The 122,386-nt window shown below is 50.0% G+C and overlaps 2 protein-coding genes and 1 long non-coding RNA gene across 10 annotated transcripts; 1 reads left to right on the top strand and 2 right to left on the bottom strand.

Moving 5' to 3' along the window:
- Positions 1–4,304: 4,304 nt before the first annotated feature.
- On the bottom strand, positions 4,305–16,169 carry MAGOH (mago homolog, exon junction complex subunit). 2 transcript variants are annotated; one of them, XM_032137438.2, is made up of 5 exons: positions 16,003–16,169; positions 13,223–13,281; positions 11,204–11,314; positions 6,280–6,362; positions 4,305–4,562 (listed from the first exon to the last, which is right to left on the bottom strand). In XM_032137438.2, the coding sequence occupies exons 1-5, from the start codon at positions 16,088–16,090 to the stop codon at positions 4,463–4,465; spliced, it is 441 nt and encodes a 146-aa protein (XP_031993329.1). In that variant the 5' UTR covers positions 16,091–16,169; the 3' UTR covers positions 4,305–4,462. The 2 variants fall into 2 exon arrangements, with proteins under 2 accessions (XP_031993329.1, XP_058286835.1); XM_058430852.1 differs by lacking the exon at positions 16,003–16,169 and adding an exon at positions 15,759–15,944 and having other exon boundaries at positions 4,438–4,562.
- A 3,820-nt stretch (positions 16,170–19,989) lies between these two features.
- Positions 19,990–105,534, bottom strand: LRP8 (LDL receptor related protein 8). Of its 7 annotated transcripts, XM_032137439.2 has the most exons (20): positions 105,246–105,534; positions 104,332–104,451; positions 66,930–67,052; positions 58,529–58,657; positions 54,627–55,016; positions 53,583–53,705; positions 50,590–50,628; positions 49,213–49,332; positions 49,014–49,139; positions 44,467–44,641; positions 42,170–42,397; positions 40,453–40,571; positions 40,076–40,215; positions 38,473–38,614; positions 35,924–36,076; positions 34,848–35,072; positions 32,717–32,785; positions 28,307–28,479; positions 26,967–27,143; positions 21,974–24,654 (listed from the first exon to the last, which is right to left on the bottom strand). In XM_032137439.2, exons 1-20 carry the CDS (start codon positions 105,358–105,360, stop codon positions 24,616–24,618), a joined length of 2,925 nt encoding a protein of 974 aa, XP_031993330.1. In that variant the 5' UTR covers positions 105,361–105,534; the 3' UTR covers positions 21,974–24,615. The 7 variants fall into 7 exon arrangements, with proteins under 7 accessions (XP_031993332.1, XP_031993334.1, XP_031993337.1 ...); XM_032137441.2 differs by lacking the exon at positions 50,590–50,628 and having other exon boundaries at positions 19,990–24,654; XM_032137442.2 differs by lacking the exon at positions 26,967–27,143.
- LOC131381768 (uncharacterized) lies at positions 75,363–82,707 on the top strand. The gene is made up of 5 exons (XR_009210694.1): positions 75,363–75,683; positions 77,716–77,898; positions 80,368–80,462; positions 81,931–82,090; positions 82,462–82,707. It is a non-coding gene; the product is annotated as an uncharacterized LOC131381768 (long non-coding RNA).
- Positions 105,535–122,386: the final 16,852 nt, after the last annotated feature.

The raw sequence follows: 122,386 nt of genomic DNA on the forward strand, positions 1-122,386 counted from the left end.
GAATAAACACCTGCTGCCTTCAGGTGTGACCCAGTGCCTTCCCAGCAATGGTTGCCACAGGGAGAGACTCCTTCTGCTTAAGGAAAAGAGAAGAAAGAGTTAAAAAGGAGTTGGTCTTGCAACTTGGGTACCAGCTCAGCCACAGTAAAATAAAGCTCCAAGTAGGTTTCTAAAGCCCGGACTCCATGCCCTAGCTCCTGGACAGCATTTCTAAACCCACCCTGGGCCAGAAGGGAACCTGCCACCCCAAAGGGTAAGACACAAGCCTGGCTGGATTCACCACCTGCTGACTAAAGAGCCTTTGGGCTTTGAATAAACATCAGCAATAACCAGGCAATAGTCACCATGGGCCTTGGGCAAGACCCACTACTGCACTGGCTTCAGGTTTGACACAGCACAGTTCCAGCAGTGGTGGCCACAGGGATGCTTGTGTCACTCCTCTCCCAACTCCAGGCAGCTCAGCATGGAGAGAGAGACTCCATTTATTTGGGAGAAAGTAAGGGAAGATAAAAAGAGACTCTGCCTGGTAATCCAGGGAATTCTCTTTGGATCTTACCCAAGACCATCAAGGCAGTACCTCTGAGTCTACAAGAGTCACAGCATCACTGGGTTTGGGGTGCCCCCTAATGCAGTTACAGCTGCAGTGACCAAATATTTACACCACAACACTCATTTCCCTTTGAGTACTTGGAAAAGCCTTCTGAAGAAGGATGGGTACAAATAAGCCCAAACTGTGAAAATTACAATAAATACCTAATTATTCAATGCTCTGCATTGACCAACAGTCCCAAACATCAATACCATCCAAGAAAACATGACCTAATCAAATGAACTAAATAAGACACCAGTGACCAATCCCAGAGTGACAGAGATATGTGACCTTTCAGACAGATAATTCACTGTCACTGAGGAAGCTCAGCGAAATTCAAGATAGCACAGAGAAGGAACTCAGAATCCTGCCAGATAAACTTAACAAAGAGATGGAAAAAGGAACTCAGAATCCTGCCAGATAAATTTGACAAAGAGATGGGAATAATTTTAAAAATTAAATAGAAATTCTGGAGCTGATAAATTCAACTGATATACCAAAGAATGCACCAGGGTCTCTAAACATGAGAACTGATCAAGCAGAAGAAAGAATTAGTGAGCTTGAAGACAGGCTGTTTGAAAATACACAAGAATTGAAAGAAAAAATAACAAAAAAGGATGAAGTATGCCTACAATATCTAGACAGTGGCCACAAATGGGCAAATCTAAGAGTTATTGGCCTTAAAGAGAAGGTAGAGAGAAATTAGGATAGGAAGTTTATTCAAAGGAAGAATAACAGAACTTTCCAAACCTAGAGAAATATATAAATATTCAAGTACAAGAAAGTTATAGAACACCAAGCAGATTTAACCCAAATAAGACTACCTCATGTCATTTAATAATCAAACTCCCAAAGGTCAAAGATAAAGAAAGGATCCTAAGAGCAGCAAGAAAAAAGAAACAAATAACACACAAAGAAGCTCCAATGCTTCTGGCAGCAGGCTTCTCAGTGGAAAACTTACAGGCCAGGAGAGTGGCATGACATTTAAAGTACTGAAGGAAAAAAACGTTTATCCTAGAATAGTATATCCAGCAAAAATATCCTTTAAACATGAAGGAAAAATAAAATTTCCTAGACAAACAAAAGCTGAGGGATTTTGTCAACACACCAGACCTTTCCTTCAAGAAATGCTAAAGAGTGTTCTTCAGTCTGAAAGAAAAGGATGTTAAGCAATGAGAAATCGTCTGACGGCACAAAACTCACTGGGAATGGTAACTACACCGACAAATGCAAAAGATTTTAACACTAATTATGTGTACACTACTCATATATTGAGTAGCAAGACTAAAAGATAAACCTATCAAAAATAATAACTTTTCAAAACATAGACAGTATAAGATATAAATAGGGGCCAGGCATGGTGGCTTATGCCCATAATCCCAGCACTTTGGGAGGCCGAGGCAGGTGGATCACTTGAGCTCAGGAGTTCAAGACCAACTGGGGCAACATGGTGAAACCACATCTCTACTAAAAATACAAAAAATTAGCAGGCATGGTGGCACATGCCTATGGTCCCAGCTTTTTGGGAGCCTGAGGTGGGAGGATGGCTTGAGCCTGGGAGGCAGAGGTTGCAATCAGCCAAGATCGCACCACTAAACTCCAGCCTGGGTGACAGGGCAAGACCATGTCTAAAAAAAAAAAATATATATATAAGATAGATAGATAGATAGATAGATAGATACATAGATAGATAGATAGATAGGCTGGGCACAGTGGCTCACACCTGTAATTCTAGCACTTTGGGAGGCTGAGGTAGGAGGACGGCTTCAGCACAGGAGTTTGAGACCAGCCAGACCCTGTTTTTTTCTTTTTTTTTTTTTTTTTGAGACAGAGTTTCACTCTTGTTGCCCAGGCTGGAGTGCAATGGCATGATCTTGGCTCACCGCAACCTCTGCCTCCCAGATTCAAGCGATTCTCCTGTCTCAGCCTCCTGAGTAGCTGAGATTACAGGCATGCACCACCATGCCAGGCTAATTTTGTATTTTTAGTAGAGATGGGGTTTCTCCATGTTGGTCAGGCTGGTCTCAAACTCCTGACCTCAGGTGATCCGCCTGCCTCGGCCTCTCAAAGTGCTGGGATTACAGGCGTAAGCCACCATGCCCGGTCTCTTTTATTTTTTGAGACAGAGTTTTGCTCTTGTTGCCCAGGCTGGAGTGCAGTGCTGAAATCTTGGCTCACGGCAACCTCTGCCTCCTGGGTTCAAGCGATTCTCCTGCCTCAGCCTCTCAAGTAGCTGGGATTACAGGCGTGTGCCACCACACTCAGCCAATTGTTTATTTTTAGTAGAGATGAGGTTTCACCAGGTTGGCCAGGATGGTCTCAAACTCCTGACCTCAGGTGATCCACCCGCCTCAGACTCCCAAAGTACTGGGATTACAGGGTGAGCCATTGCACCCAGCCAAGAATACTTTTCTTCACTAAAGTTTTTTTTTGCCTCAGAAAACAAAACAAAAAAGACTCTTTTATCACCTGAGGTCCCGTCACTTCTTTAAAAGTTTAGAGTGACTTTTTTTGATGTCTACTTTACTACCAACTTGCTTCATTGCCCCAAATACCCTTATAGGAGGAGGTGCACTGGAGTCAGGAACCCTGACATCTCAGTGCTGTTCTTAACTTGCCCCACAGTCTTTGAAGTAGAGTGTGGTGGAAAAAGAATGGGTCCAGGAAGTCAGGACACTTGGGACCTTGTCCCAAGCTGGCCTGTTTTTAGCAGGGTGAGTTTAGGCTAATCACTTCCCTTCAGATGAGGCTTAGTAAGGCCTGGTTCCTTTCAGCAGGTGCTATCTGTTCAACCAGTACCGTGCTTAAAGAAGCCACGCAATTTTGCAGAAAGAAAAAGTTGTCTACAGGTCTACCTGCTGAACAAATTCCCACACTATACAACTTGACTTGGTCCTGAATGGCTGTTGGTATTCTGATTTTAAAATGGATTAATGGAAAACTTTTCTGAGACCAAACATTTTATCTTGTTATCATGTAAGAAACCAAAGTATTTTCCCCTACACTGAAATACCTACTAAAACCTAAAATATTTGTATCTATAAAAGGTGATTTTAAAAACTCCAACCATCATACTATTGCATACCTAAACCATCAAACCAGTGTTAAATTTCCTTAATGGTATTAATTTTACCTTTTTTTTTTTTTGACATGGGGTCTTGCTGTCGCCCAGGCTGAAGTGCAGTGGTACGAACTCCGCTCACTGCAGCCTCTGCCTCCCGGGTCCAAGCGATTTTCCTGCCTCAGCTTCATGAGTAGCTGGGATTACAGGCTCATGCCACCACGCCCAGCTAATTTTTGTATTTTTAGTAGAGACAGGGTTTCACCATGTTAGCCAGGCAGGTCTTGGTGACCCGCCCACCTCGGCCTCCCAAAGTGTTGGGATTACAGGTGTGAGCCACCACATCTGGCCTAATTTTACATTTTTTTTGAATCATTATCCAAATAGGGTCCAAACACTGTGTCATGTGTCTCTTAAGTCTCCTTTATAAGCTCCCATTCCATCTGTTTCCCTTGTAATTTATTGAAGAAACCAGGTCATTTGCCTTGGAATTTCCTCTCAATATGGCTGATTGAAGTCCCACTGTATTTTTAAAACATGTTTCTGTATTCTCTTATTTCCTGTAAAATGGTAGGTATAATTAGACTTGATTTTTGGGCAATACTTCACATAGAATGTCAGTGTTCTACAAAGTAACTGAGAAGAGTTCACATGTTCAGGTCTTTATAAAATAATAAAAATTGGATTTTATCACATATTTATTAAAGACAATCATTTATAGTTTATAAAAAAATACTGCCCTGATATACACAAAATTTTCTACTCCCACCCACCGCCCCCCCCCCACCCCCATGTCCACACCAATATTCAATCTAGATTGGTTTAATCTTGAAGTGTAATCCAATAAGACTGAAGACCAAACACTTCAGGTCCTGGACAAGATAATAAAATACTCGTAAGCCTTCTGGATCCCTAAAATGCAAAAGGAAAAATGTTTAGGCATTAAAACTTTGACCCATCAAGTGTACCTAAAAAGGAAAAGACTATATATTAAAATGGTATATTATGAGGTAATTTAAATATGCTGAGTTTTTAATATAGGGAAATGTTTACATTAAGTGAAAAAAATAATTAAAATAACAATTATTAATCTCAACTATTTTTTATGCTTCTTAAAAAGTATATATTCTATTAATGCACAGAAAAAAAGATTAAAAAGAAATACTGCAAGATATTAATAACGGTTGTCTGATTGATAAGGTTGTGGATGATTTTCCCCTTTCTACTTTTCTACATTTCCTGTATTTTCTACAATGAGCATATATTACTTTCAGAGTTAGGAAAACTTTGTTTTGTTTTGTTTTTTGAGACGGAGTTTTGCTCTTGTTGCCCAGGCTGGAGTGCAATGGCGTGATCTCAGCTCACTGTAACCTCTGCCTCCCAGGTTCAAGAGATTCTCCTGCCTCAGCCTCCTGAGTAGCTAGGATTACAGGCATGCACCACTACGCCTGGCTAATTTTTTGTATTTTTAGTAGAGACGGGGTTTCTCCATGTTGGTTAGGCTGGTCTTGAACTCCCAACTTCAGGTGATCCGCCCGCCTCGGCCTCCCAAAGTGATGGGATTACAGGCGTGAGCCACCACACCCGGCCCGAGTTAGGAAAACTTTTTTAAAAAGTAGTAGTACTAAGCAGGACCAAGAGGTTGAAGATTACTGTGGCATCACTGGCTAAGAAGAGTGTCCAAAGGAAGACAATTATGCCCAACATTTGCCAAAAGTGAGCCGTACCTAATCCTGAACCCTCAAAACATAAGAGCCAAAGAAGTTGCCAAATTCTAAGGATTCTTTGTAGCACATAGGTTCATGCCTCAACTTGATAATCTGCCCCACTGACAACATGAATTTTAAAATCTTGATCCCTTTTCACCAAACCAATGCTTTTGTAAAAAATAATAAATTTAAAGCAGGGCACGGTGGCTCACGCCTGTAATTCCAGAACTTTGGGAGGCTGAGGCAGGCGGATCATGAGGTCAGCAGTTCGAGACCAGCCTGGCCAACATGGTGAAACCCTGTCTCTACTAAAAATACAAAAAAATTAGCCGGGTGTGGTGGCAGGTGCCTGTAGTCCCAGCTACTCAGGAGGCTGAGGCAGGAGAATCGCTTGAACCCAGGAGGCAGAGGTTGCAGTGAGCTGAGATTGTGCCACTGCACTCCAGCCCAGGTGACAGTGTGACACTCCATCTCAAAATAATAATAATAATAATAGTAAATTTAAAATAAAATAAAATTTAGATCCTAAAAAATGTCAAGTTTCATCGAAGTCAGATTTTAAGATGTGCCAGTCTCAACAGTCACACTGAGAAAGCTATTCAGACTTGGTGACTCTACGGTTTATCATGAGTACATTTTTGGCATATTCCATTTTTTGTTCTGGCTGCTCCTATGCATTAATCTGTATGTGTGTGTCAACAAGAAGCTCGCAGTAGCAATGGCGGAATGAAACACCAAAAGTAATAGGAGCAAGTCCTCAAAAATAATTTGGGGTCCCTCCCTAACAAGGAGGACAAAACTGCCCATCTGCATTTTGCATTTGCCCCAGATCTTCCCATAATGGTCCCAATTTGGTTAAGGTTTCTTATCAATCTGCTCCAAAACAGACACAACTGGATATAAGGATCACACACACTTACTTGGATTGATTGACGTCAATAAGGGAACCAATTTTTGATGTTGTAAAAGAAATGTGTTCATCTCCAATGACGATTTCAAGCTCCTAGAAACATTTTAGAAAATCTAAGTCAAGTAGAATTGGATTATTCATCAAGCACACAGAAGGATTAGTCATTTGCCAAATCACACAAACTTGACTACAGATGGCCACAAAAACAAGGGCAGTTCACTCTGAGCACTAAACTGTGCTGGGCACTAGAAACAAGAGATAAATACAGCTCATATTTAGAAGAAGTTGTACCCTTAAGGCTCTACCATTTCTCAGATTTGGAAAAATCTATGTAGGTTTTTTTTTTTTTTTTTTTTTTTTTTTTTTTTTTTTTCCTGAGACAGAGTCTCGTTCTGTTGCCCAGGCTGGAGTGCACTGGCATGATCTTGGCTCACTGCAACCTCCGCCTCCCAGGTTCAAGCAATTCTCCTGCCTCAGCCTCCTGAGTAGCTGGGACTACAGGTGCCCACCACCATGCCTGGCTAATTTTTTTGTATTTTTAGTAGAGACGGGGTTTCACCATGGTAGCCAGGATGGATTTTTTTATTTTTAATAGAGACAGGGTTTCACCATGTTGGCCAGGCTGGTCTCGAACTCCTGACCTCAGGTGATCCGCCTGCCTCAGCCTCTCAGGTGCTGGGATTATAGGCACAAGCTACTGCGCCTAGCCTATGTAGTATTTTGTATGAGTTTTCATTGTCAACAATGTGGAGTAACATGAATACATCTATGTTTTAAAAATACCAAACAATTGGACTGGGTGTGGTGACTCACACCTGTAATCCCAGCAGTTTGGGAGGCCAATGCAGGAGAATCGCTTGAGCCCAGCAGTTTAAGAGCAGTCTGGACAACTTGGCAAAACCTCATCTCTACAAAAAATACGAAAACTAGCTGGGTGTGGTGGCGTGCATCTGTGGTCCCAGCTACTAGAGAGGCTGAGGTGGGAGGATCCCTTCACCCCAGGAGGTCAAGGCTGCAGTGAGCCATGATCTCATCACTGTACTCCAGCTTGGGCAACAGAGTGAGACCCTGTCTCCAACAATAACAAACAAAAACCAAAACCAAAGAATCTAATCTATCTAGGCAACTTCCAGACCTTAGGTGTGATCCCCACTTTGTCACTCCCTACCTGTATGATGTTGGATCTCAATTTCCAAACAGTGACATGAGTACCATAAACCTTCAAAAAGTATCTATGTGTAGCCTACTGGGTGCTAGGTATTGTTCTCAGTGCTTTGGACAGATAAGTAAAACCAAGCAAACCAAAGATCTCTGCCCTGTGGAATTTATATTCTTGTGAGCCCTATTTACTTTTTCTTCTTTTTGATTCATATATACTTTTTGTTATAATTCAATCAGAAAATAGAAAAAACTGAGATGTTTCCAATGCTCAGATTTATAAATTATTGCCATACTTGTGTCAGATTTTTTTTAAAAAAGAAGTAAAATACTACAAAGTTTATGTCCATCTCCCATTCTGTTCTCCTTCCTGTATCCCCTGACTTGTTCCACTCGTTTCAGATTTGGTAGTATGTTTTTACTTATTTCTTTTTAGATACAGGGTCTCACCCTGTCACTGAAGCTGAAGTGCAGTGGTAGGATCAGAGCTCACTGTAACCCTGAGCGCCTGGGCTCATGCTATACTGCACCTAAATTAGCCTCTCGAATAGCTAGGACTACACGTATGCGCCACCAGTTAATTTTTAGGGTTTTTGTTTGTTTGTTTGTCTTTTGTAGAAAAAAGGTCTCACTGTGCTCAGGCTGGTCTTGAGCTCCTGGCCTCAAGTCATCCTCCCACCTTGGCCTCCCAATTAAGAAAAAAAGTGCTGGGAATGCAGGCATGAGTCACTGCACCTGGCCTAGACGTGGTAGTGTGCCTTAAAATTTTTACAAAAATGGTCTTATTATACATACTTTTTACATTTTTCATTCCACATTGTTTTCGAGATTTATCAATGTTGAGTTACACAGATCTAGCTCATTAGTTTTAAATGCTTATGGTATTCCATTTCCCTACTGAAATAAACTTAAGTTCTGAATTTTTATTCCTATAAACAATGTAGCAATATTCTTCTATACGTCTCCTTGTACATGTGAAAATGTCTCCACATAATTCCTAGTATTTTAAATGTTGCCAGATACCACAAAATTACTCCCTAACGCGGTTATACTAATTTTATTCTCTTTTCTCCTATCATTTTTTAAATTTGGTAGATTTTTTTCTGTTGTTATTCTAATGGGTCTGAAATGGTATCTCACTGTTGTCCTTTCGTTTTACAAATGAAGCCGTAAATCTTTTCATATTAGCCACTAGTTTGATCTTGTAAGTTATCTATTCATAACCTTTGCACATTCTGCCATGGGAGTGTCTTTTTATTAATTTGTAATTCTTTATATATTCTGGATGGAGAACTCTTGCCAGTTTTATGTTTTGCAGATATCTTCTTCCGGTCTATGGCTTATCTTTCAACTTTATCTTGCCATCTTTTGTCAAACCTAAGTTGTAAAGAAGTCAAATTTACCAATCTTACCCCTTAAGGAGTTTTAAAAACTCCTTCTCTACCCAGAAATAATAAAAGTCTATATTCTGTTTAAAATTTTTGATTTCTATGGCCTAATTTAAAAAATATTCCATAAATATATTGTCAGCTGTCCTGGTACAATTTATTAAATAATTCGTTCTTTTCCCATTAATGTGAAAGTCCACCTCTGTAGTACACTTTTCCAAGTTTCCATATATTCATAGGTTGGTTTCTGGGCTCTCTATTCTGTTCCATTTGTTTAGCTGTCAATTCCAGAGGCAATATCATACTACAAATGACCATAGCTTTATAAGAAATCTCCAGTATTATTTTGGCTACTCTTGCCTCTGATTTTCCATGAATTTAATGCTCATTCTATTCGATTCTAAAGGGAAAAAAAAGCCTACTGCGATTTTTATTTGAATTAAGAGTGAATTTATAAATTACTTTGTTGAAAACCGACATCTTTATGATACTGAATCTTGCCATCCACAAAAACGATACATAGTTTTGTCCTTCTATAAAGCCCTTTCAAGTTTTGTACATCTTGTTAAATGCATTCCCAAGTTCTTTATAACTTTTCTTGCAATTATTAATGGGATTGATTTTAATTACAGTATCCAATGGCTTATTGCTGGTACAAAGGAATATGCCCTTCCCTCTTTACAGAATTGTTGTGATGGCAGAACAAGTTAACAGAAATAAAAATTTTATAAATGGTAAAGCAAAATACATATATATGATATTACTGAGATCCCTCGAACATAAATTAAAGTTAACTTTAGTAACTACTGAGAGTGGATTTTTTAAAAAAACTCTTCTTCAAGGGTTGGTCCATTATTTTGAGATTATTAGGAATGAGTTTATATGGGTTTTCATATTAATTTAACAAATACATTATTATTGAGCTTTTACTATAGATAGGTACTATTTTAGTCACTAGAGATATAGCAGTGAAAAAAACTGAAAAGCAAGTAAGACAGTTTTAGACAATAATAAGTGCTACAAAGACAACACATATTGTGATGAAACTGAAAGTAAAAAGCAAAAAACACACACACAAAAAGACAACACAACAGATCTTTTTCTTAATGATGGGAAGAGACTTCTTAGATTGGATGGACAGGCAAGACATCACTGAGGAAGTGACTTTTGAAGACCTCAATAATAGAGACAGTCTTGTATAGAGTTAAAGGAAGAATATTTTAGGCGGAATGTGGCAAGTGCAAAGGCCCTGAAGTAAGAACCACCTAGGTATGTCTGAGGAACAGAAATGAAACTAGTAAAGTTTGAACACCATGACAGATTGGAAGCATGGTAAAAGATAAGGTGGGAGTTTGAATTTTAAGTACAGTGGGAAGCCATTGGAGTTTAAATCAGTGGAATACATAAGCAAATTTACATTTTTAAAGATCAGACTGGTAGAATGCAGCAGCTCACGCTTGTAACCCCAGCACTTTGGGAGGGTAAGGCGGGCGGATCACCTGAGGTCAGGAGTTTGAGACTAGCCTGGCCGACATGGTGAAACGCCATCTCTACTAAAAATACAAAAATTAGCTGGGCATGGTGGTGTGTGCCTGTAATCCCAGCTACTCTGGAGGCTGAGGCAGGAGAATCGCTTGAACCCAGGAGGCGGAGGCTGCAGTGAGCCGAGATCATGCCACTGCACTCCAGCCTGGGTGACAGAGTGAGACTCCATCTCAAAAAAAAAAAAAAAAATCAAATCACACTGGCTTTCAGGATGGAAAAATGGATGGTATGGAACAAGAGGAAAAACAAGGAAATCTATTAGAAGTCTGGATTAGGATGGTAGCAGTCAGAGTAAAAATACCTTTTCTGTTAATTAAGTTCAATATGACAGTGGCTTTTATTTTTTAGTTACCAAAATGGTGCTCAGAATGAATATATACATTAATGTATATAAATATACATGAATTTAAATACATACACTGAATTATTTGTATGATTTTCCTTTCATTAGATTGTTGAAATAATTATGTTCTATTTCTCTTTGTATCTCCACAATGCTTTGTCCATAGTAGTTAGTACGTGAGAATAGGCAGCAAAAACTTTATGTGGAGGAGGGAGTGTGGGAGGTCCTAAGAAGAAATTCAAGGCTGGGTTCTTGGTGGCCAGCAGCACTTGTTCTCCCTGTTCCTTCCCATGGGATTAATGCTTCCTTAGACCAAGGCGCTGGCAATCTGCTTTCTGCAGGGCTGGGACCACCACCACCACCACCACCACCACCACCACCACCACCACACACACACACACACACACACACACACACACAGTTTCACTATCATATGCAGATTACTAAACCTCATCTTATTTGTAAGATTTCTGCACTACAGGATAATCAATAAAACACACCTGCCGGCCCACTCGGTCAGGAGGAGGCCACAGTGCATCATCCTCTTTGGTAATTTCACTGTCATCAATTATTCTCTTCAGTTCCTCCATCACGCTTTTATGTACATAAGCCTGAAAGCAAGTTAAAAAACAAAATGTATGTTGTATCCTTAAGCAGTGCTTTGACTCAGATAGTGATGGAAGATAAAAATAACTGTTCCTGCAGACTTATTTCTGGCATCTCCTTAAGTGGGAAGACATTCATGCTCAACCTCGGCATGGTGCAGGTGAGGGACAGGGTCAGAAGTATCCAATAACTGCACCTCGGTCCCCTATCTAGCTGTTACTACCTCCTGGTACATCCTGTTCACATGGCCCTTCTGCCTGCCCACAGAGCCAACTCACAACGAAACCCAAAACAGATCTGTGAGTGCCCCCTGCCATGGTTTCAATGTTTGTGCCTCCTCCAAAAAATTCATATTGAAATTAATCCCCAATGCAACAGTGTTAAGAGATATGGCCTTTAGGAGGTGATCAGGCCTTGAGGGCAGAGGCCCCAGGGATAGATTAGTGCCTTAGAAGAGAGCTTAAGGGAACTAGCTGGCCCCTTTCTTGTTCTTTCACCAAATGAGGACACAGCATTCATCCCTTCTGGAGGATGCAAAAACTAGGCACAGTTGAGGAAGCAGAGACTGGGCCCTCACTAGACACTGAACCTGCCAGCGCCTTGATCTTGGACTTTCCAGCCTTCAAAATTGTGAGAAATATATTTTTACTGCTTACAAATTACCCAGTCTCAGGCATTTTGTTGTAGCAAAAAAGAGACTGCAACACCCACATGCCCTGGTTATTCTTTTTTTTTTTTTTTGAAATGGAGTCTCGCTGTGTCACCCAGGCTGGAGTGCAGTGGTGTGATCTCGGCTCATTGCGAGCTCTGCCTCCTGGGTTCATGCCATTCTCCTGCCTCAGCCTCCCTAGTAGCTGGGACTACAGGCACCCGCCACCATGCCCAACTAATTTTTTTGTATTTTCAGTACAGACAGAGCTTCACCGTGTTAGCTAGGATGGTCTCGATCTCCTGACCTCATGATCCACCCGCCTCGGCCTCCCAAAGTGCTGGGATTACAGGCGTGAGCCACCGCGCCCGGCCAGTTATTCTTAACTAGGTAATACACTCTTGAAGATTTTAAAAGATATGCCTGTGTAAAAAAAGTGAGGATATTGACATGTGTGAACAAGCATAAAATCAATAGCTAAAATAACAGTATGAAAATATATGCTAAGACATTTTCAAAGGTGGCAAAGTGGTTAAAAGGAAAGAGTAGCTTTGATGAAGCCTTAATGATATAGTAGAAATCACAGAACAGAGAATATGAACTTTACTGGGGCAGGATTGGGAATTCCTGCTGTATCTCTTTCTAGCAGGGGTAACTCTGAACAAGCCTCATAATTAATATCTGGGCCTTTATTTTCTTATTTGTAAGGGGGCTATAATACCCTCCCCCATCACATGGGCTTACAATCAGGGTTAAATAAGATGCCATGTCTGACATCTAACATGCATTCAATGATGTCAACTGCTTTCCCATGCTCCCTTTCTCACTCGGATGCAAATTAAATAGCTCTCCATTGTGTACTATGTGCCAGGAAATATACAGAGCACTTTAAATATAACATATTTAATTTTATGACAGCACTTGGGAGTGGGAGGTAGCTTTTATTATTCCTGTTTTTACAGGTGAAGAAACAGATTTATCAAGTTCAGCCAGGAACTTGCCCAAGGCTACATGGGGTAGTAAGCAGCAGACTCAGGGTTCAAACCAAGGTATGTCAAAGGTTACCAGTAATTGATTCCACATTGTAAAATTAAAAAATCCCAACTAAAAGATGATTTGGGAAATAATCCAGAAGCTGTCTATAGACATGTGTCTCTCTCCCTGTTCTTTATCTTTCAATACTACTAGAAACAATAAAAACAATGCAAGACAAAAAGCTGAAATGTAGCAAATGAAGGACTCTCAGAAGGCAGAAGGCTCATACCTCTTTTCTGATCATGACGTCATTCTTGTAATTGCTGTTGTTGGCATATCTTAACTTCCCTGTGGGGGCAAAAAACAATTTCAATGTATAATAAAAACGTATGAATAAAGCATCAATACCATACCAAGGCATCAGCAGTTGCCCAAAATGTATCTAACTTGCTCAAAGTGTCTAACAGATTTATTATTTACTCTTAAGGTATTTCAACAATACTAGTCTTTTCAGTTCTTCACTTCAGGCTTAAACAGCCAAATATACAGCTGACACTCAACTACTGCAAAAAGCAGCTCAGGTGAGGTATAAACACAGACAGGCTCTTTTCTGACTTTGTCGAATCACATTTTTGCAGGTGAACATCCTGAAAACAGGCATAGTAATTGATAACTTACCAGCACATAGGACCTCCTGAGGCTCAAATGAGCTGTGAAAACATTTTGAAAACTGTAGGATGCTGTTTACATATATTATCATGTGACTGTGCCACACTCTATTTCTGTGATGGAAAAGCTGCTGCTTTTATCACTGAGCACATCTGGTACACAAGACCCTTTGCCCACGTGTGCATCTGACAGATTAATGTGAGTATACGGTGGGGATGAGGAGAAGACAGAAAGAAATAGAAGACATGTAGACTAGAAGACATACATGTGAGATGAGCCCAATGAATTTATTCCAACAGCCTCTGTGCTGTCTCTCTGCCTCAAGTTTCTTCACATTCAGTTCACTGTCCATACAGTGGACAAGGTGATGTGGTAACAGATCTATCAGATTAGGTTACTCTAATACTTTGATAAAGTCAATGGCTTTCCACTGCCTTCCTGGTAAAATCCAAACTCCTCAACATGGCATACAGCTAAGCTAAGCCCCTGCCTGCTTTTCCAGCCTCATTCCTGCAATATTCTTCCCTCACACAGCTGGAGTCAAACTACTTGGTTTCTGCCTGAAACATCCCAAGCACTTTTTGGTTTTCAGCCTATTTGCATGCTGTCTAAAATGCCTTCTTGACTCTTCTTGGTCTCCTAACCAATTCCTCACATCCCCTCCTCCCATCATTTTATGTAGGAAGCCTCCTCTGACCCTCAGGCTTGGTTAGGTGCACGCTTCTCTGCTGCGAGCCTCCTGTTTCTTTTTACCACAACACCTAATATGCTGTTTTATCACTGCTTACAAATCTATCTCCCTCACAGTCGGGGCCTGTCAGATTCATCTTTGTGCCCCACTTAGTGGATGTCTTCTGTCATCTTTGATTCCTCTTTCCTTCACCACAGTGCCTCTGCCAACAAAATCCTATCAACGATCAAAGTCCAGTTGGTTCTGCCTCCAACAGTTTCCTAAATCTTTCTCTCCATTTCTACTATCTCTGTAGTCCCAACCAATACCTTTTTTTTTTTGAGACAGAGTCTTGCTCTGTCACCCAGGCTGGAGTACAGTGGCACTATCTCAGCTCACTGCAACCTCTGCCCCAGGTTCAAGCGATTCTCCTGTCTCAGCCTCCCGAGCAGCTGGGATTACAGGCGTCTACCACCACACCCAGCTACTTTTTGTATTTTTAGTAGAGGCGGGGTTTCACCTTGTTGGCCAGGCTGGTCTCAAACTCCTGACCTCAAGTGATCCGCATACCTCGGCCTCCCAAAGGGCTGGGATTACATGCGTGAGCCACCGCGCCCGGCCCCCAACATCTTTCTTGTCTTGACAACTGCAACAGTCTCCTAATCAATAGCCTTGTTTCCACTCTTGCCCATTCTGCAACCGATAACCAGAATGGTTTTTCAAGAACAGATCATATTTCTTCTCTGCTTAAAACCTTCCAAGCCCGGCCAGGCGCGGTGGCTCACACCTGTAATCCCAGCGCTTTGGGACGCCGAGGCGGGCGGATCGCCTGAGGTCAGGAGTTCGAGACCAGCCTGGCCAACATGGTGAAACTCCGTCTCTACTAAAAATACAAAATTAGCCGGGCGTGGTGGTGGGCGCCTGTAATTCCAGCTACTTGGGAGGCTGAGGCAGGAGAATCGCTTGAACCCGGGAGGCGGAGGTTGCAATGAGCCGAGATCGCGCCATTGCGCTCCAGCCTGGGCAAAAAGAGCAAAAGCCGTCTCAAAAAAAAAAAAAAAAAAAAGTCTTCCAAGTCCAAACTCTTTACCGTGGTCTATAAAGACCTACAAGGTGCCGCTCCTACCTACCTATCCGACATCATCTCCTGCTATCTCCCAGCTCACCACTCTTCAACCACACTGACCACCTGAGACACGCCTAGCTCATTCCCGCCCTGCAGCCTTGACATCTGGTATTCCCTTTGGGTAGAATGGTCTTCCTTGTGAGCTTCACAAGGCTGAGCCCTTCTTGTCAATTAGGACTCGACTGCAATATACCCTTTAGAGAGCTCTCTAATGGCCAACCTATCTAAAAGCAGCCCATCCAGCAATTATTCTACCATGTTATTTTTTGACCACTCACTGCTATCTGGAATAATCTTTTTGTTTATGATCTCTCTCCCGGCAGTAAAACACAAGTTCCACGAGAGAGGAAGTTTGTCTACCTTCGCTGCCGTATCCCCAAAGAGTGGAACAGAGCCTGGCACACAGTGGGCGTTCAGTCAACGTTTGTTGAATGGATAGGAAGATCCCGTGGAGCAGATACAGTGGCGTTCCTTTCAGATCTGCACTGCACAGGTCTCAGTCCCTCCCTCCTCTAGTTACCCACAGATTTCCCACCCTGGGCCTCCCCACTCGCCGGCCCCCAGGCCTGGTCCCCGCTCCCGGCGGGCGGCAGGCTGCTTTTACCGTCCGGTCGGAACTCAAACTCCAGGAACTCGTGGCCGAACTTGCCCTTGTGTCCCACGTAGTAACGCAGATAAAAGTCGCTCTCCATGGCTCCCAAAAGACAACCGAGCCTGAACTTCCAAGAGCAAGCCGCACTGCCGCGTTCTGCGCCCGACACTGACGTTTGCGGCGGCGCGCGGAAGTGACGTCAGGTCCTGTCGTCGCGTCGTGGAGGGGTTCCTTCTCGCTAACCTCTTCGCCCGGAAGTGGCAACAAGACTGCCACGCCCCTTCACGCCTAGTCTGCAACGAACTTTGTTTAACCCGGAGGCGGGGCCAGCCAGCTCCGCCCCTCCAGCTGGACGCGGGAGCGAGGTTGAGGTTCCTATCCGTGGGTTCTCTCCAGGCCTGAGGCCGAGAGCCAGCCGCCTGCCTACCTCTGGGCTTTGAACGCCGGGTCTGGTGACTTCGCTTAAAGACCTCGGGCCGAAGGCCCGCCAGGCTCAACCTCGGTTCACAGGACCCCCGACTTGTGTGAGTCGTACACCGCTCCTTACCGTCTCTGGACCTAGGTCATCTCGGCAGTAAAATGGGGTGAAATGACCCGACCTCCCCGGAGGATGCCGCGCACGATGTGTGCCTCAAGTTGGCTTCCACTGACCTGAACTGTTAAGAAAGCCCTCCTCAGTGACGCCTTCCCTGAATCCACAGTGGAGACTGCCGTTTCCCTGGAACTAATTCACCCACATTTACCCATTTCATCCCTTTCCACCTTTTATTTCTACCTTTCTGCCCCACTGATCTCTAGAATAGGTGCTGTGAGAAGTTAGAGTATTTGATCTCCCACTCTCCAGTCATCCTACTTACCAAGCAGTGATTCTCTGCCTGGCTGCACATTGGAATCACTTGGGGAGCCTCTAAAAATACTGATGCCAGGGCTCTACCCCAAGCCAGTTAAAACCTCCAGCGCTGGACCTGGGCATTGGTACTTTTTGTAAAGCTTTCAGGTGAGTCAGAGTTGAGGACCACTGACCAAAGAGGCTCTTTTCAGGGCAAAGTTGTCCTCTGTGAAGCCTTTGTGGCTCTGGAAAAAATTTACAGTTGAGTAGGCCCAGGGCAATCAAGATCATAATTATGTAATAGGAACCTGCTTTCACTCGTCTAAGTTCTAGGCTTAGAAAGAATGAATGGTTCTAGAGATAGTGCTGAGATGACATCATTCTTGGGTCCAGGAAACTAGAACTGTATACGATTTTGTAAGTTGGGACAGTAGTCTTTGATTCCTATTTGCAGTCTGTTTTTTTTTTTTTTTTTTGAGACGGAGTTTCGCTCTTGTTGCCCAGGCTGGAGTGCAATGGAGTGATCTCAGTTCACCACAACCTCGCCTACCTAATTTTTAAGTTTTTTGTAGAGACAAAGTCTCTCTATGTTGCCCAGGTTGGTCTCAAACTCCTGGGTTCAAGTGATTCTCCTGCGTTAGCCTCCCAAGTAGCTTGGATTACAGGCATGCGCCACTATGTCCAGCTAATTTTTGCAATTTTGTATTTTTAGTAGAGACGGGGTTTCACCGTGTTGGCCAGGCTGGTCTCGAACTCCCGATCACAGGTGATCCGTCTGCTTCAGCCTCCCAAAGTGCTGGGATTACAGGCATGAGCCACCGTGCCTGGCCCCCAGTCTTAACACTGAGTCCTTTTCTCCCTGAAAAAGCATTAGCAGCAGAGTGTAGAGTAGGTGTGTGTGGGGGAATCATTGGACACAGGTTAAAATAATCCCTTGTGTAACAATGACTCATTGTAACCAAAGGTGAACTGACTCAACTTTTTAGACTTCAGTTTCCTTCTCTTTAAAATGAGCATAATAATGCACACCTAGCAGAACTGTTATAAGAAGCAATGTCTCGGAAACTGTAAATTGCTGTAAAACCATAAGACATTTTTATTACAGAACACTGGATATGGGTGGTAACAAGGGAATTGTATAAAAGAGAAGGGGGCTAGTCACGGTGGCTCATACCTGTAATCCCAGCACTTTGGGAGGCTGAGGCAGGAGGATCACTTGAGCCCAGGAGTTTGAGACCAGCCTGGGCAACATAGGCGACTTTGTCTCTACAAAAAATTTAAAAAATAGGTAGCTGTGGTGGTGCACACCTGTAGTCGCAGCTACTTGGGAGGCTGAAGTAGGAGGATAATTTGAGCCTGGGAAGTCGAGGCTGCAGGGAACCATGATCACACCAGTACACTCCAGCCTGGGTGACAAAGCAAGACCCTATCTCAAGAAAAAGAAAAAAAGGGAACCACCAGGTATTAAGCACCTAATAAATGTCAGCCCCTAGGGTCAGTGGGATTACCTGTGCTTGTTCTTTGAATCATCCCAAAAATCTTGAGGTGGTAATTAGAGTTAAGTACGTAGAGGGATTAAACAATTGCTACAAGGTTATTTTCCAGGAGTAAAATTATAAAAATCATAAGTGAATCTGGGGATCTAAAGATGTGGCAAATAACAAAAGTGTTGAGAAATTCAAAGGACTCACAACTCCAGTCAGGCTGTGAAGTAATCCAGGTTTCTGGATATGAGACATGGTGTAACTGAAAGAGGATGGTCGGTGTGTCTGCGGTGCCTGCATTCAGCGTCATTTATTGAGCATCCACTGAGTGTTATGTGCAGAGAGGATACAATGTTGAGCAAGACAGTTCTTTACAGAGCTTGCAGGAGGCAGTTAAGGAGCATACAAGTAATTACCATGTAAGGATAAGATTACCAATAGAGGAAGCACAGAGTACTCTGGAAGAACCTGAGGTGACTCCTAATCCAGTGTAGGGTCCTCAGGGAAATGTTCCCGAAGGAAATGTTCCAGACGGAGGCCCAGAACTGTGTGATTAGAATATAGAGTAGTGAGCGATGAGGCTGGTGACGGGGCAGAAGCCAAATCATGAAGGGCTTTATAAGCCATATTAAAAGAGTTTGGGCAAACCCAAGAATATTGGATTTTAGTGCCAGCAAAGCAGTTGAAGGGCTTTAAGCAGGAAAGTGGAAAGAAGAGGTGGTGATACATCTATGGCACTTTAGAAAGACACTTTGGCTGCAGTGTTGTAGGTTAGATTGGAAAATGAAAAGACTAGAAGTATGACATTCAGATAAGTAGTTAAAATATTAGCTGGGCAGGGTGGCATGCGCCTGTAGCCCCAGCTACTCGGGAGGCTGAGACAGGAGAATTGCTTGAGCCCAGGAGGCAGAGGTTGCAGTGAGCTATGATCCTACCACTGTACTCCAGCGTGGGTAACAGAGTATGACCCTGTCTCTTAAAAAAAAAAAGTAAAGTAATGGAGATAGAAAAGTGGATGGATTTGAGATGGAATACCATAATTTAAAGGGTAGGCAAAGGAGACTAAGATGTGGCCAGAGAGATAGGAGAAAAACCATGAAATGGTATCATGGAAGCCAAAATAAGAGTATTCCAAGAAAAGAGTGGCTAACAGTGTTAACTACTGCTTCGAGGTCAAGGAAGATCAAGACTGAAAATGTTTACCAGATTTATAATCGAGGAGGTCCTGGATGACCTTGGCAAAAGCAACCCCAATGGCATGGGAATCAATGGTAGGGCAGAAGTATTGGGATGCAAGTAGGCAAAAATTGTTATGGAAGTACAGAGGTGAGTTATCTAACCTAGTCTTAGAGAAAAGGGAAGGCTTCCTGGAGGAGGCATTACCTAAGTGGAGTACTCAAGGACAAATAGGAGTTAGTCATATGGAGGCAGAGAAGGAAAATTTAGGCAGAGAATGCTACATGTACAATTGCTCTTTGGGGGCACTAAAAATAACCTTGTGACTTTGGGCAGTTACTTTGCCCATTTTCTCATCTATAAAATGGGAGTGGATAGTATTGATAGTATTTATCTCACCGAATTGTTGACAAAGATTGGGATAATTTATGTAGAATACTGGTACACATTAGGGACTCAGTGATAGTTCACTCCCCCTCATTAAAGTATTACAATGAAACAAAACTTAAAGATTTTTAAAAAATGAATTTAATCTCTCTCTAGAAACAGTGCACTGATTTTACAAACGTCCACATTTGGTTTTGTTTACCAAGATGATGCCAGTATAGCTAGTGAGATGCAACACGCCATCTTCAGCCCCCTTGCCTCTAGAAGAGACACCAGACTGCAAAGGGCACTGCATACAGAAGCTAACGGAACTCGAATGACAAGACAAAAAGAGCAGAACCAGTTAGTGTGACACAACATTCTAACATGCCTGATTCTTACATTGAATCTGGTAACTTGGGGGTTGGTGGGGGGAAACAAACAAGGAAAATCCGCTTGGGAACACTTTGATGAAGTTTGCAAACCAGCACTTTACCCCCAAATTAACAACAGCTTGTATGGAAAAAAAAATGCTCTTTTAAAAGTATATGGTTTGGACAAGTATTTGTTTTCTCTTGTAGTTTTTGTAAAAAAGTATCAAAAGCTTGGCTTTAAATATATATATATATATACAAGTGGCTTTTTAAAAATTACTTTTTTATAGCACAAAGTGTTTGTAAATGCAGAGGGTTTCTGCTAATTCTTGACTGTGCACATGGTGCATAGCCCGAATGAACAGAGCTTCCTGATTTTTTTTTAACTGAAAAATTGAAGCAGTAATTCTTTAACCTTCTAAATTATCCATACCCTAAAAATACAGTGTGAGAAGTCTGTTACTCTATCTTCATGCATTTTGGGAAAAGGAATTATTTACTCTGAAACATTTAATGCTAACTCATTTATATTTTGTGAAATGATGAGTGTATGGCTGGAGTTCGGGGGGTAGGGTGGAGAGGCTTGCATTCCTGTGCCATTTCCCCATTCCCACCAGTGTCCAACTGGACAGTGATTGGTATCCCCTCTCCAGACTCAGCGTCTTCAAAATTTTCGGTTTTCTTTCTCACAGTTGAGAAAATCTAAGAGGCTCTCGACAACATGGCATGCTTCTGTGAAAATCCCACTGCCCTTATATTAGTCTTCATTGACCATATAAAAAATCTTTGACTCAAATGTATGAAAAGCAGTGAGCATTTCCCTTTGGCCACTGGAAAGCTTGAGGCTGAATAATACCAGGTCTGCAAAGTGCTGGCAATGCATCCTAATGAATTTTCCATGATGCATTTAGTGCCTTGTACACAATGATCAAGAAATGCTTCATTGAATCAGAAATTAATCTATTTTATAAAGTGCTTACATTGAACCTCTTTCCATACAGCCTCATTTCTTGCCCCCCTTGAGCCTTTTGTTCCTGTTAGAATGAACTGTGCAATTCCTAAAGTCCCCATGCTCTTTCATACCTCTGTGTTTTAGCTCGATGTGTCTCTGCCTGAAGCAGCTTGGAATGCCCTTCTTAATTTTTAAGACTTAAGGTCACTTCTATGATGACCCTATTCCTCATCTTCTTAGGTGGAAAGACCCCTCTCTCCTTTGTGCCTTAACAGTGCTCTGAATAGAATCAATGCCTTTTTTGTTTCCACATATATCTTCCTCCACTGCTACTGTGAACTCTGTAAAGTCAGAACACGTGTGACTGACCTTTACATCTGCAGTGCCAGGTTTGTAGTTGGTATCTAGTGAGTGGTTTTAGTGAATGAATATACTGCAGTCATACTGAGATAACTGGAGGGATCAATAGGACTTACTACCATACATTTAAATCCGATCTCATTCTCTTTTTGCCAGTTAACGGGTTACTTCAATCTGTTTTATAAATAATCCGTGCTATCAAGAGTAAATAAGTACAGTTTCGTTTTCTCTGTTTCTAGAAGGCATTTCAGCTAGTGCCTTTGTCATTCCACTGGAGGAAAGGTAGACCATAGTATAGGTAGCAGGTTTGATACAATGTTTAGGCAGCCTAAAATAGTCTTCCTGCAGAAGGAAATGGAGGAAAAGCACTGGGACTGGCTTCTGATAAATTTTCTGCCCTCTTGGCATTGTCTCTGAGCTTCCTTCCAGCTCTATAGTCCAGTGATTCTGTGATCTGTGATTGGCTGTAGATACCTATGCACAGGGGGCAAAAGGCAAAAGATAGGTAACTACACCTCAAAATGAGGCTGAAAATCCTCTACAAATGGGGGAAGGTGGATCTGACTCCTCAGGTTTCATCTTATTTACTGCCGTCCAACACAGTATTTCACAATTTGTTTCTTGTAAAGGGTTGCTCCCATTGCTGCCTCTTTCAAACTGCAGTTGTAGCATATGCAGGAAACATGGATGTCTCTGAGAAAAGTTGTGAATTTCATCATCATTTTGAGATCTCAGGCTGTATGTCCAGACTCCATTCATTATTTTTTTTCTGTGATGCCAGGATCTGACTGAAAGTTTAGAAACCATGCCTTAGCCACTGTTATCATTTAATTCCTTGGAAAATTCAGTTTCTTTGGAAGAAGGTTACAGAAAAAGTCACTTGTTTTGAGTACATTTCCATGTTTTTCACTGTCATCATTTTTCTTCAGTCAAAAATAATTTTACTTTCCGTTCTTAAAAGAATAGTAATATGTGAGTAAGCTCCATAGGAGTTGGCCACCTGTTCTTAAAATTCTGTTTGGTATTGATCATTCTAGGTCAACTGCATTTACCCTCTCAATGTTTCAGGACTATCATCAACACATGCATGTCATGAGGAGATTGCTGGATTATGCAAAACACAGTGCCCAAGCTCCAGAATATAGTTATTTTCTTAGAGTTTAGGAGGCCAAGAGTGACGCAGAGGAAGGTCCTAGGTACAGGATGCTAGAACTGCAGAATGTCTGACTGAAAATTCAAAGGGTATCAAGCTGGTGAGACATCCAACTTCATTGAGTTGGGGGCATCTGGCAGGTAGGGATGGGAAGGCATTTGCTTAAATGTGTCAAGTTCCAGGTATGATGAGATTAGATGCGTCTCCTCTGCTCCTACTTAAGTAAAACACTTCCATGTTGCATCCCTGGTTGTCTAGTGGGAGTAAGTGGTAGAACAGTAGAGTTAAGAAACTCAAACTCTTTCTCTTTGGATGGGAAAGCCATTGGGGACTGAATCCTTCTGGGACTACAGGATTATGTTTCCAATGGGAGACCCCACAAATAGAAAAGAGCACTTCTCCCTTCCTCCCCCAAGGCCAGGAAAAGCAAAGAAGGTGTCTTTAATGAAGAACATCTATACATATACCCAGAGTTTTTCCTTTTATTTACAAAGCAGTAAACCAAATTCCTGTGTGAACATAAATATCCAATATACTATAATATTGCGTATGTCATTTCCCCCCTCAAATATGACTTCCATTTTGGCCAGTTGTTCTGACTTAAGCCAAAAATTAGTTTCATCTATATGAACATATGATGGTAAGTAACCTATTTATTACCTTAAAATGTTTCCCCACATAAAGGAAATGGTAGAGAGTAAGGGGAAAAGAGAAATAAGAGATGTAATAAAACCTATTCCACCATCTTTATCCTCATCCACAGCATGTCCTAGACGTTCAGTGCCTGGGTCTGTCTCTATAGTAAACTTGGGCTGTTCTGGAAATGTCTGCACTTAGCTCTGTAAGGATGGCACCCTTCAGGGTGCTTCAGAGGAAACTTACTGAATTCAACCCAAGTGTCCTGAAAGAAATTGAAGAAGTTACTCAAAGAGCTGAACTTTAAAACAAGGAGTAGCTGAGGGTGAGGCATATTCTATCTTGAGTTTCTGAGCACTCTGGTACCATGGAATGTCTGTACACTGACCTTCGCCAAAGCCAAGAAAGCCCTGGTAGGAGTCACAGCGGCCATGGGTGAGCTGAAAGGCTTTTCCTGACTTCCTGGGGTCTCAGGAATAGCCAGAGGTGAAAAGATTTGCCTTTTTTACTACATAATTGCACAAACCATGGTATCTATTTTCTGAGCCAGATTTCCAAAGGCTTTTCTGAAAACTACAAGATATACCCCTTGTGGACTGTGTGAAAATAAATTTATCTTTATGTATTTGAACAGTAGCCGTAGATGTGCCTCTTCTCTACAGATTTTTCTGTCACACACATACACATATAAACACACACATACACACACAGAGTCTGCGTGGTGGGCCAAACATGCCAAAAATAAATACTTTCACTTCTCTAAATTATTATAGAACTCATCTGATTTTTAAAATATGTTAATAAATAATCTAAATGGGGGAGGGAGTTGAAGTGTTTTTTTTTTTTTACTTATGTTGATGGATAGCCACAAAGCATAATCATCTTATTTACAAAAAACAAACGCCCCAAAACCTAAAAAAGCCCCCCAGCAACCAAACATCTTCTGTAAATATAGTTTTTAAATGATGAGTAAGGTACTGTGCCATTGGCCCCCATTTGGTTATGTGCATCACGTTAGTCAGCAGTAGCCATTCCACGAATTCCTCATGGGTAGTGCAACCAGTTAAAAAGTGTATAAAACATTATACGTAGAAAAACTCTCACATCCTTTGGATGTTTGCAGTTCATCATAACTTTGTGGTTACCTTTCCGCAACATAAATTTAAAAAAAAATCACACACACACATACACTCACACAGACCCATATTTAGAAACCCATTCATCCAGTCATACACCATCCAGAGTGTAGTGCATGGGACTGAATTCCATGAGGCACGAAGGGGGTGATCCCATCCTCAGGGTAGTCCATCATCTTCAAGGCTTAATGCCACTCGCTGGGGGGACAAACCAAAGAATTCATCATTAGATCCATAAGAGTTACTATTTATTGAGTATTGACAAATTATAGACTTACATTACTTTAACAGATATTAGCTCACATAATCTTCAAACTATCCTTAGAGACAGGATTTATCCTATTTATTTTACAGATGAGAAAAAAAACTCAATGAGCTTAAGTAGGGTTTGTTCTGGATCACATAGCAAGTGGCTGAACTAAAATTTGATCCAAGGTCTGCATGAATCCAAAGCTGTAGATTTTTTCATCATTCTGTTTTGTATCTTTGTAAAGTAGAGTTGCACAGATCTAAATCTTCTCAATCCTCCCTTATAGGATTTTAGGTTTGGTCAATTTCAGTGAGTTAGCTTTGGCAAATGTTAAATTTCAGACTATGAGGTTACTTGTCTCTTGCATGCTAATCACAGTTAGGAAGGTAATATACTGCACCTTCCCAACAGATTAAACAGAGTTGGGAGGCAATGCACGTTAATTAAATTCCATCCCTCTCTCCCTCACCCCTGCTTTCCAGTCATTAGGTAGATGCTAGACTCCTGTCTGCCAAAAATGGCTGACCATGAGATGGTGAGCCCACTAACCCCTGAGCCAGTCTATTCCATTGTGGACAACAGATTTAAATTCTTTCCTATATTAATGTGAAATTTGTTTGTTTATATCTTCTGACATTCCCTGATTCCATCTCTCAGACTCAGAGACAGTTCTACGTAGGACAACCCTTGAAATTTATAGATGGTGTTTGAATTCCCTTCCCTTCATTCTGAGTGTTTTCTTCTCCAGGATACACATCTAACTTTCCCCAACTAGTCCTGATGTAATCTTGTTTGCCTCTTTTCCATTTCCCAGATACCCTCCTTTGGAAAGACCCTCCCCAGCTTCAGTACTTTTCCTCATAGTTATGTGAATTTGGGCCAGCCACTTTACTTCTCTGACACTTAGTTTTATCATCTATCAAATGGGAATAGTAATAGGACCTACCTCACAGGGTTGTTGAGGAATCAAATGAGATAATGCACAGAGAGTGTTTAACATAGTACCTAACAACACATAGGGCCCAGAGTATCCTGGGTCAATGTAACCAACATAAAATAGAATCAGACTAGTATCTCCCATCTCTGGACATTCTACATATGATAAAAAGTAACTCTACTTCCTTTCAAGTCATCTTTGGGTTATCTGTAGTTTTTCTATGAATGTCCACCAGTGTAGATATTTAAGACTATTTTATTCTAGTCTAGCTTACCCTCCCACTCTCTCCAAGAAGACCTCTAGGCCAAAGATAGGCCCCAGTAGTGATGGTACAGTTATCTGAGAAATGGACAGAGGAGAGACAGGTTGTTGAGAATATTGATTTCCAGAGCTTCAAGGCTATTTACCTCATGATATAAAGGAAAGAGCATGGGCTTTTGTGTATATACAGACTGGAGTTTGAATTCTGGTTCTGCCACTTCCTGGCTATGACCTTCGGCAAGTTATTCAATTTCTATGAGTCTCAGTTTCCTCATCTGCAAAATGGGGCTAATAATATCAGCTTGATAAGGTTATTATGAAGACTAAATGAGAAAATGTATGTAAAACACTGGGAACAGTGTCTGACACACAGTAGGTGCTCACTAAATGTTGATTTCCTTATTTCTCTGCAACTGGCAGAAGCTTATTACTTGGTCCTTAGACTCATCAGGATTAACTCCCCCTGAGTCATTTCTTTCTCTGGAAATAATGTCACTTTACATGTGCAGAGTGCTTTGTAAGTCACAAAGTGCTCTCACATGTGCTATCTCACTTGTACTTTATAAACTCAGGAGGCAGGTAGAATGGGGGTTGTTATTCTCATTTTACAAATAACAGTGAGCAGAAAGAAGTGACTGAGATCACAGGGTGGTGGAAGGATGGAACTGGGAGTTTTCTTATTCCAAGTTCAGTGCTTCTTCCACTGTGCCCCCTCTGATCTTCAAAAACTGGTCAAGCAACTATTTTTTTGGACTGGCCGAGGTTAAGGATCCTCAAGGCCGTCTGCTAACCCTCCTCATCTGCTCCATCTCACTTCCCATGTCTCCCCTTCATGAACAGTTTGCCTCAGCAGCAATTCTGTCTGCCCTGCCCCAAACTTGATCGCTTTCTTCCACATGCCATTCATTGGTTTGTGACTAACCCATTTTTCTTCTTTGCCCCAACACCCAGCTTACAATTTGCAGCCTTCCCAAACCAGAAAGCCTTCTAGGATTGGCTGCGCCTGCCTTGGTTCATGCCCTCACTCACCAGCCCCTCAGACTTAGAGTGGCACTGCCCTACCTTGGACTTGACGACAGGCAGCTCGGAAAGAGGGTTCTTCGGGAGTTGGTGCAGCTGTGACCTTGGTTCCCCCGGCAAGACAAAAAGCTCCTTGAGGGCAGGGGCTGGGTCTTCCAGTTCTCTGGTCTCCCCAAGACAGGGCTCTGCCCACAGTGGGCGATCAAAGCTGCTGATTGCCTGACAGGGGGATGGCACTGTGGATGACCTCTGAGGTCACACTCAGCCCCCTGACTGTGCTGTATAACAGTGACACCTGCTGTGCCACTTCGTGGTCCTCATTCCCCCAAAAAGCCATGCTGTGTTGTACCTTTAAGCCTTTGCACATGCCTCTAGCTGGAATGCCATTTCCCTCCTTCTCTCCCGGGAAAACTGCTATTAATCTTTCAAGGATATAGTCCATCTGTCACCTTCTCTGTGAGGCATTCCTTGCCTGATTCCCCAGACAGAATTAATAGCTCCCTTGTTGATGTTGCCATGGCATCTGTTCAACCAATATTTGTTGGGAGTCAGTCATGCTGTGCTAGGCATCAGGAAAACAGATTAATCTAAGACAGTTCTGCCCTCAAGGATCTTATGGTTTAGTGAGGAGACCACTGAGTAAAAGACAAGTGGACTACAGTGTGACAGGGGCTGTGAGGTAGAGAGGCCCAGAGGACTGTGGGAGAACAAAGCAAGCCAAGGATAGCTTTCTAGAAGAGGGGACTCCTGAGCTTCCACCACGGCATTCAGCACACAATTATACCACTGTATGTTAGTATCTCTAACTCCCTACCAGCTTCTTGGGAGCAGCACGTTCCTTATTGACTTTTGAATACTTGATATCTAATGTGGTGCTTGGCACATAACTGGCATACAGTATTGAAATGAATACATTTGAATTAAATGGCCACAGTAACCCTTCCAGGCTAAAGGTTCTAAAAATTTACTGAGCAGAAAGAGAGACATTTGGCTTTTTTACTGCCTGGAAGAGCCTCTAGGTACAAGGTGGTCCTGATACCTTTTTACCTTAACCACCTACCCCAGCATTTCTGTGTTCCCCAGGGCCTAGAACAGTGCCTGATACATGGTAAGTTTTTGATAAATGTTTGAGGAAGGAAGGAAGGAGGAAGGGAAGGAGGGAGGAAAGGGAGGAAAGGAAGGAAATAAGGAAAGAAAAAAGACAGGGAGGGAGGGAAGGACGGAAGGAAGGGAGGGAGGGAAGGATGGAAGGAAGGGAGGGAGGGAAGGATGGAAGGAAGGGAAGGAAGAAAGGATGAGAAGGAAGAAAGGATGGGAGGGGAAGAAAGGATGGAAGGGAAGATGGTCGGAAGGTAGGAATTCTCCCAGTGAGAAATACTTACTGCAGGATAGACATGGCCAATCTGAGCAGTCCTCCCTATATGGAGCTCATCTTCATCTTCTTCTTCTGTTGTTTTCCTGTAGACTGGGTTGTCAAAATTCATGCTTTTGGTGTTCTTCCGCTTCCAGTTTCTCCAGATCAGGTATCCACTCATGCACAGCAGGGCTATCACCACTGGAGGAAGGACACAGGACACTGGACCTCCAGCAGGCTCCAGCCCACTGCTCAGACATCAGTGCAAGGCTTGTCACCACTCCACTTTTACTGCCCTTTGCTCCTCAGGCTCTGTTTCTGCATGTTCTTTTTCTGCTGTTTGAAAGCCCATCTCTCATCCCTTCTTTCCTTTACTAACTATTCATCCTTCAAGATCCTGTTCAAATGTGAAGTCTTCCCCAACTGTGGGCAGAGTCAGTTGCTCTCTCATGTGTGCTCCCAGATCACACACAGTATCTTACTTTATGTATCTGTACTCCCAACTAGATAGCTCTTTCAAGGCAGGGACTGTGTCTTTTTTATTTTTATTTTTTAACTCTCTACGCCCAGTTCCTAACACCGAGTAAGTGCCTAGTAACATGTGCTGAATGAATGAGTGAATTTTACCACACCTTTGCCCTAATGCTGCTGCTTCCCTAGATTTCTCTAAGAAAACAATTCTCTCCCAAAACTGGGGGATGGAGAGTGGGATGGGGCCAGGCAGAGTGTTTATTTCCAAAGGTGAGGCTCCACCTGAAGAAGAACATCTCTAGAAGAAGACACAGGGGGCAACACAAGCTCTGATTTAGAATAAATGACTATGTTAATGATTAAAGGAGGACGCTCTCTCCAACACAGCTGGGTAAAAATGGAGCAAGTAGCTTTGTAAGGTGATTAGCAGTCACTCTGAGCATCCCAGTGGAGGCTGAATGATCACCTATCTAGGATACTATGGAAGGGGTTTCCGTTTTAGTAAGATTACAATAATTGATATGCATTAAAGACAGGAACAAGGCAGTTATCACTGCTAATATTTATTGTCTTAGAGATCTAGCTATGCAATAAGGCCAGAAAAAAGTTTAAGGGTATAAATATGGGAAAGGAGGCCAGGTGCGGTGGCTCACACCTGTAATCCCAACACTGTGGGAGGCCAAGGCAGGCAGATTACTTGAGGCCAGGAGTTTGAGACCAGCCTGGCCAACATGGCGAAAACCCATCTCTACAAAAAATACAAAGTAGCTGGGCATGGTGGCAGGCACCTGTAGTCCCAGCTACTCAGAAGGCTGAGGTGGGAGGATTGCTTGAGCCTGGGAGGTCAAGGCTGCAGTGAGCCACAATCGTGTCACTGCACTCCAGCCTGGGCAACAGAGTGAGACCTTGTCTCAAAAAAAAAAAAAAAAAAGTAAATAAATAAATAAATACATATGAGAAAGGAGGAAACCAAGCTGTTATTAACAGCTATTTGTATTTTTAGAAACACTTAAGAGAAGCTGGTGAAAAACTATCAGAAATAATTTTAGTTAATCAAGAATCAACATAAAAGATCATTAGCCGTCTTTTTAATCAGCAAGAACCAATTAGAAAATGTAACGGAGGCCAGGCACAGTGGCTCACACACGTAATACCAACATTTTGGGAGGCTGAGGCAGGAGGATTGCTTGAACCCAGGAGTTCAAGACCAGCCTGTGCAAGATGGTGAGCCCTGGTCTTTACAAAAAAAAAATTTAAAATACTAGCCAGGCGTGGTGGTGTATGCCTGTAGTCCCAGCTACTTGGGATGCTGAGGCTGGAGAATCCCTTGAGCCCAGGAGTTCGAGGATGCAATGAACTGTGATCGCACCACTGCACTCCAGCCTGGGCAAGAGTGCAAGATCTTCTTGTCTCTTAAAAAAAAAAAGAAAAAGAAAAAGTACTGGAATAACAATACATTCATAGTAGCCCATCAAAAGCTATAAAATACCTAGGAAAATCTGAGAAGAAATATGCAAGTCCTATGTGATCTATAAAATTCTGCTGAGGGACATAAAAGAAGACTGAAATAAATAGGCCACATTTCTGGATGGGAAGCTTTAATATAATATTCTCCTCACATAAACTCATATATCTAAAGCAATCTTGATAAAAATTTCACCAAAATTTTTATAGAATCGATAAGATTATTCTGAAGTTCACCTAGAAGAGAAACTGAATAAAAATAGCTGAGAAGATGTTGTGAGCATAACATATCATGAAGTTGTGCTAATAGTATGTAGGAATATATAAATTGGGGAAGGAAAATAAACTGCTTAGACGCAAATCGAAGTACATATGGGATGTAGTTTATAATAAAGATGACAGTGCAAATCAGGAGAGAAGTATGGATTATTCAATGATGGTTTTGGAGAAACTAGACAGGTATATAGAGAAAAAACAGTTAAATCTCTACCTCATACCATACTCTAAATTCCAAATAGATTAATATCCTAATACTAAAAAAAAGTTTAAAGTAGAAAAGAAAAACATCAGGAGATATTTCAATAAGTTAGAGTGAGGCCGGCCTTCTTAAGCAAGACACAAAACCCAGAAATCTTAAAAGATTGACAGATCTGATACTTAAAAGTTTCATATTTATGCATGGCAAAAGGTACCATAAACAAACTTTAAAACCAAATGTCAGATTGGAAGAAAATATTTGTAACATATATTTTAAAGGTTTAATATTTGTCATGTATAAATATTTCTATAAGTAAGAAAAAGATAGCCAATAGAAAAATAAGAAAAGACTGTGAGTGGGCGATTCATAACAGATAAAATATAAGTAAAGGGGCTGATAAGCTTATGAAAAGATACTCTACCTCACAGGGAAATGTCAGGGAAATAATACTCATCTTTCAGTCCTCAGATTAGCAGAAATTAAAAATATTGAATATTTCAGAGTGAGTTATGTCAGCAAAACAGATGCCTCTTTCTATAGGGCAAAGGATGGCAAGAAAGGGGTAGATTTCTCTTTCCCCACTCCAATCAAAATAATCCTGGAATAATAACCTCACCATCATCTTTCCTGGTGAAGCCTTTCAAGGCCAATTCAAATGCTGTCTTCTCCAGAAGCGCCACGTTTACTCTGGAATTACCTTTCCTTCTACCATCCCTTCACAGGAGTATCATGCCACTATTACATTGTTTCTCTGTCTCTATCTATATCCAACATGCCCCTATCATAGCACATTATGACATGTATTAACATCTACCTTAAAGGACTTTAGTTTTGCCTGATTAAAGACTGAAAGCTCTTAAAGTCTTTATTTTTTTTCTTCCCTGGATCCTTGGCACTTGGCACAGTGTCTCACACAGTGGAGAAGTTTTTAAAACATTTGCTGACTAACTCGGCATACTGAAGATTCCCAGGATAAAAGGACAAAGTTCCTGTCCTTGAAGTACTCATAGCCAAGTAAGGGAGATAAAGCTCTGAATGGACAATCAGAATGCAAAGATACTGCTAAGAGATGAGACTGCTAAGAGAGGGGTGTACAGGATACCGTGTGGATGTTGGGGTGGAAGAGAATGAATCAGCCCCCATGATTCTCTGTGAGGTCTTAACAAAGTGTTATACTCTGGCCATACTGGTCTCCTTCTAGCTCTAAACCCACCCCACCCTGACCCTTCCAGGCCATTTCCTACTCCTGGCTTTACTCATGCTGTCTTCACTGCTTGGACTGCTCTTGATCCTCCTTCACTTGGCTGACCCAGCTCAAATATCACTTCCGCTAGGAAACCTCCTCTTCCCTCTTCCCCTCTCCCCCCGCCCAAGTTAAGTGTATCCTCAGCACTGTCTCTGAAGTCAGTGCATGCAGCTTAACCTTAGGACCTACCAGGTCGTAACAAACTTATCTGTGTTATGTGGGTCTCTCCAACAAGACTATAAACTTTTGTAGGGCAGAACCATGTCTTATTCATCTTTAACTGCCTTTCCTCCCCTTATCACAGAGTTTGGCACATAGTAGCTGCTTAATAAATACTTGTTGAAAACCAAACAGAAAGAAAACAAGACAGTATGACCTATTAAAGGAATGGTAAGCAGCTCTATTCATTAATTCAGCAAATCCTTGATTTCCTACCATGTGCCAGACATTGCTAGGAGCTGAGGAGAATAGTGAGCAAGAGATACCAGCCCTGTTCCTAGGGATCATACAGTCGCACTTCACATGGCTGGAGTGTAGAGTTTGAATCGAGGGATGGGGAGATGGGGTATGTACCTGGAAGGTCACCTGGGGCCAGGTCCTGAAGAGCCTTGTGTGCTAGGCTAAAAAACCAAATTAAATCAGGACTGGGAGATGGGCAGGAAGGCTGCAAGGGCAGAACAAGTCAATAGGGCAGGCCAAGTTCTCTACCCTGCTAGCGCTTTTCCCTAGGCCTAAGCAGGGTCTCTCTTTTCTCTTCAGTGACTGGGGGCCACACTCACCTATGGGCACGATGATCCCGATAACAGCGGCAGTGACTGTTGAGCCCATCTTACTGTCTTCATTCCCATCTGCAAAACACAAACATTTGCAGAATGATGCTCTGTCACTGTGTGTCCAAGCCCCTACTGGCCTCAAGTGGTAAGAACTACCCAACTGCTTCTCATCCTCATTCTAAAATGATGATCCTGGCTGTTGCCTAATAATTCAGTCTTTCCAGATCCTATCACAACTCCTGTGAGGCAAGCAGGACAGAGGTTATCTCCATTTTACAGGCAAGGAAACTGAGTCTTAACTGAGGGGTTTGGGGACTCACAGAAAAGTGGCAGAGCTGGGACTTGAACCCAGGACTCATGTCCCAAGTCCCATACACTTTCCACAGCATCATGGTGGTAGGAAGCTGGGGGCTGCACATGGCAAAGTGAGCACTTAGGTCTTTATGTTGCTGACAGACTAGGTCATTTGCCTTTTTCCATCAGTATCTGTTGCTTTGCCAGTATTGTTTTTGGTGAGCTGTCTGTCCATCTGCATTATCAGATTATTTTTCATAAGTAATTAAAATGGGACATAGTGTAGTGTAGAGGAATCAGGAGCATAGGCTTCTGTGTCAGACTTCTGGGTTCAAGTCCCAGCTCTACTACTCACTACCCATGTGACCTTGGGCAAATTATTATATATTATAAATACAGCACATGGTATTATACTTTTATATCTTTAAAATGGTGATATTACCTACCTCCTAAGGATATGGTAAGGATTAAATGAAATAATTTATCTAAAATGAATATAAAATGCTTGGCACAACTTTGCCTAATTCTAAGAGGGTGGAGAGTGGGATGGGGTTGTTGAATAGGGTCTAGATTTTAAAAAGATATGTAAAAGCACATTTTAAACTGAAAAGTGCTTGGAAAATTTACTGTCTTTTTGAAAAACTATGCCGTGCCATCTTTCTCACTCTTATAACCATCTTCATTGTAACATTTGTGAAGCACTTTATAGTTCAGAAAGCATTTTTCCCTTAGATCCTCCTGACAGCTCCCTGTGGTGTGAAAAGGAGCTATCATCTACACTTGCTGCAGGTGAGATGACTGCCCCAGCAATGGCCCAAGGCCCATCCTCTCTCAATGTGACTGTTTATCCTTGTTATTCCAAGAGAATCTAACAGTTAAGGGGAGAAAAAGCTGCACTGCTTGCTTCCAGAGCTAACTGTGGAAATGCTGCTGTCCTCCCTGCTCTGGGCCACAGTGAACACTGGACAGTGATATTAAAACCTAGAGCATGAGGAAGCCAGTGAGGAGAAGCTGGTGAGAGGCTCTGCCCTCAGACAAGAGGAACTGGAATTCACACATGCTCCGTCTGCCTCTGCAAACTTCGGAGTAAGTGCTCCACTCCAAAAAGCCAGCTTCTGCTGGCAAATAGGACCAATTAGGAAGATGCTGCCAAGCAGCTTGGTTTCTGGGCTGTCCATGTGGGGGAAAAAATTAAAAAGATAGTTTATCCTTTTAAATGAACTCCCTCTGGCAGGTAACTCAATTAAAAAGGTATTTGCTGATTAATGAGATAGAACATTTCTAGCAGTGACAATTACTGCTCCCAATGATTTAATAAGTGGTGAACTTAATTATTTTCATCCCAGGGTTGGAAAGAGGTATAAGGAGACCATGGTTGTAGATATTAATATCTGGGGACCTGCTGGGAACTGAGATCAGAGCTTTCCAAACACAAGGGACACCTCCTCATATACACATCAAAACTTTGTGAAACATAGACACACACACCCTCGCAGAGTCAGCAACGGCTGTGTGCGTGAGCACCTCCGGTTACACCGGTTACACCTTTGTCTATCATGGCAATCTTGTGAAGCAGGTGTGGAAGGGTGGTTATTTCCACTTTGTAAGAGAAACAACTGAGGCTCACAGGGTCTCAGCTTCCTACCAGACCCTCTGTAAGGTAGGGGCATCTAGGAGTCCTAAATCGCAGGCTGGTACTCTACCTCCCTCTCAGATATGCAGTAACCTCCTCAAAGATATGCAGTATTCAGCTCTGGTAGGTTCTCGCTTATCACATACCCCCATCCTGGCTTCCCTAGGAGCCCTCCCATGTCATGAAAGAATGCAGAACTCATTTCCTTACAGTGCTGGGAGTGGTTGCTGGTTGCAGGGCTTAGGGTAGATGGGCTGATGCTGGGAGCTCTGGGGACACTAACTGAGCTTGGGACTGCAGCTGCCAGGCTTGGTGTCTCTGTGCTGTGGTTCTGGTAGGTGGATCTGTGGACGGTGGTCCCAGGGGCTCTTGTGGTGGCAGGTACTGTCCTCGTCTTGGTAGAGGCTAACGTCGTAGTTGAGGTAGATTGAGGTGCTGGAGGGGAAATACCATGGAGGTCACTTGGACAGATAATTTTGTTGCCTAAGTTATTGCCTCTGAGATACACTTAGGAACTTATCTTCATGGCGTAGCTCAAATGCCACTTCTGTGAAGCCTTTCCTAATCTCCCTGGTGGGCTATGATCTTTTCTTTAGCTGAATGCTAAGCACTTCACTTTGATTCAATAAAGATGAATCATTAAAACATTGCTGTGGAATTAGTTGTGAGTAAGGCCAGCAATGAAAAGACTGTAGGGAGGGGAAATCAGATAAATCTAGAAGGATTTTACACTCATATTGTTATACCAATAGATTTAAATTCTTATTCCACTTTAAACAATTGAACCTGTAAATTATTAATAATGCAGTAGACTTAGGCTCAAATGAAAGGCCTTGGCTATACATCAAGATTGGGACATGCATCTGTGTATGTGGTTGAAGTAGTAACTATTAGTCCCAATTATATTGCAAAAGGGCTTCTGTATAGTGTTTGTTAAGTTCTAGGTGAGAAACAGGCAAATACATAGTTATCTGCATGCACCTGAAGCCATGGAGATTAAGGGTTCTTAACTTGAGGTTTTTAAAGGGTTCCAGAAACTCCCTGAAACTGAATTTAAAATGTTTTATGTATATGTGCATTTTTTCCTTGGGAGTGAGAAAAAGCTTTGGAAGGATCCTGGGGGCATGAGCATTCAAGGAAGGTAAAAAAGAGAAACCCCCAAAAGGCAACAAGTAACCAGGGAAGATAGAAGAAAACCAGCAGCATACTGTGTCCCAGAAGTCAAGGTTTCAGCAGGGTAGGGTCTGACACTGCCAGGGGCCATCCCTCCTGGAAGGTCTGCTTACCTCGGTAGCACCTCTTCATGTCTGGACCCAGCCACATTGTGTCAGGACAGGCACACGTGTACTTGGGAGAGTGGCTGGAGATCTGAGGAGCAGGAAGGCACAGGTACTCACAGCCTCCATTAGGCTGGACACTCAGCTCACAGGCATCTGGAGCTAATGGCAGAGAGGGAGACAGCTAGGGCACAGACAGGACATGCCAGGTCTTCCTGCCTCCTGAGGATGAGGCCTCTCCAACCTGGCTTGCTCAAAAAGCTTGCCCTACTACTTTTTTTTTCATATATTTTTTTTTCTTTTTCTTTCTTTTTTTTTTCCCCCAAAGCTTTTGGGATACACATTGTTTTTTGTTACATGGATGAATTATATAGTGGTGAATTCTGGTACTTTAGTGCACCTGTAACCCAAGTGTAGTGTACATTGTACCTAATGTGTAGTTTTTTTTTTTTTTTAATATCTAGCCCCGCTACTACCTTCCCCATTTTTAGTCTCTAAAGTCCGTTATATCACTCTGTATGCCCCTGTGTACTCATAGCTTAGCTCCCGCTTATAAGTGAGAGCATATAGTTTTTGGTTTTCCACTCCTATCATACTTTACTTAGAATAATGGCCTCCAGCTCCATCCCAAGTTGCTGCAAAATACATTATTTTGTTCCTTTTTATGGCTGAGTAGTATTCCAAGGTGTATATATGCCACATTTTCTTTATTCACTCATTAGTCGATGGACAGGTTGGTTCCACATCTCTGCAATTGTGAAGCCCTTCTACTTTTTAAATTTTTTTTATTTTTAATGTTTTGAGACAGGGTCTCACTCTGTTGCCTAGGCTAAGTGCAGCAGTGCAATCATAGCTCACTGCAGCCTCAAACTCCTGGGCTTAAGAAATCCTCCCACCTCAGCCTCCCGAGTAGCTGGAACTATAGGCGCATGCCACCATACCAGGGTCATTTTTTTTTTTTTTTTTTTTTTTTTTTTTTGAGACGGAGTCTCGCTCTGTCGCCCAGGCTGGAGTGCAGTGGCGCAATCTCGGCTCACTGCAAGCTCCGCCTCCAGGGTTCACGCCATTCTCCTGCCTCAGCCTCTCCGAGTAGCTGGGACTACAGGCGCCCGCCACCACGCCCGGCGCTCGCTCTGTCGCCCAGGCTGGAGTGCAGTGGCGCAATCTCGGCTCACTGCAAGCTCCGCCTCCAGGGTTCACGCCATTCTCCTGCCTCAGCCTCTCCGAGTAGCTGGGACTACAGGCGCCCGCCACCACGCCCGGCTAATTTTTTGTATTTTTAGTAGAGACGGGGTTTCACTGTGGTCTCGATCTCCTGACCTCATGATCCGCCCTCCTCGGCCTCCCAAAGTGCTGGGATTACAAGCGTGAGCCACCGCGCCCGGCCCAGGGTCATTTTTATAGTTTTTGTAGTGACAGAGTCTTGCCTTCTTGCCCAGGCTGGTCCCAAACTCCTGGGCTCAAGTGATCCTCCCGCCTTGGCCTCCCAAAGTGCTGGAATTGCAGGTATGAGCCACCATGCCCGGCCTCCCTACTACTTTTATTGGGTACTTTCCAGCACCATACCTAGTGTTTTATCCCTACACACTCATTTAATCCTTGCAACAATTCTGAGAGGTGGGGACGTTACATCCAAGAATGACAGATAAAGACACCTAGGCTCACTCGTCAAAGCTATACTCTAGGACTTTTTTTTTTTAAGAGGTGGGGTTCTTGCTCTGTCACCCAGGGCGGAGTGCAGTAATGCAATCATAGCCCACTGCTGCCCGGAGCTCCTGTGCTCAAGGGATCCTCCTGCCTCAGCCTCTCAGTGTTGGGATTACAGGCATGAGCCACCATGTCTGGACTAGAGATAGAACTTAAATTGAGGTCGGCTGGGCTCCAAAGCCCGTAAGCCCGTGGTTTTTGTTTTTCCCTGTGCCACATACTACGTCTCTCATTTAAATTTCTAGGTCTAGAATCAGGCACCAATCTTACCTCCTTACACTCCCTTGCTTTCCCACTTTCACCCTGCCAGCCAACACTTCAGTTACAGTTAGAATTAGTATATCCTAGTGATAGAGGAGGGAACAACCTAGTAGTAGGATTCCTAGATTCTATTCCCAACCAATAAGCTGACTTATTATATGGCCCTCGGATACATTAGCTTATACTACTGCAGAATGGCTACAAATAGCAAGTTAGATGCAGTGTGTCATGGTGAAAGCAGCTGTGGAACCAGAGAGACCTGGGTTTAGGTTTCAGTTCTGCCACCTGCTAACATTATTTTACCTCTCTGAGCTTCTGTTTCCTCAACTGTTAGAAGAGTAATACCCACACTTTGTAGGATTGGCAAAAACAGGACATTTATGTATTCATTTATACCCAGCCTTATTTCACAAAGAACTTGAGGTAAAATGAGACAAAATATATGATGAAAAAGTACTCTACCAACAAGAGGGATTGTTGTTATTATTCCTGGGGTTGCTGAGTTGTGACCTGAATGTGAACACAGCCTGCCTGGTGAAAGGAGAGGACACAGTCAGGGGACCTGGGACCTAGGACCAGAGACAGCTCACCTCTTGGCTGCTTCAGCTCATGGAAGATGACAATGTCATGTGGGTTGTTGAGGTTCTCAGCCAGGATGGAGATTTCCAGGCCATTGAGACGATTTGCACTGAAAATGGCCTCATTCTCCAGGTCTGTCCAGAACACCTTGTCCTGTGGGGTATAGATGCAGAGGATGGGAGGCCTGGAGTCTAAATCCATGACCTCAGTCTGAGGGGTTGGCCCAAACCATAGTCACAAGAACTGCCCTGAAATCTCCCCTGATCTGTCCTGTCCATGGATTCACGGCGGGGCTCTCAGCCTCTAAACTGTGATGCACCTCTCCTCGTTCCCTTCTATCTTAGAGGATTATTCGTTGATTCTGTGCTTTGAACTGACAGCCACAACATTACTCATTCATGCTGAACTAAGCCTGCTTGCTAGAGCCCAGCAGAAACCCAAGGTTAAATCTCTATAGCATTATCGTTACTGGGGCCTGGGACCAAGATTGGAAGGGATGTGTGAGCTCTGAAGGTTATGCCCTGCTGGGCTTCCTATAGCCTCTGGGTATCCATATGAGTCCACTTGGTTAGTCCATATAAGCCTAGATGTGCATCTGTCAGCAAATCCACACATACAGGTACAACTGTGCATCCTCATACACAGATCTAAACACATACCCAAATTTTCATCCACACACAAAAAGCTACATTTGCCCCTGAATATGCAGTCTAAATACATCTTGGTATATGTATGTACACACATAAGCACCAGCACTTAGAGGAATGCACACCTTTATTCTGATGCATTTATATTTACCCATGCACATACACATACTTTACATGTACATGCCATGTATATAAACAAGCACAAACACTTGTGTACCAACACACCTGTCCTTTAAAGCAGGGGCTGGACTTAGAGGTGGAGCTTTGCCCGCAACTTCAGAGCAGTGCTGAGTAACTTTGCTGCAAGCAAATCCTGCCAATGCCCACCACAGACCATCATCCCCTTGCTTTCCCTCCCCTTGGTGGTGGAGTTAGTTTTGGGGAAGAGGTGAAGGTGTGAGACCTTGGTTGGTTCTGGCTTCTTCATTCCCGGAGAAGAAAAGTCATTAGGGTCAGGGCACAAGAGGGTCTTGGCTCCTTGCTTTCCTGGGAGCTTCTTGAGACTAGGATAGTGTCTGATTCGCTTCTATGACCCCAGGGTCTGGCAGAAGTCAATAAAAATGTGCAGAATTGAACAGCATCTCTCAGGCCATTTCCTCCAGTAAATGATTCTCAGGATATGTATGTTTCTTCTTCCTTTCCTCCCTTTACTGGGTACCTTTTGTATATGGGTTACAGTGCTGGGTGCTGAGGGCATAGAGAGGAAACATACATGCCTAGCAACTCACCTGTGAGAAGTGCTCTGGGAGAGGGGTCTTGGGAGGAGAGCATGGGAAAGGCTGCCAGGTGGAGAGTGGGCTGCAGAGCCTTTGTGTGCAGGCAGCTCACAGATCGTTTACAAACAAATCAGTTGGTTTCCCTGTTCCTGTTTTCATTTGAACAAGTCTCAGGGACTCATCCTATTTGAACAAGCGTTTTCTAGGCTTCAGCTTCCTAGTGGGCCCATGCCTCTCCTTACAGGACTCACCTCAAACACAGCTATCCCAAAAGGGTGGCTCAGGAAGTCAGTGGAGGAGATCAGCATCTTTCTGTTGCCTCCACTGAAGTCAATGCTGGACAGTTGGTGTAGCTTGGAGTCTACCCAGTACAAGCGCTGGCTCAGCAGATCTTGGGAAGGAAGCAGGATCAGGTCATGATCCTGGGACCCCAATCTGGAGCTCTGTTCCTTTGTACCCCCCCCGCCCACATTTCTAGGCCTCACACTGAGGCCAGCCTAGGGCAACCATTAGGAAACAAAGTCACTGGCACCATGAGAGGACCCAGAAACAAGACTCATGGAGTTCCAGACAGTGATCAGGACAAGGCACTAGAATAGGCCCCCAACCCAGGAAAGGCAGGGCTCACCCAGGGTGATTCCGTTGGGCCATTCGATATTGTCCGACACCAGTGTTTGCCGGTCCACACCGTTGAGCCCAGATTTCTCAATCTTGGCCTGGTCCCCCCAGTCAGACCAATACATGAACCTAAAAGACAAAATAACCCAATTTGGCTTCTTGCTGGGGACATGACCAGGGTAGTCTGAGTCACAAGAGCTCAATAACCCATTGACTAGTTGTGGGTTATGTTTAGTAGGGACTGAGAAGACCTCTAAAGTTCTTTTGAACCATCAAATCTTAGAATTAGCAGGCACTTTAGCCTTCACATCTTTTGAGAACTTGAGGAAAACTGTTCTCTGAGATTGCATCCAGACTCAGCTGCATAGCCTGTGACCCCATCTCTCCCACTTGTGGCAGTGCTAACTAGAGCCTTAGGGTGTCAGTGTGGGGAAGGCCCTAATAAACCCTCTCTTTTCTGGTTTCAGAGGAGAAAGTGGATGAGCTTCCTAACTCAGGTAACCCTCCCTGCTTTTGTCTCCTCAGGCCTACTAGGGCTGGTAGCAGCCCACTGTTAACTAATCCAAGGTAGTAAATTAGACCTAACCCACTCCTTTGTAAATAGTCCCTTTATTAAACCCTCCTCCAATTATCTTCAGTATGCAGTGGGTTTCCTGCTGGGACCCTGACAAATCCACAATGGATTGGGGTTGGGCTGGGTGTAACTCTATGATGTGAGGGACAGGATGTGGCAGGTGCAACACAAGGTCTGCATGAGAACAGACAGAGAACCGGGATGAAGTGAGGGTGAGAGGAGAGGCTCCGTATCTGTCAGAGTGCCTAGTTCTGTGCTGGGAGCACCTGACCTATGCTTAGTGAATGGCAGCTATCAGTCACTTCCCAAGGCCTCACATAACCTCCCATGTGGTACTCCCCTCACCAGCTGCCCTTGCTCGAAGAAGAAGGTTTTCTTATCCCTGTTTAACAAGGAAATAGCAGTAGGAAGCAGCTATTGATTCTGTTAAACTTAACATGATACAATGCTAAAAAAACCACCTCAAGATATCCCCACTGAGGGAGAGAGGGAGTCCTGTTCTGTTCAGAATCCCTAACTCCCAAAATTGAGGGGTGGCCAGAGCAGGGCAGCCTAGGTGGTGAGGGCCCAGAGACCATAGGCAACAGGGGTAGGGATGGAGGCAGGCAGTCTGAAGCAGAACAGACCAGTGATCTTGGTCCTCAAATCTTGCTGGCTCTCCCACAGGGCAGGGAATAGACATGTTTTATGTAACTCCAGAGGCCAATGGAGGAAGTTGTAGGGGGACAGATTTGGGATTATGAGGGAAAAAGACCCACTTTCTAATGGGCAGAGCTGCCCCACAGTGAAACAGGCCCTATGGGAGGTAATGAGCTACCTGTCTTTGGAAGTATGTGAGCAGCTGCCAGATGCCCACCTACAGCAGCCTGAAGAAAGGCTTCCACCCCCAGGAGCTTCTATCAGGCCATCTCTAGAGCCCTACTCTGCTCTGAGACGCTCCAATTCTACGACATAACAAGTGGGTGGGAGAGTCCGGGGAGAACTTTGGTGACCAATGCCCAGAGAACCTTGGTTGGGGATTAACAAGACTTCCCCATGGCCTGTGTCTGAGTGGTCCAGAGCTTTCTAGAGCCCTCAAGATAGCTCTTGTGACAGACGTAAGAGGACTGAGCACCTATGGTGGGAGAATGGGAAGTTCAGTTAGGACACTCACCCTCGCAGGGGGTCAACAGCGATGGCCCGGGGTTCACTGAGGTTACGGCTGAAGAGAGTGCGTCGGCGGCCACCATCAACTGTGGCCACTGAGATGGTCTTATTGCCCGAGTCAGTCCAGTAGATGTGCTTGTGGACCCAGTCCACTGCCAGGCCCTCTGGAGAGTGCAACTGCTCGTCAATGAGGACCTCCTGCTCTTTCGGGTCACTGGCCTTGTCCATGTAGGCACTTAAGAGAAAACAGAGATGACCATGGGACAGATGTTCCACCCATGGGACCATCTGGAGCCACCTGTGCACCCTTCCCCTCTCTCTCTTCCATCTGGGCCATGGCAATAGATTTTTAGAGGAACGTGGATAATTTCCACTCTACACATTCCCTGGGGTACCAGGGTAGGGGTACAGACTTACATGGGCCACAGTCTCTGGTTTCTAAGGTGGGGCTGCCCCACAGCTCTGCCCATTAGAGTGAGCCAGATATAATACAGTGTGATTATGGAAAGCATTAGAGGCTATGGCAGCAGAGGCATGGAGACTACCTCATCCCAGAGGGTGGGAGAAGGCTTTATAGTTGAGTCCTGAAGGAAGAGTTCACCAGGAGCACAAATTCACCAGGACAGAAAGCCGTTAGGGAACAAGAAAGGCTTGTGCAAATGGCCAGAGGTGAGTCTGCTCTGAACAGTGAGATACTTAGGGGAGCTGCTTATGTGGGTGTCAGACTGCAAGCAGGTATAGGTAGGAACCCCATCCTGATGGGCTTTGAGTACCATGCCAAGGAATTAGGATTTATCCCCAGTGGTAACTGGACAGGCCAGAGGACATAGTCCAATAAGCATGTTAGTTCACTGTGGCATCTATGGAGTGGATGGGTCGGAAGGAGAGGGAATGAAGCAGGGAAACTGGTTAGGAGGACATTACAGCATCTGGGTGGGAGATTAAGAGAGTCTGAAGAATGACTGTGCCAGTGAGAATGGAGAGAAGGGCTAAGAATACAGTAGACACTCAGGAGGCAACATTAGCAAAGCAGCAAATGCTGTTTCCCCAGAGGTTTTCTTCTTCTTGCCCTCTCTCTGGGTGATTAGTTCCTTAGTGTCCACTGCCATCAATAACTAAGTCTCCAATCCCAACAGCTCTCTTATGATCCAGACTGCAAAGCCAACTGGCTCCCCTTGGATGTCCCATGGACACCTTGAACTCAATATGTCCAAAATTGTTCATCCCCATTCCCCTCCCCTCGGCCAACCAGACGGCCCAACCCAAGCCCTGATCCTCCTCCACTGCTTCGCACATCAGAGAACAGCACCACCATTCATGAAACCTCCCAAGCCAAAAACCTGAAACTCCTAAAATTCACTATGAAGGAGTAAATTTCTTCCATCAGCCCCATATCTAGTCTGTCACCAAATCCTGCCTCTTTCAGTTACAACTCTTGGACAGGCATAGTTCTAGTTATGTTTTTGGGTGTGTGTGAACTGAGTGTCTGTATGTTGCGGGGAGGCAGGAATCTAGTTGTCAGTGAGTGGCACTTGCTATATTTGCTTCCATCCACTCTTCCACCCATCTATCCCATCATTCTTTCATCAGTGACTCAGTGTCTACCCAGCGCCTGGTCATCGGCACTCCTGCCAAGTGGATCTCAGGACAAAGAAAGGACATGACTGCCTAAAGGGGGCCCAGACATGCAGGGAGACAGGCTGCTGGCATCTGAGAAAGTCCTAGGAGAGAACCTCCTCCAGTGTGTGAGGAGCTTCCCAAGTACCAGGTCCACTGACTGTGGCATCAAAGACAGTGAAAAGCTGGCCTTGGGGTGATGCCATCCAGGAGGGCATGCCAGATCAGATGCCCAGGTGAGTTCGGAGGCCTCCTCTGTACTTTCTCATGATCATCACAAATGGATGTCATGAGAGGGATCCTCTGGGCAGGGACCAGGTCTAAGTCCCCAGGTTCCAACACACAGGGATGTGAGCTGCTTGGAAAGTCCTCCCCAAAGCCAGGATTTCTTCCTTTCTGCCCTGGCCAAACAGTTCCTGTGTCTTGTGCTTCCATATTAGGCCTCCAGAGGTCAGACAAATCCCAGGTGTTTGGGGCTCAAAGCTGCTAACCCAAGGGAGCCCTCAGCCTACTCCAGCCCCAGTAAAGTCCCAGAAGTTCCATATCCACTGTGATCCTGCATCTCTTCCCAAGTCCCAACTCTGTCCTGAGGAGCTCTAGAGGCAGAGGCCACTCCTCCCCTCCTCACCTGTCACCACCCCTCACCCCCACTCTTCAGGCCTTGCTGCAGAGGATGTGGTCGCTCACCTATAGATCTTACGGTAGGAGAGGTCACACCAGTAGATGCGATTGGTGGCAACTTCCACATCTAGTGCCACGACATTCTTGAGCATAGGGATGAGGCGTGAATAGTTCCGCTTCACCAGGTCGATCCTCCGCACCTCATGCCGGTTGGTGAAGATTAGGGAAGGGCTCTTGCCAGCTGCCATGCAGGGAGGTTGAAAGAGAAAGAGTCAGTGCAAGAGGGAGGGAGCCTGGAGACCAAGACTCTGCCACTGGCTTGCTGGCTGACACATCCATTTTCCTTAAAATAGTAGCAACAATTCCTACTTTACAGGTTGCAGGAGCAGATGAAATAATGAGTACAGAAAGCAGAAGATGCAGAGCACCATGCATAGCAGGAGGATTCTTATTCTTTTTATTAGATATAAACTTCTCCAAAATCTTTTATGGCTCCCCATTTTCTCCTTAGGCCTGCACTGAAAGCCTTCCACAGTGTGACCCCAAGTTCCCTGTCCAGCCTTATTACTCGCCCCTCCAACATAGCTTGATTCCAGCTACCAGATACCATTACCTAGCCATGGATGGGCTTCCTGCCTTAGGGCCTTTGCTCAGGTTGTCCCTTCCACCTACCATGTATTTCTTTCCAGCAACTACCACCTTCTCTACTTGGGCCCTACTGCTGTGGTTCAAGAAGGAACTACCTGAGCAAGTAAGTGTCTTAGAAAGATAACTAGGGGCCAGGCACAGTGGCTCACACCTGTAATCCCAGCACTTTGGGAGGCTGAGGCTGGTACATCGCTTGAGGCCAGGAGTTTGAGACTAGCCTGGGCAATATGGCAAAATCCCATCTCTAAAAAAAAAAAAAATTAGCTGGGCATGGTGGCACATGCCTGTAGTCCCAGCTACTCGGGAGGCTGAAGTGGGAAAATCATTTGAGCCCAGGAGGTCAAGGCTGCAGTGAGCCATGATTGTGCCACTGCACTCCAGCCTGAGTGACAGAGACTGTGTCTCAAAGGGAAAAAAAAAGATAATTCAGGATAGAAAGTGTTGTGGACATAGCAAGAGATGAGCTTCAGAGATTGGCAGGGGCCAGATCACAAAGGGTCCTATGAGCTGGGTGAGTTTGTTCTCTATCCTGAGCCAATGGCAGAGATGGGACATATGTGATATACAACACGGATTATATATATGCAGTAGAGACAACATACAACTGCTCATGTATACAAAAAACCTGTTTTCTTCTTAGATTTGGAGTTAGATTTTAAGATGATAAATAAGTGACCTAGACTTTCCTGGCTACTCCGTATGGGAGATCACTGTCCCACGGGCCTCTGAGGGCCTAGCACCAGCTCCCACAGGCTGTTTCTAGATGTATTGGGCCACTCTCAGGCACCAACACTGTCTGAGGGGCTGCTCCTAGTAACACCTGCCCCTCAAGCTCCCTATGCCTCCTTCTCTTGTTTTCCAGCTGACGCTTCTGCCAGCCACCAGTCCCTGTCACTGTGCATCTTTGCCAAGCTAATGTGCTCCCTGGAGGATGGGACCAGCACAGAGTCGTGTAGGGCCTGGGGCTGGGTGTGTGACCTGTGTGTAGTGATGGAGACTAATTCAAAGCAGGGTGGGAGTGAGACAGAAGTGTGGTACAAATAGAGAGCATGGAGAATGGGCTCAAGGTGCAGGAAGGGGCAAGGATGAAAGCTGAGTTCCAGGCCAGCTCTGCCACTGACAAGCTGTGATTTCCCTCACCCCAAAATGACAGTAATGACATTTTACCTCCCTGAAGGCAAGAGCCAGGTTAAAGGGGCATGTTGGAGTGATTTTAAATGACAGCTGTGACTGTGACAGGAACCCCCTGTGTTTATGATTTGAGATTTTATGTAATTGCACTTGAAATATTCATGTGTGTGGATTTTGTATATGCATGGGTAGTTGCATGTTGTCTCCAGTGCATGTACATAATCTGTGTCATGTATTACATGTGTTCTATATGGGGGCAAGAACAGGTTACATGTTATATGTGATATACTAATGTATGAGTTACATATTGTACAGTTTGGGTGGTATACTTTTTGGGTTTATGGGCTACATGTCAGTATTATGGCTGCTGTGTTGTTATAATTTATATGATGTATATTGTATTTAACTTGCATATGAACTCCAGACTCATATATCCAACTGCCTTCTCAATATCTCTACTTGGACACCTAACCAGTTTTCTTAAACTTAACATGTCCAAAACAGCCTAAGATTCCTCCAAACCTGCTTCCCTCACCGTCTTTCCCAAGCCCACACGTAGCAATCTTATTTTTTCCATTGCTGTAACTCTTTTTTTTCCCACATTCCACATTCAATTCATAAGCAAATCCTGTTGGCTGGCCTTTGCATTATATCTGCAGTCTGTCCACTTCTCATTATTCCCACGGTAATAATGTGGGAATAAGGGTTCAGCCACCATCACACCTCGCTTCTGGATTATTGCAATGACCTCTTAAGTGGTTTCCCTGCCTTCTCCCTTGTCCTCTACAGTCTGTTCTCAATACTGCAGTCAGAAGGACCTTCTTAAAATGTCACACCATGTCCCTTCCCTACTCCGAGCCCTCAATGGTTTCCCCCCAGTTAGAGTGAAATCCAGAGCTGGCTCTTACAATGGTCTAGAAGGCCCTTTGGGCTGCCCCAAGCCACCTCTCTGGCTTCGTCTCTTCCGAGTTTCCTCGCTCCAACTGTACCAGCTTCCTTGCTATTCCTTGAACATACTAGGCATGCTCCTGCATTAGGGCTTTTGCGGTTTCTGTCTCTTCAGCCTGAAATGCTTGTTCCTACAGATAATTGCATGGTAGCTCACAGTCTCACCTCCCTCACTCCCTTTTTAAAAATTTATTATTATTATTTTAGAAAAGGTCTCACTCTGTCACCCAGGCTGGAGTGCAGTGGCATCGTAACTCACTGTGACCTCAAACTCCTGGGCTCAAGGGATCTTCCTGCCTCAGCCTCCTGAGTAGCTTGGGACTATAGGTGCATGGTGTACTATACCTGGCTAGTTTAAAAATTTTTTTTAGATATAGGGTCTTGCTACATTGCCCAGACTAGTCTTGAACTCCTGGCCTCAAGTGATCTTCCTGCCTAGGCCTCCCAAAGTGTTGGGATTACAAGCGTGAGCTACCACCCCCACCCCCCTTCACCTTCTTTACTCAAATACCTTCTCAGTGAGGGCTTCCCTGACCATTCCATTTAAAACTAGAACCCCCTGCTCACCTGGACTTCCCTGTTCCCATTCTCTACTTTCTATTTCTCCTTAGCCCTTATCACCATCTGCCATGCACTATATTTTATTTATTTATCTGATTTCTAGCCTGGCTCATCCATTAGGATATAAGTCCCTTGAGGGCAGACAGGGCTTCGCATCTGTTTTGCTTATTGCTGAATCCCCAGTGTCTACTACAATGTTAGGTGTTCAATATAAACAACTGAATACAATGAATTAATTCTGCTGGCTGAATTGATCAATGTATAGATCTGCCCAGGTCGTGCTCTTTGTGTGGACTCCCTATGCTGTGTGTGTAGTCTCTGTGTGGTTCAATTTTGTGTCTATATATTCTGTTGTATGAGTGTCATCTCTGTGGGCTATATTGGGTGGCTCTATACAGTGTCTGTGTGGGTGTTAGTGTGCAGTGCGTTTTGTGTGTGATGTGTATGTACACTTTTGAGCACTGTGTGTGCAACTGTTAGAGTAGGCAGACAGCTGGACATGAGCAGAAGGGGGAGTCCCTGAGAAAAGGGAAATCTAGAAAATCTCACACCTAGAGACCACCCAAAACATTCATGCTAGGTGTGAGCAGAGAGGAGGGGAAATACCTGTGCAGAAAGGAACGCCCCTTAAGATGCCCAGAAACTGCTCACTCTGCAGTTCTCCCATCAGAATGTAGCTAGCTGCATGCTGAGGAGGAGGGGGAGGGCAAAGGGGAAATCCCTAAGAAATATGCAGGCCCAATCAGATTTGACCACTATGCAACCTTCCTAGGGTGGTGGTAATGAGTGATGCCACCATTAGGTAGTATTTGTGCCCAGAGCTGGGCATGCGTGCGAGCTAATAGTAAGGGGAGGTCCCACAAGCCTGGGTGGGAACTAGGTGAGGAACAGGCAGGGACTTAAAGCAGGAATGGGAAAACTAGACAAAGAAAAAGGCAGAGATTTAGGACAGAGACAGGAACTTCAAGAAAAAACCCAGTGCAGAACTCTCAGGGCTGCGGCTGGTTCATTCTCTTTTAGCAGCCTGCCCCGCTCTGCCTCACCTTTCAGAGTGCACTGTCCCTTTAAAGAAACGCAGCTACTGCTGCTGCTCCCAGCTGGGTCAGCCTGCTCCTGTCTTAGACTGTACTCTTATCTCCTTAATAAACCTTTGGCTTATGTTACTAATTGTCTCTTGGCTGAATTCTTTCTCCCAAGCTAGACAAGGGACCGAGGATTCCTGTACCTCTCAGTAACACAAGCACACATCCACTCCTCATATGTGGAAGCACACCGCTTCCTGTATCCCTTTCAGAGCTGCCCCTCTGCCCTTGGGGTGTCCGTACCAGCAGCCTTGCAGTTCTTGGTCAGTAGGTCCATCTCGTAGCCAGGGTAGCACTCGCACTTAAAATAGCCCTTGTAATTGACACAGATCTGGCTGCAGGCATCTGGGTCCTTGCACTCATCAATGTCTGTGGGGAGGAGCAGGGGTCAGAACTGGCAGGAGGATCTGCTTCTGCTTGGGGGTGTGGGAGAAGGTCTCACCGCCACAGGTCTTCTGGTCCAGGAGCTGGAAGCCTGCTGGGCACGTGCATTCAAAGCCAATCTTGAGGTCAGTGCAGATGTGTGAGCAGCCGCCATTGTTGTGCAGACACTCGTTCAGCCCTGGGGAGAGACATGGGCTCCTGAAGGTCCAGGAGCCCAGGAGGAGTGGGGGCAGGGCAGGGGTGGGACCTAGAGCAGAAGCAGAGCCTCAGGGCAGTGGGACTCCCACAGAGGCAGGAGGGCTCCACAACCTCACTGAGCCTCAGCCTCATCTACCAGGTGTTCTGGGCAGGAGGTGGCACAGAGAGGGCAGGTCCCTACTCAAGGCCAGACACAGAGACAGGGTAGAGTGGAACCAGAACTTAGGTCCCGGCCTCCTGGCTGGGGCTCTGTCCACCACCAAGCTGGAGGCAGCTAGGCCTTCCCCAGTTGGCCCAAGGTCTTTCCTTTCACAAACATGTTTCTCGCAGCGCCTCCTTCCTCGTGACCTCAGAGTTGAAGGGGCCTGTGTGTGTCACATCCAACCCTCAGGATACCCTAAGAATCCCTTCCAAAATGCCCCTGCTTAAATATCTCCAGCCTCAGGGAGCTCACTTCCCTCCTGGGGCAGCCGGCTCCACTGTGGACCAGCGCTGCCTGCTGAGGCTTCTGCTTGTGCTCCCAGCTCTGCTGTGTGGGGTTGGCCAGGGTGCACAGGCTCCCTCAGAGCCTCCTTAAAGCACTGATATCTGGTCTCCTGCCTTTCTCTGGACTCACTCCGCCTGTCCATGTCCCTCTCTGGACAGGGCCCAGAGCTAGTTTGCCACCCAGAAGGAACCTGGACAACACAGGATGCCCCCTAATGTGCTTGTGGTTATTTAAGACTCCTGGGCCTTTTTTAACATGGAGCCATTGCTAAATCAATTCTCTCCTATCATGAACTAATATGATGGGTTTTTTTTTAACTCCTCTCCTCTCAGCACCTGTCCCTGTTCCTCCATCTTGTCATGGGCCTGGTCCCAGGATTACCACCTGCTGCAAGAGGTGAATGGATGCCCGGAGGTCATCTGGTTCTGGTTCCCCATCCTCCACTCCCTCACTATCTTCTGGCAGGGTCTTAGGGGAGGTCAGGGAGTCCAGGACCAATGCTCTTACAGCATCTCCTGAGCTTTAGAGTCACAGAAGGTTAATTCCACAAGCCAAGGGGAGGTGCCACGCCCCTATCCCCTTCTGCCCCCCAGGCTCATGCACCACCACTCCAGCCAAGCCAAGCAGTGCTGAGCTGAGCCAGCCATGGCCATGCATGTAGCTGGTCTGAGCTGCCCACCCCAGGCCATGCACAGCTATGGGGTGCCCCCACTTCCAGCCTGAGCCATGCTTAGGGAATAACCCCTTTACCCCTGGGCCTCCTCCTGTTTCCCAGGAATGTTGGCGGAACTGAAAGAACAAGACCACAGCAACCCCATGACTGGGGGACCCAGGGAGGACTCAGCCAGGCCCAGCCCTGGGAAGCCTCAGACGCTTGGAGGTGCGCTGAGCCATGGCAGCTCCCACCTCCAGGAATCTTTCAGTCGCTCGGAGCCCTCCCTGACCTCTCCTTTCCTGTGTTATTCCCTGAGCACCGTTCACTCTTCTGTCCTCCCACTCACCCACTGCCCCCATCATGCATCCACTCGCCTCCTTCCTCTCCTTTTGCAGGTAGCAGCAACTCAACAATTCTATTTACTGAGCACTTGATGAAGTGGCATGTGTAGGTGGGATGGCCCTGAAAGGGGGAAGGGGAAAGGAGAGAGCTCAAAGTGACTGGCTTCTGATGAAGGAAGGCACAGAGTCCTCCAGGGCTCAGGTGGGTGAGGGGAAGAGAAAGGAGAGCAGGTCTGCATCTGTCTGTCCCTGTAGCCTTTCCCCAAATGCCTGCAGGGAAGTCTTCAGTCCTTCTTAATTCTACCTAGCCTGGGTGTGATTCCGCTGGGGAGCCAGGAGAGGAGGGGGATGGGGTAGAGTGGTGCAGAGAGGCCAGAGTAGTATTTGCGGCTTCCTTCCATGGAAGGAAGAAGTGGTGTCACTGCACACACCAGCATGCACACAACTACATGCACACATACCAGTTTATGTGCAGAGCACAAACAGTCCCATGGACTCCATAGATACATTCACACATACATGGGGTCACACACATAGATGCATGAATGCAGTTCCCCTGCTTTACTCAGAGAAGAAGACATGGATACAGACACTGGCCTCTCACCAACACAGAGACAGAGGCCACACGCAGACACAAGCACGTGTGTACATACTCCTCTTTGGTGTGTCATGCAAACGACGAGAGAGAAGAGAGGGATTAGTAGGACAGTAGTCCCTGGCTACTCCAAATCTGGGTGTGGGGGGAGCTAGGCTTAGTAGCTCTGGCTTCCCTGTCTCTTTTTCCACAAGTTCCTTCTTCTGGGACTTCTCTTGGCAGGGCCTGGAGGCAGAGGGAGTGTCTGTCTCCTGCCAGCTCAGGTAGAAGCTGAGTCACTTTCACTCAGCTACTCTTCCTTTCACAATCAGTTTTTTAATCTTCAAAAGGGGGAGGAAATATGCTCTTCCTGGGAAGCTCAGGAGGATGAACCTCCTCTAAGCGCCCAGGAGGGAGGTGCTGGGGAAACAGTCTGCCAGGAGGCAGGAGAGGGAGGGACTGACCTAGGCTCTGTCCTCCCAGGGCTTCTCTGTCATGTCAAATCTCCCTCAAGCCCTGACCTGGGAACAGTAAAAATTAAAAAAAAAAAAAAAAAAAAAAAGACTCATGAACCTTCCTGGAGTCCACACTGGGTTTCTAGCATGTTCTCTGGGATGCCCACCCTACCTACAGCCTGGAGCCTCTGTTCTTTCTAGCCTGGAACCCACCCTGACAGCCGTAGCCGACATCAGGGCAGCCACTTCCATCCAGGTCTCGCTTTAGTCTGGCCTGCAAGTCTGGTCTCCCCATCAGGTCCGAACTCCTCAGGGCTTAGGATGGTGCCACCTCCTGCTGCAAGGCCTGCCCTACTCCCACACAGGTATGGCCTGAGCAGTGGCCCTGGGATGTGCTTCACCTGGCTGCCTGCCTGCTGTGCCCACCTCTCCCTCTGCTGGGTCTTCTGCAATGGGCTAGAAGACCTCAGAGCCCAGGGCCTTGGCTGGGTCAGCAGGGCAGGAACACCGAGGAAGAGAGAAAGTTCCAGAAGGTCTCAGAGGTCTGAACAGGGAAGGAATGAGGAAAGGCCAAGTTTGTGAGAGAAAACATAATTTTTTAGTACCTGGGGTGGACAAGCTCTTAGCACTTTGTAGAGATGTAGACAGAGGCCTGGGGGCAAAAAGCTCCATATGAAGCCATAGGATGGCACATGAGTCCAAAGAGAGGGTCAGAGCAGAAAGTGTCAGGGCAGGGGGCACTGGAGGGCCTCGAGCCCAGATACCAAGAGGGGGATGGTAGGAGACTGAGTCCAGCTGGTGGGTGTAGACAGGCACCGCACCACACTTTCAGAAGCTCATCCGACCAGTCCCGGCAGTCCCTCTGCACATCACACACTTTCCCGCCATCCACGCGCTCGCCACTCTTACACTGAAATCTGCGGAGACCCTCACAAGGTGACTCTGTTGGGCCGGACAAGAGAGTGGACAGTGCTTGTGAGACCTTGGACAAGAGCTGGGCTGGGGCCCACAGCAGGCAAGCAGAGCTCCAGTTCCGGTCCCTCACAGGTCCCTGGAGGGTGGCCCAGGACAGACAGGTAAATCCAGGACCTGAGGAAGCTCTGCTCACGGGACAGGATCCCAGGGATGATTAGGAGGCTAATCCTCATGTAGCTGGGCAGGGCTGTGGGGATCTGCGTCTCATCTTGCAGGACTCAGGTCCTTAGAGGCTGGACTGACCGTCTCCTGGGGGGACCTTTGCCCCATGGACCCCGGGTAGGGGAAGTTGCCACACTGCCCAGCCTGTTATCCATTCCCCGAGATGACTAGTGAATGAGGGTCCCTGTTCCTGCAGAGGGCAGGTGGTGACCAGAAGAACCATCTGAGAATTAAAGGGGCTCCCTGGGGAGCAAGACTCAGCCTCTGCTCAGCCTGGGAACTAGTGAGGGAAGCCACTCAGCAGCTGGGACCTGGACAAGTGGTGGGGGCTGGACTTCCCAAGTGCTCTGTCATGTCCCCCTAGGCATCTTTCAGCTTTGGCAAAGTCCTTACAAACCCAGTTCTGGTGCCACTAGGACCCCATGGAAAGGCAGCCAGGTGATTTAGGGGCAAGCGATGCTCTGGGGGAAAATGCTTCTTGGGGACCAAGTGGGAACTCCTCCCAACTCTGCCCTCTGGAGAGTCACCAGAGCCTAGGGCATCCTCACAGAGGATGTGTTCTGTGCCCTGATCACACGCACCCTGTAGGCAGCCAGCTTCATCACTCCCATCTGGACAGTCCTGCTCCTGGTTGCAGCGCTTGATTGCAAGGACACATGTCCCATCCCCACATTGGAACTCGTCCCCACGGCAGGTGCCCAGTGCTGCCAGGAGAGGGCAAGGGGAGAGGATCAGAGTCAGTGTGGTGCTAGGACAGTTTCCCCACCACCCCCATCCCCATGCCATAGCCACCCCCAGCAAAAACAGAACCAGTGGCTGAACTTAGGAGTCCTCAGAGGACACCTGGCCAAGGCACCTCAGTGTACAGATGGGGAGACTGAAGCTCAGAGAGGGGGAAGGCCTTGCCCAGGGTCACACAGCACTCTGGCTGGCAGATTCAGGACTAAACCCAGATCTCCTGTTTCCTTGTCCCTGCCTCTCTCCAGGGCCACTCCTCAGAACAGACACACGGCCTTCTTTTGAGTCTTGGTGCTCATTACTTAATGACTTCATCCATTTGGCAAACCTTCCCGTGCCAGGTGCTGTGCTGGAAGGGGTGGAGGTGGGGGTGGGAGCCCAGAGACTCCTAAGAGCCTCCTCATGCTCTAGGAGCTCAGGGTGCAGAGCAGGGGTGAGGAATGCTCAGAAGGGGACATCAGTGTGAGATGAGCTGTAAGAGAAGGTTGCTGGGGACCTGCCCAGCAGAGGGACCCAGCCCAGCTGGGAAGGTCAGAGGAGTCTAGGCCAGGCCTTGAGGAATGGGCAGGCCTAGCAGGTGAAGAGATGGGGGGAGCTCCTGAGCCTGCCAGGTTTCTGGGTAGAGGGGTTCGGGGGGATGGGGGTGGGAAGTACGACTGGGAGGGCTCACAGCAGGGACACAGGTACCAGTGGAGGCTTCTGGAGTTAGACCTGAGCTCCGCAGCTCGGCAGCTGCGTGAACTCAAACAAGTCACTTCACTTCTCCCAACCTCGGTCTCCTCTGTAGTAAACCGGGGTAATGTATTCAGGTAAGGCAATGAAAGGAAGCCTGCACCTGGCGGATCCGCAATCCCTGGGCAGGGCTGGGCGGTATGGAGGGGGCTTACGGCAGTCGGCCTCGTCCGATTTGTCTTTGCAGTCGCGGTCGCCGTCGCAGCGCCAGCCCAGGTGCACGCACTCGCCGCTGCGGCAGGCGAACTGGGCGGCGGTGGCGCAGGCGGCGGGCGCGGACGTGGCCCCGGGGCCCGGGCGGCCGCAGAGCTCGGCTGCCTCGTCCGAGCGGTCCTCGCAGTCAAACTGGCGGTCGCAGACCCAGCGCTCCGGGATGCAGGCGCCGCCGCCGCCATCGCCGCCGCAGCGGAACTCGCGGGGCCCGCAGGCCGGGTCTGCACAGCCGCGCTCATCGCTGCCGTCACCACAGTCGTCGTCGCCGTCGCACACGAACACGGCGGCCAGGCACGAGCGGTTGCCGCACTGGAACTCGTGCGGGGCGCACACTGCGCGGGACAGAGAGCCGGTCGGCCCGCCGACCCCCTCCCCCGCCGACCTGGGGCCCCGCTGGTCCGGCTACAAGGGCTCCGACCCTCACCCGGGGGCCAGAACAAGTCCCCTTTGGGGGCTGAATGGTGGACGTGCAGTTAGGCATAGCGAAGGCGGGCTTCCAACACGGACATGCTAGGTGACGGGCAACACACCTGCCCTTTGTGAGCCCCCCAGGCCTCACTGGGTAAATGAGCATGAGCATGGTGGGACTAGGAGGGGGATTCTGAAACCTTACAGCACTGCCTGTCTTGAAGGACCCTGCTATGGTCCCAGGACATGATCTGTTAAATGACACTGACCCTTCCCAGGGACCAGGGTCTGGGGTTGGCTCCTCATAGCATAGCGATGCATAGCATAACCTGCACTGTTCCACCTGAGTCCCCTGGCCTGGTATCCAAGGCGTCTCTTGGGTCAGTCCTGTGGCTCCATCACCTCACTCCTGAATGTTCGCAGCTCCGGCCATGCTAGACCATTTGCTGGGTCCAGTGCACAGGCTCCCACCTCCAAGCCTTTACTCAAGTTGCTCCATCTGCTGGGAACCTACTTCTTGCCCACCACTGTCTCTACATTTTGCAATGATGAGCTCTCATCTTCCAAGGGCCCAAATTCCACCTCTTCCGTGGTTTCCCCGCTTGGGAAATCTCTGCCTCTGCCCTCGTTTCTGAGCCCCTCAGTCGCGCAGGCGTCTGAGTTTCACGTCCTTTTCAATCTGCCCCAAGAATCCACACTGCCTGGAGGTGTCCCTCCTTTGTCCTGAGGGCCCGGTACAGAGCTCCCTGTAGTGAGTGGGTGTGGAGTGGATGGAACTGGTCTGGCCCAGGTATGAGGTGTAATTATGGGATGTGCAGTAATTAAGGACATACATCATGGCTCTGCCTGGGGCTCTGGGCTTCTCTCTGGTAGGCTAGTCTGAGCTCAGCGGCCGGGAGGAACTCAGAGGCCAGCCAGCCCTATTGCCAGTTTATAGATGGGGAAACTGAGGCCCAGAGAGAGGAGCAGCTTGCCCAGGGTCACACAGTCCATGACAGCAAGAGAACCAGAACTCAGGTTTGGGGCTTTTCTTTCCTACTCTGACTCCTCCTCTTGGCTTTTCTGGTTTTCTCCTCCCTTCCTGGAGTTTTTCCAGCTGTTTTTCAGGGCAGTGACCTCCTCACTTCCCTCCCTCCTGTGTGTCCACACACAGGCCAAGACCTGGCCCGGGGAAGCGGGTAGGCCCCGGTGGGGCATGGATGCAGTGGCTGTGGCCAAAGGTGATGTGGTGGTGGCAGCACCAGATCTTTCCACGTGGGGGCGCCCAGAGTCTGTGTTTTCACTTTCTGATGGAAAAATGTGAATTTTCATTGTTATTGAAGATAAAATAGAGTGATGTCTTCAGTTTCACCAGGTAGGTAGCTCGTGTCATGTGTTTCTGACAGCTCTACCAAGTGTCTGACAGTTGAATTTTTTTCCCCTCCTGGGCTTTTGAGACACTGGGGCATTGGTGGAAAAAGCACGTGCTGCCAGTGCCACTGCCCCTCAAGATTACGCTGACACCTAGATGAGCTCCCTTCCTGCCTGTCCCCACCCAGCTTGTGCATGTGCAGGGAGGGTGGACTCACTGCTTTCTGGGAGTTCTGATGGGAAGTGCTTTTTTTTTTTTTTTAATTTTCTTTTTTTGAGATGGAGTCTTGCTCTGTCGCCCAGGCTGGAGTGCAGTGGTGTGCTCTCAGCTCACTGCAACCCCGCCTCCTGCGTTCAAGCGATTCTCCTGCCTCAGCCTCCCGATAGCCACCACGCCCGGCTAAATTTTTTTTTTTTTTTTTTTTTTTTTGTATTTTTAGTAGAGGTGGGGTTTCACCACGTTAGCCACGATGGTCTCAATCTCCTGACCTCATGATCCGCCTGCCTTGGCCTCCCAAAGTGCTGGGATTACAGGCATTAGCCACCGTGCCCGGCCTTAATTTTTAATTTTACTTGAAGACTTGGATGGCAAGGAAGTGCTTTCTTCATACTGAGTTTTCTCTGAGGTTTTGGAGCCAACGGTAACTTTAAGATCCATATTCTCAGGCCTATGTAGGCCGAGAGACCCTACTCCTAGCACTCACAAATGGAAGAAGCTCTGAGAGATGAGGGGTGGGTGGACTCCTTTTCCTCTGCCTAGGAGGGTGGAAGCTGTAGCACAGAAGCCCAGTAAGACCTTCTGACACCTCTGTCTCCCATAACTAATGGGGAATGTTCCTTTCCAACATGCCCTAGTTGGAGAGACTCCCATCCCTTGCAGTAGCGGCCTTCATATTGGAGGAATCATCTGATTATGGGGGTTGGTAAAGAGGAAAGAGGATTCTCATTGGCCAGTGAGTCCCAGCAAAATTATCACAGCTGAGGAAGTGAGCCAGTGCCATCACTGGGACTTTGAAATTACTGTTCCCAGCCAGGATCTCCCTCCATACCCAGATGCTTCCTGCTTCAGACACATCAAATTCCAGACTTAGAATCTTAAATTGTGACGACTCAGACACCTCTGGAGGAGATGGCATTTTCCCTGGGCCAGGAAAGATAGATAGGATGCAAATATAGAGGCTGGCAGAGGGGAGTAGGCAGCAGTGATGGGCAAGTGCCTGGCAAGCCCTCCAGGGTGACCGCCCATATCTCAGCCCAGCCGCACAGCCTAGTAGCGACAGCCAGTCTGTCTCCCCCACTAATCATGTGTTCCCAGAGGGAAGACTGTGTAGGATTCACCTCACTGTCCCTTTCAGAGCCTGGCTTCAGGCCTGGCACACAGTAGGTGCCCCTCGAATTGAAAAAGTGAGGCCTGGCCATGCTCCCCACTGGCCCAGGCCCTGCTGGCCTGCTCCCTGGGAAGGAGATAATCCTGTGTTTGAAGCTCAGTGATGTGGAACTGTCCCAGTGACCACTTCCATCTGTCCCTGCCGAGGCTGCTGAGAATGTCTTCTCTGCCCTGTGACGTTTGTGCTCGAATCTGAGATTTCAGCAACAGTCGTCCTTGACACCTCAGGAATCCGTCCGCCTCCCCCCAGCACTGCCGGCGCCCTGGCTCAGACCACCACCATTTCTCCATGCGGCACCCTCCCTGGTCCCCCTGCCCTTGCTCGAAGATTGGCAGACTTGTGGGATGGATGAGCAGATGTCAGACATGGTCAAAAAAGCTCATGGGCTTTGCTGTCCAGTCCTGAATCTGAATCTTGTTTCATCACTCAGACTTGGGTACTTTTCCTCCCTTGTCTGAGCCTCAGTTTCCTCACCTATAAAATGGGGATGATAATGGCTGCTCATGAGGTGCTTGTGAAGATGAAAGAAGACAATGTCTCCATAGAATCTAGCCATTACTAATGTCCTGATCATTATCCTTTCCTCTCCACCTACCAAGCCCCACGGGGAACTGGGCCCCCTCCCCAGAAGTGGCTGCCACTCCCTGAGGCTGCCTGACCATGCTTGGCAGACCCTGGGGATCTGACCCCAGACTCACAGGTAGCACAGCCGGCCTCATCCGCTCCACCCTCGCAGTCCTTCTCCCCGTCGCAGCGCCACGAGGCAGGTACACACTTGTGGCTGGTGGGTCCACAGCTCAGCTTCTCTGCAGGACACACCTGCTTGGCTGTGGAGACAGACGTCCATGCATAGCTTAGCCAAGGGGGACACAGGGCATGGTGCCAACCAGTCCTACCACCCTGTTCCAGCCACCTGGTCCAAGGCCCTAGGAGTCCATCAGGGCTCTCCTGGCCCATGTCTCAGTTTCATCAGCTGAGAAGAAGCCTCTGTCTGCCCCAGGAATTTCCAAATCCTAAATCCCACCCCATCACTTCTCTACATAACGTCTTTCATGGCCCCCTAGTCCCTGGCCCTCAAGTCCCTCTTTGATCCATTGACTTCTGCCTGCCCCTCCTGGCCACACCTCCCATCCCTCCAAACCTCCACTTTAAGTTCTGGCAACATGGAGCCACCATGCCCTGCACTCTTCCCTGCCATTTCCCAGCTGTGTGCCCTTAGGTGAGATATGCCCCAGCTGGGCCTCAGTTTGCCTTCCAGATCAGTGACTCCATGATTGGAACCTGTAAATTTGGAGGGCTCACCAAGGCCCCAACGACTCCAATCGGCCTGCTTCTAAGCCCCCTCCCCGAGTGATGGTGCTGATCCTGCTGCTGAGAGCAGCTGCTGCATGGCAGGGCCCAGCGGGACTGCATAGCTATAATTACTGCAGCTGCAATCAGTGGCTGACTCAATCAGGGGCCTGAAGCCCCAGGGTTGAATCTCAATTTGGAAGAAAGAATGAGAACCCTATTCAAGGCTGGGGACAGCTCTTATCATGAGTTTCTGCTGGACCCATGTGACAGGCTCAGCCAAGGCAGACGCATCTCAGACCTCCGTGGTTGGCTCCCTTCAGCCTTCCAGGGTGTGCAGGAGGCCCGATCTCCGTGGTCTCTAGGATGTGCCAGGCATGGTGCTAGACACTTCCATTTAATTTTCACAATAAGCCAGCAGGGTGAGAGGATTATGTGCTGGCCTCCTGCATAGAGGCGGAGAACATGGGCTCTGGAGCCTGGCTGCCTGGGTTCAAATCCTAGTTCAGTCACTCACTGACTATGTGACCTTGGCCAACAATCCTTATCTCTGTGCCAATAAAGTGGGGATAATACTATCTTTCATAGGATTGCTATGATGACTAAGCTAATGTCTGTAAAGCAAGCACCTAGAACACCCAGCCCAGTGCTCACTAAATGTTACCTATTATGATTATCCACACATACCAGATGACTCTGAATTGTGCTTATTCACTGAGTACTTGAGCACTGCTGTGTGACAAACATGGTGGTAAGCACTAAGTTCTGGTCACAGAGCTGGTGAAGAGCAGCGTTAGGATCGACTGAAAGTCAGCTGTGTCTGATGCTGGAGACCCGGCATAATCCACTTCCCCCCGGAGGCAGTGGGCTACTCATGCCTCGCCCTCCATTTTGCTCTCTGATCTCAGAGCAGTTTCTCCTCTTCCCATTTCTATAGCTGGGATGAGAGACCACAAGGGATACAGAAAAGGGCACAGGTGAGTTGGGGAGGGGGGCAGGTATCTAAGTCAAGGCCCCTGGACACCACTACTGCCATGGGAGAAGAGCATCTTAGGCCCCTGAAAGTGAGGTCCCCAATGTTATCCCTAGGAATGCATTTCATGAGTACAGGGCAATCCCTTGGGAATACAGGATTCCTGGGATTCATTTCACAGAAATTTCCGTTGCTCGAGGATTGGCAGACTTGTGGGATGGATGAGCAAATAACTGTCAGGTTGAGCTCTGGAAAGTACTAACCCTCAAAGGCCTTTTATATAAGGCCACCTTGGGGCTGCACAGTGCAGGATGGTGAAGGGAAACTCGGAGTTGGGAGATGGGGTCCTTCCAGGGTACCTCTATCACCAACACTGCAGGACCCCAGGTAAGCACCTCCCCTCTGGGCCCCACTGGAACACAGGAAGCTGAAGCTGACCAGTGCCTCGCTGGGGTCCTCTCATCAAAGGATGGAGGCTGAGGGAGCTACTCAAAGTGCAGGCTCCTGAGCCTCAGCTCATACCAACTGAATCTAGACTTCTAGGGCAGAGCCTAGGGATCTGCATTTTAGTAACTCCCCACCAAAACCCAGGTGATTCCCATGCACCTCTATTTGGGAACCCCTGGGTTGGTTAACATTCTGCAAGCATATAAGACAAGGGATGTTTCATCTCTTTTCAATTCACTACCATAAAAGCGATACAGATGTTCATACACTTGCAAGCCCCCAAGAGAGCGATGGGATGGAAGGTCAAAGCAACTACTTATCCCTAAGCCAGGCCTCAGGAAACAGAACCTCTCAAGGGAGGAGGAGGGGAGTCCCAGTTTTTGAACACCTACGTTGTGTCAGGCTGCTCTGTGCTGAAAATTTTATATTTTTTCATTTCATTCTGCCATGGTCTGAACGTTGGTATCCCCTGAAAATCCATGTTGGAACTTAATCCTCAATGTGATAGCATTAAGAGGTGAGGCCTTTAGGAGGTGATTAAGCCATAATGGTACAGCTCTCATTAATGAGATTAGTACTCTTATAAAAGAGGTCAGGGGGAGCCTCCTTGCCCCTTCCACCATGTGAGGATGAAGCAAGGAGGTGCCGTCTATGAGGAATGGGCCCTCACCAGACATGGAAACTGCCGGTGCCTTGATCTTGGACTTCCTAGCCTCCAGAACTGTGAGCAATAAATGTCTGTTGTAAGGTAAGCAGGCCCTGCGGGCTGCCAGTGCAAATTCCAGGGGTGCCATTCACAAAGGTCACCACATAAGTGGCATACCTGGGCCACTTCCTTACTACATACCTGGGCCACTTACTGCACTGCAGCAGGGCAGCAGTCCCGCACGTAAGCACTCCATTTTATAGATGAGGAAACTGAGGCTCAGAGAGACCAAGTAACTGGCCCAAAGATGCACAGCAGGCGAGAGACCGAGCCTGGGTTCCTATGACTAGAGCCTTGCCCTTCCATCAAACCCTGCATGCCCCAGAACCATCCCCAAACTCTCCTCACAAAAGCCCAGGTGACAGAAAGGGCCCTTGGCTGTATGCTCCACCTCCAGGAGCCTGGGTTCTACAGACCCCAGTGCAGCAAGCGGCTGCTCGAACTTTTAATGAATATTTATATAGTTAATTGCATAACCTTTCAGCAAGGACAATGATTAAACAATCTGTCTGCTTCCTTTCTTTATAATTAATAAGACATTTGCTGTGTCCCTAAATAGACAGCTCTAATTATAGGCTCTCGAGATTCAGCAGTGCCTGATAACAGCCCTCCACCCTCAAAGAGCCAAGGCTCTTGGAATGCCAGGACTTGAGAGATCTCAGAGGTCACAATGATGAACATCCCTTGGAGTGGCAGGAGACCAAGGCCCAGAGAGGGGAAGGGACCTGCCTAGGGTCACACAGCTACTGGCAGTTGGGTATTCCAATTCCTGTCTCTCCTGGAACCTCAGTGTCTCTCCTGTGATGTGGCTTTTCCCCCAGAGGTAGGACTCGAGCCTGGTTCGCAGGGTCCCAGGTCAGCCCTCTCCACTCCACAGTCCTGGGAAGTTGGTCTGGGTAAGTACTGACACATGGTATCACCCTGTGAAGTGGATATTCTTACCTCCATTTTATGAATGAAGAAAGTAAAGCCCAGAGAGAGTAAGGTGTTTGTTCAAAGGCTAGAGGTGAGAGGCAGATCTGGACTTCCATCCCAGGTCCAAACACACTGCTTAACTTACTGCACCTAACCACTGCACAGGAGAAAAGCAGACCCTGTTGGTCTCCCTGGCACCTCTTGCCTGGAGAGAGGTCACTGGAGGAAGGGGACTCACTGAGCCTTTGGGCAGGTTCTGCACAATGGCCATCTGATGTCCATTCTCAGGATAACTGAAGCCCAAGGGCCCCCAGCAGCATGAGGTAGGAGAAAGAGCCTGGGTTTTAGAGTCAGACAGACCTGGGTCCAAATTTCATTTACTAAAACTAAGGTCCTTAGGCAACTACTGAACCTCTCCGCACTCTGGCTCTCCTCATCTGAAAATGGGGTTGAATAATCTCCTAGGGTTGGTGGATGGCTTAAAAGAGGAAACATATGGAAATCCCTACACTCAGAGCCTGGAACAAACTAGGAGCTCAGAAAACACTTGCCCTTCTTTTATTTCATGAAGTGCAAATGCCAATGGCTGGGGATGTGCCTGTTGTCACCACTGGGGAATGCACATTATAAATCCACATGGTCCACCGCGATGCAGACCCCATCCCAGGACAGCCACTCCCTCTGTGACAGATGCCCCCGGAGGGGACCATACGCCTTTGGCCTGCTCTCCAAGTACCCTAGGTTCTGAGAGGCAGGAGTGAAGAATCCCACTGTCTCTCAGACAACAGGAGCCCTCCAAAGCTGGCAAGGGGGCTTTTCATGAAACTCTGTATCCTGGAGTGGCTCACGGCATTTAAAGGCATTTAAATTCCCAGAGAATCCTGCCCCAGAAATTCAAATCCATTGGTACTTTCTCCAATTCATAAATTCACAAATTAACAAAAAGGGAAATGTCTATTAAAGAATGAAAGTACTTGGCGGCTGCTCATTGAGGGAGCACATCTACAGTGTCAACCCACATGAGTTTTAGGGGCAGATAACCTCCAAATGAGGACTGCCAGCTCTAAGGGACCAGAGGCTCAGGTGGTGAGAACTGCCAGCGTCACTCAATCCACCTCCTGCCACAGGAAGCACAGCATGGGGCCACCCAAGGTGCAGAAGGGGGAGTTACACCAAGTTCCTTCAGTCAAGGCCAGACAAAATGCTGCTAGCTGGGTCAGTCCCTAACTTACTGAGTGAGCTCAGAAAATCACTGGGCCTCCATTTTCTGATCTATAATAGGAAGATGAGCCTGGTTAATCAGAGAGGCCCCCCTTCCAGGTGGAAGGGTTCTAAGATGCATGAAAAAGCCTCCATGTTCAAATAAATAGCATCCAGAACTATAACTCACCTTGAACCATCCTCCCCTCCCCCACCCTCACCCCTCCCAACAGAAGCCTGAAGGTGGGTCAGAAGCCGTCCCCAATCAAGTGAGCTATAATTAGAGCTGAAATGCTATTGCCATTAGGCAAATGTTCTGGGCTTTTCCACTGTGACTCCTGGCTACATTTGATAGGTACAGAACACAGAACCAGAGGGAAACAGAGCTGGGAGAAACACCAGCCAGCTAGGGCCAGTCAACAGAATCCGGGAAAACACAAGAACTGGGACCTTCTCTCGAATCCCTTTCCCGCTCAGTGCAACTCCCTTCACTGACACTATTTTTTTTTTTTTTTGAGACGGAGTCTTGCTCTGTCGCCCAGGCTGGAGTGCAGTGGCGCAATCTCAGCTCACTGCAAGCTCCGCCTCCCGGGTTCACGCCATTCTCCTGCCTCAGCCTCTCCGAGTGGCTGGGACTACAGGCGCCCGCCACTACGCCCGGCTAATTTTTTGTATTTTTAGTAGAGACGGGGTTTCACCGTGGTCTCGATCTCCTGACTTCGTGATCCGCCCGCCTCGGCCTCCCAAAGTGCTGGGATTACAGACGTGAGCCACCGTGCCCGGCCATTATTTTAACACTATAAGAATCTAACATCTTAATATCTAACAAACTGTTGTGTTGGGGAGAGAGGGCTTGCAGCCAAAATATAATAATACAAAATAACACTGCCATTTACTCCAGCGATGATACTTGCATTCTTTCATTTGATTCTCACAATCCCTCTAGGGTATCCAGCAGGTACCATTACCACATTTTACAGATGAATAAACTGAGGGTCAGGATGACTGCGCAGCTTGCCTGAGGTCTAACAGGTTAAAAGACCTGAACCCAACTATATCCAATTCCAAACTCACTACACTTTACTGCCTATAATCTTTCTTTTAGGGCTGGGGAACGGGGCTCCATCCTGGGAGCTGGCACAGCCCCAGGAACCTGGTGGGCCGTGGAGGTTGCTATGGCAACACCAATTAAATGGATAGCAGGTTGGCTGCTAGGTTCTCATTCAGTTGGGAAGCAGTGAGCAAGCCTGCTATCAGGTCCTGATGCCCCAAGTTCTGCCTGACCCTGACCAGAGCTCCCACTCTAGCCAACTTCCTCCAGGCAGTCTTCCGCCTTGCCTACACCCGACCAATGTAACACAGGAAGTGGGTATCATGGCTCTTGCACCCCAGCTAGCACAAGCAAGGGAGAAAGGGGGTCTCAGACTAATAAGAGTTTAGGAATCTAGGAATGGAGAAGATTCTGGAATTCCGGAATGTTACTGATCAGAGCCCAGTGGGAGGTGGGAAGATATGCAGGGCTTCACGGTGATAGCTGGGAGAACCCACAGGAGAGCTGGGCTTCTGTCTCCTGGGGTGCTGCCTTGGCTACTGCTCCCATAGGCACCTTATGAAACCTCAGAGAGCTCGAAGAGCCTTTTTCATAAAAGGGAGACCTGCCGTGAATAAGCTGTGTGTCTTTGAAGGAAGTCTATCAACTTCTCTGGGCCTCCAGTTGTCCCTCAACTGTGAAAAGCGGGCCTGGGAGGCAGGAGGGCCCCTGCCCAGCCCAGGGGATGGGAAGGCAGCAGATGCTGGGATGGGCAAGAGGGAGAAAGACAGAGGGACACATGGGTAGGGCAGTAAGGAGAGATGGTGAGAGGGGGGGTGAGGATAGGAGATGAGCAGGGAAGGGAGGCAGCCCAAGAGGGCAGTGGTGGGCGGGACCCCGAAGGGGACAGAAAGGAAGATGAAAAGGGACATCCACGCAGAGGTAGAGATGGGGCTGGGGGTGGGGCAGGGGAGGAAGGGGAGCCTAGCCCTCAGGTAGCATGGCAGCCCCCCTCTAATAACCACGATGAGGCTCCTCTCCCTTCCCTTTCCGCCCCCAGTGTCGGAGTATCTGCTGGAGTGAGGTACGGATGGAGGAGCTGGCTGACTGCAGTGAGGGAAGACCTCCCTGTGGCCACAACCCCTCCCCAGGCACACACTCCAGGCTGCACACGACTCTGCCTCTTGTTAGCTGGGCAGCCTCGGGCAAGGGGGAGAACCGACTCCAGCCTCAGTTTCTTTCTCTCTACATGGGGATCCTCCTCCTTCCTTAGGTTGCCAAGAGGATGAAAGTCACAAGTGGGTGTGGCAGGGCTTTGTTCCTTCTGAAGCTCAGGACAAAGCACTGGGCTTCCCTCCTGCCTGGGAGCCTTCAGGACGGCATGGAGTTTGGCCACGTGGTGGGTGAGGGAAGGATGGGGCCTGCGGCACGGCTGGGGAGGCCAGGAGCAGCTGTATGAGGAAATGAGGGCTCCTTGTCTCGGGTGGGGGCCGCTCTCGCTCTGTTCTCTCTCTCTCCCTTTCTCTTTCTCTTATGTGGAGACTGGTAGCTCTGTTGCTAGGAGACAAGGAAACCCAGTTATCACCAGCCACGGCGTTAGATGGGACTCCGGTCTCCATTGTCCCCACCTCTGCCTCTGGGGCGACTGTTATCCCTAAAGAGGGGCTCCTGGGTCCCTGCCAGCCCCACTATCCTCCACATGCTTTCGCCTGAGCCTTTTGTCTCGGGCTCACGCTGCTGAAGCTCTGCCTCTGGACTGCTGGGTCCTTCCCCGCCCCCTTCTCATCTCCTTTTTAATTTAACAAATGTCACGGAATGACCTGCCGGGTGTAAGTTTGCTTTGAGGATTAGGGCCTGGAAAATAAATCATGGAGAGACAAAGCCCTGAGTGTAGGGGGCAGGCCTGGGGCTCAGCTCTGGCCTCCACCTCCCCCTGCCTGCCTCTGCCACCACCCAGCTGGCCATGGAGGCAGGAGCTCCTAGGCTCGGCCCACCCAGGGTAGAGGAACGGGCCAGGGCCTCAAAGTCTCGGCTGGGTAGCCTTGGGCAAGTCACTCAACCTCTTTGAGCTTCAGTGTTCTCCTTTACAAAACTGAGAAGATGACAGTATCTGCTTCATGAGGCTGCTGTGGGGATAAAAGGCGTTAATGCACACAGAGAGCTTAGCACTCGATAAAGACTTAAGAAGCGCCAGCTGCCACTGGCACTCCTGGAATTATGGTCGGGATCCTCAAGAACAGCAGCAGGGAGGCCTGGAGGACATGCTAGGGGCTCCTTCTGGGCAGAAGGGCTTGACAAGGCTGTTTCTGGCTCCTGCTGCCACAGAAACAGGGTCCAACCTGCAAGAGGGCTGTGAAGAAAGTCCAGAAACAGGTCAGTAGAAACCAGCAACTAAACATACCTGTTTACCAGGAGCACCCTGAGTGCATGGCACAGAGTGTTCAACTGGTCACCTCTCCTGAGCCTCACAGCCTCTCAAGGATGATCTGAGGAGGAAACTGAGGCCCACCCCCACCCAGACTGAGGGGCAGGACTCACTGCAAGTGGCCTTGGACTCATCGGAGCCATCAGGACACTCCTCCTCGCCGTCACACTTCCACCGCTCGTGGATGCAGTGGCCGTTGTCACAGGTGAAGTCACTGTCTGCACAGGTCTTCTTGGCTGCAGGGCAAGGAAGAGAGTGTGGTGAGCCTGGGAGCAGTCAGGAGGGAGGTGGGCCAACCAGGACGTGCTTGGTCTGCAAGCCGGACCACAGGGCTTCCCACGGCCCCACCAGGCCATGGACTGCCTTGCTGACCAAGGGCAGAGGACAGGAGAGACAAGCTTCTTCATTCCTTAGGCATCTGAACACTGCGTGAAGACAGGTGACATTCTGCTCTGCCTTCCAAGTCCAGGGGCTCAAATCCAGCAAGCATGACAAGATTTATCATATCCCGTCACACTCCTGCTTCCCCTCAATGTCTAGTTCCACTGCCACTGTCTCCAGGAAGCCTTCCCTGATACCCTACAGCAGCTGCCTTAGCTCCTTCAGCCAGTTCTCAGTCTCTTTACCTGCCTGTCCCACTTTCCCCAACTGGACTGCAAGTCAAAGTCCCTTCTGCAGGCGCCAGGGAGTTTGTGATCATGAATCCTACACATAGATGGTTCCATTGTGGCAAGATGAATGAAGTATTTTGTGTTCGGAGCAGTGGGAAGAGGATCTACTGGGCAAGACATCCAAATCAGTCCCCGTCCCCGGTGCCTACAGCCTGTAGGGTGACCTCCACACTGCTCTGGGGATTTCAATCCCACTTCCTCCTCCTCCTCCTCCACCTATCTGTGTGACCTTGAGGATGTTCCTTAATCTCTGAGCCTACATTTTCTTATCTATATAATAGGGAGAAGAAGACAAAGGGCGGTGAGGAGGAGCAACAAGAAGTCATAATGTATGAAGAAACTGCAGCAGACTCAGGCACATGGCAGATGCTGAAGAAGTGGCAGCTACTGTTGTTTTCAGGGTTTGAGTCTTAATTAGAAGCTGAAGGAATGGGGTTCTGTGTCCACACAGGGGATGTGCAGGCTGACAGCTCACAGCTGGTAACAGAGCTGAGCTAAGAACGCGGGTACCATCCCCAGCCCGGTTCTTTACTGCCTTCTGTGTCTTGTCCTACGAGGAACTAGAGTTTCCAGATCAAGGAGAGGAAACAGAGATGGCTGCCCATGTCATAAGGTGCCCCAGCTTCTTCCCAGGCAGCAGCACAGCACTGGGCGCATCTAGCAGGCCCGGGGGAGAGCAGTTGCCCTGTCAGGACTTCCATGGGGGAACTGAGTCTGCCTGGCTACCCCCAGTAGGTGGTGGGGGTGTGGGGGGGGTGTTGGAGACCGGGAAGGGGCCTTGAGCGCTCCACCCCTGACACCCTGCACCCTCCATAGCAGCCCTAGGCCTCTGAATTATTGGGGGCTCATCTGCGTCAAATCTGCATTGAACTCACACACGCCCTCTTCCTGCTGGACCAAGCGTCCAGGACCCGCTACAGAACAAGGTGAGGAAGAGAGCACTGGGCAGGGAGTCCGGAGGTCTGGATTTGAGTCACTGCCGTGCTATTTTGCTCTGTATCCTCAGCACATCATGGCCCTTTTCTGGCCCACAGTTTCTTCATCAGGAAAAGAGAGGGTGATCTGGTGAGAGATAAGCTTTCAGGTGTGGTAGTTCGAGATCAGGAGGCCCAGAAATGAAGACGGCAGGGGGGTCTCTTTTCAGCCTAAAAGAGGATACCTCAGCACAGCAGTGACTTACCCCAGGCCTTGGGGCGCTCAGACCACCAAAGTTCTCCCCTGGAATGAGCTTGGGATGGATTTAACATCAGGGGCCATTAGGATGCGGCCTCTCCCCAGGGGCTTAGAAGTCCCGTGGCCCCAGCCTGCCCTGCTCCCTCATCTTCCCCTCCTCATACTTCCCAGTCTAGCCCCACCTCAACTGCCAGTGGGTCCTCACATACCCCATGCTTTTTATACCATCATACCTTGCCCAAGCTGTCTTTAGTCTGAAAGCCCTTTCCCCCACCTCCCACCTTCTTTCCATTACACACTGGGCTTAAGTATCATCTCCAGTCTTGATCAGTAGCCTCTCCTGAGCTCCTATAATCCCCTGAATGTCCTTCTAGGGCAGAGGTTGACAAACTTTTTCTGTGAAGGGCCAGATAGTAGCTATTTAGGCTTTGAGGGCCAAATGGTCTTGGTCACACTACTCAACCCTGCCACTATGGGGCTGAAGCAGTCAGAGACATTAGATAAATGAGTGAGCATGGTTATGTTTCAATAAAACTTTATTTACAAAAAACTGGTGACAGGCCAGGCCTGTGGCCTGTATTTTGATGACCTCTGCTCTAGATCATCACTGTTCGCGAGTCCAGCATGGTTTTTGCTTTCTTCCCTGTCCCTGCAGCACAGAGACTCTCAAATTCAGCAAGAATCCAGCTTGGGGCAGGTCTCAGTGGGGGACACTGAGTCAAACGCGAGCATAGCCACCCAGCCTCTGCTCCATACTTGCAGCTCTGGGGCTTGCCTTCTCCCTGGGAAGCCACTCCCATGGACCAGCTTTATTCAAATCTACCCACAGGCCCTCTGGGTGCTTCTGGGGCTGCAGGCCTGCTCCCCCTCCTCTGGGGAGCCTGGCAGGGATTTGGTGAGAGAGACTGTGTCTCTGAATCTGTTCCATGTCTGTCCTTTTCAGTGGAATCTTTGCAGAACATCTGCATTCTAAGATGAGTTTTCTTCACACTTTGCTTAGAAGAATGCCTCTGTATGTGCAGAACTAGAAGAAACCTGAGGAATCAGAGTCCACCTTCAGACGGGTGGATTGAGGCCCAGAAAGGGAAAGGGGCTGGCTTAGGGAAATACAGCACGGCAGGGATAAGAACAGCTCTCCTGCCTCTCAGCCCAGGGCTCTGGAGAGGCCCTCCCTGTTTCCTGCACTGAGAGGTCATCGTCAGTGATAGATGCGAATACCACCTATTGGTAAATCATAGTCCATAATCATCTTAAAGGAAGTACCAAGATGAATCACAGCACCTGGGGAATTTCCTAATGTGAACACCAGTGGTTTTCCCCCCACAAGAAGCTCAGCATCCAAAAAAAGAAACGTATATCCTAGTTTTCTCTTTTTCTAGTTCTAACATTCACTGGGTGCTTCCTCTGTGCCAGTCTCTGCCAGGTGTTTTTACCCAAGAAACCTCATGGCAGGGGGCCTGCTATGTACTCATTTGACATATGAGGAAATCCAGGCCCAGAGATGTTGTTACATGTCCAAGGTCACAGCTGGGGGGAGCAGGGTCACAATCTGAACCCACAGTCAGATGCCTGCTCATCTCCACCATGGCTCCCCAGTCAAACATTCAGCAGTACCAGATGTGGAAGAAAAACCTTACAGCAGATGGGAAAGCCCTGTGCAAGCTTCAGTTCCACATTCAATGAACCTTGCTTCTGTTCTACGTTCTGCACTGAGAATACAGAATCAGCCCAGCCCAGTCTCTGGGAATTAAGAGCAAGTAGGCAAGTCTGGCAAGGATGTGTGGTCAGACAGTGCCCAAAACAGCGGGGCAGGCTTGAAGAAGAAGGTGATGATAGGGCTCTGTCGCTGGGCACAGGACAACCAGATACCCCCAAAAAACCCTGCCCTCCCTGGGATTCTGAAAGCCTGGGGGTGAGCTTGTCCTCCCTCCATGTGCCAAGCCCTGGCAGGCACTGGGCAAGGAGGCCAGAGCAGCCAAAAACACCACTGCTGTCCCAAAGGGCAGCTTTGAGGTCAGCCCCACCCGGGAAATGGCAGCTGCAGGGAGAGTGCCCTATGGTGGTGTTTTTGGGAACAGATTTGTTCACTGGCTGGACCAGCTTGGAGATTTTCCACTCTGGTTCTGGCTTGGCACCTTTCACCCAATATCCCAGTGACTCCTCACAGCTATCTTGGTAGCTGTTATTATTAATCCCGTTGTACAGAAGAGGAAATTAAGGCTTAGAAGTGAGGGTGTTAGGTGGCAGAAGTGTGATTTCAACTCTGTGTGGCAGCTGCCAAAGCTTGATCTCTTTCCACTCAGACCCTCAGCCACTTCAGTGTTACCAGGCTAAGAATGAGGACCCCAGAGAGTCCTCAAATGTACTGACACACCTCTCAGGTCTTCTGGAATGTGCCCAGAAGTGTGCAGCAGAATAAACCCGGGCCTGGGACAGCTTTTGCTCCACTAATGGACGGCACTTTCAGGGTGGGGACTAGACTAAAGCACGCTGGAGGGCCCCATCGGAAGTGTGACCATATGGAAGGATCTGGAGTCAGAGTGGAGACTGACTCCTGGCATAGCCACCTCGGGGTGAACCTGGGCAAGTGGGGACGTGGCTTTCCCATGCAGCTTTGTCACAAGGACAAAAGGCAAAAAGACTCTTCTGGGGGATCCTAGTGAACACCCAGTGTCAGGCCGTTCAGTGCAATGAGCCCAACAGTCCCTTGTGAAGAGACCATATCAGCCCTGCCATGAGATGAGGGCCGTGCCGCCATTCTAAGGCTGTCAGAGCAAGCCATGCCAGACCCGTACTCTGCTGGCCTTGGCTCTGGTTCCCAGGGTGATTCCCCAGCTGGGCTCAAGGCCATGGCTCCCTGTTTCCAGGGATTTATGTCCCCCCATGCCAGTCTGCCCCTTGGACAATGCCCACCTCTGTGAGTCCCTCAGCCCAGGAGTGATACGTAGTCAACCAGGGTCTGCGACATCATAATCTGGTGCCATGGCAACAGATGGGCTGCCACAAAGGACTAGGGGATTCTAGGGGCAGTGAGGAGGGGCTGACCCCAAGGGAGAGTGGGGGAGAGTGGGAAATCCAGGACAAAGGAAGTGGGAAATGCTACTTATAACAAGAACACGGGCCAAGGAAAGTGCCAGACAGTCCATGGTCTATCAAACTGTGCCCTGCCACTTGTAGGCTATGTGACCTTACACAAGTTACACGACTCCTCTGAGCCGCACTTTCTTTGTCTGCACTCAAGGATACCATCCCTGCTTCACGGGACACAGGGTCGTTGTGAGAAGCAAATAAGCTAAGGATGGCCCCAGGGCTTTATGAACTGAAAAGCAAAAAGGCGCAAGTTAGAGGTGTGTGAAGTCACAGCCCTGGCCCCAGCTGCCGTGTGTGTAACACTGGGCCCATCCATCAAACCTTCTGAGCCTGCCTCCTCCTCGTCAGGAAATGAAGGTGTGGTGCTAAGTCTTAAGGCCCTCTCCACACTCAGTGTCTGTGATCCTGTGAAATTATTAGAATCGCTCAGCACTTCTTGGCTTCCCCCGCCTCCAGAGACATCCTTCCCATGCTGCTCCCCACCCACACGCATCCTGGAGCCCCGGTGCAGAGAGGAGGCTCCAAAATAAAGATCAGTCCAGGCTGCCCGGGGACACTGCTCCGTGCGACTTCCTCTTGGCAATCTGAATGTCCTGCCGTGTTGGACTCTAGGGTCTTGAGGCCCCCTACGTGGGTCTCCCATGTTACATGCCTGGAAGCCAAGGCCTAGTGAGAAGTGACTGCTCAAAGCCACAGCACATGTCTGTGGCAGGGCTGCACTTGAACCCAGGTAACGACTCCCAATCCCACTTTGTAGCCAGCAAGCCAGGCGAGGGCCACCTGACCTGGCCCAGGGGTCAGGGAAGGCTTCCCAGAGGAAGGGCACTGTGTTCAAGGAAGAGGAGTCAGCCAAGCTGTGGGAGTGAAGAGAGCGGGGAAGAGCATTCCAGGAGGAAGGATAATGGGGCTTGGGGGCATGGAGGAGCGAGCAGAGTGACCATTAGGGTCTGGGGACAAGGCAAGTGGCAAGGGACCTGGAGCTCCACCAGGCCAGGGAACAACTCGCCCTGGTGGAGTTGTTCACCAAGTTGTGCACCAAGCTGCCCTGCAGAGGCCCGGCACGGCACAGGGGCCTGGCTTTCCTTGAGCTCACCCAGGGACCCATCCAGCCTTTTGCTAAACACAGGGCTGCTCTCCAGCCGCCAAAAAACCCCAGGGCTCCAGGCTGCCAGAGCTTCCTTTGGGATTTCGTGAGGTCATGCAAGACAGAAAATCGGCCCCTAGCAGAGGAGGAGAGGGGTAGGGGGCAGGACAGAGCCCAGGGGTGGCCATGCACCAGGATATTTGGGATAGACACTTATTATTTTCCCCCTTGGAGATGCATGATGCCCACCGGTTTATAAAGGCCCTGGGAAGGACTGCAGTAAAGATATCTGATTGACTGTTTCCTCCAGCCTCCCAAGCTTGTTTAACCAAGGAACATCTTTTTCAGATGCCACATCTGTTTATTTCCCAAGAAACAAGCGGTCCAATGAATCACACCTAGGAAAACACTGCTGGGGCACAAGCCTCTCATCCTACAGATGATTAGATGAGGTACAGAGAAGGGAGGGACTGGCCCATGTTCACACAGCAGTCTGGTACTTGTACTTAGCCGTCTGTCTCTGGGGCAGCCCCACTAGGCCATAAAAAATAGAACAAAGTGTTCACAGAGCATGGAGCCCAGAGTGAAGCTGCAGGGACCCCACCGGAGACCCCAATCCTCAGAGCAGGGACATGTCTAGAGGAGGGCCCAGGAAAGGACAGAATTGATACCCAGCCACTTAGGACAGGGAGATGAGGGAGCTGTCAGCCTTACAGGCTCTGACTGATCTCTGGTTTCTGTGGACAGGTCTTGGGCTCTAGAGAATGTTCTCTGAAGGCAGAGCAGCGACCCCTAAGAAAGGTGGATTCCAGCTCAACATTGTTGCTCAGCAACCTGGGGCAGGTTCTTTCCCCTCCTAGGGCAGTTGAGAGGCAGAGAGCAAAGGTAAAGCCCCCACCTTAGAAAGCTGGGTGCACAGAAGGAACTCGGCTGTTCCCACTTCCTCTCCCAGGCCTGGGCCAGCGCAGGGTGGCCTGGCTCTGGTCCTGCAGCCCAGCCCTAAGGCAGCTGAGCCACTTGTACCCGGGTCGGGGAGATGAAAGGGCTGCTCCCACCGACAGTTACCCTTCGACAGAGCTCGCCAGGCCCCAGCGTTGCCAAGACGACCGCTTCCAGCAGAACGAAGATCCGGGGTGGGGGCAGGGGACGTGCCAGCCCGCCCCTGGCCTACTAACCTGGCAGGCAGATTTAAATGACAGTCCAGGAAGCTACTATTAAACTGTCACCCCAGTCAACAGGACGACAGACCCAGAGTGTTCTCTGGCTGCAGCAACGACACAGCAGTAATGAGGGGGAGGAGACCATGGCCCAGAGCAACCTGCACCCCACCCGGGGGCCCTGGCCTGACGGCTGTCCCACTGCCAGAGCCACCCTCTCAGGCTGTGGCGGGTCCTGGCATGGAGCTGGGGCTCAGCACAGGGCCTGGCAAACTACTTTTAAGCAGAGGAACCCTTTTCCCAAGTGAACCCCCAACATATAAAACAGATTAAAATGGAGCTGCACGGTTGGAAGTGGGGGTGGGGGTGACACCCAGAGCCCATCGCCAGCAGATCTGGGGTCCAGCAGCCCTGGATTCAAATCCTCCATCGCCAGCAGATCTGGGGTCCAGCAGCAATGGATTCAAATCCTAACCCCTCCCTGGACATGTGATGTTCCTAAAGCCCTCAGTTTAAAGATCCCGTGGGTCCATCATAACATTGCAAACAGCTTCCACATGGCTCTGCTTCTGACACTCTAGGGACCTACGGTTCTAAGGCCGTAACACTCAGATTTGCACCCTAAGCCCCTGTGACAAGACTCCATGACAGCTACCGCCAGAGTCCGAGATGTCGATAAGCTGCGGATGGCAGCCTCTGATGCCTTCCCTGAAAGGAACTGTTTATCTGAGTCCAGAAGTCTACATGCCGACAGTCTCTGACTACTCAAGGCTCGGCGGTTCCCAGAAGGCGAACGGTTCCCACAGTGTCCTGACAGTAGGGTGCAGGAGCCAGCACCCGCGTGTGGTGGGCAGGACTCGGTGCGTGGCTTTGTGCTGCCCAGTGGGTTCTGGGGCTCAAGCCACCATCATCCATCAGCAGGCGACATCTAAATTTGCCCTCTCCCCCATCTTCCCATCCCACCTGGGGAGACTGAGAAGCTGCAGGTGCTGAGGAGGAGGGAGACACGTGAAGGGCTCGAGCCAAAGGATTCGCCCCATTTGGAATGAAGAGGCTGCAGCGGAAGGAGCACTTTTTGGTGAGGGCGGCTTTGCTTTCAAATCGGGAAAAGTTTCCCTCAAAATTTTCTGGGTTCTCTCCTCCAACCCATTCCACTAAGGAGTTACACAATTCTAACCAAGCCAGATCCTAAGACCATAAATCGATTTATTTCCCAAGAAACAAGTGGTCCACCTTCGCCCCAAAACACCAAGGCATGAAAACGAGGTTGCAAGGATCAGGAGGCCCGAGGAAAGACGAAATGGGAGGCAGCGGCAGGGCCCCCAGCGGTGGAAGGAGTGTCACCCCTTCCCATTCTGGGCCTCAGTTTCCTCAGGTGAACACATCTCTAAGGGCCCCCTCTGGCTGACCTTCTGGATTTGTGACCCCGTGACACGGAGGGGTTGTGGATCTTGGTGCTGTTCCAAGCCCTCAAAGAGGTCATCTGGGGCTTCCCACAGCCAAGCACCTCCTCCAGGCCCCAGTACATCCCAGCTGCTCTCAGATACTGCCGGACCCTGGCCCCACTGTCACCAAGGGAGGCCCAAGCCCTTGCTGGGGTATGTAGGCCTGTCACCACAGGGAAGAAGAGCGTCTCCGAGGGACAGACCGACAAAGGTGTCTTCCTCTCCCAGTGATTTGTGGTTGCAGGAGGTATTGAACGAGTGACAGCTGAGGGGCTGGGAGGAGGTGGGTATGGGGGAGAGGTGAGCAGGATGGGATCAGCAGGGGCCCGTGGCTGGTGCCTGCAAAGGGACCAAGCATTACGCAAGGGGTGCTGCTGAGAGCAGGCAGCAGGCTGAGAAGATGACCACATTCCTGCCCTCTCCCAGGCTCCAGCCAGCCCTACCCTGGATTTTGGCACTGGGATTGTGGGTTCCAGAGAAACAGCTAGAAGAAAACTCATGGCATTCTTAAAGTAGAAGCTTCCAGAGGCCAGAAGGCAAGGCCAGGAGACCCTTTAGGCCCTCCAGCCACAGTCATTGCCAGGCTCCCAGCCTCACATTCCCCTTCCACTCCTACCCCAGTGGAAACGTGGCCTCCTCTGACCAGGGGACCTTCCTGGCTAACCCCAGCCAGGCCCCCTGGGGCTGATGGGTCCACGGCTTTGCCTCCCTTGGGCGGGCTGACCTTGGAGCTTGCCAAGGACCCCTGCATTCCAGGCCCTGTTCTTGCCACCAGCCCCCTGAGGGAAGGAGGGGCAGCTCTTCTGCTTCTTCTTTTGCAGTTGAGAAGGTTCTAGATCTCATTCCAGCCCTGCTCTGCCACCAACACGCTGTGTGACACAGGGCAGGCCTCTCTGGGCTCTCGGCCCCCACTAACTGCAAGTGGGAAGCTCAGGGCTCCCAGAGCAGAACTCTGCAGCCAGGGCCAAGGAGGCCAGGCCGAAGGGACTCAAGAACCCACGAGGCGCGGACACTCCTCTGGTGGAGCGAATGATTGAGTGATGACCCCTGCCTGTGTGGAGCCAATGATTGAGTGATGACCCCTGCCTGTGTGGAGCCAATGATTGAGTGATGACCCCTGCCTGTGTGGAGCCAATGATTGAGTGATGACCCCTGCCTGTGTGGAGCCAGTGATTGAGTGATGACCCCTGCCTGTGTGGAGTGAATGATTGAGTGATGACCCCTGCCTGTGTGGGGAGGGGTGGTGGGTCCCTCGCTGCTACCCACAGGCAGGCAGGGCATTCGGGCCTCTGATGTCAGCAGTGGGTCGCTGCAGCATCCTCTCCTCTGCCCACCAGGTAGAGACTGCACACACTAGGAAGCAGCCCTGGCTAAGTGAAAAACTGAAATGCTTTCACCAATTAGGCTGGTAGGAGAAGCATTTCCTAACAGGAGCCTCACTGGCCCATCCCGGTGATAAATGGGCAGCACCCGTTATTGGGAAATCCTGCTCCTGGTGCGGGACGGCTGCCTCTCTGGAGTGCTCCTCTGTGCTGGGCTCTGGGCTCCTCACCAGGGAGTGTGGGGCAGGCTGTGCCCAGGAGGCTGGTGTGAGCTCTCTGCCACCCCCAGCCTCACATTGGTCATCCAGGGAGCCTCTGCCCACCTGTGCCCACCTGTGTGCCCAGCAGAAGGTCTGCAGGTTAAAGTATCACTCTGTGATATCGCTGAGGCCTGTGCAGGGAGTCTGCTGGCTTTTCTGGAGAGAGGTTAAGAATATCTCACTGAGAATGGGGTTAGCAATGGGCCATCTGCCACTCCTGGCCTGGAGGGCCTGGCTCTGCTCTGTGGCCTTGATGTAAGTCTCTGGCCTTCTCTGTGCCTTGCTCTCTTCCTTCATGGCATGGTGAGTTGGATGAGATAAGCTCTAAGTTCGTCTCCTTTTTAGGTGTGGTTTTACCCACCACCAGGCCCAGAGTGAGGCTGACAGAGGGAGGGAACTGTGGCTTGGTCCCCAGCCCCTCACAGTCCACTCCTGTGGCTCCAGGGGCTACAAATCCAGACCCAGTAGTCACTGTCCTCCCAAAGGCCTCTCCATAATCAAAGAGCCATCTTTCCTTGCCTGTTGGCTTCCCATCTCCCCTTGAATATGACCGACTGCCTTAGCAGGGCACTCAGGAACAGTTCAAGCTGCCCTGCTACTGCTCTGGGCCATCCCTGGCCATCACCTGCCTCCAGTAACCACTCAGTGGTTATGGACAAGCCATCGACCTTCATACCAGGTGCTTTTGCTCACGCAGCTCCACCAGGCCGGAAGCCCCTCTTCCACCTCCATGGGCAAAACTCTCCCACCCCTGATGGCCAGCTCAAGCATTAGCTGTTCATGGTGTCTGACGATGCCCCCATCCAAATGCCCCCACATCTGACAGAGCAGAAATGAGTGGATCCCAGCCCAGGGCCAGCCAGGGCCCACAACACCAAAGGTAGGACGTTAGCAAGCTCGAGTCTCCACGGGGTGCTTATTTTGCTGCTGTATTTTGGGAAACAGACCCAGGCAGTGCCTACGGGAAGCCCCTTCCAAGCTGTGCCCACCCTGGCCGTCAGTGCTGAGATGAAGATCTGTGGCCCTACTGGCCAGGGGAGACCTCAGGAGCTGTCCACCAGACCGGACTAGGCTCAGAAGTCATCCCAGCAGCTCAGTAAGCCAGTGACACCTGGCTCGGCCACTGTCATAGAGTGGGGCTCAGGGAGATGCAAACCCTTCCCAGTCTCTCCTAGTGAAATGCTGGGCCCTCGGCTGTGAGAAAGCCCTTCGCAGGGCTTCTCTGGGGAGTTCCACAAAGCCCTGCCTGGGTTCCAGACCCTCTCAGTAATCTGGGCCTCGGGAGCCCTGGGCACCCCTCCAGGCTGCCCTTGACCTCTGGGGTGACATTGGACACGCCCCTTACCCTCTGGTGCCTCAGCCTCCTCACCTAGACATTGGAGGAGTCAGGTTTTCATGTGTACCTTTCAAAGGCCTGCCTGGGTTACCTCACAAGGTGAGAGTGAAAGGGACAGAAGGAGGGTGCTTGAGGTGTGGGGGGTGGGGTGGAGTGGTGTGGGCCACTGTAGTCAGCACCCGCTGTGGGAGGGGAGACAGGTGTGCTGCTGGGTGATGCGGACGGCAGAGCACGTGGCTCAGGGCAGGTGCTCAGTGGAGAGAGTGGAAGGGGCCTGAAGCCAGGGGCTCCTGAGGACCTTCGGCTCAGAGGTGGGGATCATGGGAGCGTTGGGGAACAGGGAAATTTTCTGACTGGGATACTCCCTGAGCCCAAGAGAAATCTAGCAGACTGGTCCTGGGTCTTTAGTGGATGTGGAGTTGAGTGACAGGTTTGAGACTCTATCCCCCGTCCCTCAGCCTGGCTCCTCAGGGCAGCTGTGAGGTGGGTGTGAGGCAGAGGCCACCACCCACTTTGAGAGATTAGGAAGCAAAGACCTTAAAAGGCATGAACTGGCCAGGTGTGGTGGGTGCATGCCTGTAATGCCAGCACTTTGGGAGGCCAAGGCAGGCAGATTACTTGAGCCCAGGAGTTCAATACCAGCCTGGGCAACATGGTGAAACCCCATCTCTACAACAACAAAAATACAAAAACAAATTAGCTGGGCATGGTGGTACACACCTGTAGTCCCAGCTACTTGGGAGGTCGGGTGGCTTGAGCCGGGGAGGTTGAGGCTTCAGTGAGCCATGATCATGCTACTGCACTCCAGCCTGGGCAACAGATGGAAAACCTGTCTTAAAAAAAAACAAACAAAAAGAAGGCATTGATCGTCCCAAGGTCATGTAGCTTGAGGCAGGACCAGAACGCAGGTTGTTTCATCCTGAATGCTGTGCAAGGGAAGGAAAAAGTGAGAGGTGGACCTTCTTCAGGGAGTCTATAGCCAAACTGAGGAGAGGAGAACCGCAGGTGTAACAGCCACAACCCAAAACAAAAGGAGATGCATCTTGGTTAGACTCTGGGGTGGTGATGTCACTCATCTCCCCTCTCTCGACCCCAGTGCCTCAGCTATAAAACAAGGACGCTAACCTTGGTGGTTTCCAAGCCCGCATCTCCCTTGCCTGTGAGTAAGGTCTGCTGGAGGGAGAGGAGGCAGGCCTGGGGAGGGCTCACTGCCTGGAAGAGAGACATTTTAAGCTGGTCCTCAAAGAAAGGGGGTGATTTTGGCTGGCAGTAGTAGGGGCTGAGGAAGCCTCCCCCGAGGAACTATGTTTGATCCAGAAGGAAAAGGTGGATTTTGAAAGCAGATGGAGAAGGCTGCTTCTGGCTTCTCAGTGCATTTGGAAGGAAATGGGGTCCATTCTCTGAAGCTCTTTAACCGCCCCAGGATTGGTTCCAACAGGGAGGTGTGAGCGTGTGGTCCGCAACCCCTACCCAACAAGCAGATTCCTGGCCTCGGGCTCATCTTAGGCTGGAACCTAACATGATGTGGGCTTGGAGACCACCAAGGTCGGCGTCCTTGTTTTACAGCCGGGGCACTGAGGCCCAGAGAGGGGAGATGAGTGATGTCACCACCCCGGAGTTTAACCAAGACCCATCTCCTTTTGTTCTGGGTTGTGGCTGTTACACCCGGGGTTCTTGTCCCTCAGTTTGGCTATAGACTCTATGATGAATGTCTACCTCTCGCTTTTTCCTTTGCTTGCACTGCATTAGGAATGAGATGACCTGGGTTCTTGTCCTGCCTCAAGCCATATGACCTTGGGCCAATCAATGCCTTTTTTTTTTTTCCTTTTTTTTTGGAGACAGGGTTTCCCTCTGTTGGCCAGGCTGGAGTGCAGTGGTATTTCAGCTCACTGCAGCCTCAACCTTGCAGACTCAAGCCATCCTCGCACCCCAGCTTCCCAAGTAGCTGGGACTACAGGTGTGCACCACCACACCCAGCTAATTTTTTTTTTTTTTTTTTGATTTTTGTTGTAGAGACAGAGTTTCGTCATAACTGTCCAGGTGGCCTAGGGCCATACTACAGCACGTGATCCAGAGTCAGGGCCTGGGAACAACCTGTATGATTACAGGTGAGTGACTTAACCTCTCAGAGCCTCATCAATAAAATGGGGCTAACCACCTCAGGGGGTGGGAATTAAGAGAGGTTGTAATGTTGAAATTCATGGTGAAATTGCACATCCCCACAGAAGCAGGTAGAGCTCTTGTCAATCATGCGGCTTCTTACCACCACCACTCCCCCACTGCTCCAGCTTTCCTGCAGGGACTTTGGGGAGAGCTGGGTTGCCTCCCTGTTGGAATGGGAGAGGGCCGGGGGCAGACAGGCAAGGGGCATGGCTCAGCTGGAAAAGCATCTGGGTCCAGTGAGGTGCTGGGGAGCTGCCAGTCCTCACAGGGCCTGTGGGAGGCTCCAGTGGAGCCAAGGGGGCTGCAGGCAGAACACACCTGGGCCCCGAGGCCATGTGGCCCAGCCCTTGGATTTCACACATGAGAAAGAGGGGCCACGGCAGCCTTGCGCTCCCACGGCAACCTCAGCAAAGCAATTCCACTCCTCCCAAGACCCAGTCAGGAACAGAACTGCCGCCGAAGAGACTCAAGGAATCATAAGATAGTCTTCGAATCCAGAACAGAATCTCCCTGTCTCAGGATCTGAGAATTGTAAAACACACAATTTACAAGTACTTAGGCTCATTCCGCTGAACGTTAGGACTAAGGAGTCACAGAATCTTTCCAGTTTTAAATCACAAATCTTAGACTCACAAACAGAACAAAACCCTAGAAGCTTCTAATCCAGGCGCCAGGAGTGGCAAAGGCCTGCCTCTGTCCCCCACCCCCACCAGTGCAGGAATCCTCTGTTCCCACCGCTGACATATGGCCATTCGCCCTCTTGAATGCTCTCAGCGACAGGGGACTCAGTCAGCCGTGCTGGCTGCAGGCTGAACACGTTCCTTCCTCTTGAACGGGGAGGGAAATAAGCTCTCAACAGGAGATCCCCACTTTGTACAAATGGATTTTTCACCCCTCCTTGTTCTTTGGCTCTGGTCAGAAAGATTCCCAGGGAAGTGGAAAGGAGCCAAGAGCTGCCACGAAATGACTTTACCCAGCAGACAGGCTTCTGATAGGTTTCGGTGGGAAAAAGAAAGGAAAGGGGCGATGAATTCCAACTTGCTGAGCGATAAAGGAAATTAAGGCATAATACCGGGGAGGCAGCAGTTCTATTAACCTGGGTGGAATACCAATTACTCCAGCCTTCTCAGCATTGCTCCAAGTGAAGAGAAAACCCCCAAAGAGAGTGTGATTGTGGCCCAGGGCTCATCTGGATTAGACTGTTTGTTTGCCCTGGCACCCTAATGATGGGAATGAGGGAAAATTCCCCGTTTCCTGGGAGACAGCCATGCCAAAGTGGGGGAGGAAAGGCAGGCCCACGCGCAGCCACTGGACTGCTTGGCAAATGCTCAGGGCAGATGGGGTCCCCAGGCCCACTGCAGAAAGGCTCAGTGAGGGGCCACCAGCAGCCTCCCCTCATCCGGCCCTGTCCAGGACACCTCCTCTGTCCCATGTTCTGGGAAAGCCAAGCTTCTGCTGACTCCTGTGCTACCTGGAAAGTCTCAGGTCTCTGCTGCTGGAAGCCAAAATAATCAAGCAGCAGGCCTACTGTGCATGAGGGACCCTGCTAGATGCTGGCACGCCCTGCAGTTAGGTAAGACCTTCGGAGGTGGCCATGTCTCCGGGTGTTGGTTCTGGCAGGGCCGGGGCTCGGGGCTCGGGCCGGGACCACCCAACCATCTGAGGCCAGCCACAGGACGAGCAGTATGGGCATAGTTCATGGCCACAAGCCCCAGCTCAGCGCCTCCAGCCAGAGCTGGGCAGAAGGAGACAGACATGGCTGTGGGAGGCAAGAGGAGGAAAGGAGTGGGGTCATGTGCCCAGGAAACCCTCACTGCCCACTGGCATACTGGCCCAGACCTCAGCCACACCGGCAACTTCTCAGAGCCCCTTACAGAGGAGTGCCCATCAGCCTAGGGGTTCTGAGCTGGCATGGCTCCCCCAATAAGACAGGTCCCACTACAGCTTGAAGAGGAAGCCACTTTTAAACAGCCTGCCCAGTGAGCACTGCCAGCTGCCTGAAGATGATTCCACTCACCTTGGTCTTTCCTGCAAGTGAAACTTCCTCCCAGAACTAAGGTTTGGAAGATCCCAGTCTGCTGCCTGACATGGCCAGTCTCCCACCAAAACAGGTGAAGGAACCCAGGACTCATATCACGCCTTTGTCCCTTACTAGCTAAGCGACCTCAGGCAGGCTACTTGACCGCTCTGAGCCCAAGTGTCCTCATTTAAAAATGTGGTAGATCCTGACTCGGAGGGCAGTTCGTTGCTAGATCACATCTATCAGTTACCGACATAAGGGATGGCACACAGAAAATATTCAGTGACCGAAGTTCCTCCTCCCTTTTTCTCAGCCACCATGGCAGCCTCACCACCAGGCTTTGCACACAGTGAGTCCTTAAGAAGTTTTTGTTGCAATTTTTAAAGGGCATCTGGAGGCCTAGCCTCTGTCATCCTGGGCCACCTGGTTCTTCTGTGACTTGTTTTCTCCATGTATAAAGTAGAAGGCCTGTTCCTTGGAGAAAAAGGTCAAGGCGGGTGGAATTATCACCTGGCAGCCAGCTGGGCTCACAGTGCAGGCTACTTCAGAAGCCTCGTCCTCGGCTAACACCACAATGGTTGTAACGCCAAGCGGGGCAGCCGAGACTGTCCCACCTGGACACACAGGCAATGAGTAGAGGTCACAGGAGGTCTGGCCACCACCTTCCCTGCACCTCCACCCCTGCCCCCACACTAGTCGCTCCTAAGCCCCACAGGGAGCCAGGGGCCTCTAGAATGGCCTCTCTTCCACCCACGTGCATGGGCCCTGGCACAGGAGAGGCGCTGGGGAGGAAGCTGGAAGGTACCCAGCCACCCATTCCAGGGTGAACGGTGAGCCTGCCCAAGCATGAGCTCTTATGAGGCCCAGACTGCCAGGGGGCCAGGGTGTCTGAGACACATACATTCCTCACTCTCCAGGAGTTGGGAGTGGAGGACCCTCCTCCCCTTCTCTATTCTATTGGGAAGCTTTCCATGACCCCATGTGGGATCAGAGACCTCTTCTGACCCACAGCCTCATCATCCTGTGTTGGTGTCACTCAACCCTCTTTCTCTACCAGACTAGCAGCTCGGTGGAGGCAGGCACTGAGGGAGCATGTGCTGAAGGCATCGCATGCAGGCAATCTGGAAGCCTGGGGCTTTTCCATCTATACAGAATGTACAGCCCAGGACACAAACCCTATTTACCCTCCAGCATTCTGCATACCTAGGAAAAGCAGTAATCATTGAAGCCTTGCTTCAGATCCTCCATTCATGCAGGAAGTGGGGCTCTGGTCTGTTCCAGTGCTCTCTAGCTGGGTGGCACTCCCACGTCGTTTTCTCCAGGCATGTGAACCAGCTCTTGTGTCGTCTTTCTCTTGCCAAAGACAGTGGTATGGTATCAAGGAGAACAGAGCCAGGGGCCGGGAGGCCTGGGTTTTGGTCCCAGCTCTACCCCCGAGCTGCTGTGTGGCTTTGAGTAAGCCACTCCCCCTCCCTGGGCCTCAGCGTCAACACCAGTTGGATGAGGGGTTGGGTCCCACTGCTCTCTGGGTCCGTTCCTGCTCTACTTTCACTGCCATGAGCCACGTGTCTGGGGCTGGAGTTGGAGGAGAGTACTGGCACCAGGCAGATGGTTCTGAGGACAGGTTCAGAGTCTGCAAGGCTGGGAGGGCACCTGCCTCTGTCCTGGGTCCCACCTCCTGGCCTGCTCCTCAGGAAACCCTGGGACACGTGAACTTGGGCCTCAGCTTTGGCCCTGATCATATTGTGACGCCATCTCTGGGCCAGGCCCTCATCTGTCTACATCACGTCACCTCATCTCGTGGTTTACGAAGCCCTTTGTATATGTCTCCTCGTTTAGTTCTTACAATCACCCCTGAGGTTCAGAGAGGGACAGGATGGGCCCAGGTCACACAGCAGTCAGAGGACTATCAGGCCCAGCATTCTCCAGCAGCCCTGATATCTCCTCCATGAAACAGGAGAACATAGAATGTGCAATGGGAATCCTGACCTTGCCCCCGAGCAATACTGAGTAGGGGGGGGGTGGTACTCTCTCAGGAACCACTTCGAGCCACCATGAAAATCTAACAGCATAAAGATGCCAAAAGCACAGGTGCCAGCCAGGGCAGCAGCCTGCTGGAACAAAGAGCACCACGCAGGGAGCCCCAGAGCCCAGGCTCCAGTTTTGGGTTTTCCCATCTGTCAAATGAGGGCAAGGATGCCTGCCCTGCTTCACCCACTGAAGGCCAGCTGTGCACTTGCCACACTTACCCCATCCCGCCTTCTGCACAGCTGTCTGTGCCCACCACCTCAGCCAGGAGGAGTCACGAGCCCCTTTCCTATCTGCACACAGCCCAGCCTGGCTCACTGCACCAAAAAGGCAGGCCTGGGCATGGACCACACACGCACAGGTGTGTTCAGACAGACGTGCAGACACTCAGGCACATGCACACAGCGCATGTACTTGCAGATGGGCACCCGTGCATACAGCAGGGCACACACCGCCCACTTGCACACTCAGGTGTGCACCACATACTGAACATACTCAGACACACGTCATGCTGGGCACACACTGCAGCACACAAACTGCATACCCACACATGTACAGTTAGCTTCATATGATGCTCACACACTGCAGACAAATATGCATAGATTTTCCTGCCTCTCCTGTGACAGCCAGATGGTGGGATTCTCCCAGAGGGCTGCCATTTAATGCTCTAATTAATTTTTTAAAATTCTAGGTACCCAAAGCCTGGGTTTGTTCAATTGGTCCAGGCACGACCCAGTCTGAGGCCAAGGCGGGAAGCAGGACCTAGGACGAGGGGGTCCCACTATACTCAGGAGAGGCTTTGCCCTCACCTAGTGAGTAGATACCTAGCCTAGCAAGAGGCTGGGGTCACGGGCCCAGAATGTGGGCCTGATCCTGGTTCCAACAGTGCTCCTATGACCCAGGACAGGGAGCGATCCCTTCCCAGCAGCCCTGGCAGAGTGGTCTGGCCCTGGGTGCACACCTCAGGATGCAGGGCGCTCAGTCCCCGCGGAGGCTGCTGGCTCTCCTATCAGACTGCACTGCAGTGAGGCTTTCTTGACATGGAGGTGGGCTCAGGGCTGCACATCCAAATCCAAACACAACTTTGCTGAGCCCTACTGTGTGCAGGGCACGCTTCAAGGCACTGTGGGAGGACAGCGCAGGGAACGGGATGTTCACAGAGCACAGAGCTACCAGACAGTCAGTGCTGAGACAGTGCTCACCGCATCTCCAGGCAGTATGCTCCGAGCGGGCCAGAGTTCATTCTCACCCAGGTCTCCCGGGGAGCCCCACCTTGTTCTCTAGGCCATGAAGATCCTGGGGGGTTCAGGCTAGCAGGAACTAAGCATCACTGGCCCTCCAGGTCTCTGCCTTTCCCAGGGCACCGTCTTTGCTGCTAAATGTTTGGAAAAAGCAATAAATTTACTGCCTCACTTATGAGCAATTTGCTGTCAGGAGCCGTCTGTAAGCAGAGGGCTGAATTAACAAGGTTTAATTAACATTAATGTTGTGACGGATCTCAAGTGAGTCGGGAAATCCCCCATCCTCACCGCCCAGACCTTGCCTGCTGATTCCCTGCTCATGTGGGAGGTGAGAGGCCCAAGGAGGGCTCTCAGAGCTGCTGACAGACGTGACTGGGGGCTGGAGGCTTGCAGGGGATCAGCACAGGAAGCCAGAGCCTCTGCAACTCCAATTCCAAAGGAGCTCTCAGACTAAGTCCTTTATCCCTTGCCTGGTGCACTGGCTAACACGTGGACCTTGGAGTGCAAGAGACCAGCGTTTAAATCCTGCTGCTGCCACTCCTATGCTATGTGATCCTGGGTGTTTCCCCACCTCTCTGTGCCTCACTGTCTCTGTCAGTAAAGAGACAGGACAGATCCCCCTTCACAGAGCTGTTAAAGGATCTATGGGCCAGGTGTGGTGGCTCACGCCCATAATCCCAGCACTTTGGGAGGCTGAGATGGGCAGATCACCTGAGGTCAGGAGTTCGAGACCAGCCTGGCCAACATGATGAAACTCCACCTCTACTAAAAATACAAAAATTAGCTGGGTATGGTCGCAGGTGCCTGTAATCCCAGCTACTTGGGAGGCTAAGGCAAGAGAATCGCTTGAACCCAGGAGGCGGAGGTTGCAATGAGCCGAGACCATGCCATTGCCCTCCAGGCTGGGCGACAGAGTGAGACTCCATCTTTTAAAAGGATTCATGAAGTCATGCATGGAGAGCAGAGGCGATTCCCACCCTGCTCCCCATAAGCATAAGCATCACTGATGATGGTGCATGGGCCTCATCATCTCACTTAATCTTCCCAACCAACAGCCTTTTGAGGTAGGGCCTGCCATGACGCCCCTGTGCAGAAGAGGAAACCAAGACACTGAGAGGGGAGGTGGCTCATCCAACCCACATGCTGTGTGACGTTGGGGGAGGAGGCTCCAGCCACCCACTACAGTTGCTGGCAGGAGCCCCTTGAAGGATCCAGAGAGCCACGGTGAGGGGAGAGGTCAGGCTGCAGGGCCATGCTGGGGACCAGTGTACCCTTGGGAAGTTGGCATCCTGGCAGAGAGGCCAGGTCCCTGTTTTTCAATGACTCAGGCATTACTATGCTGCCCCTGAGGGCCCAGCCTGTGTCAGGCTCCGGGGATGAGACTAAGGTGGTGAAAGCTGTGCCCCTGCTCTTGGGATGGATTCCACCTCCGACTCCTCTCAGCTGTCCCCAGGGCACCCAGCCCAGCCCTGGCACAGGGCAGGCACACCTTCATTTATCATCAGTGATCGCCGTTATTCATATGAATGGGAGGATGCTTCTGAGCAGAACCAACTTTGAGCAGCAGCAGAAAGGAAGCCCAGCCCCACCCACCTACCCCAACGCTTCACCAGAGATGGGAGTCCTCACGCCCCCAGCCGTAACCCTGCATGTCTCGGGTCACTGGACTGACCTTCCGTGTCAGTTTAGTGGCCTTGAACTCTGCCCCGGGGCACACCCACACCCTGGCCTCCGGGGGACAGGAAGGGCTCTGGGCTGCAGGTCCACAGGTCTCACCACTGGGACTACCCCAGTTGGAGTCTTGGTGTCAGGGATCCATTTGGGGACAGCATGGGGAGAGGGAAGAGACAGGGGCTGGGGCAGGGGCAGATTCCACCTCCAGAAAAGCCCTTGGGCTCCTCCTCAGCCTTGCCCCCTGCTCAGCCTTGCCCCCTCCTGCCAAGCCCCCAGTATCCCCAAGCCCTGCCACAATCCCATGCTCCAGGAGGTCTTCCTCCAGCCCACCTCCAACCCTCCTGACTCAGACGTTCTGTCTCCTGCTAAGCCGTGTGACCGGGAGGAAGTCATTTTTCTCCTCTGTAAATGGGGGATGAGAACTACCTGCCTTACAGGCTGATGTGAATGGAATGAGATGCTGCCTGGCACAGTGAGGGCTCCATATGTGACACCTATGATTACTGACAACCCAGAGGTTAGTGCAGTGGAGACCCAGCTGTGCAGAAGCCTGTGAGGAGCTGGGCTGGCTCAGAGGTCTCTGGTCTTTTCCGCGCTGCTGAGGCAGCAGGATCAGCCAGGGTCTCTGTGTGGCCCCTGTGGCAGGCCTGGGAGCCATGGAGCTTCTCGGGAAGAACCAGAAAGAATTTTGTTTTTGAAAATCTTGGAAAGAATTGCCGTATAAAGGAGTGGGGCCTCCATCCCAGGAGGTATGCAAGCAGGGGGATCCATTCATTCATTCAACAAGCATACACTGGGCCCCTCTTCTGTGCTGGGCCCTGTGATGGGCACTGGGGGGTTGGGAAAGAGAGCATGAAAGCCAGTCCTGCCTGAAGAAAGCCATACTATAAAGACACAGGAGATGACAAAGGTGCCAAATCGACCCCGGATCATGCCTGCCCAGCCCTGCACATGCTTCAGAGCCCAGAGGAAATGCAGGAGGCCCTATGCCATGAAAAGGGGCTCGGGAAACACCCAGGGCAGCACAGTGAGGGCTGAGCTCCAGCCAGCAGATGCAAGACCCAGGCCCCAGCCTGCTCTGAGCTGCCATGCCCTCCAGTATCCTGGGGGCCTCCCTGCCCTGGTCCACCTCCATCACAGCTCAGGGCCAGTCCGCAGCCCACACCAAGTGAGGGGTGCGCACGAGGAATCTGTAGTTTACAGGGAGGGCCCTGCTGGCAGCAGGGTGTTAGGAGGGGGAGGGGTAGCTGTCTCTGCCTAGACAGGGGCATGGGCACGGCCAGTCCCAGGCAGGTGGCAGGCTTACCCTTTGCCCACTTTCTTGTCCCCTGGCAGTTCCTGGGGTGTGGGCTCCAAGGAGGCCCAGCAGCCAGACCACCAGCTGCTTCCCCTCCCCACATAAGCCCTGGCCACAAAGCGCCCTCCCCCAGCTCTGCCTGCCTGTGGTGACAGCCTCTTGGCACTAGCTCTCTCCTCCCTCCATCTGTCAGGAATCAGTGCAGACAGACTGTGAGAACCACAGAGGAAAGAGCGACACTGTGTGGACCCTCCCTGCCCCCAGCCTCCCCGGTGTGCTCCCCACCCCACCCCACCCCACCCCATCTCTCTCTCCCTACTCCTCTGTCTCTGCCTTCTCTTCCATCTGTCTCCATCTCTCCCTACTGATGAAGACATCGACAGAGTGGGCATAGGGAGGGGAAGAGGACCAGCCAACCGGTGACCCCACTCGTAACTGCCACACACCACGGCCACAGCCCGGCCACCCATGTGGCTTCCCTTCTCCCCACCATTAAGGAGTCAGATGCTGTGGGACTATGGGCTCAGTGTCCCCATCTGTACAATGGGTGGAGTCATTCCTGCTGGCCCACCTCCCAAAGGCTACCATGAGCCTGGAGGCAACACGTAGGAAGGGCCTTGTCAACTGCAGAGCCTCATACAAGGCATGTGGCCAGCACCTCCAGCTTCTTTCTATTCATCACGAGAACAACAATCTCAGTGCTGCCCTCCACTTGGGAGGAGTGAGGCCAACATGGGACATGGACAGACAGCCACATGCCTGGAAGAACAGAAATGGCGGTGGTAACACAGGCAGGCCCGTGAATGTTATGATTCTCACCACAGTCATGCGAGGTGAGCAGGGCAGAGACGGGGAAACAGGCCAGAGAGGGGAGTCACGCAGCTGGGCTAGAGGCAGTCTGTAACAGCGGCCAGGCCTCCTGGCTCTATCCACACAGCGCCCCACTCAGGATGTTTGGCCCTGCTCTTCCAGACCTTCCAAGAGCCTGTTTCTTTCTTGAGTTCTCCCAAAAGGTGAGGAAGAAATCAGTCTTTTCTTTTGGCAGGGAGGGGTTGAAACAGGGTCTGGCTCCCTTACCCAGGCCAGAGTGCAGTGGCATGACTGTAGCCCACTGCAACCTCAAACTCCTGGGCTCAAGCAATCCTCCTGCTTCAGCCTCCCAAGTAGCTATAGGCATGAACCACGACACTTGGCTAATTTTTTTTTTTTTTTTGAGAGACAGAGTCTCACTATGTTGCCCAGGCTGGTCTTGAACTCCCAGCCTTAAGTGATCCTCCCATCTCAGCCTCCCCAAAATTCTGGGATTACAGGTGTGAGCCACTGTGCCTGGCCTTTTTCTTTGTTTTTAATTAAGTGAGCCGTGCCCAGCTAGCGGATTCCACAAGGGATGGAGAGGACCTCCTGGGGACCAGAGGGCAGTGGCCAGGGCTTGGGGGCTCAGCTAGACTGGTCAAGTGTCCCAGTTTGCTCACAACTGAAGGGGTTCCTGAGATGCAGGATGTTGAGTTTTAAAACTGGGATAGTTCTGAGCAGCCGAGGAGGCGTGTTCAATTTATGCATGGCAAGCACACGGCAATGCTGACATGCTGGGCAAACGAAGTGGGCAGTTTCGCTGAAAAGAGAGCAAAACCTCTGCTCACCCCCTGCTCCTGTGAAGCTTGGACCAGGGTTCCAGAGGCCCAGTGGAGAGGAAGTTCTGGTCTAGCTGCAGCCTCAGGGTCGTGCGGGGCCATGTCTGATCCCAGTCACAGCACAGATGTGCCCGAGGTGACAGGGAAGGGTCTTGGGTCCTCATCCCCTTCACAGCAGAGGAAGCTGAGGTTCAGAAAAGGTCACACATTAAGTTAGGGGTTGGTGTTCCCAGGGCGTGGCCTGCTTTCCCATCTGTAGATCCTCCCCAGGTCCTGGCAGGGCACCTGACACAGAACAAACCCTCAGTGAATGTTGGAGCTGGGACCCAAAGGCTCCAGTCCACAGCAGGCGCTTCCCAGGGACTCACAGAAAACCACACCCAGGCATATGTGGCAAGAGGGGCTGGAAACCTAGCAAGGGGTCAGGGGCACAGTGCACACTCAGAGCCTAGAGGCACCCTCCACCCCTCCTTCCTCCGCCATCCTCCGCAGGTCCCTGTCCCCCTGAGGTTTGTGGACTGCATTGTGAACCACAGACTCTAAACCAGGCCATCATGGTACAGAGTGTGGGGAAACACAAGGATGGGAGAGCCCAGAGGAGACTCTGACCCACCCAGGGGAGGAAGCACCCTGGAAATGGTGACTCCAGGCTTGCAGGTGAGGCCGGACAAGCAGAGGTGGGGCCTTCCAGGCTAGGGGCCTGCATGCAAAAGGGCCTGAGGCTTCTCCTGGGGGTGTGGCTGAACAGGAGACGCCTGGGGCTTGGGGTCAGTGCCAGGTGAGACCTGGGGAGGAGACAGGTGCATGTCCGGTCTTGAAGGGCTCTAACTGTCAGTTAAGAAGACTTGGTCCTATGAGGGGTGGGCGTCACTGCAGAAGCTGAGCAAGGAAAGGGTGTAGCTTTGCGTCTCTCAGAGCACTCAGCTGCAGAGTGAAGATGGGTTTGGAGGAGAGAACAGAAGCTAGGGAGGGGCTGCTGCTGAGATCCAGGAAGGGCATGGCAGTGGGTGGCGGGGGCAGGGGAGGCCCAGGCTGGCAGGTAGGCAGGGTGAGTGTCAGGACTTTCCTCCTTCCCCTATTCGGGGTGAGGGCTCAGGGGGAGGAAGAGAGGGGTTGTGATGACTCCCAGGTTCCTGCCCAAGGCCCAGGCAATGCCTGTGCTCTGGACTAGTCCAAGAGGCAGAAGAGGTTCAGCCACAGCCCCCCAGTGCTATGTGCTGTGCCACAGTCATTGCAGGATCTGGGCGCTGCTGCCCTGCTACCCAGGAGAGCAAGCTGTCCATAACGATAACTTTGCCTCCAGGCACGGCATTTCTGTCCTCACCCTCCACTTCTCAAAGCCCTGGGAGGCAAGTCGCAGGATGCAGCTAACATTTATAGAGCCTGTGAATGTGCATGCCACCAGGCCCCACGCTAGGGGAGCCAAAGAAGCAGTGGCCCCAGAGAGGATGGTCCTTATCCGAGCCCACACCACAAGTCAGCTGTCACAGGCTGGACTTCCCTAAGCATGGGAGCTGTGGCAAGAATGCAGGTAGGAAGGGACATGTGGCAGGCTTGCAGTGAAGGTGGGGGCAGACTCTGTAAGCAGAGTTCCCATTAACAGAGCTGGGATCAGAGAGGGCAGGAGAGCTGCAGGGGACAGATCTGGGATTGACAGAAGAGCAGGTTTTCTAACAGGAAGAGCAGTCCAGGGGCGGGGAGCTGCTTGGTCAGTGGGTGAGCGCCCAGTCCCCGGACACATTGGACCCCCTGACCTCCACCCCACTAGGCTGCTGAGGAAACTCCTGCACTGGGATGGAAGGGGGAGGCCGCTTTGGCCTAAGGAAGATGCTGCCCACAGCTCACACATCCATTCACTCAACACCTTCACCAGGGCCTGCTCTGAGCCACGCTGGTGACAGTGGGCACCAGGGCTGGGTGGAGCAGAACCAGATAAGCCTCCTCTGTCACCCTTCTCCACCCTGATCCAGGAGGTGAGGCCAGAGCCCAGCGGGAGTAGGAGATAGAAGCATGGGTCCCTTCAGCCCTGGCTATGCACCATGTCACAGGCCTGTGTCCTGGCCACTAAAGGACCAAGTGTCCATAACTTCCTGGGCATATTTAGGGCACAAGGCCAGGGGCCAGGCAGGGCCAATGATAATGTAATCTCCTTCTGCACCCCACCCCTCCTGAAGGTCCCTAAGGCTCTGGGCTCATTTCCTAATGAGGTTCCTAGAAGGCCTCTCCCTAATTAAACTGGGCCAGCAAGTGACAGCCTGGAGCGGCAGGGGAGAAGGGAAGATAAAGGAGTCTTTCTGGGGGCTCCCTGGCTCCTCCTACTCCACCCGGCAGTGCAGCAGCCCAGTAAGGATGGGGATTCCTGAAGGACAGATGGGAGAGGGAGGTTCAGAGAAGGAGGTCTATAGAAGCCCAGGCAATCTTGAATTGAGCACTGCACGTGCACCACACACTGCTCTTAGTGTGCCTCAGAAGTTAACTCACCTGTCAATCCCACAACCACCTTGAGGGGTGGCTCCATTCTCCAGATGAGGCAGGTGCTCAGAGAGGTGAAGTCATTTGCTTGGGGCCCCACATCTGGGAAGTGGTGAGGTGTGGACTTGACCCCAGGCGGCCTGGTAGGGCCCTGCTGTTATCCACGTCATGATAGATCCTCTCCCGGATGAGGTAGGGGCCCGTCCTGGGGACTTGCACATCTACACCTCCCAGCTGGCTTTGCACCAAGTGGGCCTGGAAGGGGCTGGGGCAGAATTTCAAAAGCTGCCCCAAGTGACACAAACCACTGATCTAATCCTCAGTCTCTCAGAGCCCCAGAGCAGGAATATACCCAGGTCACATGGCATGTTGGGGACAAAGTGAGGCTGACAGCCTGGAGGGCAGCCAGCCAGGTAGGTCAGTTAGCCAGCAGCAACAAGGGATCAGGCCTCTGTCGCAGAGGGGAGACATCAGCACAGGACCTTCAAGGGTGGGAGAGACCAAGGGCCAGAGGAGAGGGCAAGGCATGGTGGGGGAGGTGGCAGAGAGAACAGGGGCTCAAGCCACATGGGCTGCCAGACCACTCTGCCCTGGTTTGGTCCAATTCAGTGGTGTAAGAAGAACCGATTGGCTCATGGGACTCGCACACTGAGGGCCAAGGAGGTTTCTGGTACTTTACTTAGGCCAGGAATTATTTATTACCCACGTTGTACAGAGCGGAAGTCTGGGGTTCCATTCAAAGGACTTGCCCCAGGGCCTCCCAACCAGGAAGTGCCAGAGCTGCAGCTGGAAGCCAGGTCTGGCTGCTGCTGGAGAGGCCACGTTGGCCGATGTACCACTTGGCCCCTACAGTGGAGAAGCAGGCAGTAGAGGCAGGCTGGGAATGGGGAGGGGAGGGAGACAAAAGAGCGTCGCATAGGCAGCTGATGTAGAGTCCGCTCTCACTGGCTCATAGGTATTAAAAAATCAGCCCCGTCAGAGCTCAGCACAAAAATAAGCAGGCGGAAAAAGCCTCCAGTAGATGTAGGCTCTGCTAATAAACAATTGTATGGTTTAGGCCATGTCTCCTGTTGGGGCCCCATGGGGTTGGATTTCACAGCCCCTGCCCCCTCCTGCTTCCAGCCCTGGGCCTCAGAGAACAGGGTCAGCTCCTTGGAGCACCCGGTACCTGGGGCCTGGCCATGGCAGACTCCCACCATGTGAATCCCTGACTCTTAGGGGAAAACAAAAGAATTCCGCAGAACGGGACTGAGAGGCACTGGAGATGCCCCACTCCCAAGGGGCAGAGACCCCGAGGGGCAAGCATCTGCCAAATAGCCACTCGGCAAGGTGGGAACAGAGGAGAAAGGCTGCTGTTTATAACAAGCAGCCCTCCGGGTAGGGCCAGAGCACACGCGGCCTGGGGAGGAGAGGCTGCTGTGGCAGAGGGCAGGCTGGGAAGAGAGACTGCTGGCACCCCTCCAGCTACAAATCATTCCCCACCACGATTGCCTAGTGGGGAGCGGGGAGGCGGGGGTGGGCTCTGGCTTGGTTTGGGCAGACTTAGCGGGTATGGGAGAAGTGTCATCTTGGCCCCGTAGTCTCCACAGGTCCAGAATAGTCACCTCCCTCCTGGTACACACCCCCTCCTCTGAAGCACACACCCCAAGCACACACACATGTGCCCATGCCCATGGCCGAGAAAGGGCTCTGAGAGAGTAGGGCAGCAGATGGCAGCTCAGGGTCCAGGAAGTGGGGGAGGGAGGGAGGGGAGGAGTGCTGGCTTGAATGTCCCTGGATTCAGGCCACCAGGAAAGCCCACCCTTGGCCTCTAGCTATTCAATCGGGCAGCTTAACCTGGGCCTGATAGGACCTTCCTGCCTCTCATCAGCTGCCAAGTCTCTGATGTTAGCCCGGACCCACTGGGGAACCAAGGCCCCACGTGTGGCTAAGTACCGTGGCAGGCTCGGCTGGCTAACCAGGCCCCTCTGGGCCACTCAGGAAGCAGCCACCCTGGGGCCCCAGCGCAGATGGGGTAGGATGAGATGGCTCTGACAGTCCCTCCCAGCCCGAGGAGCTGCTGTTCTCTCATGCAGCCAAGTCCTCCCAACTGGCCAGTTGACCTAAATCTCTCCTGCTGCTATTTCACCACTGCCCTCTTGTTGTGTCCTTGGTGGAGGAGGAGGAAAGCTGAGGACGGTTCCTTTTACTCAGCCATTCCCTGTGCAGGAATCACAGGCTTAGGAAGGGAAGGGAAACACTCATTTTCAGGGCCAGGCTCTGGGCAAAGTACTTTCCTCAGCCCGCACACCTCCGGAATATGGGCTCATTTTCCCCCTTTTGGAAAGTCTCATGAAGCTGGTGGGCCTCACTCCATTTTTCTCCATCACTGCACTGCATCCGGCCCAAGTGTGAGTGCAGGAAGAAGGCAGAAGGGAAAGTCACCCAAGGAACCTGGGCCTCAGGGTGGAGCTCTGGAAGTGGAGCTAAGGAGTCCAGCTGCCCTGTTTCCCTGCCCAGAATCCAGCCCACCAAGCCATCTATACTCCCCGCACTGTCACCAGGTAGTAAGGCACAGATCCCCACCCTAGGCCAGGACTGGCCAGCTCCAGCCCTGAACCCAGCTCCAGGCACAGGAGTCTGCTCCGAGTGCTGGGGGCAGTGCAGGTGGAATAAGGATCAATGAGTGAAGGGAAAATGAAGTTCAGAGAGGGAGAGCCATTCGCCCAAGGTCACACAGCAAGTTAGGGGCATAGATAGAAGAATTAGAAAGCTATGGAGAAGATGCCTTCTACCGTACCCTGAGAAGAATGAAGGAACAGTTTTGTACTCTTCTGCTTTTTTTTTTATTTGGTGGGGGTGAAAGCCCTTGGGGCCAGAACACCATTGTCCTCTCTCCTGGCTTTGCTTTCTGTGGCCTGGATATGGCTACTTTGTCCCGTGGGACCAGAATGAGGTGGCCCTGTGCTCAGAGAAGAGGGAAGTCCTTCAGCTGCCTGCCTCGCTGGAAAGGAGAGCCGTGGGGCCATAGAGGGAGAAAGTTCTGAGATGGGAAAGATTCTCCCCTCTAGAGAGCAAAATGGCAATGCTGAAAATGCACACACTCAGCAGCTCCTTTCCTAAGAACTTAGTCTAAGGAAGGGACCAAGCAAATGCACAAGGATGGAGTTCAAGGATGTCCATCCTAGCATTGCATACAGCAGGGAAAAGCATGGAAGCAACCAAACACACATCTATCAACGGGAGAAAATGTCATAAATTATGGAAGATCCACACAACAGAATACTATCTAGCCCTTTAAAACAAGGATGTGAACTACTGTTATTGCCATAGAAAGCCATATGTGAAAACAACTGGCATAACATGGCCTCATTTTTGTTAAAAAAAAACAACAACATACATTCATGCCCAAGAGCTCACATGCAGAGAAAAATCTCTAGAAGGCTATGCTGCTTACATAGTGGTACTAGCAAGGGTGAGGACTACCTTCGTCTAAGCCGGAGTGCAGTGGTGTGATCTTGGCTCACTGCAACCTTCATCTCCTGTTCTTTATTAACTGTGTTTTTCATTACCAGTATAAAATTACTTTCAGCTAACCAGAAGTTACTTACCCTGAAAACTAAATAAGTAAAATCAGTTGAAGTGAGTTTTAGCTCCAGAACTACCAATAACTGGGTGAGTCTCTTATCCTCTCTGAGCCTCGTTTTCCTCATCAGGGAATGGGGATCATAATGAACTCCTGCACCGCCTGCCTCCCAGGAGCACGCCTGTGAGGCACCAACTGGAAAAGCCATCCAAGGATTATGGCAGGTTGAGAGGGCTGGAAACTAAGATGCCCTCCAGAGTGGCTGGGATGAAGTCCCCTGTGGTACCTCAAGGCCAGTGACCAGGGGAGGATGGGGGCCACATGACCACTCCCGTGGACTCCTAGACAGACTGGCAGACGGCTTTGGGCTGTCTGTCCTGCCACGTGCCACGTTCCAAGGGGCAGGCATGTAGAGGCCATGAGGGGTCATGGGAACTGTGTGCACCACACGAGCCCCACAGCCCTGGGCTCGCTGGGTGACTCTCAGTTACCGAGGACACTCCATGGCGCCTGAGAGTACGCCACATTCTATGCCCCCAAAGCAGCTAGGCCCGGCTCTCCCATTGTGGGTACCTAGGCTGGGCCCCACCAGAGACAAAGAGGTCAGAGCGGGTGCAGTCAGTGAAGAACTCGGTCAAGACTGGGCAGGATTCCCCTGAAGGCCCTCAGCCCCTCCCATGCCACTCCGGCTGCGGGGTGATTACTGGAGTCTATGACATATGGCAGCTTGTGAGAGGAGCTGGGGTGAGCAGGGCTGATAATTAAAACCACTGCCGGGGGACACAGCTCATGCTGGAGGGCGCCCGAGGGGCCGGGCTGCTCAGGAGGGAGCTGGCACACCCACTGGCAGGTGCCGGAAAAGAGGGATGCCTGGAAAGGAAGAGAGGCCCCAGCACAGCCCGCAAGCCACACTTTACTGTCATCGTGACTGGGATGTGTGAATGCATATCTCCTTTCAGCTGCCTTAGACTTGTAGCCAGACAGGCATGGCCCAGTCCTGCCACTGACCAGCGGGGCCACCCACGGCAAATGACTTCATCTCTCAGAGTCTCGGCTCTCTCCTCTGTGAAATGCAGTCATGATACCTCAAGGCACCGGCTGAAGGAGGTCTTGCATGAGAAAGCCCCCTCACTAGCTCGCTCCCTAACTCTTCTTAGTGTTAACGTAAGTATTTTAGATGACTTCTTGGCAATCCAGAGGTGGGCAAGCAGGGCCCAGTGGGGCCAGTGGTGCATCTGAGGTCCCCAGTCAGGAGCCCAAAGCCCTTTGGTACTGCAAAAGGCCTGTGTCCACCCCTCAGCCTGAGAGCACCCTGTTCCCAGATCCAGAGGTTGGGAGTGGGAGGGGAAAGCACATACAGTTGTGACTCCAGGCCTGCCCAGAATTGAGGACACCTGAGTTCTGAGAATGGGTCCCTGCTGACAATGGAGCCAATTCGATCACCAGACCCTTGGTTTCACCTTTCTAAACCTGGGTGCGAGGAGGCAGCCAGGCCCTGTGTTAGTACAGAGAGTAAAAGAGATGACCCTGGGCTGACACTCCCTGAGGTCATCTGCATCACTATTATCAGGTCCTCAGTTTCCCCTTCCATACAGTCAGAAGAAGAATCAGCATCTAACAGGCAAAGGCTGAGAGAAGTCTATGGAAACTGGAATGTCATCCCCATGGGAGCTGGAAAAGGGAGGCCTATGTGAGGGCTCTGCGGGGTCTCCAGAGAACAGGGTCCCTCCCCAGTCCTACTCCCCAGGTCAGAAACTGGTAGCCCAGGGAGGCACTGCTGAGTCCTGCAGCTGCTCCCCACTTCCTCCCATACCCTCCAAGCACCAGCCTCTGACCCCACCAGGGTAGACAGCGCTCAGCGGGGAATGGCTTAAGAAGAGTCTGGGCTCCAGACCAGACAGACCTGGGTCAGATCCTGGCTCCACCACTTAACGGTCATGACATTGGCCAAGTCCCGTCTCCTTTCTGAGCCTCAGTTTCATCATCTTCGAAATTAGAATAATGAAAAACTGGCCCTCCCAGGGTTGTGAGTAGTGAAGCTAAAAGATGTGAATTGTCCAACGTGGTCCCAGGCATGGGATATAGCTGTTATTAGTTACTCCCTTGAGGAAATGACTTTGGAATTCCTACTGCCCAGCACAAGGGTGGCGGAGCGCACGATGTTGAGAAGGATCTGCAACTGCGGGACGAACAAGGACAAGTTGTGGTAGCTCAGGGCCTGAGGGGCTGGAGGACAGGGGTCTAGAAAGGCATCTCTGCGGGAGGTGGCATCCCTGCCAGGCCTTCAGAGCCTGGGTGATCTGGATGTGTGGGCATTTTGGGGGCAGGTGCTACCAAAGTTACTTAGGCCTGGGGCTGCAAGGCCTGGCTCCACAACCCTAAGGACACAACCCCACACCTTCCCACAGACCCCAGTGCTGGCCCCCTGGGACAGCATGGGCCTGGGAGTAGACCACTAACCTGGTGCTGGGAGAGCATGCATGCATTTACTTCCCTCGAGGGGGTGCCTGTTCCAGCCGTCCTCTGGGCTCTCGCTCCTCACCGCCCCTTGGGGATCTCTCTCTCTCTGGCTTCACCTGCTACCAGCATTTCCCCAAAGCGGAAAGCTGTCAAGTCGGACACCAGCAGACAATTGGGGAGGAAGAAGCCAACCATCCCTGAGGCCCCAGGGACTCACACAGGGGAACGCTGACCTGGGAGGGCCCAAGGGAAAGTCTTCAGCAAACACTCCCAAGGCCTGCTAGGGCCTGCTGGGCAGTGCCATGGGGGATGCAGGCCCTCCTCTCCTTCCCAGGCACAGCCAAGAGGAAAGGAGCAGACAGGACAGAAGCCAGCCTCTAGGACCAGCACACGGCCAGAGGGAAGCCATCCACTGCCCCTCCTAGGGCCCTAGGCCTGTTTGACTCATTTCTTCCCCCAGCTCCTTTCCAAGCAGCTTTCTGTCACCTTTGCTGTGGCTGGGCAACTCCCTGGCTAAGGCGAGCACCAGCTGCAGGAACCTCAGACATCTGGCTAAGCAGACAGGAGCAAGGGAATCAGGGGGTCCGGGGTGGCCTGCAAAGACCAGAGTCAGGTACCTAGAGACCTCAGTGAAACCCCTCCCACCAAGAACAGCCTCACCCACTGCCATTCACTGAACACCTCCTGCTTACCAGGCACGTGACCTCATTTAATCCTCACATTTAATCTCTGAAAAGGAAGGCCTAGTATCACCCTCACGGCCATTCATCCAGGAGGCGACAGCTGGGATGTAAAAACCAGGTGTGTCTGAGTTGTGACTTTGACATGGGTCTCTAAGTCTCTTATCTCAAATCCTGTATCTCAGCCTGGAGGCAATGGGGTGTCAGGGAAGGCTTCCTAGAGGAGGTGACACCTGCACCAGATTTCCTAGGTGTCCATTTTATCTGCACCAGATAAAATGAATCTAGCCAGTGAGGGAGCAGGGTGTCCGGCAGACGGAATGGCACACACAAAGGCCTGGAGGTGAGAAGCAGCAGGAAGGTGAGAGTGTGGCAGAAGCTAGTTTGGTGTCACAGGCTCACAGGAAGAGGTGGAAAGAGGTTGCAGGGAAGTGGGTAAGAGGAGCAGGTCACAGAGGGCCAAATACAGAGGAGTCTACACTGACTTTATCCTCCGGATAGTTGGGAGCCCCAGGAGGACTCCGGATGGTGGAGTTGCCTGGTCAGATGAAGACGGGGAGGTTCAGAAAGGAGCCGCACCGTCGTCAGATGGCTCCATCCACGAAGGAGATGAGGCTGGGTCCAGTGTCAGGAGCACGCGTCCAGGCCACACACTGAGGGCCAGATGCGGGCTACGGCACAGGCCGGGAGCTGTGGCCGAGCTTTAATTATTTATGAGGCTGTTTCCCAGCAAGCCTCAGCACTCCTGCAGCCTGGCCTTGCCCAGCTAATGAACTCTCAGCCATGGGAGACCTCCCTGTGGCCACTCTTTATTAAACCTGGGATGGAGGGGTGATGGGTGCCGGGATAACAAAAGAGTCCAAAGAAGCCTGAACAAGGTCGAGGTCAGTGAGCACAAAACTGGTCCACCTGTCCAGCCAGCCTTTCCGCGAGAAGCACAGAACTTCCTGGAGGAGGAAGTGAGGTGGAGTAGCCTTAAGATGTCATCTCAAGACAGGGAAGTGAAGGCCTGGGAAGGACCTACCTAAGGTCACCAGCCAGTACTTGAGACAGTACAAGTTCCATAGCTGGTCACCCACATTCACACCCCAGCAGTTCTACACCCTTGGGCCAGTTACGTAACCCGCCTGTGCCTCGATGAGATAGGACTAATTCAGATACTTCATAGTGTTGCCCCATTTTGTAGAATAGAGGAACGAGGGGCGATGCGTGGACAATCTCAGCACGACGCCCGGTCCACAGCAAGTGCTCAGTCAGTGTTCATCGGCGCTATGGTTACTATAGTTGTGACTCTGGGAGTAAAGGCCGGGCCACAGACCAGAATCTCTGCCTCTGCCCCCAGACACTAGGGAGCAACAGGAAACTGAGGCCCAGGGGCCAAATGGCCTACGTGACCCAGGCCCACAGCCAGGAATCCCACCCGACTTCCCCTGGCTGGGCTTCCTTGGGCCTGGCTCTCTGGCTTCCAGCTCCTTCCTCCACTTTGAAGGTTCTTTGAGCTGGGAACTAAAGCCCCAGGAGCTTTTCCCTCTTCCATCCCACAAGCTCCAGCTGTGTCTCCAAAGAGCCAAGTCCCAGCCACTGTGGATGAGGCTCGGGACTTAGAAGGCCTCAGTTTGAGTTCCAGCTCCAACCCTGAGGAGCTCTGTGACTTTGGGGGAGTCACTTCACCCCTCCAAGCCTATGTCCTCTATAATATAGGAACCATACCACCTGTTTTTAAATGGTAAACTCTGGGGGAATGCTATTAGTTACCATCTTTCAAGGCCTAGTTCAGCTGTCTCCTCCTCCAGGAAGCCTTCCTTGGCTTCCTTAAAAGTTCCCTCCTTCCAGCCTGGTGGTATTCAGGGGCTGCATTCTGGCCCCTTTGGGAACTTGGTCTCATTTTGCCTCACACAGACTCTGTCTACAAATTCCACCCCCCATTTTGCAGGCCCAGAGATGTACAAAGGTGGGGCAGCTGAAGCCCTCTTGCAGGGTGGTGTGCCGAAGAGGTGGTCAGGGGTGAGGCACGGAGATTGCTCACGGAGGAGCAGCTTTTGTTATCCCAGCACCTATCACCCCTCCATCCCAAGTTTAATAAAGAGCTCCTCAGGGACGAGCCAACAGCTGTCTCTCCTGCAGGGAGAACAGTTCAAAGAAATTCAGTCTGGGCAGGTGGCCTAGAATGGGGGAAGGGCTGAGGAAAGAGCATTTTCCAGCACCTGGCCTCAACACAGCCAGTGTAAGCCCCACTCCATTTCTTCAGTTTCCCTTTATGGCTACCAGGAGTCCGTTTCTAAAGGCCGTGGAGGTGGGAACACTCATCCATCCGTTCCCTTCTTGCCAGCCCTGTGTGTCTATGTGCAGAGCCAGCGTTGGAGGGACAGCTGCCCCTGTTTGGCAGATGAGGAAACAAGCTCAGAAAAGCCAAGCCATGTGTGATTGCTACTTGGTACTATCAGCAGCGCCACCACCCTTTCCACTCCAAGCTTGAACGTCATTCACTTTTGTTTAATAACTCCCTGCCTATGACTCTACCCCATGCATCTCAGAGCCATGCAGGAGCCCAGCTTGGCCATTGGAGCTCTCTTGGCCCACCTGAGCGTCACTCAGCACCCAGCTACTTTACTCCTCCATCTTGTCCAAAGCCTAACATGGAGCTGAAACGCGCCAGGCCTAACATTTAAAGCCTGTCTTTCCAGCTCCTAGATCACACTCATAGTGCTTTCCGCACCACACTCCCCACCTCAGCAGACAGTGCCCTGAACTCGAGGCAGGCAGAGATCCTGACCAAGTTCTGTCATCCTGAGCTGTGTGACCTTGCATAAGTCACTCAACTTCTCTGAGGCGGCATCCTTATCTAGAAAGTAGAATGACAAGAAAATTTCTGCTTTTCACAGCCATCCTCACAAGGACAGTTGTTATAAAGAGCCAGGGAGATAAGGCATAACCAGCCCAGAAACGCACAGTTTCTATTCCTTGCCTCATCCTCAGTACTCCCACTCTAAGGAGACCACAGAACAACTCCCAGTGAGGAAACTCACTGCAATATTTTACCAAGGCAGAGCCATTTTCATAACCTCAACAGCACTGGGAAATGGTCCAGGGTCATGATTAGACTAAGAACTCTAGAGTCAGATGCTTAAGTTCAGGCTCCTACTTAACAACTCAGTAGCTGCTAAGCAGGTAACTTAACAGTTCAGTGCCTCAGTTTTTGTTTGTTTGTTTTGTTTTTTAATCTCTAAAATAGGACTGTTATGAAGATTAAAGGAGTTTATACAAGATAAGTACTTACTGCAGTGCTTGGCACAGTTAATGGTCAGCACATGTTAGTCTCATTACTTCCAATTTCACTTCTAGAACTGGTCCTCAAAACAGTCCAGTGAGGTTGCTGGGGCAGGAATTATGTGAACCCAAGTGGTCAGGTGAGGAAACTGAGGCAGGAGGGAAAGATGTGCTAGAGACATGGACTCAGGCAGTCTAGTTCTGCCACGCACAAGACACAAAGCCAACTTTGGGTTACGTCTGAAAGTGAACGGGAGGGTGACTGGCAAACACAGTCAAAAACCAAAACGATTCAACAGAGAGGGTGCCTGTCCAAGTGTCCCGCGACCCTTTCTGTGCAGTGTGGGGCTGTGGGCCTGTCCACCTGTCGCTCTCCTCCCTCAGACCCTGTCAGTGTTCCCTGGCTGGCAGGGCTGGCCTGTCTTGGAGGGCACCCCAGCGCCTGGCACACAGCAGATGCTCCCGAATGATGAATGAATGACTGCCTGGGTCTATGTCTCTAGGAGAGCCGTGTTTTTCTGTTCCCGGAACTACATTTCTTCCGTCGTGGCAACTGCCTGCTAACTGGCTCCCGGTCCCACAGACACTCTGAAACCCTGTGCACTCTGAGAAGAAACTTCAAAATCGGTCGCGCACGCCCAGCAAAGGCAGCCGGCAGCCGTTTCACGCGTGGCCTCGGGCTTCTCGGGCCCCTTCCAGGAAACAAACTCTTCCTCCTGGTACCCTCCTTCCTGGTGTGCCACATGACTCAGAGCCGAGCAGGGCTAGCAGAAAAGCGCGGTCTGCTAACCAGGGTGGCTCAAAAAGCTCTTCACTGTGACTCGGCAGAAAAGCGGCGCCCGAGCCCCGCCTGCACCTACCACCCTGAGGATGTGCGCGGGGGTGTGGCCGGGGCGGGGCCGGGGCAGGGCAGTGCCCCCGCGCTCAGGGAACCCGAATACTACACATCCATCTGCTCCGCGATTGGCCGCTCCGGCCACGGGGGCCTATGGGGTGGTCCTCGCCCAGCCAATCGGGCCCTGGGGAGCCCATTCATTCACAAAAACTGAGCAGGAAAAGGAGCGCAGTGCGGCCCGGAGCTGCGTGGAACTTTGAAACACGCGCGCGTCCCGCGGGGCCGAGGCAGGAGTCCGAGAGGGCCGTGTTTCGGGAAGCTAGACCTTTGCAGGGACTGCCGCGTACCCGCCCACAGCTCCGGTTCAGCCTCCCCAGCATGGTGCTCCTTCCTCCTCCGGCACACTGCCAGGGGCTCCGCCCCGGCCCCACCAGGACACGCCAGCTTTCCTGCCCGCTCCGGGTCGCTAAGAGCCACCCGGCCCCGAGGGAGGCGGTACCCAGGCGGTTTCCCGGTCGCAGGCACCGGCGGCAAGTCCTGCGCAGGTGGCAGCGCCGCGGCTGCAGCCACGTGCGCGCCAAGCATGGTGCCGCCCACCGTTCCTTTTCTCTCCCCGGGTCTGAGCTCCCTGGCCCGCCACTCACGGCAGTCGTCCTCGTCGCTGTGGTCTGAGCAGTCATCGTCCTCGTCGCATCTCCACACAGAGGGGATGCAGCGCTCGTTCCGGCACTGGAATTGGTCCTTTTCGCACTCCTTGGCCGGCCCTGCGGGGGAGGGAGCGAGAGCTGGATCAACGGACTCGGCCCCGCTCCCCACCATGCAGCCAGGGCCACCCGGAAGGACCCTCTGGGGAGGAGGAAAGGGGGCGATTATGGAGACTCCGGGGGCTTCGGGCACACTCCATCCAAAGGGAGGGCACAATGGCAGGGGTTCCGTGGATGTCGGGCCGCTCGGTGGCACGGCGAGACCAGGCACCCAAAGTGTCACACGACCTGGGCATACCCTCCATTCAGACACACTCACCCGCACACGCGACCCATAGTCAGAGATCCGCGCACACACAGCCCATAGGGAGTCCCCGCGCCCGCGCGCCACGCGCAGTGGGAGCCGCAGGCACATTACCCTGGCAGGCAGCCCCCTCTCTCTCCGCCGCGCGCAGGGGTCTGCGGAAACGCATTGTCAAGCGGAGAAGCCGCCCGGCTCTGCTCATTACCGCCGCGGAGCGCGCGTGTCAAATAAACCCCAACGGCGAGAATCACATAGCTCATCCGGAACCAGGAATGGCCGCCCCTCCGGCAAAGTTCCCCGCTGGCCAAGCCCCCCTGCACCCCTCCCCCAAGAGCCGCTGCCCAGAGGGCAGAGCCCTCAACACCGAGGCCCGCGGGGGCGGGGGGCCGAGGGCAAATTCAGGAATAGCCGCGTCGCGTGGAGCCTGTCCGCCCCGGCGCCCCCGATAGCCCCGGGTTCGGGACCCCCCCCTCCCTCCTCCGGCCTCCGGGCCGCGCTTTGTTGGTGGCTAGGGCGGAGCAGAGCCGAGTCAGAGACAGGCCACACGCACCTTGGCCGCCGAGCAGCGGATCAGCCGCTGCCGCCGCGAGATGCTGGAGCCGCAGAAGCAGCAGCAGCAGCAGCAGCGCCAGGGGCCGGAGAGCGCCCGGCTCGGGGCGGCCCATGGCGGGCCCGGGGCTCCGGCCGCCGCGCCCCGCGCTCCCCGCGCCGCCGCCGCCGCTCCTCAGTCCTCTGAGTCCTTGCCGCGGCGCCGGGGCTGCCGCTGCCCCCGCCGCCGCCGCCGCCGCCGCTGCCGCCCGCCCCGGCTCCTCGGCTGCATTTCAAGCAGGTTCGGTGACGCTCGGCGGCGGGGCGGGCTCAGGCTGGGCGCGCGGCCCCGGCCCTGGGCGGCCGCCGCCAGCGCGCGCGCTCCCTCCCGCTGCCGTCTCCGCCCCACGCTCCCCCTGCCGCCGCCTCCTCGCCCTCCTCCCTCCTGTCCTTCGTCCACTCTTCTCTCAGCGGGTGCTCCATGGCCCTGCTCTGGGCTCGCCTGGATGCTGGGCTCTGCAGACGCAGGGATGGGCCAGGCGAGCCCCTCACCACGGAGGTAGCAGGTCCAGAGGAAGCAGCAGAGGCTTCCTGGAAGAGGTGACAGTCCGATCAGAGGCTGAGGGATGTCTAGGAGTGAGCCTGGGCGGGAGGGGAAATGATGTTCCAGGACGAACAGGCCTGTGCAGTGTGCGCGTGGGGCGGGGAAGAGAGGGATGGGGGTGAGGTACCAAGATGTGGATGGGCAGGGAGAAGCTGGGGGCGCAGGGCTGGACCCCTGCACCTGTCATGGGCTCCAGCTGGGATATTATAAATCCCTGTGGCTGGTTTGGTTTCCGTGCCATGTGCATCTGTGCATGTTGCACGCTCATGTGATCATGGGGACGTGAGGCAGGTGGATTGGGCCTGGTGCACAGACTGTTCATCGTCGTTAAGTACGCTCCAGGCGCCTAGGCAGAGGGGCAACCGGGGGGCCCGCAGGGAAGACAAGGAATCCTCGCTGTGATGGAGAAAGGCGAGGTCTGTGGGGCGGGCCGGGCGGGGGGGGGGGGGGGGGGCGAAGGGGAGGGCACGGAAGGGATGCCATCCCTGCCGCTAGGGGCCGCGCACCTAGGCCCGCGCTGTCCGCCCCTGCTGTCTTCTGAAGGAAGGAGAAGGCGCCTCCTCCTCTGGAGGGCTGCAGCCCCCCTCACCCACGCTGGGGAGAATGGGTGCGGAGAGCAGAGCTGGGATTCGATTTCAGCCTCAGACTTGTGAGCCGGATCCAACCCACACAACCTTCTTTAGAGAATGAGATTCCAGGACACTGACCACTCAAAACAACCGGCCTGCAAGTGCCAAGAGCCAGTGTTAGGTCCACCCTCCCTCCCCTCTTGCCCCTTCACCTCCCTCGAGGATGGACAGGTGCTGTTAGCCCTTGGCCTGGAAACCACCCTGTCTCCTCAGCAGCCTCCTGAGCCCTAGTCCCCCAAAGGGCAGCCCAGAGGCAATGTCTGTGGCCACCCCACCAGAAAGGGACTTAGACCCCCAGAGAGCCTGGCACGGTGCTCCTGCCATCATCACCCCTTCTGTCCATTGTTCATTCAGTCATTCAGCAAGCATTTCAGGCCCTGTTCTGTGCCAACCCTGTGCTGGGCCTGCCGGTGCCAAGGTGAATCAGGCATGGTGCCAGCCCCAGAGAGGTCCCTGACCGGTGGGGAGACAGACCATTAGCACACAGACAATGAAATGCAGGCGTACTTTCACCTATATGTGCCAAACGCCGTTCAAGGCTCAAGGATACAGTGGAAACAGATAAGGTCCCTCCCTGCTCTCCTGCAGTTATGTCTTAGTTGGAAGAGATACACACAAAATCAGGAAAACAAAAGATTATTTCAGGTCATCATAACTTCTATGGAAAAAACAAAACAGACCCAGGTGAGAGCAATGGGGGTAACTGTAGAGGTGATCAGGCAAGGCCTCATGGAGGAGGTGACATTTCACTGAATGGCAAGATGGATCCTGACCCATGAAGGTCAGGCGGAAGGGCATTCTTGGCAGAGGGAATGGCAATGCAGAGGCCTCAAGGTGGGCCGGGGCCTGATGACAGGGAAGGAGTGGGTGCCTCAGGTGAGGCTGGAGGGAGTTGGCAAGGCCCTGATCACCAGGGCTTTGTAGGCCACAGCTGGGAGTTTGGATTCTGTGTCAAGCACAGTGGTGCCTGGGACTGTGGGACAAAGATAGAAGCCCATCTTGCCGCCCAAACTGACCTATCCACTCTGTGGTCTTAGGAAAGTCAGTCCTATCTCCAAGTCTCACTTTCTCATCTGAGAAATGGAAGAGATAAGGAATTTCTGAGGTTCATTCCAACTGTAAGATTAGTATGTGGGCTGAAGTTTAGAGGCAGCAGATGAAGAAAAGAAAAGAAAGAAAAAGAGGCCGGGCGTGGTGGCTCATACCTGTAATCCCAGCACTTTGGGAGGCCGAGGCGGGCGTATCATGAGGTCAGGAGATTGAGACCATCCTGGCTAACACAGTGAAACCCTGTCTACTAAAATACAAAAAATTAGCCGGGCGTGGTGGTGGGCGCCTGTAGTCCCAGCTACTCGGGAGGCTGAGGCAAGAGAACTGGGGTGAACCCGGGAGGCGGAGCTTGCAGTGAGCCAAGATCGCGCCACTGCACTCCAGCCTGGGCCACAGGACCAGACTCTGTTTAAAAAAAAAAAAAAAAGAAAGGAAGAAAAAGAAAGAAAGGAAGGAAGGAAAGGAAGGAAGGAGAAAAGAGAGAGATGGAGAGCATGGGCCTGTGGGTGAGACTGCCTGGGTCTGAGTCTGTTCCTTCCCTTTCTAGTTATGTGAACTTGGGCAACTCAATCTCTGTGGCTCTAAATGTGAAAAATGAGAAAGGTGACAGTACTCACCTCACAGGGTTGTGGTGAGGATATGAGATGAGATTGTGTATGCACAGCATACAGTATATTGTAGCTGCATGAGAAATGTTAGTTATTGTTACTATTATTCAAACATAATTTCCTGTTCACAAAACCCTGATGGCTTTCCAATACCCAGAATCAAGATTGAGCCCAGGCATCCCCCGACCTCCCCAAGGGAGAAGGATGCCAGTTGCCAAAGTGGGCAAATCCTTGTCTCTCAACAGCCCCCTCAGCAGAGGTCCTCCTGGCTCCTCTCAGCCTCCACCCACTTTGGGCCACTTCCCCGGGCTCCTGCAGTCCCTGGGCTTCCCTTTGTCACAGCCCTGACCACCCTGTGTTGCCACAGTCTGTTTATGCAACTGTTTCCCTCGTCACTGCGAGCTGCCGGAGGACAGGAGCCCGCTCTCCTGCATTCCTGGATTCTTGGCACAGGGCACATTTGACCAATGCTTGTTTCTGCCTTTATTGAAGGCTTTTGTACCCCTAGGAGGACTATGTCTTCCTCATCTTTGTCTTCAGAGGATAAATACAAGGCCTGACACATAACAAGCATTAGGTAAGTTGTATTTACTTGAAAAAGTTAAAAGAAAACCACATAAAATAACAACAATAGCCAATATTTACTGTATACTTGCTGGGGGTCAGGCACCATTCTAAATGTTTTAAATTCTTTTTCCTCTTTAATCCTTACGACATCTCCATCAGGCAGGTTTTGTGTTTATCCCATTTTACAGATGAGTAAACTAAGCAGCAGAGAGGTCACACAGCTAGTAAGTGACTGAGCCAACGTGCGAACCCAGAGGGTGGAAGTGGGAATTTTTCAGGGCACATAAACTGGTTAATTTCTGTGAGGGGCAAAGGGAGAAAGCTCAGTCGTTGAAACACACAAGACACCAAATGGACACTGAGGTCCTGGTAAAACTTCTGCCACCCAGGTGACTTCTGGTCCTTCCCTACCCTGCCTCTCCATCCTGGGCTGACTCAAGCTTACAGACCCTGCCTACCCTGAGTTTCCAAAGAAAACTCCCAAACCCAACCCGAAACGTAATGAATTCCCCATGAGACAGATGTAGGTGATATTTCACCTGCTGTCAATATGGCACCCTGCCACTCCCAAGTCCCATGTTGGTCTCCAGAGCCATGGGAGCCCCAGCAGCCTACTCTTTCACACTGCCTCCCAGGAACTGGAGCTTCAGACCTTTGCCAGGCTGTGCCCTCTGCTAGGCCGTGCCCTCTGCCTAGAACACTCCTGCATGGGTTGGCTTCTGTTTACCGTTTGGGCCTCACCTCAAATGCCTCCTCCTCTGGGAAGCCTTCTAGCCTCCTCCACAGAGATCCTCCCTGCTCCTCTGGGGCTCCACGGCACTGTGTGTCCCAATCTCCCTGATCACACTGGACTGTCATTGTTAGCTCCTCCATACAATGGGATCCTCCAGTCACAAACAGGATCATCCTGGTTCTCACTCTGTCCCCAGTGGTGATGCCTCTCCAGGGCCAGGGCCAGAGGACCTTCTGTGCTCACCTCGCCCAGCCTGCTCTGGAAGGCCTTGTGCTAGGTGAGGGACACAGATGAACAAGACTCCACCTTTTCCCTGGAGGAGCTCTGGTCTGGAGGCAGAGAGATCCTGGGACAGACAGTGTCAGCACAGGGGGAAAAGAGCCAGGGAGGGGTCTGCTCAGGGGCATCAGATTCCACCCCCAGGTACCTTAGGCTGAGTCACCAGCCCAGCTAGGGTCAGAGACCACTAGACCCAAGCCAAGCACAGCCAAGCTGCAAGGGCAAGGGTGCTCTCCACCATCCTTCACCTTCCGCTTCACTTACACTTCACTTCACTTCTCCACTGCCTTCACTTTACGCAAGGGCAGCCCTAGTCCTTCACATGGTACTGTGAGCCCATGGTGCACTTCTCCGTGTCACTGTCTCTCTGTGTTTGTGTCTCTGTCTCTTTCCCTCTCTCCCTCTGAGCAGGCAAAGTGTCCTGATTCCTGTAAGAGAGAGATTCTCATTTATTACTGAACTTTACATAGATCCAAACTGCCATGGTTTAAATCACTTGTTACCTGTGTGACCTGGGGCAAGTTACTTTTATGCCTCAGTTCCCTCATTTGCAAAACATTGTTAGCATTAGCTAATGTTTCCTAATGCTATCAATTACCTATTGCTGCAAAACAAATTACCCCAAAACTTAGCAGCTTCAAACAGAAATAAACATTTATTATCTCTCCCAGTGTCTGTGGGCCAGGAATTGGGGAGCAGCTTAGTTGCATGGGTCTAGCTCTGGGTCTTTCACGAAGTTGCAGTTGAGATGTTGGCGAGGCCGCAGTCTTCCAAAGGTTTAACTGGGGCTGGAGTGTCCGGGCCGGCTCACTCACAAGGCTGCCAAGTCCCTTTTGGCTGGTGGCAGGACTGACCATGGAAATCATGCTCCCTCATCTCTGCAATATCCTGTCGGTTACATAGATCAGCCCTATTCTATGTGGAAGGGAACTACGTAGGAGTGTGACTCCCAGGAGGTCTATCCAGGGGCTGTCTTGGAGGCTGGCTGCCACACACTGTCGTAGGATTTGTGAGGATGAATTAATATAGTCCTCCCTCTGTATCCATGGGGGACTGGTTCCAGGACCTCCTGCAGATATCAAAATCCTCAGATGCTCAAGTGCTTGGTAGAAAATGATACAATATTTGCATATAATCTGTACACATCCTCCCGTATACTTTACATCATCTCTAGATTGTTTATAATACCTATACAATGTAAATGCTACGTACATAGTTGTTACAATGTATTGTTTAGGGAATAATGACAAGGATAAAAAGCCTGTACATGTTCAGTACACATGCAATTATTTTTTCCTGAATATTTCTGATCTGCAGTTGATTGAATCCAGGATTCGGAACCCATGGATAGAGAGGGCCAACTATGTATACACTTATATAGTGTGCACTATCTACTAAAAACCCTTCTAAGAACTTAATTACACACTATATAAGCCATTGCTATTATTATTGCCTTTGTGGTTGTTTCTGCCACATAGTAAGAACTCCGTAAGAATTATCTGCAGTTACTATTAATATTAGCTGCATTATTGCTATTAGCTGCACAATCCCTTCATCTGGCAGAGGAAAGGAGAGGATGAAGGTGGTTCAGGGGTTCACAGAAAAGCAGGACAGACCCAGCCTCGGTTTCTTGCCTCTTGGCCGTGTGCTTTCAGGAGGGTGGGCTCACAGCTGCCTCCTCCACCACTGTCTTATGTAGGAGACTGAGTGGGTCCTTCTCCCTCTCTAGGCCTGGGGTGTCCATCCCTAACCTGAGGGGCTGAACTAGGTCAGTATATCCCCTAACTGCAGCCATTCCCATCCGCTTGAGTGACTTTCCCTATTTCCCCTTACCTGCTACTGTCATCCCAGGGTTCCCCTTAAATCCTTTCACTTAGTAGATTTAGCTTCATCCTAAGCAATAATCTCCATGAAATCACAGGCTTGATATGCTCATTATATTTTTCCAATACATATTAAATTAAATGTATGGCTATTCACATAAACAATGGGCCTCTGTGCACCCAGATGTGTCTCTTTTCTCTAAAGGCCATCAGCTCTGAGCTCCCTGTTTATTCCAGGATGGATGGAGGGCAGGAGCCCTGACCACTCTGCCCATGATGACAGGCATTCCTCAAGGTGACTTGCAGGTGGCTCAGGCCCTGGGTGCCCACCTCCGAGTCACATGGCCTTCAGGGGCAGACTCAGTACTTTTCTGTTTGCTTTTATTTTGGGTTAGTTTTTATTTTTTAAATTGTTTTTTATATTTTTTAATTGATTGACTGATTGATTGATTGGTTGAGACAGGGTCTCGCTCAGTCACCCAGGCTGGGGTGCAGTGGCGCCACCTCAGCTCACTGCAACCTCTGCCCACCTCCACCCTCCACCAGCCCCAGGCTCAAGCAATCCTCCCACCTCAGCCTCCTGAGTAGCTGGGACTACAGCCTCACACCACCACACCCGGCTAATTTTTTTTTTAAGTCTTTTTAAAGAGACAGTGTTTCGCCATGTTGCCCAGGTTGGTCTTCAGCTCCCGAGCTCAGGCTATCCACCTGCCTCAGCCTCCCAAAGTGCTGGGAGTATGGGCGTGAGACACCTCGAAATCCCCTCCCTTCCTCCCCGCCAGCCCCAGAAACCACCATTCTACTTCCTGTATTTATGAATTTCACTACTCTAGGCACCTCATGTAAGTGGACTCATACAATATTCACCGTTTTGTGAGTGGCTTATTTCACTTCGCATAACATCGTCAAGGTTCATCCATGTTGTAGCACGTGTCACAATGTCCTTCCTTTTTAAGGATCGGGAATACTCCATTGTATGTCTGATCCACATTTTGTTTCTTCATTCATCCATCAAGGGACAGTTGGGTTGGTTCCACATTTTAGCTACTGTGTATAATGCTGCTATAAACATGAGTGCACAAATATCTCTTCCAGTCCTTGCCTTCAGTTCTTTTGAATATACTCAGAAGTGGAATTGCTGATCATACTGTGATTCTAGTTTTTATTTTTTGAGAAACCATCATAGTGTTTTCCACAGCAGTTGTATCATTTTATGTCCCTACCAACAATGTGTAAAATTTCCAGTTTCTCCACGTCCTGGCCAAAACTTGTTATTTTCTGCTTCTTTTTGTTGTTGTTGTTGTTGTTTGTTTGTTTGCTTTAACACAGATCCTAATGAATGTGAGGTTTTTTTTTTCTCATTGAGGTTTTCATTTGCATTTCCTTGGTAATTAGTGACACCGAGCATCTTTTCATGTACTTATTGGCCATTTGTATATCTTCTTTGGAGAAATGTCTATTAAAGTCCTTTGCCCATTTTTCAGTTGGGTTGTTTAGTTTTTTGTTGTTGAGTTGTAGGAATTCTTATATATTTTAGCTATTAACCCCTTATCAGATATATGGTTTGCAAATATTTTCTCCCATCCCATTGGCAGCCTTTTCACTCTATTGATTCTGTCCTTTGATACACAGAATTTTTCAATTTTGATGTAGTTCAATCTATTTTTTCTTTTGTTGTCTGTGCGTTTGGTGTCATGTTCTGAACATACTTCTATGTGATCATAATAAAATAAATGCTATTTGTAGTGTGCCATGATTAATAATTTTTTCCTGCATGCCGTTGTGTTTTCCCTGGAATTAGTAATTGTTATGTTTTGCTTTATTGCTTTATTTCTTTCTCAGCTTTCTATATATTTATCTGTCTTTCCTCCCTAAACTCTCCCTCATTTGTGTAAATCTCCTCTTACTACAATCACCCACATTCAATACAGTAATCCCCACTTATCCGAAGTTTCACTTTCCGCAGATTAATTTACCCGAGGTCAACCACGGTCCAAAGATATTAAATGGAAAATTCCAGAACAATTTGTAAGTTTTCAGTTGCATGCTATTCTGAGTAGCACGATGAAATCTCGTGCTGTCCGGCTTCGTCCCACCTGGGATGTGAATCATCCCTTTGTCCAGTGGATCCGCGCTATAGACACTACTCTCCCATCAGTCACTCAGCAGCTGCCTCAGTTACCAGATCAACTGTCACAGGATCGCAGTGCTTCTGTTCAAGTAATCCTTATTTTACTTCATTATGGGCCCCAAAGCACAAGAGGAGTGTTGCTGGTGATTCCGATATGCCAAAGGGAAGCTGTAAAGTACTTCCTTTAAGTAGAAAGGTGAAAGTACTTGACTTAATAAGTCAAAGTTAAATTAAAATTAAAAAAACAGAATTGTATGCTGTGGTTGCTAAGACTACAGTAAGAATGATTCTATTCATGAAATCGTGAAGAAGGAAAGAAATTTGTGCTAGTTTTGCTGTTGCACCTCAAGCTGCAAAAGTTACAACACCTGTGTGTGATGAGTGCTTAGTAATGATGGAAAAGCCATTAAATTTGTGGGTGCAAGACACGAATAGAAACGTGTTCTGATTGACGGCAATCAGGTTCCATTGGGGGTATTGGAATGCATCCCTGAGGATAATGGGGGACTACTGTATTCTACCAACTTACTCCTCTTGAAGAATTCCCTTCGGATTTCTGACTGCCGTGTCCTGGACTGGTTGACGGCAAGGCCAGCTGCCCTGGTTGTCACCTGGAGACTGTTCTGCACTTTTCTCCTGGATCGAACCCCTCACTTCCTAGATCCCATGTCTTCCCCTTCTGGGTTCACTACCTTATTTGGGGGAACATATACCCATAGCTTTCTGTTTTTTTGTTTACCTATTTATTTATCTTATTTTATTTTTTGAAACGGAGTCTCCCTCTGTCACCCAGTCCAGAGTGCAGTGGTGTGACCTCGTCTCACTGCAGCCTCCACCTCCTAGGTTCAAGCAATTCTCCTGCCTCAGCCTCCCAAGTAGCTGGGACTACAGGTGCGTGCCACCATGTCTGGCGAATTTTTGTATTTCTAGTAGAGATGGGGTTTCTCCATGTTGGCCAGGCTAGTCTCAAATTCCTGACCTCAGGTGATCCAACCGCCTTGGCCTCCCAAAGTGCTGGGATTACAGGCCTGAGCCACTGCGCCTGGTCCGATATATACCTATACTTTTCTAAAAGGATGTGTTTGAGGTGAAATCTTAAGACCTTGCATTTCTAAAAGTGCCTCACATTTAATCAGATAGTTTGACCAGGTATAAATTTCTAAACTGGAAATATTTTTCCCTCTGTATTTTGAAGGCTTGCTCCATTGTCTTCCAGTTTCTGCTGAAAAGTCCAAGGCCATTCTGTTTCCTAATCTTTTATAGAGACTCTGTTCTCTGTTTCTGGAAGCTGTGTCCTCAGTGGGTCTTTTAAGAGAAGGGATCTCATTGCCACCTAGGCTGGAGTTCAGTGGCACAATCATCGCTCACTGCAGCCTTGACCTCCTGGGCTCAAGGATCCTCCTGCCCCAGCCTCCTGAGTAGTTGGGACTACAGGCTCATACCACCATGCCTGCTCAGCCTTAGCGTGTCTTGAAGTGAATCGATTTCCATTCACTGTGCTGGGTACCCAGTGAGTCCTCACGGACAAACTAATCATCTTCACTTTGGAGAAAATTTAAAAGAAGTACCTCTATAATGATTTTATTTTTTCTTTCAGGAACTCCTTAATTTTTCAAATACTGGCCCTCTTGGACCAGTTCTCTATATTTCTTATATCTTTTTTCACCTATTTTTCATCCCGTTTTGCTCTTCATTCTGGAAATTTTCTTCAACTCTTCAACAGTTTTTTGTTATTTTTCAAAAATTTATCTTATCATATTTCCAAAGGCCTTTTTTTGTTCTTTGACTATTCCTTTTTTTTAAGAGTGTCTCGTTCTTTTTTCATGGATGCAATATTTTCTCTTATTTCTTTGAGGATATTAGTAATGTTTTGTTGCTGTTTCTGTTGAAGTGTTTTTCACCATGCCTAATCTCTTCTTTGTCCAAGTTAATTTTTTTTCTGATTGTTGAAAAGACAAGCCGCAAACTGGGAGGATATATTATAGCACAAATAACGCACAAAGCATTACTCTCCAGAATACATAAAGAATTCTTACAAATCAGTAAGAAGACAACTCAATTAAAAAAGAGCAAAAGATATGAATGAGCATTTCACAGCAGAAAAAATATGAATGAAAAATAAACCACAAGAAAAGATTCTTAGCCTTATAGAAATCAGGAAAATGTAAATTAAGACCACAGGAAGATTTTTCCATGGAAAAGGAGTCCCACAGTGGCAAGTATTGGAGAGGCAGGAATCAACAGGGATCCTTATATGCTCCTAATGCAGTGTAAATTGCTGCAACCACTTTAGAATATTGCGATTTTATTACCAAGTGTAAACCCTGGAGATACACTTGCATGAAAGCACCCAGAGACAGGTGCAAGGATATTCATAGCAGTGCTGTTTATTATGGTAAAAACATGGAAACCACCCTAATGTCCTTAACAGTAAAATGAATTAATTGTGGCATCACTATATAATGAAATCCTATACAGCAGTGGCAATGAGTCTAACATAGCTGTGGCTGGCTACAAGAAGGAATCACAGAATTACAATGCAGAGTGAGAAAAGCCTGTTGCAGAAGACCACAAACAACAGGATTTGACACTTGTAAGGCTCCAAAACAAGGAAAATTAAATGATATTGTTTAGGTTTTCATACATATGTGATAAAAGTGTGTTTGTTTGTTTTTAATGAGAAAATGAGCCACAGAATTTAAGATAGTAGTTACTTCTGTAGGGAAGGCAGGGGAATGGGACAAGGAAGAAGCCCACAGTGTTGGTCATGCTCTCATGTTGAAGTTGAGTTCAAAGGTGTTCATTATTACAATGCTTCATAATGATGGCCATACATTTGGTGTTTCTAGGACAATCTTGGTTTACATCTATTGTCTCAACATAATTATTCAGTGCAAGCCTCTCCTTTCTCAGAAAGGTCCTAATGTAGATAATAAATGATTTTGGCCAACTTATTTCTTATAAAATGCAACATGCATCTCTTTTGTATGTATCTATTATTCCATAATCTATACAGGTGTTTTTTGTTTTTGTTTTGAGTTTTTTTGTTTTTGTTTTTGTTGTCATTGTTGTTGTTTGTTGGTTTTTTTGAGACAAGTCTCTGTCTGTTTCCCAAGCTAGAGTGAAGTGGCACGATCTGAGCTCACTGCAACCTCTGCCTCCAGGTTCAAGCGATTCTTGTGCCTCAGCTTATCGAGTAGCTGGGACTACAGGAGCCCACCACCACACCTGGATAAATTTTTGTATATTTAGTAGAGACAGGGTTTTGCCATGTTGCCCAGGCTGATCTCGAACTCCTGGCCTCAAGTGATCTGCCCACCTCAGCCTCCCAAGGCTAGGATTACGCTAAGATTATAGACATAAATCACTGCACCTGGCCTCCATAATCGATATAGTTTTTAATACTGGGGCCACAGCCTGGCCACAGTCTCATGGGATGTTTGTGGTTTGACCCTAACAACCTTGTGAATCAGCCTGGATAGCTGTCCTTGGGGCCTCAATGAACCAAGCCCTGGAGCGCCCAGTCCCCAGACCCCTCTGGCCACTCTGACTCCCTGTGCCCTGGACCCCACACCTCACCTGTCCTGGGCCCCACTCTGTCCTCTCCTCCACTTCTCACTGCCTGTGGAGCCATCTTCCAGGGGCCCTGAAACCTCACCCACAATCCAGGTCCACCCAGGGCCCCTGTGCCAGGCCCCATGCCGGGTGATGTTGGGGACCCATCCTGGGGGCAGCTGGAGATGGAAACTGTGACAACCCAGTGGATCAAGGCTGTAGCACAGACCAGGCTGTGACACTGCAGAGGAGAGGGCTTAGCCCAACCTGGGGCCCAGGGAAGGCTGCCTGGAGCTGTTTTGAAGTCTGACGGGAGTGAGCTGGGTAGGGAAAGTGGGGGGAAGAGTGCTCCAGGCAGACAGGACAAGGGGCAAACAGCAGGGTAAGGAGGAACAGGGTGGGGACGCAGCTCACAGGTTGCTGTGAGCAGAGCACAGAGCACAGGGCAGTGCCTGGCAGAAATGGGGCTGGAAAGGGCGCCTCCTGGAGCCATGAATGCCAAGCCCAGGGTCTTGGACTGTATCCTGAAGGCGGCAAGGAGGCACTGAAGGCATTAGAGTGAAGCAAGGAGAACTCTCAGGCCAGGTGAGTCATATCAAGTGAGGTGAGAGCGAAATTGGGATAGAGAAGCGGAAAGAGACAAGGCAGCAGGGACATTTTATTGTTCTGCTTTGTCCTGGAAACCCACTCCCTGACAGCCTCCTCCCCCTGTCCTTCACCCACCACCCCCACACCTATCCATACACACACTGCAGAGCCGGTAGGGGAGGAATAGCTCTGTGGTCTTGTGTGCAGGTACTGCTATGGGACTTCCTGGGTTCACATCCCAGCCTTGCCACGTGTCCTACCTGTGTGACTTTGGGCAGGTGGCTCAATGTCTCCATGTGTCCAGTTTTCTTGTAAAATGAGGATGATGGAAGTACTTACCTCACTGAAGCTTAACTGAATCACAGGGGCCTGGCACCTAGTAAGCTCTCAATCACTGTGAGCAGTCATGGTCACTGGGGTGACACCACCTGCTCTCCTCCAAAACAGAGGAGACTATACCAAAGGAAGAAGAAACCGGAGAAAGGACAGGAAGGTTTGGTGGCAGCGACTAGTCTGGAGACAGCAGTCCCCAGAACAGGGCTGGATGTGTCCCCACCAGTAGACAGGTCCAGATGCAAGGCCTCTGGTGTGTCTGCCACTGCATCCTCCATTCCTAGGGTGGTGACTCAATAAATATGTGCTGAATGAATGAATGAATGAATGAAATGTCATGACTTCCAGGTACCCCACTGATGTGGTTTGAGTGTGTCCCCACCTAAATCTCATCTTGAATTGTAGCTCCCACAATCAGGTGTTGTGGGAGGGACATGAATCGTGGGGGTGGGTTTTTCCCATGCTGTTCTCGTGATAGTGACTAAGTCTCACAAGATCTGATGGTTTTATAAAGGGCAGTTCCCCTACACACGCTTTCTTGCCTGCCACCATGTAAGATGTGCCTTTGCTCCTCCTTCATCTTCCGCCATGATTGCGAGGCCTCCTCAGCCATATGGAATGTGAATCCTTAATGGACTCTTTTTCTTTATAATGGACCTCTTTTTCTTTATAAATTATCCAGTTTCAGGTGTGTCTTTATAGCAGCATGAGAACAGACTAATACACCCACTTACAAATAAAGCCCTGAGGTCTCTTCCCTGCCCTTGCTCGGGTGGCTGCAGTGAGTGGAATGTGTAGTCCCTGACGCACCATCTCCGGCCCTTACAGTTTATGGCTCCTCACTGGGCTGTGTCCAGCAACATCTATCCTGCTGTCTCCCCTACCCTGGGCTGTCCCTGCTCTTGCCACTTTCCTGGGTAGTGGGTGAGGACTGAGGGACACTCAGCCCCAGCCTAGGGGCCCAGGGACCAGGAGACACCTCGGGAGGTCTGGTTCACTTCAGGCAATTCCCTTCACCTCCCTGAGCCTCTTGAAAATGGGCAGAATGATCCCTAGGTGTCAGAGGTGTGGAGAGCATCATGGGAGATGACATCCCTGAAGTGAGGCACACTGTGGTCTGTGTGTCAGCATTGCCAGGCTGGGACTAGGGTGAACCTGTGAGGCACCTGGGGTGCAAATTCTCCCTGGGTCTTGCCCTGTGCTCGGTAAATGCTGGTAAATGCTGCCTTTCACTATATAAGGGGCAAGGCTGTCAAGAGTGCCTGGAGCAATGGCCTGCAGCTGGGCCTGGGGACGGGGCCTTCCTGGGCCCTGTCATTCATTCATTCATTCATTCATTCATCCTGGGGATGGTCTGGGGATGGTCTGAAGCCCAAGTGGCAAGAAGAAAACTGGAGCCAGGAATCAGCCCAAGAGGCCCCTCCCACTCAGGACCACCCTCTCCCCACCCCTCACCCCGTACTCCCCAGGAGCCCAATAGACACATCATTTCTCTTCCCCTCCATAAGTGAGCTCCAGCGGGGGGTGGTGGCCTGGTTTCCCAGGCCCTGCCCCTGGGAACCCCAACCTGTCTCAGAGGAGATGCCTTCCCAGCCTCAGGCCACAGCCCGCCCAGCCTACCCTGGGACTGACTCTAGCACAGACACCAGATGGCACCTCTGTGTGTGAGCCCACTGTGGGGTGTTGCGTGTTTCTGCATGACTGTACATGTGTGTGCATATCCATGTGTGGAGAGGGCTATTTCTTCATGTGGTCTTGTATGGGTAGCTGAGTCTGTATGTGCTTGGAAGTATGCTATGAGCGTGTGTGTGTGTCTGTGTGTGTAAGCTCCTGGATGTCAACTTGTTGCTTGTGTCACCATTAGCATGTACCCGGGTGTCCTGGTTAGAGGGTCATGTGTATGTGCCTGTGCCTTTGTGTAACTGGCCCTTGGGGTTTCTGGGTGTATCCTAGATGAAGAGAGCTTTGCTATACATCTGTGTGATTGCGTGCTTCTGAGTGTATTGCTGTGCATTTGGAGGGGTTTGTGTAAAATTACTAGGTGCCTAGTCTAGGAGTTGAGACAAACAAGATGATCACAGTGGTGTGTGATGCTGTGGGGCCATGGAGTTTCCGAGAAAGGGTGGACGAACCCTACCTGCAGGGAGATGGAAGTCTTTCTGGAGGAGAGTGAGAGAGCCTTCAGGTGGAGGGAACTGCAGGAGAACAGGTAAGAAGTTGGAAAGCATGTATTGAAGCAAGGCTGGAGATGTCCCCTCACTTAAGAAGACCTGGAATGGTGGGATATAGGACAGGAGAAGGCAAAGAGTATGTTCAGTATGGTCATGGCTTCCTTGGGGCCTGCTGTGGGATCCCAGGTCTAGGCTCTGGAAACTGAGAGAAAGGGACAGCCCTGGTGAGGATGGAGAACAGGCAGCATTAGCTGGACCAGCCCTGCCCCAGGTTTCTAGGGAGATGGATGGCATAGCTCCCACATCGTTCTTGGGCTGATACTTCTCTTTCCCAGGGGTGATGGCCTGTGCCCCCAACCAGACCCAACCAGATCCTATGGTGGGGCTGGAGTGAGGGGGATGGAGAGCTGTCTGGGTCAGGAATCCCTGTGTCCTGCATCCTCATTGCCGGCTCTGCTGCTGACATCGTAATGCTGGAGGTAGGAGAAGAGCTCATGTGGATTTCGGGCCCAGCATGCCCCATCAGGCCGGTGCTCTGCGCTCATGAGTACTGGGTTAAAAAAACAAGGACTTGGGAACCAAAGGCTTGGATTTAAACCCTGACTCTACCACATGCTTGTCTGTGACCTTGGGCAAATCACCTAACTTGTGCTTTCAGTTTCTCTGTGCCTCAGTTTCCTGATCTATAATCGGGGGATGATAATAGCATTGATGCCTGTCAATAGTATCGATGTGTAGATTAAACTAGTAATACGTTAAAAATGCTTATAATAGCACCTGGTCCAATAACCAAAAGTGATGGAAACATTAGCTACTATTGTATTATTATTGCCCTACATTCTCACAACCACTGTATGAGGCCCACATTATTTCCTTCACTTCAAGAACACAGGCTTTGGACTCACCCAGGCCTCGGTCTGAATCCTGACTCTGAATCCACCCCTAGCTGTGTGAAGCCGGGGAAGCTGCTTCCCCTCTCTGTGCTTCAGAGTCCCCATGCATGGAATGAAGTTGCTGTCAGGAATGAATGGAATGATACATACAAGGCTCTGAGCCAGGTGCCTGGGGCAGGGTACACACTTCTGATGGCATAAAAGGTAAGGACCCAGAACCAGCGTGGTTAAGCGGCTTGGCCAGGGTCTCAGGGCCAGCAAGGAGCAGGGCGGGGACTGGAACGTGGAGGGTCTGACCAGAGGCCCAGGCGCCTCTCCCCTGCCAGGCTGCCTCTCCTCTGGGTCTTGGTGTCCCCATCTGTAAGGCAAGTTGCTACACTGAGAGGGCCTGCTGGATGGGTCAGCGAGGAGGGAGTGTGCTGGGTTCAGACTGCAGGACTGGAAGGCAGTGGAGAAGTCCAAACCCCCAACCAGGACCAGAATTATGGTCCCGTGACCAGAGGCTTCTGCTCTACCAGAGATCTGCCCCTTCACCCAGCCCCTCACCAGAACAGGCTCCCTGGTGGGGGCCCCCAGTGACACATATTTCACCATCTGTTCCCTACCAATCATCCTGTGAACTTGGGTGAGTCTCTCAACCTTCCCCAGCTTCGGTGGCCTCATCTGGGCACCACACAAGCTCACTGCTGGGTGGAAGTGCCTGACTTGTGTATCAATGACTAGCACTTGCTGGGCACCTGCTGGGTGCCAGGCTCTTTTCTAGGCACTTTACCTGCATTAATTAAGTTAATCCTCCCACCAGCCCTGTAAGTGGCATACTGCTCCCAGGAGGGGATGAGGTCCTGCACCCTAGGGAGGGACAAATTAGATAATGGAAGAAAATTGCTATGAACGGGGCTGGGCACCTGGTAAATGCTACGTATGTGTTTATTTTCTTGTTATTATTATTCCCAGGACTTCCAAGTTGGTTTTTGTTTTGTTTTGTTTTAGAGATGAGGTCTCACTATGTTGTTCAGGCTGGATTCAAACTCTGGGCTCAAGCAATCCCCTTGCTTCAGCTTCTTGAGTAGCTGGGGCTACAGGTGTGAGCCACCACACTCAGCTCCAGCACTTTCTTTTTTTTTTTTTTTTAATTGTTAACCCTAAATATTATTTATTTATTTATTTATTTATTTATTTATTTATTTATTTATTTATTT

The sequence above is a fragment of the Hylobates moloch genome, unplaced genomic scaffold (assembly GCF_009828535.3).
Source record: "Hylobates moloch isolate HMO894 unplaced genomic scaffold, HMol_V3 SCAFFOLD_18, whole genome shotgun sequence".
Lineage (NCBI taxonomy): Eukaryota > Metazoa > Chordata > Mammalia > Primates > Hylobatidae > Hylobates > Hylobates moloch.

Excerpts from the sequence above, each read along its gene's own strand:
- LRP8 (XM_032137439.2), bottom strand. The coding sequence starts at position 105,360 with ATGGGCCGCCCCGAGCCGGGCGCTCTCCGGCCCCTGGCGCTGCTGCTG. Across the intron at positions 58,658-66,929 it reads TGAGTCCAAGGCCACTTGCA|CCAAGCAGGTGTGTCCTGCA; the intron begins GTGAGTCCTGCC and ends CTGTCTCCACAG. Across the intron at positions 28,480-32,716 it reads CGGGATCATCGTGCCCATAG|TGGTGATAGCCCTGCTGTGC; the intron begins GTGAGTGTGGCC and ends TCCTTCCTCCAG.
- MAGOH (XM_032137438.2), bottom strand. The coding sequence starts at position 16,090 with ATGGAGAGCGACTTTTATCTGCGTTACTACGTGGGACACAAGGGCAAG. Across the intron at positions 13,282-16,002 it reads GTTTGAGTTCCGACCGGACG|GGAAGTTAAGATATGCCAAC; the intron begins GTAAAAGCAGCC and ends TTGCCCCCACAG. Across the intron at positions 6,363-11,203 it reads CTGACCGAGTGGGCCGGCAG|GAGCTTGAAATCGTCATTGG; the intron begins GTGTGTTTTATT and ends AAATGTTTCTAG.